Source organism: Siphateles boraxobius, unplaced genomic scaffold, assembly GCF_051911475.1.
Source record: "Siphateles boraxobius isolate OS27281-9 unplaced genomic scaffold, OSU_SipBor_1 8, whole genome shotgun sequence".
Classification (NCBI taxonomy): Eukaryota; Metazoa; Chordata; class Actinopteri; order Cypriniformes; family Leuciscidae; genus Siphateles; species Siphateles boraxobius.
This window is the reverse complement of record NW_027509208.1, coordinates 3,946,074-4,049,433: the sequence shown is the minus strand read 5'-3', so window position 1 is coordinate 4,049,433 and position 103,360 is coordinate 3,946,074. Positions and strand designations below refer to the sequence as shown.

The 103,360-nt window shown below is 37.4% G+C and overlaps 9 protein-coding genes across 27 annotated transcripts; 4 read left to right on the top strand and 5 right to left on the bottom strand.

The window, feature by feature from the left end:
- Window positions 1-346: 346 nt before the first annotated feature.
- selp (selectin P) lies at window positions 347-12,670 on the bottom strand. 2 transcript variants are annotated; one of them, XM_077219615.1, is made up of 15 exons: window positions 12,568-12,670; window positions 12,241-12,307; window positions 11,731-12,099; window positions 11,402-11,509; window positions 11,132-11,317; window positions 9,110-9,295; window positions 8,774-8,959; window positions 8,477-8,665; window positions 8,136-8,321; window positions 6,785-6,970; window positions 6,363-6,548; window positions 5,995-6,180; window positions 5,594-5,797; window positions 2,376-2,498; window positions 347-832 (listed from the first exon to the last, which is right to left on the bottom strand). In XM_077219615.1, the coding sequence occupies exons 2-15, from the start codon at window positions 12,305-12,307 to the stop codon at window positions 789-791; spliced, it is 2,406 nt and encodes an 801-aa protein (XP_077075730.1). In that variant the 5' UTR covers window positions 12,568-12,670; the 3' UTR covers window positions 347-788. The 2 variants fall into 2 exon arrangements, with proteins under 2 accessions (XP_077075730.1, XP_077075731.1); XM_077219616.1 differs by lacking the exons at window positions 12,241-12,307; window positions 12,568-12,670 and having other exon boundaries at window positions 348-832; window positions 11,766-11,888.
- Window positions 12,671-12,898: 228 nt separating this feature from the next.
- LOC143729459 (P-selectin) lies at window positions 12,899-16,772 on the bottom strand. Its single transcript, XM_077220738.1, has 9 exons — window positions 16,676-16,772; window positions 16,142-16,205; window positions 15,683-16,051; window positions 15,469-15,576; window positions 14,991-15,176; window positions 14,723-14,902; window positions 13,302-13,379; window positions 13,172-13,193; window positions 12,899-13,069 (listed from the first exon to the last, which is right to left on the bottom strand). The coding sequence occupies exons 1-9, from the start codon at window positions 16,676-16,678 to the stop codon at window positions 12,994-12,996; spliced, it is 1,086 nt and encodes a 361-aa protein (XP_077076853.1). The 5' UTR covers window positions 16,679-16,772; the 3' UTR covers window positions 12,899-12,993.
- Window positions 16,773-18,362: 1,590 nt separating this feature from the next.
- On the bottom strand, window positions 18,363-24,980 carry sele (selectin E). 5 transcript variants are annotated; one of them, XM_077220733.1, is made up of 19 exons: window positions 24,791-24,980; window positions 23,405-23,821; window positions 23,256-23,313; window positions 22,774-23,160; window positions 22,516-22,626; window positions 22,233-22,424; window positions 21,941-22,141; window positions 21,660-21,848; window positions 21,368-21,568; window positions 21,082-21,270; window positions 20,799-20,990; window positions 20,505-20,693; window positions 20,218-20,409; window positions 19,780-19,956; window positions 19,336-19,515; window positions 19,125-19,238; window positions 18,989-19,010; window positions 18,776-18,849; window positions 18,363-18,669 (listed from the first exon to the last, which is right to left on the bottom strand). In XM_077220733.1, the coding sequence occupies exons 2-18, from the start codon at window positions 23,405-23,407 to the stop codon at window positions 18,792-18,794; spliced, it is 2,655 nt and encodes an 884-aa protein (XP_077076848.1). In that variant the 5' UTR covers window positions 23,408-23,821; window positions 24,791-24,980; the 3' UTR covers window positions 18,363-18,669; window positions 18,776-18,791. The 5 variants fall into 5 exon arrangements, with proteins under 5 accessions (XP_077076848.1, XP_077076849.1, XP_077076850.1 ...); XM_077220734.1 differs by having other exon boundaries at window positions 21,950-22,141; window positions 24,791-24,977; XM_077220735.1 differs by having other exon boundaries at window positions 21,377-21,568; window positions 21,950-22,141; window positions 24,791-24,977.
- Window positions 24,981-25,107: 127 nt separating this feature from the next.
- Window positions 25,108-28,933, top strand: LOC143729460 (14 kDa phosphohistidine phosphatase). Its single transcript, XM_077220739.1, has 4 exons — window positions 25,108-25,221; window positions 25,560-25,716; window positions 26,103-26,227; window positions 26,509-28,933. Exons 1-4 carry the CDS (start codon window positions 25,138-25,140, stop codon window positions 26,587-26,589), a joined length of 447 nt encoding a protein of 148 aa, XP_077076854.1. The 5' UTR covers window positions 25,108-25,137; the 3' UTR covers window positions 26,590-28,933.
- Window positions 28,934-38,084: 9,151 nt separating this feature from the next.
- Window positions 38,085-40,011, top strand: LOC143728774 (zona pellucida sperm-binding protein 3-like). Of its 2 annotated transcripts, none has more exons than XM_077219610.1 (8): window positions 38,085-38,657; window positions 38,741-38,859; window positions 38,944-39,047; window positions 39,115-39,292; window positions 39,366-39,483; window positions 39,565-39,653; window positions 39,718-39,809; window positions 39,899-40,011. In XM_077219610.1, the coding sequence occupies exons 1-8, from the start codon at window positions 38,121-38,123 to the stop codon at window positions 39,976-39,978; spliced, it is 1,317 nt and encodes a 438-aa protein (XP_077075725.1). In that variant the 5' UTR covers window positions 38,085-38,120; the 3' UTR covers window positions 39,979-40,011. The 2 variants fall into 2 exon arrangements, with proteins under 2 accessions (XP_077075725.1, XP_077075726.1); XM_077219611.1 differs by having other exon boundaries at window positions 38,086-38,657; window positions 39,568-39,653.
- A 680-nt stretch (window positions 40,012-40,691) lies between these two features.
- Window positions 40,692-58,148, top strand: firrm (fignl1 interacting regulator of recombination and mitosis). 3 transcript variants are annotated; one of them, XM_077220037.1, is made up of 25 exons: window positions 40,692-41,089; window positions 41,292-41,406; window positions 41,558-41,597; window positions 41,794-41,882; window positions 44,152-44,256; window positions 44,349-44,489; window positions 44,883-45,045; window positions 45,167-45,251; window positions 46,138-46,276; window positions 47,466-47,555; window positions 47,634-47,698; window positions 49,330-49,478; window positions 50,166-50,295; window positions 51,535-51,721; window positions 52,103-52,185; window positions 52,504-52,555; window positions 53,374-53,463; window positions 53,654-53,839; window positions 54,361-54,477; window positions 56,555-56,650; window positions 56,796-56,909; window positions 57,015-57,119; window positions 57,393-57,473; window positions 57,557-57,688; window positions 57,775-58,148. In XM_077220037.1, the coding sequence occupies exons 2-25, from the start codon at window positions 41,317-41,319 to the stop codon at window positions 57,979-57,981; spliced, it is 2,736 nt and encodes a 911-aa protein (XP_077076152.1). In that variant the 5' UTR covers window positions 40,692-41,089; window positions 41,292-41,316; the 3' UTR covers window positions 57,982-58,148. The 3 variants fall into 3 exon arrangements, 2 of the variants coding, with proteins under 2 accessions (XP_077076152.1, XP_077076153.1); XR_013199933.1 differs by having other exon boundaries at window positions 40,963-41,089; window positions 57,393-57,468; window positions 57,775-57,906; XM_077220038.1 differs by lacking the exon at window positions 56,796-56,909 and having other exon boundaries at window positions 40,964-41,089.
- A 972-nt stretch (window positions 58,149-59,120) lies between these two features.
- Window positions 59,121-67,135, bottom strand: scyl3 (SCY1-like, kinase-like 3). Of its 4 annotated transcripts, none has more exons than XM_077220041.1 (14): window positions 66,885-67,135; window positions 66,208-66,399; window positions 65,876-66,061; window positions 65,649-65,762; window positions 64,221-64,277; window positions 62,926-63,028; window positions 62,361-62,472; window positions 62,007-62,084; window positions 61,791-61,930; window positions 61,520-61,707; window positions 61,202-61,373; window positions 60,716-60,886; window positions 59,812-60,557; window positions 59,121-59,724 (listed from the first exon to the last, which is right to left on the bottom strand). In XM_077220041.1, exons 2-14 carry the CDS (start codon window positions 66,370-66,372, stop codon window positions 59,668-59,670), a joined length of 2,289 nt encoding a protein of 762 aa, XP_077076156.1. In that variant the 5' UTR covers window positions 66,373-66,399; window positions 66,885-67,135; the 3' UTR covers window positions 59,121-59,667. The 4 variants fall into 4 exon arrangements, with proteins under 4 accessions (XP_077076156.1, XP_077076155.1, XP_077076157.1 ...); XM_077220040.1 differs by having other exon boundaries at window positions 59,812-60,569; window positions 66,613-67,106; XM_077220042.1 differs by having other exon boundaries at window positions 66,613-67,106.
- Window positions 67,136-71,073: 3,938 nt separating this feature from the next.
- Window positions 71,074-77,100, top strand: prg4b (proteoglycan 4b). 7 transcript variants are annotated; one of them, XM_077219716.1, is made up of 16 exons: window positions 71,122-71,395; window positions 71,670-71,786; window positions 71,882-72,004; window positions 72,813-72,899; window positions 73,025-73,066; window positions 73,426-73,479; window positions 73,654-73,788; window positions 73,954-74,271; window positions 74,377-74,439; window positions 74,533-74,808; window positions 75,001-75,084; window positions 75,275-75,411; window positions 75,549-75,702; window positions 75,798-75,893; window positions 76,223-76,348; window positions 76,751-77,100. In XM_077219716.1, exons 1-16 carry the CDS (start codon window positions 71,332-71,334, stop codon window positions 76,867-76,869), a joined length of 1,995 nt encoding a protein of 664 aa, XP_077075831.1. In that variant the 5' UTR covers window positions 71,122-71,331; the 3' UTR covers window positions 76,870-77,100. The 7 variants fall into 7 exon arrangements, with proteins under 7 accessions (XP_077075828.1, XP_077075826.1, XP_077075831.1 ...); XM_077219715.1 differs by having other exon boundaries at window positions 73,954-74,298; XM_077219714.1 differs by having other exon boundaries at window positions 74,377-74,808.
- Window positions 77,006-100,070, bottom strand: tprb (translocated promoter region b, nuclear basket protein). Of its 2 annotated transcripts, XM_077219709.1 has the most exons (50): window positions 99,830-100,069; window positions 99,462-99,566; window positions 99,308-99,381; window positions 99,121-99,217; window positions 98,493-98,596; window positions 98,103-98,267; window positions 97,888-97,980; window positions 97,720-97,800; window positions 97,455-97,542; window positions 96,666-96,806; window positions 94,997-95,091; window positions 94,699-94,896; window positions 94,483-94,590; window positions 93,431-93,660; window positions 93,182-93,342; window positions 92,880-93,022; window positions 92,524-92,672; window positions 92,261-92,423; window positions 92,039-92,173; window positions 91,804-91,944; window positions 91,549-91,705; window positions 90,267-90,433; window positions 89,935-90,087; window positions 88,813-89,133; window positions 88,550-88,737; window positions 87,986-88,133; window positions 87,703-87,840; window positions 87,474-87,605; window positions 87,259-87,389; window positions 86,957-87,167; window positions 86,736-86,882; window positions 86,084-86,282; window positions 85,775-85,971; window positions 85,613-85,686; window positions 85,296-85,492; window positions 84,549-84,851; window positions 84,327-84,463; window positions 84,166-84,246; window positions 83,830-84,060; window positions 83,619-83,756; window positions 79,749-79,836; window positions 79,442-79,596; window positions 79,273-79,341; window positions 79,093-79,178; window positions 78,907-79,010; window positions 78,702-78,800; window positions 77,785-77,938; window positions 77,554-77,666; window positions 77,390-77,479; window positions 77,006-77,254 (listed from the first exon to the last, which is right to left on the bottom strand). In XM_077219709.1, exons 1-50 carry the CDS (start codon window positions 100,035-100,037, stop codon window positions 77,211-77,213), a joined length of 7,131 nt encoding a protein of 2,376 aa, XP_077075824.1. In that variant the 5' UTR covers window positions 100,038-100,069; the 3' UTR covers window positions 77,006-77,210. The 2 variants fall into 2 exon arrangements, with proteins under 2 accessions (XP_077075824.1, XP_077075825.1); XM_077219710.1 differs by lacking the exons at window positions 77,006-77,254; window positions 77,390-77,479; window positions 77,554-77,666; ... (5 more) ...; window positions 79,442-79,596; window positions 79,749-79,836 and adding an exon at window positions 82,914-83,275 and having other exon boundaries at window positions 99,830-100,070.
- Between the last annotated feature and the right edge of the window lie 3,290 nt (window positions 100,071-103,360).

The following is a 103,360-nucleotide window of genomic DNA, read 5'->3' as shown; positions in this document are numbered from 1 at the left end:
AATAAACATTTCAACTAGTGACAATTGAATTATTGATATCAGGAATTTGCATTTTTACTAGTAACAATGTAATTATTGATATCAAAAATTATATTTCTACTAGTAAGAAATCAATTATTGATATCAACAATTAATTTTGAATGGCAGCCTATGGTGACATTTCAATAGTGAAAATACAATTACAGATATCAAGAATTATATTGTTGATATCAAGAATTAAATTGTTGATATCAAGAATTATATTGTTGATATCAAGAATTATATTGTTGATATCAAGAATTCATATCCTGGAAATGAATAAAAGTTAAAACGGCTTGCCATAGCCGGTGAACTGTGAGAAGAATAGAATAAACATTATAATTACTTCCACTATGTTTGTCTAATATGAATAACACACGTCGGCAAATTATATTTGAATTGAATTGCTGCTTCCACAGACATCAGTGTGTATTTTACAAACTCCAATGTATTGTGTTACTAGTGCTTATGTGTATTTAAATGTTTGAAACCTAAAATAAACATTATGAGGTTGAAAACATTGCATAGTTGTGATGTATGACAGCGCTGAGCTCGTCCGTCTCTGGCTCAGCGCCAACCAACGTGCGAATCTGGCAGTGAAATGTCTCGTCACTGAACATTCTAAATTCCATATGTGGGACCGTTCCGCTCAAAAGGTTAAACATTTAATTTGTAACCATGATTCATGAATACAAAAATGAAACTGAGGGGGCACAAATCAGATCTGAGATTCAGGTTCTTTTCAGATTCAGGTGAGATTCTGAAAATAATCAGATCTTTTGCCCACTGGTGGCGCCGGGCCTGATGTAATGAGCTGCAGTGGAGAAGAAAAAGTGTGTTAAGTTAGGCTACTGTTACAACTGACACAAGTTAAAGAGTTAGTTCACCCAAAAATGAAAATTCTGTCATCATTTACTAACCCTCAAGTTGTTCCAAACCCATATGACTCTTTTCTGCAGAACACAAAAGAATATATTTTGAGAAAGGTTGGTAATCAAACCGTTTTTTTACCAATAGCTCTGCAGTTGCTATTGCATGAAAGTTTTACGGTTAATGGTAAAATTGACAGAGTTTATGGTTATTTTGGTACTGATGTGTGAATGGTATCTTACCGGTAAAAAGACAGAACGTCATTGCTTGTGCGAACAGCACATTTGTGTATTTACCAAAAATGTCTATCTGGTAATTTTATGGTAATTTAACAGGTCTAATGTGTGAAAGGGGATATTGACTATATTGTAGGCTATGGACCAAAAAACAACGAAAACCTTTACAAAACATACTTTTTAGAAAGAAAGTCAAGTCATACAGATTTGGAACATGGTTTGGAATGGCATGAGTTCGTAATCCCTGAAAATTATTGTATTGGTCCTTGTTGCATTAGACCAACACACATCCTTACAATACTTATAACACTTATTACAATCATCTAAGATTAATTGACTTACTAAAGCAAAACATACAACCTTGCAAGCACGAAAGAATCAAATTTAACAATGAACGACTTGAGGCATTTGTCAAATACCAACCAAATAATGTTGTTATCAAATGCTATTAAATTACACTTTTTAATAGTTTAATGCTTAAAGGGATAGTTCACCCAAAAATGAAAATTCTGTCAGTAATTACTCAACCTCATGTTGTTCCAACCCCGTAAGACCTTCGTTCATCTTCGGAACACGAATTAAGATATTTTTCATTAAATCTGGATCACTCCTCCATAGGCTTCTAAGGGATTGACACTTGCCAGCCCCGAAAAGTTATTAAATATATCGTTAAAATAGTCCAAATGACTACAGTGGCTCAATCTTAAGTTTATCAAGCGACGAGAATAGTTTTTGTGCGCAAAAACAAACAAAAATAATGACTTTATTTCAACTATTCATTTCCTTCTCTGTGGGCCTCGGGTCAGTTAACGTAGTCTGATAGAGTAGAGCTACGTCACACGTAGGCTCACTATTGGCCGACGCTGGTCATGTGTGTGATGCATGTGACGTATAACAACAGAATCTTACGCTATTATACTAGTGAACTGACTAGAGGGCCACAGAGAAGGAAATGAATAGTTGAAATAAGGTCGTTATTTTTGTATTTTTTGCGCACAAAAAGTATTCTCGCCGTTTGATAAACTTAAGATTGAGCCACTGTAGTCACTTGCATTATTTTAACGTCTTTAATAACTTTTCGGGGAACAAGTGTCAATCCCTTAAGAAGCTCTCAGATTTAATCATTTGTGTTCCGAAGATGAACAAAGGTCTTACGGGGTTGGAACAACATGAGGGTGAGTAATCCCTTTAAAAAAGGTTATGCCAACAGTGGAATGGCATTTAAAAAAATAATAATAATAATCTTTTCACCCTTTTTGGAGAATTGGCGCATCAACAAAAACATTAGTCCTCCGAGCAAAAGTAGTCCAGCTGAAGAAGCAACTCCCACAGCTGCATACATCAGCATGCCGGCACTCACTGACATCTCCTGTACTGAAAGCACATAATACATTTTGTATAATGCAGAGATTCACAAACTTTTTTGACACTCGAAAAATATTTTCTTAAAGTGTCCCCTGAGATTTTAACTTAACAACACATGTACATGTTCGTGTTCTCAGATGTTGAAGGTTCTGAGGTTCAACTCATGAACCACCCTGCAGTTCCCTCATTAACCGCCAGGGGTTCACAAATCAAAGTTTCAGAAACCCTGACTGCGTTTAACTCCACTTTTAGACATACACTCACAAGCTTCCCTACGCACTTCCCCACGGGGCAATCCCCACATTTTAAAGTGTTTAACTTGGTCAAGTGGACAAGGAAATTTATTTGGACAGATCCTCAACCCTTCGATTTTGACAGAGGGAGCGAGTCTACTCAATATGTAGCTACACTTCAGGCAGATCCATAGACCACAATGCAACATAATTGTGACGTCACAGCGGGTCGCGCTTAAAGGGATAGTTCACCCAAAAATGAAAATTCTGCCAGTATTTACTCACCCTCGTGTTGTTCCAACCCCGTAAGGCCTTCGTTCATCTTCGAATTAAGATATTTTTGATTACATTTTTGAATCACTCCTCCATAGGCTTTTTAAGGGATTGACACTTGTTCCCCTTGTGACACTTGAGAATACTTTTTGTGCGCATAAAAACAAAAATAACGACTTTATTTCAACTATTCATTTCCTTCTCTGTGGGCCTCGAGTCAGTTCACTAGTGTAATAGCGTAAGCTTCTGTTGTTGTACGTCACACGCATCACACACATGACCAGCGTCGGCCAATAGTGAGCCTACGTGTGACGTAGCTCTACGCAATCACACTACATTAACTGACTAGAAGCCCACAGAGAAGGAAATGACTAGTTGAAATAAAGTCTTTATTTTTGTTTGTTTTTGCGCGCAAAAAGTATTCTCTTCGCTTGATCAACTTAAGATTGAGCCACTGTAGTCACTTGGACTATTTTAACGATGTCTTTAATAACTTTTCGGGGCTGGCAAGTTTCAATCCCAGAAGAAGCCTATGGACTAGTGGAGGAGTGATCCAGCTCTCAGATTTAATCAAAAATATCTTAATTCGGGTTCCGAAGATGAACGAAGGTCTTACAGGGTTGGAACAACATGAGGGTGAGTAAATACTGACAGAATTTTCATTTTTGGGTGAACTATCCCTTTAATAGAGTGGTACTATAAAGTGTATGACATCCCTTTATAGGCCAAAATACATTTTAGTACTTTAGGCCTTTTGAATGGGGTTTTGCCTTTTGGTTAAAATAAGCTTTGTGGTGAACACATGCTAAGGACACTTTCACTTTTTATTCTACAACATAAAATACATCAATATTAGCCCACTCTTGAAAAAGGCAGTTTCTAACAATTTACTAAATGGGACTACTAAGGCTGCCGAGGAGATTAAACATCACGCCGATAAGATAAACTCAATCCGCTTTTACAGGCTCATTATGCTAATGATTGTGCTCTTATAAACTATTCTAACGCAAACGTTCTGGAAAAATGATTTTAGAAAAAAACTGACAGAGTTGTCGGAAGCTTAGTGATGGTGACGTTGAATTTGTGTGACCGTGTTGTAACAGTTAGTGCGTTTAAAGCCTACCTTTAGCTTTTTACTTCTGGCGACTGCATTTAGGTTTCAAAATTCATAAAAGTAGTGTTCATCTGTGATAATTATCTTGATGGACGAAACATGCAAGTATCATAAACTTTTGTTGATCACAGAACTTGTTTTAGCAATAATCCAAAAGTCTATGGGGAAATCCTTGTTTTTTCTCTCTCGAGGGAACCAGTGTGATGTTAACTGCCGGTTTGCTTAGAAAGTGACGTCATACCTGCACCACTCTATTTACCCCACCCCACACATTCTAGGTTAAGATATTGGAGTTATTTAATATTCGTATCTATACCTTAAGCTGACTGGTTTTTTTTTTTACACAGTTATAGTTTGTCTTGTCTCTTCATTTGTGATTTTTAATATACATTTATAAATATAGTAATATTTAATATTTTTTAACAGCCCAAGGCATATATACAGGCCTATAGAATGGAGTTTAAACAAATTTATAACGGAAAAAACCTATAAATTTAAACACACTTCCACGGTTCCGCCAGTAGAAGGCGCTCATGCAACGTAAGCAATGATAAACATCCGAGTGATAAGACGGAGGAAAGTTAGCGAGGGAAGGGCATAAAAAATTGGACTTAAAGGTGCAGTGTGTGATTTTTAGCGGTATCTAGTGGTGAGGTTACGAATTGCAACCAACAAAAGTTATGGTGGCCTACATTAAAATATGTCATAGTCTGGAGACAGCAGAGAGTAGCCATTTCAGCAATGAGGTTTCTTTACAAGGATGAATTAGGAAATTATGTTTACTTAATTATTCAGTAAAAATATATGTTATTGTGAATATTATTGTTACTTGTTCATCATTGTGTCAGTGTTTTATTTGCTGAACTAAGCTTGCTTCCTTGCACGAAGAGCAACATAGTAACGAAACGCGAAACTTACTATGTAGGGCTACTGTAGAAACATGTCAGCACATTTCAATGTAAGGGCATCCGCGGTGTATGTAGACAGAAACGACTCATTCTAAGGTTACAAATATAACGGTTCATTAAGTGAGGTCTTTATACACCACTGAAAACTTATTTTTCAAGGTAGTGATGAAACACGCTCTGTAGCGCTGTTTGTTCGCTGTCGGCTACGGTAGAAACATGATGACACAATATGTAGACCTCCATAGAAGGTCTGCGGTGCCTGCGGTTATGGAGATATAAATGTCTCATTCTTAGGTAATAAAAACATAACGGTTCATTATGCAAGATCTTTATACACCACTGAAAACATAGTTATGGGTCTTATATTGCATGTCAATAGAACCTCAGAAATATTACACAATGCACCTTTAAATGCGGCCCCTGTCATTATGTTTTAGTGGCCTTCCAGTGTAATTATTCATTCTGCATTTTGTAATGTAATATGTAATGCTAGTGATAGTAATGTGCACGCAGTACTATTTTTCTACAGAATTAATGCAAAAAAAAAAAAGATGGGTTAGGAGAAATTTGCCGTACCAACACAACTGGGTGGAGAGTTGGTCCAGTACCCTTTGGAGGTGCAGATGAGCTGATTGGTTCCATTGAGCTTATGGCTCTTGGCACACTGGAAAAAACACTGAGATCCAAAGCTGAAGTTTCCATGTGGGTGAGAGCAGTTCATTGAGGGTAGAGGTCCCAGCTCAGGAAGTTCAGAGAATGAGAGGGGCTCACAACGAACAGCTGCCATTTAAAAGATAAACGATAACAAAGCATTTAGTTATTAATGTTATTCATGTCCTAGTATTATAACTAATATCAGTTTTAAATGATATGGCCTGATCATTTATATTCATCAGTGTTTAACCGGGGAACAATTTTTGGTTCCAAATGGGAATCAACCAAATGGGAACATTCTATTTTTGTCGAGAGGTAGATACCAGTGCAAGAGGGCATCTCCTGACTCCAGTTCCCAGAAGCAGAGCACTTCATGCCTGGCTCTCCTGTAATTTCAAATCCAGCCTTACATCCCAAGAAGCATTGTGAGCCGTAACTAAACAGGGAGTGAGGATGAGAACAATTCATCCAACCATTTTCTTGAGCGGCCAAATGGGGGCACTGTTGAGCTATGGACAATAATAAATGAATGTCGGCATACATTATAATCAGCTGCATTGGGCCATAAACTTCATGACATATTGGTTAGTTTAATCTCATTTTGTGACAGATATGAATACAGGATATCAATAGAGGACACATCATGATTCATGATGCCTGATGTGAAATAGGAAGACCCAAAAGTGATTACCCAAGCAGAAGGGTGGGGTGTCTGTCCACTTCCCCATCTCCAAGCACTGCATTCGGGGTGTGCCATGAAGTTTGAAGCCTGCCTGACAGCTCACTTCACACACTGTACCGAAGCTGAACTGCCCGTGAGGATGCGTGCAGGTTACAGTACCATGAGAAGGGTTGATTAAGAGGCTGCAATGCCGTGCTATTGGACAGAATCAAAAGATATATGATAACGCCTTACTGTCCATGACTTTATAGTAAATTGAAGATGTAAATGCTACATTTTTGTTCTTTATTTATGATAGGACAGGACTGGAGAAGGTGACAATACAAATATCTTATCTACTGTCTGTTTTGTCAGATCTAATACACTTGGAGACCCAATTACCTCCCTCAATAACATTCCTATCACACAGAGTATCAAGAGTTTTTGGTAACCTTGACAAACAGGAAGGTATTGGCTCCATTTCCCTTTTGATGTGCAGTAAGTGGAATTACTTCCATTCAGAGTAAATCCAGCTCCACACTCCAGCCAGCACAAGGAGCCATAGCTGAAGTTCCCCAAGCGGTCCTGACACTGCACAGTGCCATGCTGAGAAGACTCCAGAGCATCACATCTTATAACTGAAAAGAGTATAAAACGGCATGAGAGCATGTTTATGCATATGTAATTATTTAATCATTGTGAATGTGTGGTGTTGCTCTGTTGATGACTTTTGTGAGCTGCAACAGGACAATATATATTTTGGTTTAGTCCATGTGGATTTATTGGCAAATCAAAACAGATTTTGATGGTTGTCCTGTAATAAATATTTACAGAAGCCATCTAGTAATGTAGGGTTAATGAACTATATATTATATTTTATCTTTACAAACAATAATTGGTGTTTTATTTAGGCCTATATTACAGAGCCCCAACAGTAACATTTCCATTAAAAAAAAACACATACACAAACTTTATACCATGTGAAAAAAAAATTCTACGTAACTGACAATTGGAACATATGAACTATAAAATTGTATTGGAAGTGTCCTCACAGCTATTTTGGATTGAATTTTATAAGTTTATAAATTTCCATGTGCTTTTGGGTGTCTCTCTTTAAGGATGGACTGTTTAGTTTCTTATAAAAAATAATGACGACATTATTATTAATCTCTTATCTTACATCCAAACTATTTTATCTTCTAAGAACTCTAAGATCTGGTTTCTCAGACAGGGTTTACATTAAACCAGGATTAGGCCTCAGTTCAGTTAGGATATTTAAGTAGCTTTTATAAACATCCCCTAAATAAAAAACATTACTGGTGTGCATCTTGAGACAAAACAATGGCACTGACATATTTTAAGATATGTCAGTGCAAGTTGCTTTCAGTTAAAATAGTTCAAACATGCATTTTAGTCTGGGACTAGCTTAAACCTTTCTGTGAAACTGGGTGTAAAGCTCTTAAGACACTTGTTCTACATTTTTAATTTATTTCACTAAAGTTTATGTTTTCGAGCTCTGTATTTATTTATAATTAATGATTAGCCTGCCATTTTATTTATATATGTACTTTTTATATTTTGTTCTGTACTCATATTTTTTTGATACCTTGTCATCATTATAGTTTCCGGTTCATGCAGTTTCACTAGTGTCTCCGTACTATTAGAACTAGTTACTGTAAATCACTTTTTACACTCAATTTCATTACGTAACATAAATTTCATGGTGCTTTCATTTAAAGCAAAAATGTAAGGTTTTAAAATGAAGAATTAATGTATTTTTTATTGAAATAGATTTAAACCTACCTTCACATTCAGGCGTTGGTGCTGACCAGTTGCCGTCACTCAGACAGGTGAGTGTGGATTCTCCTCTTATTGCGTATCCCTCCTCACAAGTAGCATTGCATGAAGAACGAAAAGAGAACTTTCCCAGTGGATCAGCACAGGTCAGGTGACCTTGTGCAGGGGCCACAAGAGGGTCACAAGCCACAGCTTAAATTTTAAATGAGATAATAAAATATATTTAATATATGTTGGGAAGGAACCCCTAAAATATGAAGCGCCTGATAGAACCCTTTCTTCTAAGAGTGAATATCATTTCATTAATGGTATTAGGTCAACAAGAATTATATGAACTGATGCCAAACCTGTACAAATAGGTGTACTGTGTGTCCAGAGCCCAGTATGGTCACAGACAGTGGAATCTGCACCTTTAAGCACAAAACCCTCTTCACACTTGAACTCACAGCTGGAGTTATAGCTATTGTTGGAGAGGGGGTGTGCGCAGCTCATACTTCCATAATTTGGTGCACTAGAGAGAGGTGGACACTGTATAGCTGTGGGAAAATCAGAAGCAACTCATAATGGTGAATCTGTTGGACCTACGGCATAAACTGAAAATATGTGTATAAATGTGTGTGTGTGTTGTTTAAGATGCAGGTTACCATGGCAAACAGGCAGGATGTGACTCCAGTTCCCATGTGCGGTACAGTGAGTTGAATTTGTACCATTGAGTACAAAACCTAAGTCACATTTTACCCAACAAGTGGAGCCATAAGCAAACTCCTCCATAGGATCATAAGATTGCAGGGAGCCATGTGGGCTGGGCTTTAGTGGGTCACACTTTATAACTGCCAAAAACAAAACAGGCAAGACAGATTGTAGTCAGTGGTAAAAGAGCATAGTTTATGGCTCTTTTTTGCAGTACACTTACAGTTAAGAGCATAATGGATTCAATAACTCTCTGACACTGAGAAATCATGTATGCCTCAAAAACCCACCTTCACATGCAGGTGTGGCCGCTGACCAGTTGCCGTCACTCAGACAGGTGAGTGTGGCTTTTCCTCTAAGTTTGTATCCCTCATCACAGGAAACATTGCAAGAAGAACTAAAGGAGAACTTTCCGAATGGATCATCACATGTCAGATGACTCTTTGGAGGGTCTAGAATGGGATTACAGGTCACCACTGAAACAAATGCATAACACATCGATTAAATTATTAACCATGTCTGTTCAAACGCACAAACACCTTAATCACCTCTTTTCTTTACAACACTGTTATTGTGTTATTTTTTTTACAGAAAGTGCACTTCCAGGGTGTGTCTTAGCATTGTTGCTTAACATTAAAATGTTTCACAAAAACGGAAAGGAAGAGCACTATTGTGAAAAGGAAGTGCCCAACCTTTGCTTTCAGCACTTTTTGAACTATTAAAAACTTCTGGGTTTTTAGATAATATTTTTCCCCTACATGTAGCTTTTGTTAAATCATGTCAACATGCATATTCAGTGCACTTGTATGAACCAGCAGCTGCCTGGTGATTCATTGAGGAATGTTCTGCAGATATGCTGTACCTGTGCAGGTGGGGGTTTTGTGTGTCCAGTGCCCATTGTGGTCACACCAAGTTGTATTTGAGCCTTCCAGCACAAATCCCTCCTCACACTTGAACTCACAGCTGGAGTTGAAGCTATTTATGGAATGGGGATGAGTGCAGTTCATACTCCAACCACCAGGGGCATCAATGATCGGCAGACACTGGACAACTGTAAGAGTAATGTCATTTTAAACAAATAAACGCATCAGAAATTGAATATAATAATACTAATCTAGGCTACTTATTTTAATTACCCACATTTAGAAAAAAATGGCTGACAATTTTCACTCAGAAATTGCTTGTAAATTCCACAAATAATTACAAAGAGACAGCAAAATTACGGACTGAGTGAAACTTGACATTTGGAAGTAAAGAACGTTTATTAGACATTTGGAGCGGTTGGAAATGAAAGTCAAGTTGACGTCAGAACCTGACTGACCTTGGTTTCTGACGTCAACCCGATTTTCATTTTCAACCACAATATAACGTCTGTCCAACGTTTGAGATTAACGTCAATCTGACGTTGGATTCTGACATCAACCTGATTCTCATTTTCAACGTTGGGTTTGGTCTTCAAAATGCGAATTTTGTCATTGTTTTGGAGCGCACTAGCTTATAGATAACACTAAGGCTAACATATTCATACTAAAAGCCCAAAAACTTTAAATAGGGCACTATTTGAGGGAACAGCCGGGTGTCCGAAACCATTGTGGACATATTGAGTGCACTTATTCAATCTCACATTCAATCCCACTACTGGAACTGTGTTCTAGAAATAAATTTGATATTGATATGAGGGTAGGTAGGCATGCATAGATTCAGAAACATAAGGTAGGCTTCTTTAAGTATTACATACAACAATCCAACAATAATAAAACAATGCATTGACATTTACTTTTTACTTTTGATACTTAAGTACTTTTAAAAACGAGTACTTCTGTACTTTTAATTAAGTAAAAATCGGTCTTTACAACTTTTACTTGTAACGTAACTTGAGTAATATTTGGATAATCTGTACTTTCTCTCAAGTAATGAAGTAGTGTAGCTTTGTCCACCTCTGGCTATAATTATTAAGCCCCATTTACCTCAAGAACGATAAATAAAGAAAACGAAAACTTGGATCCACCAGTGGATGAAATCGTTCTCTAAGCGTGTTGCAGTTTTGTTGTCTGTTTCTTTAAATTGTCAAGCTCTTTAAAGAAGAATGGATTTTGATTGGGTGTCAATGTTTTTTATCGTTAATCGACGGGACAAAAATCCTTTAGACTGCGATTCCAATGATATCGTTTCTCTGTGCCGTTATTGCTATAGTTGTGATATGGACTCTGCTATTCTTTTATATTTAGAACGATTTTCAGAACCGTATGTTTATCGTTATCGTCCTTTGTGTGAACTCATAATTGGAATTAGCAATGTATTCTGTTCCATACCCTGACAAACAGGAAGTGCGTTATCCCAGTGCCCAGATGCCAGGCAGCGTAGCCTTTGTTCCCCCTCCAGGTTGAACCCTGTGGCACATTGGAACTGGCATGACGAGTTAAAATAAAATACTCCAAAGTCACCGTCACACTTCACAAAACCTTGCTGTGGACTTTTAACTGGCCAGCACTGGACAACTGCAAAAGTGAAAATGATAACTTAGTGACAAAATGCACAAACACACAATGAAGATATTTGAGCTTGGATGGGTTCTACAGAACCTTCGTCACAGCGCGGGCCCATGAAACCGGGGTCGCATTGACATTTGTAGTTCCCAATAGTCTCCACGCACTCCGCGTGCTCACTGCAGGATTTATCTGAACAAGAAGCTACACAGAAAAATCAGGTGTAATGACAACAAATGAGTGCTGAGGTTTCCATCAGAAATGGATACATACAGCATCTATAATGTGCATTAAAGAGCAAATAATTATCTCTCCAGACAAACTGGATATTCATACAAAGGATTTGATCTGATTGAGCAGCTTTATTTAATTTTAATTAATTTTTAAAATAATCTCAAATATTTCATGTTATCAAGTGTGTTCACCTAAATAACAGAGAGCTGCTTTCTTTTTGCTGCACCTCTCATCATTCCACTTGGCTGTGTCTTTTTGCCTCTTAATGTAGATCTCTACACAGTCTTCTCCAATTCCCTGGTTATTCGGTTCATTTTTTGCCCAGTTTGCTGCTTCAGGGACCAAGTGCTTTTTGGTCCCAACCCACGTCCATTGGCCTTCAATCTTCCTAATGCCAAGCCAGTAGTATGTCGGATGTAAGGGTAGAATTTGGTTAAGGTGTTTAACTTCTGCCTGGTTTTGGATGGCCACCATATCAGTGAAATGCTTTTGACACCACTGACGAGCTTTTGTCCAGTCCACATCATTGTCTATGTCGTAATGGTATGTCCAGCCCTTAACTGATAAACACAGTTGTGTTCCATTAAAATGTAGTTTATATACGTTTTAATTTGCTATTTTATTAAATTTACTTTGAAACTTTGTAGTTCATTATCTATTTAAGAAACATGTTGATTGAAATAGATTAAATGAGAACATACCATTATAAATTCCAGTTATGAGGACAAGACATCCAGAAAATAGTCTAATATTCACCCACAAAACCATCTGAGGGATGTGAGAAATGCATATGTTTTTATTAAGACACTATTTGTGTTCTCATTCATGCATGTCATCAAACCAAAAGGTCTAGAGATCCAAATGCTATTGATTATTTGATCTGAATTTTTTTTTTTTTTTTTTTTACTATTTGGGGTATAATTATAAAAAATATTACTCTAAAAAGCATTTGGACCCTTTGGCTTGATGAAATGCAAGAATACACTATAAATATATATAAATAAAGTAAAGCAGAATGATCACCTTACCTTTTCTGCAACAATGCTTCATTTATTCTGAGAGGAATTCTGAGAGGACGTTCACAGTTTAATGCATATGAAATTGCTGTCAAATATGATTTGCCAATATTCAGACAGTTGCAATACAATTGCATGAGAACTAAGTGATGGAAATTGTGTAATAGTGCTGCCATTGAAGAAAAAGTTACAGCACAACAGTGTATAAGCTACTATTGTTGTATACCAGATATTAAATAGTTTTAATGTCATAGCTCACACTGAATAATGTTTTTTTTACAGCTAAACAACATCAAGCATTTTTGAGCAAAAGATAACAATGGGATAATTGACTTTATTTTGTTTTTTTCGAATACAAAGTATCAAAAATAAGAATGAACTGAAGATTTGACAATTAAAATCCAGTTATTCAGTCAATCCAGTTATTGTCAGACATCTTTATGCTGAACATAGAGGTCCATCAAGTGGTGTGTGTTCAGCTTCAAATGCTGGATTCAGCATTTCCTGTTGAGTTCTGTAAGAAATCATGGTTGAGTAAGATTTAAGTATGGTTGATTGTATCAAATCATCTAAATCAGTGAAACTGGCAAGAAAATTTAAAGTAAACACAATTTACCTCAATCTCACTGCCTTTTTATCTACAACCAAATTTAAAAAGGAAAAAGAAAATATTTAAATATATATATATCTTTGGAACACATTTTTTTATATTTGATAAACCCTCCAAAACTTCACACTATACTCACTCTTTCTGCAACAAAAACAGCCACAAAACACTGAGATGACAACAGATGTCAAAAGAGCAATTTGAAAATGGACAAGATCTGAGAAAAAATATAACAAGAGTATAAGTATACTGTTGATAATTTTTTTAGTTCCTTGACATTTCTTCTCTTTAAAAATAATAGAGTTAAGATTATGCATTTGGAAAGAATTCATTTTATTAAGGAAATGAAAGAACATGTTTTCTTGAGCACGTGGGAGTCATTTACTAATTTGATGGGCAAATTTCTGGATTGTGTAAGTCCATCTCAGTTGCTGTAATACTTGTAGGCCTACTCAGATCTCTTCTTTTGTTGTTGTCATTGTTTGTTTTATTGTCCTTATAATGTTAGTGTGTAAATAAATAAATAATGGGTTAATTTAATCATATTTTTGACCATTGGGTTCATACATCATATAGATTAATGTTCATTAGAACCTCAAAATATTTTAAATGTAACGGTTGGTTTTTGAAAGAGAAATTGTTTGTGTGAATGATTCAGAATTAAACCAGTTCTGAATTTAGATTATGAATATATTATTATACGTATTAAATAAATATGAAAACATACTCTAATGGGGTTGAAATAAAGGCTTAGGGTAAAAATAAACAACCCGGTCACACTATGCGTCTCTATAGGCTAGCACGCATTGTGTTTATCGTGCAATTTATACGCGAAAATAGGATACACATGGGTAGGTTTAGGTTAGGTTTAGTAGCCTAGTGGTGTGGCCGTGTGGTGCGTGTGTAGCCTACGTTTGGTTAGGATTAGTGGTGTGGGGCGCGTGTGTATTACACGCAATAAAGTGCGTATCATGCAAAAAACTAATTTTCGCGTATAAATTGCACAATAAACACAATGCGTGCTATAGACCCATTTTCATGAGATCAGGCTGAAATGAAGGTTAAACAATAAAGGTTGCTTATTGCCATTGATGGATCCATAAAGAACCTTTAACATCCATTGGACCTTTCCATTACACAAAAGGTTCTTCAGATTGTTAAAATGTTCTTCACACACTTTTCACAAGAAAAAATGGTTCATGTAAGAACTCTGACAGAAATGTTCTTGGGGTGGGGGTGGGGGGGTGGGGGGGGCTCTTCTATATGGCATTGCAGCAAAAAAAAAAAAAGCCTTTTGGAACTTTATTTTTTATAGAGTTTAGTAACAATAATAAAAAAGTGGTTATTTCCAAGGCTGCATAGGCTATTCATGATTAGGATTTAGAAAATTGACCCTGGTTGGTAAGGTGAATATTTCTTGGATATGATATTTGTAAATGAGTAAATAACCAAAATCTTTTCAAATTAAATTGTTAAAAAATTTCACACACTGTTAAGACCGACATGCTCTCATTATACCCCATATCTGTGGGACACAACTGAAAAGTGCGAACTCCTCACTTGCACACATCAATGGAAAGGAAGACTCCCACATGCCATCAGCTCTGCAGGTGAACTCAGTAAAGCCCAGAAGCAAACGTCCACGTGGACACTGTACTCGACAGTCAGATCTGAAGCTGGCATCTCCTTCGGTGCAGTTCATCATTCCACCACCAAACAAAAGAAGGGGAAAACACTCCACTGCAAGCGGAAGACAACTCATTCTTGCATGCATTGATAGATATATCAGTTCAAACACAGAATCATATTATTGAAATATATATTGTACCTGCACATGAAGGTGGAGGTCCGTTCCATGCACCTGAGGAATTGCATTTGAGCTCGGCTGTGCCACTCAGCTTATAACCACCAGCACAGGAAAAAGTACAGTTTGAGTTGAGGGAATGATTCCCATACAGGCCGGAGCATTTCATCCAGCCATGCGGTGGTTCGGATAGTTCCTCACAGGACACGACTGGAGAGAGAGAGAGAGAGAGAGAGAGAGAGTAAGAGAGAGAGAGAGAGAGAGAGTGAGAGAGAGAGAGAGAGAGAGAGAGAGAGAGAGAGAGAGAGAGAGAGAGAGAGAGAGAGAGAGAGAGAGAGAGAGAGAGAGAGAGAGAGAGAGAGATGGTATGTTTAAGGAATGTCGTAGGTATTCAGGATTTTATACAGTTTAATCCATTTAACATAGTTTTCCCCCACTATTTTAAATTATAATATATTTCACTTCATAGATAGATATTTCACAACTTTACATTTGTTCTGACCTGTTTCACACTGTGGCCCAGAGAAACCTGGCTTACATTCACAGGTGAAGTTGTTGACTTGTTCTTTGCAGAGCCCATTATTACTGCACAAATTGTTTAGACATTGTGCTGAAAGAAAATATATAGATTTATAAGAAACAACGGAGATGTCTTATAGACTAAAGTGCTCTAACTGGAAATAAATGAAATTGAAAAACTAACTCAGAATCCTTACCTTTCTGACACACAGGATACTTTTTTTTAGTGCAGCCGTCATCATTCCACTTGCCATGGTTGACTGTGTTGCTGGACATTTCCACACAGTGTTCATCAGACAGAGCATTGTTGGGCTCATGGGCTGCCCAGTTTTCATAGTTCATGATCTGTCCATCGGCAACCCACGTCCAATTGCCATTGATCTTTTTGAGTCCAATCCAGTAGTAAGGACTCGTGGATCTAATTTTCAAATATTCTTTAAGGAAATGTGTTACATTTTCATTGTGAATCACTACAATGTCTGTGTAATGTTTTTGACACCACTCCCGTGTCTGATTCCAGGTCATTGTCGTGTTATCTGAGTGATATGTCCATCCTTCAACACTGACTATAATGTTTGGAAATGAAAAGTTCAAGTTAAATCTGTTTCTCAAGTTTATTTCATTCTTCAAGTTGGATGAATGTAGAATACACTTACCCAGTATCAGCCAGAAAATTCCAATGTGCACAGATATAGCTCTAAGCTTCACAACACCTCCAGTCTAAACAATAAAAACAGTCACTTAATTCAATTCACCTTTATTTATATAGCGCTTTTTACAATACAGATTGTTTAAAAACAGTGATAACAGGAAAATAATGCAGCAAAGCTTGTTTCTTCACATCTGAGAAAATAGCATCATAGTCCAGCTACTGATGTTCAGTGATGTTTCATTTTTGTTGAAAAAAAGTTATTAATTTAGTTAATTTATATATATACATATAGCTGCTCTGGAGAAAACAATATATATATATACATTGTTTTCTCCAGAGCGACTATATATATATATATATAGTCGCTCTGGAGATAACAATGTCATCGTCCAGCTCAGTTCAGTTCTCATATAATGGTGTCAATGCAGGCAGATCAAGCAAGCCAAAACAAATTGTGCATATAAATGCAGTTAAAAAAATGGTTTTATTAAACCAAAAAGCTAACAATAAAATGCAAATACTCATATTAGATACATACCATGGTCTTCTTTAGACTCCTTTCGACTGAATCACTTGTCGTTAGAGGAATTTTGTTCAGAGTTGCTTTTCAACAGTCTGTTCTCACATAAAGTCTCTTTTGCTCTGTAAGCAAAGTGGGTTTTCCCACCATATATATCAGTCGTTCGCATTAAATTGCAGGATGTTTTCTTCTCAGGTTTGAGAGAATAAACATTATGTAACATGAGAATAAAAGAATGGCACTTTCTGGAAACAACTGGTCATCTTTTATATGTTCATTTATCTTTTTATAAAATCATCTCTTGCACAAATAGAATGGTGCTGAGATGAACATGAAGATTAGATGATTTTGATAATCGAACAAGATACTTCATTTAAAAAAAGAATGAAAATAATAAAATGAGGTACATTTCGAGACACTTTAACCACTGTAAGGTATAAACTAACTAAAAAATATATTATATAACAAACATATACTCTCTGATAATACGCAGCTTCAGGGAAGGACACAGTCACAGGAAACGACCAGATGAACATGACCTGGGTTATTTAAACAAAACCTTTCACTGCACTCACAATGCTATTGGGTTTATGCACTTAGGTGAGGAAAGATAAAGAGGTGCAGTGACTTAAATTCCAATCTTTATTTAGGTGTTAAAGGGATAGTTCACCCTAAATGGAAAATTATATCACAATTTACTCACCCTGGTGTTGTTCTAATGCCATAGCCATATGCCTTTCTTTCTTTTATGGACCACAAAAGGTGAATTATTAAAAAAATGTGCCGCTTGCGTTCATCCATAATAGTGAATAGCAGCCAGCAAATCACAGGATGATCCCATGTGACAAGTGCCGTATTCTAAGTGTTCTAGGGGTATACAATAGGGTTTAGTGAAAAACAAACCAAAATGTAATTTAGGCCTATAATTAAGTGCAATTCTTGACCATAGCCGTTGGTCTTCTCTGCACGTCTGCACGATGTTCGTGAGACTATTAGCGTTGCAGTTCACTCCGAAAAAGAAAATGCATGACCTACAAATTGTGAGACATCAATATTCATTTCAGAGAAGGAGATGCATTGTATTTCATGTTATGTTTTTGTCAATCTTGATTTCTCACAAGTTGTGTGCTTTTTCTGGGCGAGATGAAATGAACAGTGGTGCTAATTGACTCATGAATGAGCACGTCGTGCTACAGCCGTGCAGAAAAGACCAATGGGCAAGGTCAAGCATTTTGTTAAATAATACATTACATTTCGGTTTGTTTTTCAACAAACTCTATCGTATACCCCAGAACACTTGGAATATACGGAATGGGATCATTCTGTGATACATCTGCGTCTTTTTAAAAAAGCTTGATGCTGGTCGTTATGGTCGTTATACTGCCATTATATGGACAAGCGAGAGCGGGACATTTTAAGAACAGAAAGAAAATCATACTACATTAGAACAAAACCAGGGTGAGTAAATGATGACTTAATTTTAATTTTTTGGTGAACAATCTCTTTAAGATTCAAATATTCTGCTGATCATTCTTCAAATAGAATGATCAATCACATTGAAAGTTTATATACTTTGATATTGTAAAATGATAATGCGTTATATGCTAATGATGTATGCTTTAGCGAAGATTTAGGCACTCATTTGAAAGAGGAAAAAAAAATTGAAACACCCTAGTCATGATGTCATGTAAATAAACCAGCAAAGTTTGATTTTCAAATAGTTTAATTTGACCAATACTGTTTTGGAACAATAAATAGTACAAAAAAATAGTGTACATTAATAACATTAAAAATAATATTTAAACCGTATAGAACAATATGTTCAGTCAAGTATTTAATAAAATCTTCCATTGGGAAGTAGAAATCACATTCAATTAGGACCGTTGCCTGATAAAATAGTAATGCCCATCAGATTGAGTATACAGAATATCTTATCACATTAAAAGTGACAAATCATTTGGAAATGAAATGACATGAATTTTCCTGTCCAGCGATGCAGCAGTGATAGATTCCTGTGAAAAGGAAGGTCGAATTAGTTTTTCAATTAATTGTTTACAAACTACATCACTATTATTAGCAATACTTGCCTGTATATGTGCATGAGGAATATATGCTCACCTTGTGTAGTTTGAGACTATATGAGACTTTCAACACTCTTATAAACCTGTGGTGGATCCTCCATATACGAGGTACTAAAAATTAAAATCGACAAAAGCAGAGTTAAACAGGATATAGTCCTATATGGATAAACCAAATGCAATAAATTGATAAATAACAACAGTAATGATGTAAGAAAAGAAGGATATAATTGCTAAATAAGCCATATCTCACCTGTTCAGGTCAAACTTGTTAGCTGAAAACAAAAAGACATAAATTAGCATTTTAGTTAATATTCTAGTAAACTATATGAAATATGGGATCATCAAATGTAGCAATTAAAAAAAACTCAGTAGGCTGTTTGACTCACCTTTACTCCTCAGTCTCTTCAGTATCCAGTAGACTAAGAACAGACTGGAGCTGCTGATAATACCAGCAACCCCAAGAGTCGCTTTGATAAGTGATGCAGAAGGATCAGGATGAGCTGAAAATACAGATAAAAGGAAAGTTGTAGAATGTCTTTATCTTTCTCACTGAAATTACATATCTGCATCCCACAACAATCATTGTTAGCAATTTACCTTGACACAATGCCAATTCCCCTGACCAGCTCCCATTGAGGTTGCATGTCATTTTCTCATCACTGATAAGTCGGTGGCCGTCAAGACAACTGAGGGTGCAGACGGTGCCGAAGGTGGGATCTTCAGATGAGCAGTTCATATGCCCGTTGATTGGCTCAGGAAGTTGTGGACAGACCACTTCTACAGAGTTGAAAAAGATAAAGTGTTTTGTATGATAAAAATGCCTTACAGTTTTTAAGTACAATATAAGTAATTTCAACTTAAATTACATTACACTGACTTAAAAAATAGTTGAATATCGTATAACTTAAAAAAGAAAAGATTAAAATGGCTTAAATTATTTTGAATAGTTGAAGTAATGTCAAAACATATGCTGTCATGACTTATTGATCATGGCTTTTACAGTGTGTAAATCCACAAATGAGACAGGAGTTTGTTTATTACCTTCACAGTGAGGTGGTTCCTGACTCCACGTTGCCATTTTTGTACAGGTGATCTCTGAAGCCCCCTGGAGGAGGAATCCATCAACACAACTGAAGCTGCATTTGCTCCCATAACTAAAGCTTGAAGTACAGTTCAGCTCTCCATTGACAGGACTGTCAAGGCCAGTGCAGTGATGAACTGAGTGGTAAGAAGAAAAGTTTTTCTAATGAGTTTTTCTAAAAAGCATTTGTAAATATATATCTGATGTGTTTTGCCTTGAACAGCAAAAATTCCATTCATGTTTTCAGCTTAATAAATTATGAGGAAACATTAAATTAAAACTAAGCAATAATATTTACAACAACAAATAAAAATGACAAAATTACTAAAAAATACAAAACATATAAAAAATAAAAGTTTTAAGAATACTATAACAACACTGATCCCGACCCTTCTTACTTTCACAAGTGGGCTGTGAATCATTCCAGTGTCCCGTTGCTCCACAGAACAGTGTAGAGGAGCTGTTGTCTCGCAGCTCATATCCTTCTTCACACACAAACTCACAGGTGGATTGGTAGCTGAATCGGCCAATCGAATGATTACACCGCATTTCACCTTCCTGTGGTTTGATTAGCTCTGGACATTGAACAACTGCAAAAAGATTCACACACAGACATTTAAAAAATAATGAATTTTAGCAGTTTTGAACAGAATCTGTAAATGTTCCTAGTGTAAATTAAACTCACGTTCACAGGTTGGTGGTTTGCTTGACCACTCTGTTGTAGAAGTGCATCTTGTTGTACTGAAGCCCTTTAGTTCATAACCCTCCTCACAGGAGTATTCACACTGAGAGTCATATGAGAAATTGGTAGGATCAGAGCACTGGACGGTAGCATGATCTGGTGGCGTGAGGTCTTCTGGTTTGCATTTTACAACTGAAAAACAAAAAACGGGACCATACTTAAACTCATGTGCCAAGTTTAAAAAAACTAAGAACAGACCTGCAACTAAACATAATGTAAAAACATGACCCTTCTTACTTTCACAAGTGGGTTGTGAATCATTCCAGCGTCCCGTTGCTCCACAGAACAGTGTAGAGGAGCTGTTGTCTCCCAGCTTATATCCTTCTTCACATACAAACTCACAGGTGGATCGGTAGCTGAATCGGCCAATCAGATGATTACACCGCATTTCACCTTCCTGTGGTTTGATCAACTCTGGACATTGAATAACTGCAAAAATATTCACAGACATTTCAAAGAAAATTAGTTTAGGCAGTTTTGAACAGAATCTGTAAATGATCCTAGTGTAAATTAAACTCACGTTCACAGGTTGGTGGTTTGCTTGACCACTCTGTTGTAGAAGTGCATCTTGTTGTACTGAAGCCCTTTAGTTCATAACTCTCCTCACAGGAGTATTCACACTGAGAGTCATAAGAGAAATTGGTAGGATCAATGCACTGGACGGTAGCATGATCTGGTGGCATGAGGTCTTCTGGTTTGCATTTTACAACTGAAAAACCAAAAACGGGACCATACTTAAACTCATGTGCCAAGTTTAAAGAGAACTAAGAGCAGACCTGCAACTAAACATTATGTAAAAACATGACACTTCTTACTTTCACAAGTGGGTTGTGAATCATTCCAGTGTCCCGTTGCTCCACAGAACAGTGTAGAGGAGCTGTTGTCTAGCAGCTCATATCCTTCTTCACATACAAACTCACAGGTGGATCGGTAGCTGAATCGGCCAATCAGATGATTACACTGCATTTCACCTTCCTGTGGTTTGATTAGCTCTGGACATTGAACAACTGCAAAAGGATTCACAGACATTTAAAAAATAATACATTTTAGCAGTTTTGAACAGAATCTGTAAATGTTCCTAGTGTAAATTAAACTCACGTTCACAGGTTGGTGGTTTGCTTGACCACTCTGTTGTAGAAGTGCATCTTGTTGTACTGGAGCCCTTTAGTTCATAACCCTCCTCACAGGAGTATTCACACTGAGAGTCATATGAGAAATTGGTAGGATCAGAGCACTGGACGGTAGCATGATCTGGTGGCGTGAGGTCCTCTGGTTTGCATTTTACAACTGAGAAACAAACAACGAATACTTAAACTCATGTGCCAAGTTTCAAAGAACTAAGAACAGACCTGCAACTAAACATTATGTAAAAGCATGACCCTTCTTACTTTCACAAGTGGGTTGTGAATCATTCCAGTGTCCCGTTGCTCCACAGAACAGTGTAGAGGAGCTGTTGTCTCGCAGCTCATATCCTTCTTCACATACAAACTCACAGGTGGATCGGTAGCTGAATCGGCCAATCGGATGATTACACTGCATTTCACCTTCCTGTGGTTTGATCAACTCTGGACATTGAATAACTGCAAAAATATTCACAGACATTTCAAAGAAAATTAGTTTTGGCAGTTTTGAACAGAATCTGTAAATGATCCTAGTGTAAATTAAACTCACGTTCACAGGTTGGTGGTTTGCTTGACCACTCTGTTGTAGAAGTGCATCTTGTTGTACTGGAGCCCTTTAGTTCATAACCCTCCTCACAGGAGTATTCACACTGAGAGTCATATGAGAAATTTCCTTTGGGATGAAAGCACTGGACACTAGCATGTCTTGCTGGTGTGACTTCATTTGGTTTGCATTTTACAACTGAGAAGCAGAAAAAAGGTAATATAATTACATTTCACTTTTCATTGTCAACACAGATACAGTCAGTAGTATGTAGATAATTATTACCCACCATGTTCACATTGTTCTCCATAGAATCCTTTAAAGCATGAGCATGTATGACTGTTTATGGTTTCTACACATTCTCCTTGACCACTAACACAAGAGTCATCCTTGCAGGATGCTGAGGGAGAAAAAGTGCATAACTATTCATTGATGGTTGCATTTTTACAACAAAAACAGCAGAATGACTCTACTTATTTCATTCCAATTGAAAATGCATTGGTTATAAGATCTTACAACACCTTATAAACACATAAATGCTACCTACCCGTGTAGCACAGTGCAGTCTTCTGCTTTAAGCAGGATTCATCATTCCATTTGCCTTCATCTTTCTTTCTTTTAATATATATTTCCACACAGTCTTCATTATTCCTTCCGTTATTGGGCTCATTATCTGCCCAGTTCTCAGCTTCCTTGGTAAGTGTCTTGTTAGTTCCCACCCAGGTCCACCTGCCATCAATTTTACGAATGCCAATCCAGTAATATCCATTGACTTTTGGAAGGAAGTTGTTGAGGTGAGAGATCTCCTCTTTATTCTGGATGGCCACCATGTCAGTGTAGGTCTGCCTGCACCACTGTCTGGCATCTTCCCAGTTCATTTTGTTGTGGGATGAATGGTATGACCAGCCTTCAGAGCCTCTCCATATGTTTAGCACTGCAGAATTAAGCCATTGCATTTTTGAATGAAGTATGTTTACAGGTTGTATTTACTCAGTTGAGTTTACACGCTAGAATGGTTAACTTTCTTACCTGAAGAAATAAGCACAAGGGAAGCAAAAAACTGCAAAGGTACTTTGTCGCAAACGCCCTGCAAAAATAAAGAACTACATCAATTGAATGAACATAATATTAATTGATACTAAAATAATAGAAATGCATATTTTAAATGCTTTGATTACCATTTTCAGTGATGTACAGATATGAAATGGTCCTGTTGACTGTCGTCTCCGTAGGTCTTCTGATTTGAGATTCTAGTCTGGGAATCACTGTGTTGGGGCATTTATATTTGGTTCAGGACTTCCCTTCCCGGATCCACTTGTGAAATCAGCCAATAAAAGCAGTGGAATTCCTGTCTCTGGAAATACCCCCTCTCTAACACTAACATTCTAACATTTTCAAGGGGATAGTGTGAAGAAATGACCTCTCAGGAAATGTTGTAGCTTTTGGACTAATACAGCCACAGCCGGACTGCATATTTTTATATTTAGAAATGGAATTAACACTTTCTTTTTATTTGACAAATTATTGTGTAGTAATCTGACATGTTTCCTTTGCATATTGCCCATTGCAGGGAGATACTGCGAATATCTTCAGCTCTGTTTAGAAAGGAAAGAGAGAAACAATATGGGTCGAGAGGGGTAGGATAGGAATTGTCATGTTGCCAGTAATCATTTGGCATCTTTACCGTTTTTTCCAGAAATACAATTAATAGTAATTTTTATACACTACTCATGAAGTAAATGTCACGTAAATATGACATAAGCATATATGAAGATTTTAGGACAATGAAATAAGTCTATATATTGACATTAAACAAAAGTAATAAGAACAGATTAAGAACTTCTGAAGAACAGTTCTGCCATAAAATATTTACAATTATTTTTAATTAAATTCAAAAGTTAGAAAGGAATCAGTGTGTGTGAAACAAATTTGTTGAAATAGGCTAAAGCTCTTTGTTGTTTAACAATTTGCTTCGTTTAAAAGCTGTTATTGTACTGCTTAAGCTCCCCAGAGGTTTCTCGTTTTGAAGTGTGAGTTTTGTAACTTCTGTGAGACCTTGACCCTTCTCGGATGCCACACAGTTCAGTGTGTTTGCACAAGTCTTGTACCAGCTTCCGTATTACAGAAATAGCTGCAATGAAGCAGCCGCAAAATGACTTATGCGAGCAAAGAACAAAAAAGCAAATGCGTGTCAAAATAATATGATAACTTTATCTAATATCTTATCATATTAAGTTCATACAAACTTATCCATTTGAAAACAAATATAATATAAACACACTGAAATTGAGGATGATTTTTTATATTATTTTTATTCATTTAAATTATCAATGTGCGGATTAATTTGTTACAATAAGCTAGTAGGCCTATAGCTGGGCACACACGAGACTGAATTAGAATGTATAATGAATGAATTAAAATGTATTTATTCAACTAACGGCACTCTTGGACCTGTGGAAATTATTTTTCCTTTACTGATATTAAACGCTTAATTTAACAATTATAGCCTGACAGGAAACATAGCACACTAAAAAAAAATATTCTGTGAAACACGTGATATTTACCTTCTCCTTGCCTTTTCTGCACGTGTTTTCTTTTCGAACGTGATCTTCGGTGATACTTCTGTAAGCCTATCGTTTGATATATTGTATTGTATTTTTTAAAAAAATTAGCCCTATCGTTTTGACATATTTTGGCCAAATGTTTTTGATAGCTAAATGACGTCAAAATCGAGGGACATGCAGCAATGAAAAAACGCAAACTTAAATGGTCAATGATTGTGAATAAATGAATGAATGAATTAATAAATAAAGATTTAGGCTACTTAAATTCATATTTTATTGGAATAACCTTTTTTATTATTTAAAATTCAGCTTTAGCCTAATTGCCTCTAGATGAACAATATGGAAAAATGTGCTTACACGAAGCACAGCATTTACGATTAGACAAACTGGCATGCTGGTGGCGGCTGAGAGGGAAAAGGGAAAGTCCGCAGGTCAGAAAGGAAGGGGTGGTCAAAGCGAGATAACGTGCACAATGATACACGACGAAGTCTATTTTTTCTTCTTCAAATTTGATATGAACTGCATGTAGGCTAAAACCAGATCTGCCAAATAATATAACTGTCTGAATTTATATTTTGTATTAATTAAACCTTTCAGTAATTTCTGCTCCTTACAAACTTTTTAACCATATTTCTAAAAAGACAGATACTTTAAATTTTCTACATTAACATATTTATTTATTTATTTTTCTTCGTGTTATTTTTGCTGTGTACTTCCGGTTTGTAGTTTGTTGCGTGATGACTTTATAAGGTTCGCCTTCTGTCTGCAGCTGCCACCAGCGAAGATGGCAGACGCTCTGAGCAAAGTGCCCGATGTCGACATTGATCCAGAGGGACAGTTTAAATACATATTAGTGAACATAAAGGTTAAAGGTGGAACTGAACATAAAGTGATAGTGAGGGGAACTAAAACGGCGGAGTACCACAGTAAGTGTGCACGCTTGCAAGTGCAACAGCCTGAATGTCTGTATGCAAGCCAGCAAGTTAACTTTATCCTTTTCAGACAGCTATTTATAAATCAGCTAGTAACATCCACTCTGATCTTCTCTGTTCATGGGTATTGAGAAAAAATATCTGTCAACATAAAAATGTCGGTATAAATGATTGACAGGTAACATTGAATTGATTTTGTGGATTGATTGAGATGATAATTTGTTAAGAAGTTATAGTAATAGCTAAATTAATGTTTAGTTGAATACAAAAACTGTTGATGGGCTCACGAGACTTGTATCTGTTTCAGCAGATCTCAAAATAAACATTATCATAGTATTGCTGGAATGATTTTGATTCTTCTCATTATTTATTTTATTCAGTTCACATATTTGAGAAAGTGAATCCTGCTATGGAGGCCTTGGGACTGGAGTGTAATTGTCTTGGAGGTGGCAAGATTGAGCACAACAACACAGACAAGAAACTTCGGGTGTTTGGAGAGTCTACGGTAACACACGAAACCATTATAACAACTACTTAAAATTATGAGATAAATTAAGGTTACGGCAAGGGTTGCTCAGGCACACGTGACAACTATAGTGTTTCATACACAAGGTAGAAGTAGGCCTATACTGTTCAGATATAAGTGAACAAATCGCAGTGCATCATTAAGTGTATTCTTCTATTTGGGCATGAATATTTGGGGGCCTTTCCTATATTTTCAAATAACCAGATGTTGCTTTTAAGTTTTCTTTTAGAGATGGTCTCACATATCTTTTCTTTTTCTAGGGATATGGGAAGGCTGACCATTCTGTCACGGTGGAAAAGCTAAAATCTGTCTTTAAAGAATATGAAATCACTATGGAATAGAAGACTCAAATCCATGGCCATGAACCTGAAGTGAAATTGTACAATCTTTATAACTCTTTAGCTATACCTAATTTTTATTTGGATGCAAATTAAATAATTTGTTCACTGCAGTGTCAAAGTTGAACTTTATCATTAACCTTGATATTGAACCTACACAGGAACTGGGCATGCTTTGCACAGCGATAAACATATCCTGTCTCCTGTCTCAGTCACGGAATGTGTCGGTTTAGATGAACAGGAACAGATAAGAGCATCTGTATTATTCATGGATGGTATGTCTAGTTAATTTCTTACTAGACTTTATTGAGAAATTTGTCATTGAGATACAAGCATACATATTTGGTGAAAAACATTTCACAGAACAAACACTAGGTTTTCACCATTAGGCCTACAATTAAATTGTAAAAAGACCCATTATTTTGCAAAGGATACATTTATATGGTTACATATGAGGAGTTCTTTTCCAAAACGCTATAAATCCATTTCAATAGTTTTCAGGAAAATTATTTTTTTTACCTAGACCCACACATTTTGTGAATATTCAATTTACCCTATTAAAATGTTTTATTGGCTCAGTCTGAACATGTTGAACAATGATTATTAAATCAAACGACAATATTGCTTATGATAAATTAAAAGTTAATTTTTTTCCCCAAAACGCTATAAATCCATGCTTTTTTCCCCAAAACGTTATAAATCCATCAATTTTTTTCCAAAACTGTATGGTTTGTCTTAAAAAAAAAAACGAGAGCATGCAACATAAATTAAATTTAGTAACACATTTAGGCTAATAGTCATTTGGTGCAGAACCTGAAAATAGTAATGATATCAATAGCTATTCAATAAGTTATTTAGTAATACATTCAGAGTCATTTTTAGTAAAGTGCCAAACCTGTAACAAGTACTAATTTGTCCACTACACATGCATTAAAAATGAATTATTAAAAATATTCAATAATGATAACGATATTCAAAAGTAGTGATGGACACCCCTCCACCACACACACACACACACGCACACACACATGCAGAGGCTACACAGCATGTAAGTAAAGCGGAGCGGCTTGACGCTTAAATAAGTTTTAAAAAAATTAAACATATACGTTTCATATTTATGTTTAATAATATAGGCTAATGTTATTTTTTTTATTTCATCTATGTTGATTATATGAAAAGGGAACCGCATGAGATGAGTACGACAGGATCATAAGATGCCCAATATATCGGAAAACATTTGGAATGGGTCAGACATGATTTTGACCACTTATTAAGTTTTGTTTAGAAAGCCTATCTTTAAAGTGAATTTCGTTTTGTATAAATTGTATCTTCATTTTAATCAATGTTTCATCAACAAATTAACTGGATTAATAATAAATAAATAAGAAGCACATATAGCAGACATATGATCAGGACACGGAGGCGCCCGCGCGTGATCTGGTGCGCGTCTCATAAATGAACTGAAAACACAGCGATACTTGCCTCACAGTCCTGAGAAGTATATCTATAAAAAGCTTGAAATGTCTACACTTAAACAAAACAATAAAAAATGAAAAGAAATAGGCTATTCTCTGCGAATGTAGGCAAATTCGAAGTGTGCATTTCTCTCTATGCGCGTTCACATAGGCTACTGCGAAGATGGCGAGTCAGCATAGTCAACTTTATCTTTGTAGCTGACACTGACAGAAAACACTAATTAAATACAAAAATAAACAATTCAAATGTTTCATGCATAATCATTACTTTTGTCGGTTCTTTGTGGCAAGATTTATGCGTAGTTGAGATGCGGAATAAAAACGCTCATTATGGTTTCTCTCCCATATTTAAGTAATTAAATCAATAAATATTTGACTAAACTAATGGCTTAAATGAACTACTAATAGTCGACTGGAAAATTCACTCATTTTGAGGAATGAATGAACATAAACAAACATCTGTTCAGAGCGCCGCCTGTTGGATTGCGTAGAACGTTCACCGAATTCTGATTAGTGGAGAGGATTTATCGCGTTTAGGCTAAAAATAGGTTTGGCGCTTATTGCGTTTTGGAAAGAAACTGCATCTTGCAGTACATTTTAAACAAGGAAATATAGCGATTTGGCATGAAACGTTGATGGAGCAGTGAATAGGTTCAGTACACAGCAAAATGACATGACAAACTCTTTTTTTTTTTTAAATGGCGTTTATCGCGTTTTGGAAAAGAGCATATGATTTTCAGTGGAACCCTTTCAATGGATCTCACAATGTCATGTGTATTGTGCATTAGGGATTTTTCCATCCTGTTTCTGAAATCGAAACTTTGACCAATTTCTTGTATCCTGAGACCCTGAATAAACGAATATGACCCTCATTGTCTATAAGCATTAAAAGGTTAAATGAGACAGCTTTAGTCATTTACAGACAGGCACCAGACAGGCACCATGATTGTGTATTTAAGTACACTTATGAGGGTATGAAAAAGCTACTCAAATGACCAGACTGGATTTTTTTTTACAGTCAATAGTGTATTATTGGTTCTAGTAATGTTATCTTAAAAGGGTGCTCATGCGAAGGGATATGTTTGAGCAATGGCCTTCTCAAAGATTTGATATAATTTTGAAATCATTTTTAGTACAGTGTCAGTCCCTTTGCTGTGTTGTAGTTATTCATTTTAATTCAAGGTAAGTAATGTTTTGTATTTGTAAAAAAAAAATATGTAGTAAGGGGGCTGAACAAAGTAAAGTGCTGTGATTTATTGTGTTTTATTTTCCTTGAGAAAGTCCCCGGCTTCCTGTGACACGTTTGGAGTCTAGAATGAACATAATGGTAGGCTACTGTATTTGGAAGTTCCTGTAGATGTTATCTCCATCATAGCTTTCCCTTAATATGGTTGTTTCCCTTAGCATGTGGCCTGGCGCGTGTGTTCACGCTTACCGTCAAGGATGTTAAAGGAAAAATTGAAAGTGTCACTTTCAAGCAGAGAGGTGTGGCATAGTTCAACACAATATGCTCCAGACAGTAAAAGTGTATTCTGGTAATTTCTTTGATGTGTGTAGGATTGTGTATCCGCTCACTGTTCCTGCCTTCACTTAAGAGGAACCACTGGAGAATTTAAATCCATCTGAATGTGCACTGTAATAAATCAGTCAATCTATCTTAATTACAAATTATAAAGATATAATTATAAAGAAGTTGAAAAGTAACTTGTGGTGGAGATAAGAGCTCAGAAATTAACAATATAAGAAATATTAATAATATCACCAAGAAAACTCAATAACTTCAAATACTGTAAATTTCAAAATAGTTACAAGCAAGAGTGGTTTCTCATATTTCTTCTCATTTTATTAAAGACACCCTGTGGTAAAAAAAATGCTTTAAGACAAACCATGTGCAAATTCAAAAGTAACACCACTGCGGAGTATTTTCTATAAAACTGCGGTGAACCAAAGAAAGGTTTTGCCAGTGTTTCTTACGTCACAGAGTACCTTGTAACCAATCACATTAACGTGCGCGCGGGCTTTTGCATATCATTAACTAGGCTGCGAAGTAGGGGATTATCGATTATCTAGGGTCACCATACGTCCTCTTTTTCCCTGACATGTCCTCTTTTTGGACCTAAAAAATGCGTCCGACCGGGATTTCTGTACAATTCAGTCGCCGTTTTTGCATTGCTTTAGGTCCCGCCTTCTCTCACGCCACTATTGACTGGTCGGTTATGCACGTAATGCAAACATTGGTCAAACTGCATCTCAATCGTTAGTGATTACCCTCAGCACCACAGCAACAGCCAAGAGACAGAGCAGGCTTGCTTGTCAACAGTGGCACACTGCTCCTGAACAGCGTAAAAAAAGCCCAAATGTGAATTCACGGATGATTTACAGAGAAAATTCTGTAAATCTTGGTCGGGATCCGTGTAAAGCAGAATGCATGACCTGCAAATTAACTGTCAAATAAAGGTGCTATAGCGACCTAGAGGCCCACATAAGGACAATATACAAGAGAACATCAGGAGGACTGAAATGATTTTTTACTGAAATAGTGTAGTAGATATTTTATTTTATTTTAACCTATGGCCATGAAAAGAAACAGTGTCATGTAAAAAGTGTTAAAAGCTAAACTGTTTGGTAACACTTTATATTACGACCCGCAAACAACTGCGTAAGTACACCGAAATTACGGTGTACGTTTCTGTAATTATACTGTACTTCCGTGTAGGTATAAGGGAACAATATGTTAAGTTTTGGGTAATAAAGGGGTAACAAGCAGATATACAACCTGCAAAGAACTTCGTAGGTAAACTGAAATTACGTGTACGTTTCTGTAATTATAGTGTACCTCCGTGTAGGTATAAGGGAACAATATGTTAAGTTTTGTCTAATAAAGGGGTACAACCAGATATACAAGCAAATTATTTATAATTTTTTTTGTATGTATGTCTTTTTTGTATATATATAATCCCATCAATGTATATAATATACATATAATTGTATGTCTGTTGTATATAAAAGTTGTTATCAAATTTCTGGCAATATATTCTTGTGCAATATAGTTAGAGGGTAATTTTGACATCTGTGGGTTGTAAATTAAACGCATATATATATATATATATATATATATATATATATATATATATATATATATATGGCTGTATGTATGCACAGTATGATAAAAATTGAATTTATTGGCTTTTCTTACTAAACTACTTAACGTTAAGCCAAAAAAAAAAAGTTTATATATATATATATGGCTGTATGTATGCACAGTATGATAAAAATTGAATTTATTGGCTTTTCTTACTAAACTACTTAACGTTAAGCCAAAAAAAAAAAGTTTCTTCTATGATTTTAGTTTAGAACGTACCATGTAGTACTTAGTACTTACCTTATCACATTGTATTGCAATGACACTTAAATGTCAGGGCAAATACACTGTGTAATTAAAACGTTGTTTTGTTTTGTTTTAGTAGAGTACCTTTCTCTGTAATTACTGTGCAAATAGTGTTGTTTCGTATTGTTACATAGTTAGTAGCCTTTCTTACCCGTTTCAACTGTGTATTTAGAGGGTAAGTGCAACTCCTGTGGGCTGTAAATTAAAGTGGCGCTTGTTAACCTCTTGTTCTGTGTAGTTACAGGGTAAGTGCAGTAAATATACAATAAAGGATCCCATTTAATTTCTGACTTTTATTTTACAAAAAAAAAATTCAAAGTAAACCGCCACTTTAATTTACAGCCCGCAGGAGTTACACTTACCCTGTAAATACACAGTTGAAAAGGGTAACAAACACTACTTACTATGTAACAAACAACACTATTTGCACAGTAATTACAGAGAAAGGTACTCTTATATATATTTGCCCTGACATTTAAGTGTCATTGCAATACAATGTGAAAGTTATATATATATATATATATATATATATATATATATATATATATATATATATATATATATATATATATATATATATGTTTAATTTACAACCCACAGATGTAAAAATTACCCTGTGACTACATTGCACAAGAACATATTTTGCCAGAAATGTGATACAAATTGTACAACAGTACAATGTTTGCCTGGAATATAACAGAATAGGTACTTTACTTACGAAGTTCTTTGCAGGTTGTATATCTGCTACCCCTTTATTACCCAAAACTTAACATATTGTTCCCTTATACCTACACGGAAGTACACTATAATTACAGAAACGTACACCGTAATTTCGGTGTAATTTCACAGTTGTTTGCGGGTCGTAATATAAAGTGTTACCAACTGTTTTTATTGATTTGTTTAATTGTTATTATTCTATTGTTGCGGGCCAAAAGTTGAATGGAAAGGATTACTTTATGTTTCAAAGTACAATGGTTGCACGGTTGTGAATGCATTTGTCAAGTAGGCCTATTTATTGATGCACTCAAACCACGCCCCCAACCCATTAACCACGCCCTCTTCTTCGACTTCTTTTCTGAAAACTAAAATATGGTCACCCTACTAGATTATCAAGAGAAGCCAGGTTATCCCAGTATATTTTTCTGTTGATGTGAAAAATTGTGTACATTTAGCAATATAGCAGGTGAATTATGTCTATAATCATAGGCGGTTCTAGAGGCGGGGCCACAGGGGCCCTGGCCTCTACTGAAATCTGATTGGCCCCTGATTGGCCCCCATTTCTAGGAGTGGGTGGAAAGTCGATTCTTAGATGCATCGCGATGCGGACGTGGACGATTCTGAATCGATTCACAAATGTCAAAGATCTATTTTCTAAAAAAAATATATATATTTTTCCTAATAACGTAATATTGACGGAATGCAAAAGGCGGAACTCTACAGCGGACGTGCAGTGCGTGGACAGTCTGTGGCGTGCACATAACAGAGTCGCGCTCATAGACTGAGCGCCAAATTCGAACGGCACCCTCTTCGTTAAAAGCTATAACGTATGGAAAATTGACAATTTCATTGTTACCTGTTTAGTATTTTTTTTTAATGAGAGCTGCTTTCTGTATTGTTTAGTTTTCACATCAATATGCTGTAAACCGATATGTTAATACTGCCCTGCAATATGTGCAATGCCAGTCACAAAAAGGTGCATGCGCTCTCTGCAGATGTTCATTCACTTTTTTTGTATAAGCTGTTTTTGATTGTGGTATACAACAAACATTTCAAGTCATAACTCTTTATTATTTAGTTGTGTATAAGAGCGGCTTTGTATGTTACTAATAGCAGCTAAGTCCACAAGCATTATGTTTGTATAGATCTGCTGGTACATAGTTCTATATTTTTGAATGAAAACTGTTTGTGAATTTGCTACAGCATAATGTTTATTTTTGTCTGAAGGATTATATTGCTCATTGGAAATAACAAGAGGATGTTTATGGAAGTAAAATAATGGCAAATGTTTTTGAAACAAAAAGCATGTTGAATTGTGCTACTTGAAAAAATATATAAATTGCATTAACCCTGCTTGTATTTGAATGCATTGTATTTTTAGGGCTTGCATTTTTATGGGCTGAAATTTAGCATGGTTGAATATTTAAGCTGTGAATATTTAAATTCAAAACATTTCAAACACATTTTCATTAGTAAAATTTCAATAATCCATATTCACTTTCACTTCCAAAATATTCAAACTGATTAAAAATACAACCTATAATATTCAACAGGCGGTTTTCGGTCCATTTTCTTTCGCTTTGCAAATTCGCTTCCACAAATTCAGTGGTTCAAATTCGACAGTAAATTCAATGTTGACATCCAGGAACTGCAGGAAAAGCAGTAGATTACCGAGCATAATCTCCATCTGGTGTTAGTCGACCTCACCAGCAGGGGGTGCAAGCGCGTGTTGTTGACGAAGACCGAGCAACAGTTAGAGCAAGCCATTCATTCATAAAAACCCATTTACAACGATGTAAGTGTATCTGTGATTATTATGATGTCTGTTTTATGTGAAATTCAGCGTCTTCACAATTACTTTTCCTGTGTAGCCTACATGCATCTTTCTCTACCGTGAACGAGATTATAATGTTAACCTTATATTGCGGCGATTGTGCTGCATGCAGTAGGCCTACTAGGGTGTCCCTCAATAGAGATCGCTAAGACATGTGACCAACTGGGCGGCAACGTCATCAGAACGCAAAGAATTATGGGTATGTTTGGCCCGTTTACATCGGTTTACATGGGCTGGCATAGCAGACTAGTGTTCTGGCATGAAAAAATAAATAAAAATAGCGTGAAAAACAGAATATAATCCTACAAAATGCCGCGGGCTAAAGAAAACATTGTCGGACCATACCAGAAAACTGTCGTCCGTTCAAAAGTATGCTAAAGTTTTAAGCACCACACTCCTCACTCTCTCTCATCTATCTGCATGCAATCGCAATTCATGTCAAGATTGCAATGCTGGAGTGTGTGCGTGTGTGTGTGTGTTTGTGCGCCCGCGAGAGAGAGAGGCGCGGGCGCGATCGAACTGTGTGTGTGTGTGTGTGTGAGAGAGAGAGAGAGAGAGAGAGAGAGAGAGAGGCGCGATCGAACAGTGGAAACATAAAAAACACTCCCTCATTTTGTTCATAGAGGTTATCATTCAAACTGCAAAGTGTTTACTTATATTTGTGTAACTTACACTCGCAATTAAACACAACATTGTGCTTTTGTCACACTCTAAACTCTTGTCAAGCTGTAACATACAACTGTCACCCAACCAAACACACACAGTTTTAAAAGCAACATCCAACTCCATTTCAAAACAGTCTGTGGGTTACATCTTGGACATTAATCATATCGCATTGGTTTTCATTTCTTTTCTTCAGAGCAGTTACATATTCTACATTGATTAAAAAAAATCAAATGTGTTTTTAATGGTAGTATAATTTTATACGAAAATCAATTATTTACCATTCAGATGAGAATAAAGTTAGGGTTCATTAAAATTAAGGAAAACAAATATATTGATCCGTTCTTAAAGGATAATTCAGGTATTTAGCACTTTGAGTCTATGTTCTAGTTTGTTTTGGATGAACTAAGTTAGAGTGGTGGGTAGAATTTTGACGATGGGTCCTGTCTCGACTTTTTGGATCTTTTAGAATCGCCTCTGACCGCTTCAGAGTGAGTGTCTACGAGCATACACAAACATGTCCTTAAAATAACCCGTAATGTTCGTTTTCAAAACTGTGCAAGAAGGACTATTGCAGTTTATAACACAGCAGGTAGACGGCATCTAGAACACTGCGTTCTTCCCTCCATGCAATCAAGTCTGGCGCCTTTTGTTTGTGCCGCGGATTCCCAAAATGCTTTGCGTTCACCACTGGTAATACGTCACGATGACGTCACATTAGCAATCTCTATAGCCTACTCCAGGATTCCCCTGCTGGACATATAAAACTCTTAACGTAGCTAAAAATGGACTAATACAGTGATATAAAAGACCAAACTCGCAGGCAAGCAGAAGGACTCAGAATATGAACTTAACGCACAAAGTTTAAAGCTGAGCGTTTCTCAGTGATACTGGCATAATATGGCTTGACATTGGACATTCGCACATTTAGGGACCGTCTCTAAAGTTACATACGACATTGGTATACACGTTTCTAACTTCAATAGCATTTGAAGAGAACGACTTACAGTCATAAAACCAACTGTAAAGTGTTCATTTAGGTGTCAGGCATAACGCGCAATTAATTCAAATAAATTGAAGTTTGCTATTGAAGTTAGAAACGTTTAGGCCTATAGGACTACCAATGTTACTTTAGAGACGGTCCCAAAATGTGCGAATTTCAAGCCAATTTTACATTTAGTCATTTAGCAGACGATTTTATCCAAACTTAAACTAACAATATAGGACAACAATATGAAAGTGCTATGACCCTTCCCAGTTTAATCTAATGCAGTACATGTATGTAGGCATACTTCCCCAATAAGGTGCGAGTTAAGGGTTTTGTCCTGATGGAAGGGGAATCCTTGAGTATGATGAGGTTTTGAGGGAAACCGATTATAATCCCGTTCATGGTAGAAAAAGCTGATAACATGTAACACAGGGAAAGTAACAATGAAGTTAATGAATGAAACATAAACAGCTTTTTGTGCCTTTATCATCTTTTACGCACATTAAGGCTACTGACCCAGATAATCGTCACAAAAAACGTAATGCATGCTCAATTGTTGTAAATGAGTTTTTATGAATGAATGGCTTGCTCTAACTGTTGCTCTTTCTTCGTCAACAACACGCGCTTGCACCCCCTGCTGGTGAGGTCGACTAACAGCAGATGGAGATTGTGCTCGGTAATCTACTGCTTTTCCTACAGTTCCTGGATGTCAACATTGAATTTACTGTCGAATTAGAACCACTGAATTTGTGGAAGCGAATTTGCAAAGCGAAATAAAATGGACCGAAAACCGCCTGTTGAATATTATAGGTTGTATTTTTAATCAGTTTGAATATTTTAGAAGTGAAATATGAAAGGTGAATATGAGTTATTGAAATGTTACAAATGAAAATGTGTTTGAAATGTTTTGTATTGAAATATTCGCAGCTTAAATATTCAACCATGCTAAATTTCAGACCATAAAAATGCAAGCCCTAAAAATGCAATGCATTTTTTTTTTCAAGTAGGCATAGTACAATTGAACATGCTTTTTGTTTAAAAAACATTTGGCATTATTTTACTTCCATAATGTTGGTTAGAAGTCTATTATGCTAGAGATTCAGAATATGCTGAAGTTTGTATTAATGTACTACAAGTACGCTGCTAGAATAGGCACACATTTATTTTTCCTTTTGGTTCTTTGCAATGTTGGGGCATATGCTGGCAAACCTTACAGTTGACTTGCCAAATCACTTCCATTTGTTTTATTAATAAAAATTATTATAGTTAGTATTGGAAGTAAGTTAATTATGGGTCATCATAAATCCTTGCTTTCAAAGTACCAAGTAGGTAAAAAAAAAAAAAAATGTTAATAATCGATAATCGTTACCCTCTGAACCGTAATCGAATCGAATCGTGAGGTGCCTAGAGATTCCCACCCATCAATCGTTGACGAGAAGAGCAACCGGAGAATTCTTCACAACGATCATGCAATTCCACCCCCAAACAATTAACAATAATTTACTGTTTATAAGCGACGACATGATTATGAAACTTAAAAGGTGGAATTCAGAAAGAAGTGCATTGTGTCATTAATTTACAGTATAAATAAATGAAAAAAACCATTAAGAACTTTACTGGCTCATAATTTTTTGTTAGAGCGTTTGAAAAAGGAATGACTGCCGAAATGTATTTGCACCATACTGAATAAATTATTTTGTGTGCTTGAATGTACCCTGTATTTGGCCCCTGAATGTAACATGTGGCCCCTTAATGGCTCCTGTTACAGAAAAATCCTAGAACCGCCACTGTCTATAATGTATATTACGATGTTATGATGAACTATATGCTTTTCTCCACTGATGTTCTAATTTGTTCAAAGCATTTGTAAAGATGCTGATTTTTAGAAAGCAGCTGTCTGAGATGGCGAACGAGAACATGGTGTGTAACATTAGCAACACATTATTAGTTGTTTGATAATGTAGTCAAGCCAAATGCTAATCATATAATCATAACTGCTATGTGTCTGACGTTGTAAAGAGCGATACCATTGTGCAGCGTTTACTACAGTAACTTGAGTAAAGTTTATCGAGAGGATTTCTGGGCTGGTGTGAGTGGAGGCCGCGCTAATATGCATATTCATAGATCAGGGTGTACTAAATGAAGCAAGGGAGTAGAGTTACATTCAAGCTATCTTAAGGCATGAAGACATTTTTTCACAGGAAAAAAAACATTTTAATATGTAATTTTGGTGATTAAAGATGTGTTTTAAGGGATAAAATGATTGACAACAGGGGGACTTTAATTGAGTTTTGCTTGTGTTGTGGGCTTGATGAATGAAATTAAATGCAAGTGAGGCATTGATTCTGTGATTAGGGTAGTCCACTGAACAATTAATCTTGTTTGAGGCTGGGCGGGGCCAGTATTCATGGCACTATAAACAAGGGCTAAAATGTGTTACTGCAGTGTGGCTGTGTGGTGGTTGCAATAATGGGATTAAGGCAATGTATACTTGGGCTTTTATTGTTGGTTGCATTTGATCATGTGTATAGTACCAGCCTAAAGGCTAGGGTGTTTCGGCCCCGGGTGCTGATGCAAAAGCCTCAAAAAGATGATTATCATCTTGGGGAGCAGCGGAAACCAATCCAAGCCCCTGATGGAGTTCAATCTCAGAGGCCCCAGCTGGCCCAGCTGATTCCAAATCTAACACCTTCAAGTATTCAGTCTAAACAAGAGTTGCAGGGCCCAGTCAGGGAGCTGACCTGGAAGTTCCCAGTGGCCCCAGAAGAGCCAGCACAGCCAGATTTTAATTTAGAGTTTCAGCAGCCTAAACCTTCTAACAGCTTCGCAGTCCAGTGTTGGGAAGATGGGGTACACGTGGAAGTGAAGCAGGACTTCTTTGGTACTGGTCAACTCATTGAGCCCTCACTTATGTCCCTTGGGGGCTGTGGTGTTGTGGACATCGATGCAGCTGCCAGAGTCCTCATCTTTCATTCGGCGCTTCAGGAGTGTGGTGGCGAGACCGTTGTATGTCTATTGGCTTCTTAACTGAATTGCTTGTGAGGCCAAAGCCCTGCTGTATTTGTCTGATTCTAAACTCCCTTTCACAGGTGACTGAGGATGAGCTTGTGTATATCTTTACTCTTGACTATAGACCAACAGCACTACAGAGCACTCCAATTGTAAGGTCTAGTGGTGTTACAATTGGCATTGAATGCCACTACCCCAGGTCTACCCCCAGTTTTTTTTCTTGCACTAATAATGCCATTTTGCCATTCAAGTCTTTTGGACATAAATAAATATTTCACTATAGGAGACAGAATGTGAGCAGTAGTGACCTGGAGCCAACGTGGATCCCGTTTATATCCACCAAGGTTGCAGAGGACATTCTGGTTTTCTCTCTGAACCTCATGACTGGTTTGTATTGCCGTCCTCTATATTTTCATTAGTAGTTTCTTTACAATGATTGGGTCCTTCTTTTAAGATGACTGGATGTTTGAAAGGCCTTCGAATGTCTTCTTCCTGGGTGACATTTTGAATATTCAGACATCTGTGAAGCAGTACAACCATGTTCCCCTTCGAATATTTGTGGACCACTGTGTGGCCACAGCAGACCCTGATGTGAACTCCGCTCCTACGTATTCTTTTATTGAAAATCATGGGTAAGAAGTCCTATGCTGAACTTTCATAAAAGTGGGAAAATTGAGATTCTCATGAGACCTCTTGGTATTTCAGTTGCCTCACTGATGCAAAGTATACAGGCTCCAGCTCCAACTTTCTACCCCGGGTGCAAGATGACAAACTACAGTTTCAATTGGAGGCTTTCAGATTCCAGCAGGAAAGCAGTGGTGCTGTATGTATTGCAGGATTATTTGTTGCGGTCCAAGTTAAGTGTTTTTGATTCCTTGCATTTTAAAAAAAATGGCTCTTTCAGCAGATTTACATCACCTGTCTTCTAAGAGCAAGTGCAGCTTCGTCCCAGACTGATGAGGATCATAAGGCTTGTTCTTTTAGAACAAACGGGTGAGTCCTGCTGGATTATTCTGTGTATATAACATGCACCCTCTTGACAACTCTTGTGTCTTAGATGGGTCTCTTCCGATGGAGGTGATCAGGTGTGTGGCTGCTGTGACACAAGCTGTGGATTGAGGACGGATAGTGTGTTATCCAAAGTTTTAGGTATATCTTGCACGTGACCAAGCCCAAAAGGACACTGCAGATTTCACATCCTACTTATGTTTACTGGTTTCCTCTATTTGTCACTGCAGGTTTCCAGTGGGAGGGAAAAGCCCAAGTTGGCCCCCTTCAGGTCTGGGAGAGCCAAAGTCAAGCAAAAAATGTAGTTTAATTTTTATTTTAAAATAAATATTTAAGTACTAAAGTCTCTTTACTGTTTGGTTCAGAATCCAAGGACTCTTTCTGGGACTTAAGATCTGTTATCTATGTAATAAACTTTATTTCATATAGCGCATTTAAAGCAGCTTCACAAGGTACTTTACACAAAGATACAGATAGAAAAACAAAGTGTACAAAAACCCCACTGGAATACAAAATAATTAAAACATCAAGAACAAGCTAGTTTAGGTTGGATATAAAAATGCTTACATTTTGTGCACCTATAACATGAAATGGAAGTGCGTTCGCGATGCTGGAAGTGGGATCTACTGACAATATTCACATAGCCTTTTGAAAACCGGGACATTCAGTGCCCCGGCAGAGTGGATAAATTTCCCGGGACAGGTTATTAAAAAGGACAATCCTGGAAAAACCGGGACGGGTGGCAACCCTTGTCCCCAGCTTAATAAAATCTATAGATCTTAACTGACACTTCTAAATGTGGGCTTAACAGGATGCATGCATGGACAATACACTGGAAAAAAATATATTTCCCTGAGCCACGCGAAATGTGAGGTAAAGGCACTTTCACGGTCCTTTCAAATCCTATAAATTGTCTATTCACCGTTGTTCCGCTGTGTCACCGCCTCGTACACCGATGAAATAACATTACGTTTGTGATTGGGCCATAAAATGAAGGATACCACATTCTGACCAATCACCGTAGAGTGTGGTGTAAGTGAGGTGAATTAAAACCACTTAAAACGGCGCGAAATAAGGAGCGGTACCATAAAGGTTTATAGGGGAATTCGTAAGCACCGGGACTTTTATAAAGTACATTAGTTAAACGACCAAAAACTTAATGGTTGAATTTGACTTGTGTATCGTTATATATGGCGCACACAGCGCTTAAAACAGTCTCCAAACAGGTTTCGTTTCGATAAGGAAACCCCATCCAGTGCTGGCAAATGTAATCATCCAGCACTGCAGCATAATAGGAAACGAGGAGAATTCAAAACAGAATAGCTAACAGTTACCTAAATATGTTTTCAGGATCTCATCATTGACCATAATTATCACATGCATTCGTTATTAAGCGCATTTGTATCCATCTGAGTGAGTTGGTAAGTTCTAAGTAGCTATTAGTTTGAAAACGGCTAATGAAGCTAGTTGTAATTAGTTGTTAGTTTAGTCTAACCTGCAAATTGAACGAATAAAGTAACAGTTAAGTTACCTTTTACCACCTAATCATATTTGGCCATCGATACATTTGTTACGTAAAAATATAAAAATCGATATAAGTCGAAACTTTGTTTTCAACTCAAGGTGTGTTCTGAAAAAAGTTATCACAATGTCTCAAGTAACTCTTTTGGATGAGGTCTCTCAGTGGAACCAGGAGACCTGTCAACAAGAACTCAAAACTGTCCTTCCTAAACTAGTTATATCCTTTCCTGAGATTCATCAAATAAATTTCTTTAGTAGTTTAAGGCAATTTATGAACGTAGCCAGGGGTTACAAACATGTATTTGATTGTTTAGGACTGCCTTAGTTGTCATATGTAAAATGCTTTAGATTGGCCTTGACAAATGCACGCCATGCATCATGACACTGACAGCTGGGAAGAGCACACAAGTAAGTCTAAACTGTTTTTTCAGTACCTAATTTTCTGAACTGACATATCTCAGGTGCCTCCAAACATACGTTTTATTTTACCTGATGTATGTAAACCTTTATTCATGTTAGGTTTTGAGACATTTAATTGGGTTATTTTTATCAAGTTACTGTGTATTGTATTCTACTTTGTTTGATTTCTTTTTCTTCTCCACAGATATTTTGCAAACAATCACAAGCAAGTTCCTCCCTCATCTTTCTTTATCTGAATTAAAGACGGGATGTTTCTCCACTGTCTTACCCAAGGTTTGAACTTTAAATTCCCATAAAATGTCTAATTAAAAAATGAATAAATAATTCCTTTCAAGTATTTGATAGCTCATTTAAAAAAAAGCATTTTAAAAAAGCAAGTACTTGGGGTATCACGATAATGAAAGGATTTTAATTAAACCATACTGGTAATGAAAACAGTATGAGAAAAATAATAGGGCTACTGCTAATTATTATTAATAATTCATCACTGTTTTTTATGCAATGATATAAATAAGATTATTTAAAAAAAACCAATTGTAGTCAAAAATGTCGTGACATTGTTTCAGCTGCTGAAAACACCAGTAAACTGGAGCACTTTGGTAGCAGATGAATTAACTCAACCAAATGCATCCTATATGAGATTAATCGCAGTGATTCACTGTCTGCTTTCCATAGTCTCACTTTAGTTATCTGATATGGATGGCATGCTGTCTTTATGCTACTAACCAGTGGTTAAAGTGGGATTTGGTAGGTGGGGGAACCCTCAAATTTTGTGTAGGTGCAACAGGGAAAAATGACTCACCGTGGAACAACATATTGAGTATCGTGGTATAGCAATACTTTTGGGACAAGAGTGTCACTGTAAAAGTGAAAGTGACACGTGATGGCCAAGTATCGTAACCAATACTTGGAATTTGACCTCTGCATTTAACCCATCCAAGTAAGTGCACACACATTAGGAGCAGAGTAGTGAACACACACACACACTGCAAACGTGGATACACACACCCGGAGCAGCGGGCAGCCTTGATTGGCGCCCGGGGAGCGATTGGGGGTTAGGTGCCTTGCTCAAGGACACCTCAGTCATATTCCTGCCGGTACTGGAATCGAACCAGCAACCTTTGGGTCACCAGTCCAACTCTGTTACCATTAGGCCATGACTGCCCCCAAGCAGCGGGCAGCCTTGAGTGGCGCCCAGGTAGCAATTGGGGGTTAGGTGCCTTGCTCAAGGACACCTCAGTTATATTCCTGCTGGTACTGGAATCGAACCAGTCCAACTCTGTTACCATTAGGCCATGACTGCCCCTGTGGCACCACATATTACTTGATATTTTAATGGTTTTATTTTGGTCCATCAACACTGATATGATAACAATACTATGTTAAAATTGCTGAACACTGGGCCAAAAATTTAGCCCTGACATTGTAGCCACATCAGCCCACATTACCCCTCAACACAACACCAATGGGAATTTAAATGTGAGGTAGTTAGGGGGGTTCGGGGGCATGCTCCCCCGAGAAAATTTCATTTTCTCTGACCTACATTTGTGCAATTTAAGACTTTTTGAAGGGCAAAAAAAAAATGGATAATAAATATACTGTAATTTTGAAACCATGTCAGTGTGCATTAGATTATTTGTCAATACCTGCTCTCTCATCTTAATCTTTCTTTTTCTCTCAGTCTCCTTATCCTGCCGTATTTCTTCCCCTCCTAAAGCTGAACTTTGACTGATAGTCTTTTCATTTTCCATTTTCGTCTGTGTCAGTGAAGAAAGTAAACATAGGCTCAATTGATGAGTTTTATGAAGCATTTTCTTAGATAAGTTAATTTACTCAAGGCTACCAGATCAGCATTGCCAAATAATACAAATTATAGGCTACGTTTAACGCAGTTAATGGAATTGTCAGACGTTCCCTTAGGCATGCGTTGTGGAAACGCGTCAAAGCATTCTCAGGTATAAATATGCAGCATTAATGCACAGTGATTTTCAACGAATATTTAACAAATTTTTCTGTGAAATGACAAACTCATAACAAATACTTCATTTTGACTTTACACGGACTTTAATGTCGATAATGGTTACATAATGTTAAATCTAATCCTGCTATTGATATCTTTGTAAGACTGCCGACCCTATAGAACAGTGGCAAGGGAAAATAATGTCCGGCGAAATATCGAACATTAAATTAACTTTACCACGCTCGACCACCGTGAGTGCATTTCACACATTTATAATCACTCGCGTTCACCAGCGAGATTCGTTGAGATTAATGCATCTATTTATTTAATAATTTATCTGAGGTGCCGGAACGCAGTTCCGGACCGTTCCGGCCCAGTTTAACCCCTGCTGCTAACCAATTAGACCTCAAGGTATTGCCCAAAATGGTGCCATAACCAAACAACCCAAAAAAACATTTTTTTTTAATAATCAATCACAGCTGTCACTTTCACATACTGGAGTACTTATGTCCATTCCTTTTCTATAGCTTGAAATATTCAACACTATGCACGTTTTTATGTGTTGTCATGATCAATCCACAGGTGGTAAAAGTGTTTGCAGGTCTTTTGGAAGAAATCAGCAAGCAAATTGGAGGCCTTTCTAGTCAGAACACAGAGCTGCATGTATTTGTGAGAAATATACTGAAGGTTTGAATATGACTTGTTTGATAATATTTCAAGCTTATGTACAGCGATACAGATTTCTTCATAGAACTTTCTGCTGATGTGTTTTTGGCTAGATGATGGTCCAGACCCTGGAGTCCCTCTCTGGCTGTGTGCGCCATGTCAATTCCTTTGAAGAGTCTTTCTCCATTGACAACATTCGCTCTCTGCCCTCTTGCATCCTCAGAGTCCTAAAAGACACCTTCCAGCACTGCAAGGTACATTATTTTTAAATTGTACACTGGACATATTTTGGCACCATCAGGCATTACCTGTAAATACACCAAAAAGGCTGTTGGCAGTTTTAGTGTGTTTGTGCTATAGTAGTGCAGTATTCTTACGTTTTGCTATGAACCAGAGACAACGTATGCTATAGCACTTGTTAGTACAGTTTATGCAAAATAGCCTTAGAAGGTTTGGTTGTGTACTTGCTGCTGATGAGTTGGTACTCATGTTGCGTATCTGAAAAAGCGTTTAATAAATCGTCATGTTAAAGTAAACTCTGCTTGCACCCAGAGCCTCCTTGTACACCATATCATCTTAACGCAAACATAACAGTGTGGAGAATTGTATTTGCTGTTAATTTCAGTATGATGTTGATGTGTCTATAGGACAGTGAGGTCATATACAGTGGAAGGCTGTCATTGGTGGGCGATTTACTTCAGGGCCTTTTTAAAGAGGCCTATTCTTTGCAGAAGGGTCTGATGGAACTATTGGACAAAATTAACTTGGAGGACACTGCATCTGAGGAGGAAGTATCGGATATTGTCACAGGTTTGTGTTTTTTCTATGTGAGGGAAAGGTTCAGTTTGTTTCATGCATTTTCATATCTAGTGAAGAGATGGATGTGATTTGCAATAGTTATTTTGAATTTTTTGTTTGGCTTGCCTTGCAGTGATTCACAGTCTGCTGGACATATGCTCGATCATATCCAGATTGGACATTGCCCTACATGCCAACACATGGAAATGTATCATTAAGTGAGTATAATGTGCATCATGAAATAGAGATGCACTGGTCATCCGGTCATAAATTGGAACCGGGCGTTTTTTTTTCTCCAAACACACAATCAGCACTAACGTCACCCGAATCTGCTTTTTAAAATAAATCATCTACCCCCACCCACCTGAACTTATGATTTTCTCTGATGATTTAGATATCCGCCCCCTTATCGTCACATTACCATAACTCCAATTCTCAGTTTGAAGCGTGATGATATGGTAACATATTACACTGTAATTGGCTGCTTTAAAATAAAAAAATTTATTTAAAGTAAAAGTGCTTCTTTGGCAAAATCATATTTCCTTAATAGCCTAAATACAGGCTTTACCCCCTTCAAACTTAAATTGTCATTGTTTCTGTCACTGCAACTTCCCGAACACACACAAGAAATTAAATGCGTTCAGCCAAAGCAAAGGCTGAATATAGGCTTTATTAGTTAATTGTCATATACATATAGCGCTTCACCAGCGGTTACATATCACGTACCCAGCATTTGATTGGTTGTTTAAATATTTCAGTAAAACGCTTCCACTCAGAATCAGTTTTTCCTTCCATTGCTGCTTCAACAAGTGGACCCCGCAACTGCATAGTTTAAAGGGACACTTCACCCAAAAATGAAAATTCTGTCATCATTTACTCACCCTCAAGTTATTCCAAACTTGTACAAGTTTCTTTCTTCTCTTGAACTCAAAAGAAGAAATTTTAAAAAATGTTGGTAATCAAACATTTGACGGTAGCCATTGACTTTCATAGTAGGAAAAAAATGCTATATTATTAAATATAATAATACTTTATTAAATCTAAAATTTGTATGAAGAAATAAATGCTAAAAATTTTTATACTTAGTTTTTATTTTGGTTTCAGACAGAGCGTGAAGTACCAGTCTCTTGTAGAAGATCAGCTTCATCACACTGACATAGCCTTCTCATTGTGTGAAGACCTGTGTACGTCTGTCCAGAACTGTCTTGAGTTGGCTCAACAGATCCACCAGGCAGACCTACAGGTGAAGTAGACTCAGTTCAAATACGTTCAAATAACCAGGATTCTTAATTATTACGAATATTTAGATACTTGAATTGAAATGATAATAATAAATAAAACTTGAATAAATAATATAAAAATCTTTGTAAACATAAGTGCAAAGTAGAAAAAACAAACTAACATGTTTGACATTGTCATTTTAGACTTTAAAGTATCTCATTCAGATGTCCATATGAACATAGGCACAGATGCCTCAACAGATCTGCTGACAAATACATTTTTCTAGAGACGCATTTGAACTTTTAACAAGTTTATAACACCGTGCCATGCTTGAGACGCTGAAAAGGTGCAAGCACAATGGTCGAAAGATGCAAGCACATCTGTCATATCCGTTACAGAAAAACTATTAGTGAATGCTATCGGTGAGCATGCTCCATTACACGCTGCCACATTTATATTTGCAGTGGAACAGTAGATTGCGGCTTTAAAACTGTCCATTTGGACTTTCTGTAGTTGTCAGGAAAAAACTATTACGCCATGAGTAATGTCTTTTCACCTGTTGGTGTCCGCGGAGGAGCTGCCTGAGCCCGGCTTCCATCTCTTACACAAAAAGCAGATGAGATGACAGAATCGGCTAAAATGTTAATGACAATCATTTTATATAAACATAATGGGCAATAAATTGTGTCAGCAAAAATTATTGAGGTCATGTCAATATATCGTGCGATAAGAAGATATAGTAATTATCGCAACAGGCCTAATTCCCTCTGCGCAGACTGCACACAAATTTACCAGATTACTGTGTACTGTTCATTAGAGTCTTTACTTCTTTACTTTACTTAAAATAAATTAATTTATTTCAGCAATTGTAAGGCATGTGTTTTTGCTATTTCTAAATTAGTGTGAGATTAATTATATATATTTCGGCTTTATATCAGCCATCGACCAAATAAAATATCGACCATGAATAAAATCTATATCGGTCTATACTATACTATACTAGTTAAAATTCAACAGAACAGTGTCCATGTCATTTTATTTTTTACAGAGATTGTGATAATTTATTGGTTGCTGTGGTGTATTCCATGGTAATAATGGTGACCTAGAAATGTGCTTCAGGGACTTTTTTGTTTGTTGGAATAGTAATAATAAGCTAGTGTTTTATTTAAAAGGTCAACTCATATCTGCCTTCCTCCTTTTGTTTCTCATAGGAAGTTGTGCACTGTCCAGAATACAAGCTTTTCCAAAAAGCAACAAAGATGTGTAGATTTTTTGCCAACACATTAGTCCACTACACAAAGGTAACTAAGAGAAAAACTAAATTTATTAATCATAACCATGATTATTACGTTATAAACGTTTTTTTAATCATTTGATAGGAATTTAAAGCATTCCTTGCCAAGTCATGCTGTCGATTTCACCAGTTGTATCTCCAAATCCACAGGTAATCAAATACAGGTGCTGGTCATATAATTAGAATATCATCAAAAAGTTGATTAATTTCAGTAATTCCATTCAAAAAGTGAAATTTGGATATTATATTCATTCATTACACACATACTGATATATCTCAAATGTTTATTTCATTTAATTGTGATACAAAAAAAAGTATTTTTAGAAATGTTGGCCAACTGAAAAGTATGAACATGAAAAGTATGAGCATGTGCACTCAATACTTAGTTGGGGTTCCTTTTGCCTGAATTACTGCAGCAATGTGGTGTGGCATGGAGTCGATCAGTCTGTGGCACTGACCAAAGGTCATTGCTAAAGAGGCTGGCTGTTCAGAGAGCTCTGTGTCCAAGCACATTAATAGAGAGGCGAAGGGAAGGAAAAGATGTGGTAGAAAAAAAGTGTACAAGCAATAGGGATAACCGCACCCTGGAGAGGATTGTGAAACAAAACCCATTCAAAAATGTGGGGGAGATTCACAAAGAGTGGACTGCAGCTGGAGTCAGTGCTTCAAGAACCACCACGCACAGACATATGCAAGACATGGGTTTCAGCTGTCACATTCGTTGTGTCAAGCCACTCTTGAACAAGACACAGCGTCAGAAGCGTCTAAAGACAAAAAGGACTGGACTGCTGCTGAGTGATCCAAAGTTATGTTCTCTGATGAAAGTAAATTTTGCATTTCCTTTGTAAATCAAGGTCCCAAAGTCTGGAGGAAGAAAGGAGCGGCACAGAATCCACTTTGCTTGAAGTCCAGTGTAAAGTTGCCACAGTCAGTGATGGTTTGGGGTGCCATGTCTTCTGCTGGTGTTGGTCCACTGTGTTTTCTGAGGTCCAAGGTCAACGCAGCTATCTACCAGGAAGTTTTAGAGCACTTCATGCTTTCTGCTGCTGACCAACTTTATGGAGATGCAGATTTCATTTTCCAACTGGACGTGACACCTGCACACAGTGCCAAAGCTACAAGTACCTGGTTTAAGGACCATGGTAACCCTGTTCTTAATTGGCCAGCAAACTCGCCTGACCTTAACCCTATAGAAAATCGATGGGGTATTGTGAAGAGGAAGATGCGAAACGCCAGACTCAACAACGCAGAAGAGCTGAAGGCCAGTATCAGAACAACCTGGGCTCTCATAACACCTGAGCAGTGCCACAGACTGATCGACTCCATGCCACGCCGCATTGCTGCAGTAATTCAGGCAAAAGGATCCCCAACTAAGTATTGAGTGCTGTACATGCTCATACTTTTCAGTTGGCCAACATTTCTAAAAATCCTTTTTTTGTATTGGTCTTAAGTAATATTCAAATTTTTGGAGGTACCGAATTTGGGATTTGCATTAGTTGTCAGTTTTAATCATCACAACTAAATGAAATAAACATTTGAAATATATCAGTCTGTGTGTAATGAATAAATATAATATCCAAATTTCACTTTTTGAATTGAATTGCTGAAATAAATCAACTTTTTGATGATATTCTAATTATATGACCTGCACCTGTATATATTGCATAAGGTCAGCACTTAACATGGGGATTTTAATTTAAAAATAATGTTAAAGTTCATATTTTTCCCCTCCTTGTTTTGTCCATTTTGTCTAATTGAACTTGTGGCTTTCCCCTCCTTAGCAAGTTCCCCCCATCTGTATGTGTCCCATCTGTGCCTCCTGCCCTCAGTGAGGAGCTGAGGGTGGCTGTCCTGGTTCCCTTGGATGTCATGCTGACACAGCTGATGTCCTTCCAACCCTTTGTTCAGTCTGTCCTGGAACCGGACCACCGTGAGCTTCTTATTGCAAACTTACATAACTTCCAGTGTCCTCCTGAACCCTGGAAATAAATGTTGTCCAATGCAAGATCATATATTACTTGGCCTGGTCATTAAGGTTGTTGTGTTGTTTGTTATATGAGTGATTGGTCACTGTCTGCATAGTCTCTGGAGGGCGAAAAGATTAGGTGATGAATTTCTTTCATGACAAAGACATGGTTATATAAGAAATGCAGAGAGACCGACTGTCTATGGCACATTGCTGAGTGTACATCCTATGCCTTCCAGGTCATTTAAATTGAACAATCGCTTTTGGCCTTTCACTATTACAGGGCAATGCATCCTTCACTGCAACATGTGGAGTTGCACTTTATGTCTGTGATGTTAGTCATTAGGAAAATTCAGTTTATTTGTAATGTGACAATTTCAGACTTATTACAGGCTCATAGTTAAGCGAAAAACATTCCGTACGTATTTCATGCTGTAAACTACAGAGCCTTGGACAAATAATAAACTTCCCACAACTTAATTAATTCCCTTGATTTAGTTAAATCATGGCCAATATTTAACTAAATTACAATGAGGGAAAAAATTATATGTCATGTGCAGGGCTTCATACATTCAGGAATGTTTTCGTAAACCTTTAAAAACGTAAACATTTTGAGCCAGACCTTTGTTTATTGTTGTTTGTGTATTACAGAGAGCAGTTCAGAGCTTTGTCTACCACAGTGTCTCCTCCTGGTGAATATACTAGGTAAACTCTCCTCTCAGCCAGAGGAGGTGCTGCGGCTGTGGAGTGATGCCAGCCAATTTTCAGAGGAAACTCCCAGGTACTTTATTTCACTCATCTTTGGAACACAAATTCTGCAAGTGCTTTCTTTGCGCAAAAAATGTATATAATTGTACTAATTATTTACCAATTATTTTTTGGTGAACTAACACTGTAACTGTCACTTTTCATCATCAATATAATAAATGCTTGCTTAATAGGGCTGGGATAAACGATTATTTTTAAAACGATTGACCTAGCGTTATTTTTTCGATGCATCGATTAATCTAACGATTAATTTTTTCAGCCCGATTCGATTTCGATTATCTCACCATTAATTGAGTAATAGCAATTTATACATGTTGATTTACATGTAACAAAAAACATGTTGATTTACATGTTAAAAAAGACATGAATTCCTTAACATTGCACTTGTATAGTCTTTTATTTTTGAATTTTAAGAGCAATAAACATATATTGCAAAGTAATGCATTCTTAGTCAGAGGAAGGATTGAATAAAACCTTGAAGCCTTGAAAACACATAGGCCTAGCTTACTAAAAAAAAGTGCAATCTGTCACGACACATTAAAGAGACACAAAATAGTAGGCCTATTTATGGTTTAATTTTCTTTGACTGACCAAATTTGAAAATCGAGACTTTATTAAATGTTACTTTCTTGGTCCTGTCTGTCAGTGCGTTGTCAGTGTCCTCTATGTTTTTTTCACGACATTAATAGCTATAAGCGCATACTTGCAGCAGTCTCGGACGCGCTTAGAGCTCGTGTGAATTTGCACGTATAAAATGAACAACCTCGATCCATCAGGAAATGGCACATGGGTCGCTGCATTTCACTGCACTTCGTGACATTTTTTTCCTTTTGCACGAAGAAGCCGTTTGCCGGAGATGTGTTAAAAGATAGCGGATTGCATTCATGATTATTAGGTTGCCGGTAAAATAATCATCCTGGCGCCGGGTCTGAGTGAGTCATTTACTCTTAAATGAGTAAAATAAAGTATTTTATTTTAAAGACTGCTCGCACATATTTTGCGTCAACGTATTTTTTGCGTCAACGTAATCGATGACGTCAACGTGTTGTCCCAGCCCTATTGCTGAATAAAAGAAAAAAAATCTTATTGACTCCAAAGTTTAAAATATTAATGTACTTCTATATATATTTGTAATTTATCCGGGTATTGTTTACTTCTGCATTTCAAAATCGGTCCATACTTAAAACAAGATTTGTTTTCTAGTGTTTTTGCTAAAGTACATAATACCAGCAAAAACTCTCTCTTTCCTCAGATGGTCTGTGTTTGAGGCTGTGTTGCAGAGTTTCAGGCATTGTATGTTGGAGCGTGCAGTTCCAGTGTGGTTACCGGGGGTAATGCTGAGAGGGCAGGCTCAGGGTAGAGTCAGTCTGCATCAGCATGTGTGTGTCCATATGTGTGCTTGTGTGGCTGTGCTGCCCACCCAACACTTCCCTCCGCTGGTCAGTGATCTCTTTTAAACATTTATTGAATTCTATGTACTAACAAAGCTTGACGTTTCTCTCTGGATGTGATGTGTAAAATTTATTTCAGAACCTTTTGTCTTGAAAAGACACCATCGCAGCTTTTATTTTGTCACGCTATATATGATCACTTTATGATAACATGGTTCTCTCAGAGAAAACAAAGAAATAAAATATTAATCATTACTATTAATATTAGCTTTTAAATTCGCCCATTTATGCCCAAAGTAGTGTTCGATATTGAATGCTGAAATAATTTCTTATTGGCCAAGTGACAAATAGCTGGTACTTATTAATACATTTCTTCAGAAAAAGGAAACATCACATAATCTTGCAGTCCTCCCTGTTTCCTTCTTCAAGGAGCGGTCACTATTAGCTGCCGTATTACAAGCAGACACAAACACGGCTGTCTTGGCCACAGATGTCTGGTGTTTCCTGGCACGGTAAGTACAGATACACACACCCAGGAGCATAGACCACCGGTCTTCTATGACTACCACTTTCCAGAGCTGTCACAGTAACATTGAGCATGAACAATCAGGGGACATTCCTGTGTTTAATATATTAGAAAATTCCAAAGTTTAGTCATTGTTGTTAAGGAGTCATTAAGAACTTTCTATTAACCCCCTTAAGTAATATTGATAACCATCTATTACTAAGACTTGTGTCAATGTTAGGCAAGGATGAAAGAAAACATCTACTGCACTGAAGAATATAAGTACACATTAATGTACAATATCAGAGTTGTTTTCTCTCTTCAGGTATGGCACGGCTGAGTTGTGTTTTCACCATGTTCTCCTTATTGCTCACCTGGTGAGTGGAGTCTGTTGGGAATGTGACCTTTCTGTGCTTTCTGGAAACCTGTCTGGGATGAGGGACCACAGGGGACCCTTTTTCTCTCTTACACCCAGTCTGAGCTGACAATTAGTGTCAGAAGAACACACCTGTCAATCAAAACACTCTTGAGGCATTTGTCTTGTGTGCTTGGTATTATTGTAAATTACGTTAATTAAGTTTTGGATGAACAACTTATGGTACACAAAAGTTTGAAGCCAGTAACATTTTTAAATAAGCCTCTTATGCTCACCATGGCTGCATTTATTTGATAAAAAAAAAATACAGTAAAACAGTAATATTGTGGAATATTATTATAGCAGTCCGTTTTAATATATTTTAAAATGTATTTATTCCTTTGGCAAAGCTGAATTTTCAGTGACGCATGATTCTGCAGAAATCATATAAATTATGCTAAACGGTGATCGAGAAACATTTTTTATTATCAATATTGTAAACAGTTGTGCTGCTTAATATTTTTGTGGCAACTAATACATTTTTCATGATTCTGTGATTAATAGAAAGTTAAAGTGCAGCATTTATTTGAAATGGAAATATTTTGTAACATAAATGCCTTTACTTTCACTTTTGATCAATTTAATGCATCCCTGTGGAAGAAAAGTATTAATTTCTTTCCTAAAAAATCTTACAGATCTCACTTTTTGAAAGTTCAAAAACCATTGTCTTCATTTTAAACGATTTCAGGTTAAATATTTTTCTGAACACATTTCCATAAAATATAAGGCCTTTAGTAGAGATCTAGTTGCTTCTGTGACCTGTATTGTTCTACTGTCTAGATAAGGTCATGTCCTGGTGAGGGATATCAGCTGTTTCACTTGGCCCTGCTACTTAGACGCCTGCTCTTTCTCATGACTCCAAAACACCAGGTTAGTTTCTTTTTCTCTTGTCCAGATATAGCATATGAACACGACTCTGCAGAACACTTCCTCAGAACATTGAGTTTGTTAGTTTTTTTGGCCTACTAATAGTTTATTTGTGTTCCCACAGTTGTTCCTGCTTTGTTTTGAAGGTAGCAAAATGGTAATTTCTAAGTATGATGAAGTGTTTTTGTGACAGGTGGAGTTTGTTGAGCGCTTCCCTCCCTCTCAGGAGGAGAATGTGTGTGTGTGGCGTCACACTCTGCTGAGGTGTCTGTGCATGGAGGCACGCATAAAGGTGGAGGAAGAGGTGCTCGCCAGGGCTTCTGTTGTGCTGCAGGAATGGCAGAATAGTGGCTACAGGCTGGGAGATATACCGAGACTGGTGAGGGAACTGAAGTGACAGTGCTGCCAACAACCACAGAAACTTTTAATACGTAACAGGATGTTTGCCATCATTTTGAATCGCATAAGGCCTTGATTTTACAACCATTAAAAATGCTGGCATATAAACTCTACCTAACCACTGACAGTTCATTACTCAAGACACCCTTATCTATCCATCTGTGCTAATCATCTGATGGCAGAGGAAGTGGAGAGGCTTGGATCCACATTTAAGTTCCAAGGCTGTGAATGTGTTTACCCTGAACAAATTCTTATAAGTGCTGTTGTAGATTAAAGTTTTATTATGGACACAAAACAAAAGCCTGCACTTATAAACTTTGGCCATGGAAAACTCAGGGACTTTTATTTTTATTTCAATGCTTAAGGTTTTATTGTGTTGTAGATTAACACATCTACAGTGTGTTAATTATATTTCACACGCTGCTCTTAAAAACCAGACTCGCCTTAAAGATAAATATGCCCTGTTCCCACTTTTAACTCTTGTTTCTCTTTGTGATTCAGAACCAAATACTGGGCTGTGTGCTGCTGGTGATGGGAGGTAGTGGCCTGCAGGCTGAATGTGTGCTGTCTTCTGTAAAGATCATCTCTCAGCTGTGGAGTCGCATGAGTAGCAACCAGGTGACCAGATTTCACATATACACAACTGTTTAAAAGTTTGAGTTTTCTATTCCCCAATAGAAATTAACACTTCTATTCAGCAAGGATGCATTAAATGGATCAAAAGTGAATTTTTTATTTAAAATGAATGATGTTCTGATGAACTTTCTATTCATCAAAGTTTCCTGAACAAATGTATCCCAGTTAGGGTTGTGCAGCAGAGCCAATATCTGTAAATAGACCTGTATATATCTGTGTGTGTGTGTGTGTGTGTATATTTATTTATATATATATATATACATCAATCAAATAGTAAAAAATGAGTATGATGTAGTATTTTAGTTGATATCACTCATCACAGCCCTGATTTCTGAGAGAGACACAGAGACTGCAACGCGGCTATTTGATTTGCGATCGCACTCTGCTCATTTCATTAATTTACACGCATTATATATTGGTAATATTTTAAATATTGTTCTATGCCGTCTCCTGGCTCACCTGTTATTCAGCAAGCACAAGAAGTGAATGGGTCTGACGAATATTTTCATCAGCCCAACAGTTTGTAAAAAAAAAAAATGCCAATAGTAAGAAATGTTTCTTGAACTCCAAATCAGCATATTAGAATGTTTACTGAAGGATCATGTGACACTAATATGGAAGCTTGTTTCCGTCACTGAATAAAAAAGGTAATTGTGACTTTTTATCTCACAATTCAGACTTTTTTTCTTTCAATTGCCAGTTCACATCTTGCAATTCTGACTTTTTTTCCTCAGAATTGCGTGATATAAAGGGCGAATTGCGAGAAATAAAGTCGCAGTTGTGGGTTGTAAAGTCAGGATTTCGAGATATAAACTCACAATTCTGGAAAAAAAATAATAAAAAAAATAATTGAGATGAACTCACAATTGCGAGAAATAATGTCAGAATTGCGAGATTATCTTTTAAATTGTTCTATTCCATGGAGGAAAGAAGCTTCCATACACTGAAGACTGAAGTAATGGCTGCTGAAAACTAAACTTTGTAATCACAGGAGTAAATTACATTCTAAAATATTTTGAATCATTAAAATAGAAAAGTTAATTTAAAATGTAATAATTTTTTACAATATTACAGCTTTTACTGTATTTTTAATAAAAGAAATGCAGCCATGGTGAGCACGAGACTTTTCAAAAACATTTTAAAAATCTTACCAACCCCATGTTTGTGAACGGTTGTGCATAGTTTTACACAGACTAAGTTAAAGTTTATAGGCCCTATCATACACCCAGCGCAATACGGCGCAACACCAGTGTTTTTCGCTAGTTTCAGCCCAACGCAGTTATCATTTTCACGTCCTGCGCCACGTTGTTTAAATAACAAATGCATTTGCACCCATTTGTGCACCCATGGGCGTGCTGGTCTGAAAACGAATTGTGTTCAGGCGCATTGTTGGCGTGTTGCTATTTTGAGGCAACTGAAATAGACTGCGCCATTGACAATGGCACAATTTTTTTTTTGTTACTTAAAGAGCACATTAGTAAGGTGCGCCTATAGGCGGGTCCACAACGCGCGTACACTCTGCTTATTACACACACAGGAATGCCCAGCAGCACACAAACTAGCCAAATAATAAAAAGAAAAGGATTACAATGTAAAAGATTAATATTGTGTACATAAAGATATGGTGGAATCCGGCTTGTCCCGTAGATGGTCTGCTCACATGCTATAACCTCACGCACGATTATATCCGTTTCCTCTCTGGAGATGCGTTCAGTCTTTTCGCTTGCAAATTAAACCATGTAAATAGCAATCCGCCTTATTGGTTTATTCCACGTTATGCACAAAATACACCCATTACTCATTAAGAGAATAGGGACAACCCTTTTAGACCATGCACCGACCATTTTTCCCGTCGTTAAACTAGCAAAAGTGGATTCGGACATGCCTTAAGTGCACTTGCGCTTTAACCTTTAGACAATGCACTTAGATTGTTAAAATAGGGCCCTTCATGTTAAGCTGTTATACTTACAGGGATGGCATGAGGAAATGAAGAATTCTTCTTATTCAATTGTTACTGGGTTTGTAGTTTTTCTTCATAGTTTTTCTTCACTAATATCAGGTGCAGGTTCACCCTCCTCTCCAGTGCACTGTGAAGCTTCTTCTGTCATTATCAGCTGTTCTGATCAAAAGTGTAGAGCCACATGTCATCGTTCAGGTGATCTTTTAACATTACATTCAGTGGGTCAATTTCCACTTTCACCTCAATTTTTACTGTGTATCTTTAGAACCTTCATAGTTCGCTTTCTTTTAAAGATTTATCTTTGTTAATTTTATTTAAGTGTTTTTTTGGGGTGTTTCAGGCTGTTTCATGTTTGAGTGGTTTGACTATCCAGAAATGCTCCGATGACCTGCTTTTAGCTGGTATGGACTTCCTTGCTTCCATGGGAAAAGTATTTTTTCCTCCAAATATTCAGGTATAAGTGGAATATGAGTAAGATGTTTTTAAGATCACAAATGAGTCTCTTTCATTTAGTAATTTCTCTTTGTGTGTGTATTAATATGTATGTGTGTGACTGCAGTGCCAAGTTTTGCCCAGAATCAGTGCTCTGTTTAATGGTCTCCTGACTCACCCATCCTGGCTGATACTCCATCATGTCCTGGAGGCCTTTGGCCTCTTTGCAGAGGTCAGAAATTTCCCATTATATAACTATTTTTACCAAGTAGTTTTTTTATTAAACATGCAGTATTTGAGTAAATCAGAAGTGAATGTTTAATGATACATTTTTGAAACATGACACAAATACAGTCTCTGAAGAACTCTTTTGTTTTTATTATTAATATTTATTTACTTATTTGTTGAAAAACCCTAACATCTCATCCATTTGTTTAGTGTATATATATATATATATATTAAGGTGACTTGTAATCCAGCTCACGTCTCTTTTTCAACTTTTAAGATAACCAACCACGAGGAAGTGATTTCTCAAACACTGACATCAGAGGAGGTCAAAACCAAAGTTTTAAACTTCCTCAGTAAGGTAACAAGTGAGATATGCATAAACTTTAAATTTATAATTTTGTCTTGTGTTCCTTAAATAGATAATTATATTACTTTCCATAGACCGTCTCACTGCAGGAGTCTGAGGAATTGAGACTAGAACGTCTCAAGGAGTGGAGGAGTATAATAGAGAAACACTGTGAGCAAATGGAGCGTGAGAACAGCTCACCTGAACACACACCAGTTACTGAGGAGGTGAGTGAGTGAAAGTATGTCTTACTTTTCTGCCTGACATACCGATGGAAAAAACTTTAACTAATTCTATAATTCTTCTGTGGCAGCCATGTCCGAAAAAGGCAAGACAGGAGACCAACACAGAAGAGGAGTATGAGCGATATCTCCAGACAGCAGAAAGTGCCTTGAAAGCCCTGCAGGCTGTAGAGGGGCCTGGCCACAGCCCGTCCCCTCCAGTGTGGGTCAGGGCCAGACTTCAGGTCTTACAGACACTGATAACTCAAATCAACACCTCTACAGAACAGCAGCCCTGATTTAACCACAACCCCACCTCTACCTCTGGCTGCTTTTAACAGAACTGTTCCATACCCCACTACATTTGTTGTCACCTAAGATATTTGTGTAGAAGTTTATATGGAGAAGGGTCACTCCAAAAGACCATTTAATTATTAAACTTTATTAAAATTGATTGTTTTGTAGATTTTATTGCTTCTAGTATTTGTTATTCTAGTGGGTATTGACATCACATCTTTAGGTCTGAAGTGCCCCCAGTGTATTTAGCACTGTGTCGGAATTATTATAATTATGAGATTCTGACTCAACATGACATGAATGTGCCATATTGATGCCACCACCCCATTATCCTAATTAAGAAATACTAGTGCTTGCTGTTGTGGTGATGATGCTCAGCAGCCATTTTTCTTTTGGTTGTGCATGAAAATCAACATACCATTTAGTGTAAAGGCCGTCAAAAGGGTTAGCTACAATGAAACAGAAGTTGCGTCAGATCTTTCCTTCCATGTTTTAACGTGCAACAGAGTGTAATGTCGGTTGTTGAGATGTGGCCGTTGCACTCAAAAATTAATGCAAGCTTGTAGATGGGTGGGGTTGGGGTTCAAACTAACTAAATGAGTTCTGAATCATTATGAGATTATTTAAAAAAATAAATACACATTGATAAATCATTCACAATAAGATCTATAATATGCATTTACAAATTAGATGACTTTAAATAGATATGGGAAATAAATGCAAGAAAGACTAATTGCAATTCAGAATTTAAAAATTGCAATGACATCATGGCTGTCAGTTAAATTTTGAATTGTAAATCATTCTAAATGCTAGTTAACTCTGCGCAGACACCAACAATCACCAGATCAAATCAGTTTGTTGATAATCATACATACTGTTGTTGTTGAAAAATCATACCATACTGCCCAGACATTACATAACCTGACAAACACAGATTGAACATGTTCAGTCACTGAAAACAAATGGCAACCAACGAGCTAACACTCTGATCTGAAATCCAACAAACATGTCTGCTGGCTTTGGTTGGTGTCTGTCGGTGTAGTGTCAACTTTAACCTGAAGTCAGTGGCAGATTTTTTTTGTTTTAAATTTCATAGTCCACATAAAACAAATCTGTACATGTAGAAAGGAATCAAAGGTGGTCAAATACCATAAAACCATTTTATTTAATCAGCAGCTGATAATACAAATAAATTATGTCAGGCTCTCACCCAAATCTAGTTAGAGTCTATGTATTTTTTCTCAAGTTGAGGCTGTCTGTCCTCTTAAGGCTCATCGAAAATAAAAATAAATTTAAAAAAAAAAACTGTATGGCACAAATAAAACCAACATTACAAGTAATTTGTATTTTCAAGTTATGTACCCCTTTTCTGTGCAACATAACTGAAGGATTCATAATAGAATTTGGCATATTTAGGTCCGTCATGCTATCTTGAAAAAACTAAACGGCACAGAACCTTTTTCAGTAGCCAAACAATTTCTATGGTGACAGTAGAGTGATTATCATATTGGACTGGTAAGGGGAATCTGAAAATACACACTACTCTCATAAATGATAGTTCTTAATTACTACATTTTTATGTCAAGTTGTGGTCTAAGTTGGTCTTTAATGACAATGTCATGGTGGAATATGTAATGTTTTTGTATGGTAATCTCTGTCATATGGCTTTGTGTAAAGGACCAAGCTGATCACCATGTGTTCTCATCTTCCCAGTTGAGATCATCACCCCAACCTTCTGCCTCCGTCTGTGAAAACAAAACAAAAGTTCAGCGCACGCTTCAATGTTATTCATCGTCATACTGTAGTTTGCTTGGTCGCACAGCTGAACTTACTCCAGTCAAGTCAGCTGCAGCAAACTTGGCAGTGAGGCTTAGTCTATCCATCGATGAGTCTGATGTTGTGTGTCCCGTGATGGGTTCACTAGCCGAGCTCTCCACAGGGAGCAGAAAAGATGAGGAAGACAGCTTTATATCTGGGACCATGTCTGCAAAGAAGTCTAGTTCTGGATCTTTCTCTGGCTTCTTCTTCACCGCAATTGTGAACTCCTCCCCGAGACCTCCAGCTTCAAGTCTTTTGATTGTGCTTTTTGGCTTGGGCTCCGATGCCAAGCTTGTTTTGCTGGGTTTAAGGGTGTCAGTTCCCTGGTCCCAGCTGGTGTCCCATGATGAGGTACGGTTATGATCGGCAACACTTTTAACACTAGGGTTCAGTTTGAGTGCTTTTGATTGCTTCGGAAGAGATGAAGCATTGCTTTTTGTTGATGTCTTTGGTACAAAGACTGGTAAAGCAGTGGAAGGTGATGGTCCTGAGCTCACTTCTGGGTCCTCGAAATCATCCCAGGGTTCCTTGCTCTCATCCTCACTGTCAGCTGACATAGCAGAGTTGCTCTGATCTGGGATGTCTGCCGACCGAATGCTGATCTGGACTGATTGGCTCTTGTCTTTCTCTGCCTCCTCTGTGTCACTCCAGTTGGGCCAGTCTTCGTCAGATCTCACCACTCCGTTACTTTTCATGCTGTCCACAGCCTGTGTGCCAATTTTGTACCCATTCAAAGGGAATGACATCTCGCTGCTCAATGCTGTAGAGACCACTAGTTTTATAAGGGTTGCACATTCAAACACCAAGTAGGGACAAATATATTTAATTCAAGATAAATTTAGCTTTTCTTTTCAAATATCCAAATTATTGCTTGAGAATAAGCAGTTTAGAACTGTACATGTCAGTTGTGTGGCATACCTGCTCTCTCTGCAATGGTGCGCTGGGTAGTGTTTTTTCCAGTTGCTTGGAAGGAGTACATATTTTCTATAACAACCTTTTTGTCCTCTGAGCCCTTAGGGAACACATTCAGAACTTTTGGAGGTTGTGAGATATAGGGATGCAATGGCCCAACAATATGCACAGGCGATGCTGCAGAGGAAAAAGTTGGATGAGTGTATATGGGTTTTTTTTGTAACATTAAAAATGTCTTTATCCGTAATAAATCAATGTGATTAAACTCATTTTTTTTTGTTTTAAAGTGTGGTGCATTCAGCTCCTCTTTTAGGGAAAGAAAAACAGATAATTTTGTAGAAATTGAGGCAGCAGCGTCCTCCAGTGGCCTGAAAATGATGTTAGTACCATCAGAAGGATTTCATACCTGAGCATCTGAATTTGATTTATAAATACATTAGCCATTAAGATGACTTTTACTGATAAATGAGAATCCAGCTACAGGATACTTACTCTCCGGGGTAACCTCTGTGGACTTGGGGAAGTTTGGCGTAGTCCGTTTAAAAACTTTTGTCCTCTCCCCACCAACAACCACTTGGGCTCCCAGCAACGGGACAAGCACAGCCAAGCTCTGTAGCGTCAGAGCGACGAGTGAGTCATTCGTATCCCTCATTCCCAGCAAAACCTGCATGATACAGTGTGAGAAATAACTGAAACAATCAAAGTATAAATATCAACTTAAAAACATTATGAATTTACTCATTTTATATGTCTCTAAACAAGTATACAGTAGTACTAATCTTGAAAAAAGCACAAATATTCTCAAAGTACCTGAGGAAGAATCTGTTTTTTGAGTTCTTCATGAGGAAAGAACTCTGCATAGATGTGAATGTGGGAGAGAAGCACAATCCTGACGTGTTCCTCATTCATCCTATAGAGCTTGAGGAGCTGAGGAACCACGTATCTCCGATACAAAGACAAAGACAGAAGACACTCCCCTCCAGCACTCACACTCGAGTCTGTACATCAGAAAACAGATAACCACTGAGACTAATGAAGACTGCAAGTAAGCATCACCTAAAAGTTTACCGACTGGTTTTACCTTGCTTAGGCCGTAGGAGGTGAGGAAGAAAGCTTTTCACAGCCATGGGCTCAGCAAACACTAAAGAATTGAGCAGTTTAGGAGCCAGACGTGTAGCAATTAACATCTCTGGGAGGTTCTGAACTCGGTCCAAGAGAAACCTTCAGAAACACACAGTTATTTAAGCACATCATGTCATCCTTCTACTAAAATCATGTATTTGAGAGGAAAGCTTACTTGAAGAATTCATTCTTTTCCTCCTCATTTTTCAGGGTCAAACTCTTCAGAAAATTCATGATATCTAAGAAGTCATTTCTATAAGAGATAGGTTATGTATTTAAATCATTTTCAGCACCTTAATAATCACATTTACATTTAGGGAAATTAACTTTTTATAGGCAAACTAAGTTATATTATCTGAATTTGTCTGGTCAAAAATACTGCAAAAATAGTGAAATTACTACCATTTAAAGTGTAATTTTTTCATGTAATGGCAAAGCTGAATTTTCAGCTAAAACTGAAGTTAATTTCAAAAGACACTTTACCACAGATAGACTATTAATTTAAATAGAGTAGTTTTCAAAAACGAACCTGAAGAAAGTGTGAGTCAGCAAAATGCTGAGTGATGGGCGAGACATGGGGTCAGGGGTCAATAGGCTGGCCTGCAGCATGTTCTTTAGACTCTCCAACAAATCATCTGAGACTGAGACAGAAAGTTTGGGTGGAGGACCACATGGAGGTTAGACATGGAAAAATAAATAAAAACACGCAAGCAAGAGGGAATGGAAAAACTATTTAGTGAGTGAGACTCACTAAAAGAAGAAGAAAAAAGATAGTACAGACAGGCATGCATGTGTTTTCAGTGAGCCTCTGCTCCAAAAATCAGCATAGAAGCCAAAATGTTGCATCACTATTACATTGCTCAAGTGGATCATTTTGTTCTTTGAACATGAAAACATTATAACCCGCTCTGAATGGAAAACCTGTCTTTAAAGAGCCTCTGACGTGTAGAATCGTTTTGATCGCAGTTGTCAGTCCATTAACAAATATGTCACAATGTCTGAGCAGTAAGGGCTTAGCAACTGCCACAACAGGATGAATCCTAGACACACGAGCCTGCTTTACATGCGTCTGTTGAATTAAGAGCGTTACTAACCGTGTCCCGTCAGGAGTGGAAGAAAAGCCTCCACCATCACCCCAAATGAAAATGCGTCTCGGGAGTGGGCATGCTTGTCGGGAAGAATTTTGAATCCTTCAAGCTAAAAAAAAACAAAAACAACACATTATTATATTACTTAGTCAGAATGATCAGGGCTGTGCTGTCATCGTCAGCCTGTAATTTGTCCCAGGCCTTGTGAATTTGGGGTTGTTTTTGAAAGAAGTCTTCTCTGCTTAACAAGGACAGATATATTTGATTAAAAATATAGTAAAACATTAATATTATTACAATTTAAAATAACTTTTTTCTATTTTAATACATTTTAAAAATGTAACTAATTCCTGTGATGGCAAAGCTAAATCATCAGCCATTACTCCGGTCTTCACTAGCTACGTTTACATGGACACATTTTGGTTCAATCGGAATGAAATCAATCCGATTGATGAATCCGAACACTGTGTTTACATGAACGATAAATAAAGTGATCAGGTTGATGTGCGCGTTTATATGTCACAAGCTTCAAATCGGAATTGATTTTTTGACATGCGCACACTGCACTAATATACTGCCGCTGTTCGCGCATAACTATTGGTTCTTTATTTGTTTTAAACACCAGACTTAATATTTATCCGTCCCTGGACATGATTTGGAGACAATGAGCATATGAACCGTTTTGCCGTGCAGCTTATATTTATCCCGTCGTCTGTGGATGAGAGTCTGAAACAAGGACCGGTGGGACGTTGTCCTGCTCCACTTCACAGACACTGAGTGAAATGAGAATTTTAGAATAACGGGACACTCATTTAGATGACACTTTAATCAACAGGAAGAACAGCTCGTTCTGTGCATCATAACTCTGTTTCAACATCATTGGACATGCGCACTCCTTTCAGTTGCGGTTTTAAATCCGATCAATTGTTCTCTCGATCGGATTACAAAAGGAATAAATCACCCCTTTCAATTCGATCGAAATTCCAATCGGATCGAGCTCAATCAGATCGATTAAGGTGTTTACATGAAGGTTTTTTAGTCCGATTGTGCCGTCAATCCGATTATAAGGGTCCATGTAAAAATATAGCGTCACATGATCCTTCAGAATTCATTCTAATTGACTGATTTGGATTTTCTTATTATTATCAATGTTGAATACAGTTGTGCTACATTGTACTTGTACTAGTACATTTTTGCAAGTTCAAAAGAACAGCATTTATTTGAAATAAAAAATATTTTGTAATATTATATAACATATTACTGACCCCAAACTTTTGAACCGTGGTATATATGGTACCTACCGTTTCCTCGGGAGGAATGGCACCATTTTCCCTTACATTCTGGATACTTCTGAGAAACTGGAGAGGAAGTCACACATACAAAGGGTTAGAGTAATCAACTTTATAATATAATATCTATCATATAAATCTATATATTATAATAACTTAATATATATATTTTGGTATTAAAAATATTTAACTATTTTTAAAAAAGCCCTGACATTAAAAATCTTTTGAAACAAGAGAGACATTGAGACCCTGGGGGTGCACTTTGTAACTGTTTAAAATTAACAAAATTTAAGTCAATACACCATCAATCCTTATTCTAAAACATGTTTTTGTCTTACCCTGATTCACTATGGTAAGCCTGTTATACAAGTTTTTTTGCCGGAATTTCAAAATTGCTATTTGTGTCACTCTCCCGTGAGTAATAGAGAAAAGTTGCTCTAGCTTCTGTGATGGATTTCGTGAAAAAAACGTTCTGTTCTTTTTTGATTGTGTCCATGGAAAAGTGCTGATGACAAATATCAAAAATATACTGTCTGCATTGTGTCGTGCCATATTGCGTAATCAACTGAACTCTTAACACTTTCCTATATTTTTTGATGATTCGAGATCATTTTGCTTATGCCAGTAACCGAAGGAAAAAAAGGTAGGGGCTTGCTTTACCAATTGAACCAATCATATTTATAGAAGGTGACATGTTAGTCATGATGATCTTATTTTGTTGCGTCTGTCTTTCTCCTATAAAACTTGATGTATTCTCCTTTTGCAGGTGGGATTCTCTGAGAAATGCTCGAGATCCTCCGGCCGTGATAAAAGCATATTCGAAAGCATTGTCTGCAGTCTGTCGGTTATTATTGCTGCGTAGCAAGTTAGTTAGGGGAACAAGTTAGGGATTGCGAAGTCGGTCGACGTTGACACGCTAGAGTATAAATAATATTGAATGGGGACGTCGACTGTAGACGAGTCCACGAGAAACTAACATCGACTGCAGACGTTCGGGGACGTCGATTGTAGACGAGACCCAGGTAGACTGCGTAGGGTCAGAAAAATCTACCACACTACTTTGACCCATGTGGAAGTGGCATAGCTTAGATGTCACAACGAGCAAGAAGGGTTGACATGGAGCACACTAAATCTCGAACCTCTGGGGAATTTTTTTCACAATGTTCAAACAGAGATCACTAACACAACTAAGCAAAATAACATGTATTTTACTAGAGGTTCTGACAAAATGTTAATTGCAGTCTATTTAAAATGTTTAATTTTTAATGATTTATTTTTTAAAAATCAGTTTGAATGAATGATTCAATGACTCGCTCATAAATACTTCACTCGTTTCATTACTGGATTATTATGGTTGTTATTTTTTACCGCGAGAGGGCCAAAAGTTACATAGTGTATCTTTAAATTATGTGTAAAGCATAAATTAGTAACGGATGTCACCTCTGGTGTTGCCTCTGAAAACTTGCAGACGGTTTCCATCCCCCCAAGCTTCCAATGTCCATCTTCACTGACAAACACTGAGGATATGCACACATTGTTGTGACTTGATTTGCCCTAAGAGACAAAAAGGAAAGATTTAGCTAGAACAATGAGTGTATATGATGTCATTGCTCAACTAAACGTGTGAATAAAAAAAAACATTAATTAAAATGTAATTGGACTATTACCCTGTCATGTAGAAAAACTAGCGCTTGCAGCAGGTCGTAGAGGCCTGCGCAGATCTCCTCCGGAGTAAGATTGTCAAGCAGCCGTTTTAATGGTTCAACTGGCTCTGTCACTAAATGTATACCGTGACCCTGCACTGAGCATGACAGGAAGCGAAGAAGACATGGATGCCTTAATGTCTTCAAGTGCTGCAAAGGAAGATGCATGATCTCAGGTTAATTCATTTCAATGTACATGACATGTCCGCAACTGAAATAGCTGAGTGATTTAGAGGTAGACTGTATTTTATTTATATATAGTAAGTGAGGTTTCTTATAAGGCTGTTCACTTATACCTTGGCAGCTTTATTGACTTTATCTTCATTGTCTTGCTTATGCACAAAGACGGAGGCAGGCTTGCCATCCTGGAGGAGGGCGGAGTACATGGTAAGACCAGACGGCAACGTCATCAGCGGCTCTTCCAGCACACAGCTTGGCAGGGCACTGGTCTCAGCACCCATCCTTATACTGAGAGGGTACCTATCTCACTGTTAGGGAAAAACCCTAATGAATACCTGTACTACAAAAGACAAAACGTCTCCTTCGTATGTATGCTGATGACAATGACAATGTCCTAATTGAAACACCATTGAAACATCTATCTAAGCTACAGTAGTCAAGAGTACAGAGTACATACAGAGTATGCAACATGTCAAAAAAGTGGCAGAATGTTCGTTACAATCCTTATTCAAAGCTCTTACCTGTCTTTCAATGACAGTCTGGAAATAACATTCAGACTAAGAGATCACTGTAATAATTGGCATTTGGCAAGTTTTACAAACAACATGTCATGTCAGGAATTCATTCCAGAGCATTTTTACTGTATTAACACTGACAGATTCACACTAGACAATCAATCGTCACATATTTGATTCGGTTCGCATTTTAATTGTCACTCGGTATTCAGGAGAAGTGTTTATTTGGTGTGACGATCTATACCATATACATGACAGCTGTACCGGGAGTAGACTACCTGTATGGCGGTGTCACCTCACAGGAAGCGAATTGCCTAGGAAAACCAGTTTTCCTTTCCAGTATGCACCATTATTGCAAAATCTCTCAGCGTTTGCTTTCCATTAACCTCGACCAAATCTTTGGGCAGCGGACAAACACTTTAAATTCATTTTCTCCGCAACAAAACGGCTGATTTGACAGACCGCATCGATTTTAGCACGATGCACAACTTCCTGTTCGCAAACGGTAAACACCGGCTCTTCCTGTTATAGATTTGGACGAAACCATCTTGCTGTATAGGGGTGACTGTCTCTCAGCAACGAAAGGGGAATACATCTTTTTAAGATTGCTTTTTTAGCTTAGCATTTTCCGGAATATGATTAATATATAATGTTGTTTTTGCTTTACACGCTTGCACATGAAGGTGTTTTAAAGTGCACTGTATATATTTAGTCGCTTCGTAACCACCGAAATATAGTCAATGGTTTACCCGTCGGTGGTGTGAGATAACGCAGGTTGACCAAACTGGATATTAATTACTTAAAGCTACAGTCCGTAACTTTTTTGGGTTAAAAATTATCCAAAATAAAATTGAGCAAGTACATTACCTGTCAGTGTTCAAAAATATTTGCTTGCCTTAGCTCGATTCAAAACGGTAAGCGTGTATAATGTTTTTAATTTACTTACTGTTGGATTTCCGCGGGAAATTCGAGCATGTCTTTGCGTCATTACGTCACATCTATACACACCATGATACACACATAACGAAGGTGTCTCGGCCAGTGTTGCCAACTTAGCAATTTTGTTGCTAGATTTAGCAACTTTTTTGACTACCCTAGCAACTGTTTTTCCAAAAAGCACCTAGCAACAAATTTAGCAAATTTTTACATTTATTTGGCAACTTTAGCAACTTTTGGAAAGTGACTCTAATCCAAATCACATTTGTACAAGCTAGCTAAATAGACTGAGCGGTTCATTCATAATTCCTTAAGATCACTGTGGAAATCGCTGTGAAAACCGAAAGACAAAATACAACAATCACAGGGACGGGGCCATAGACATAATAAGACGCCCTATTGGCCACTTGAGCGTATGTCAACGGCGCCGCCATATTGCAGAGGGCCAAAACCTCTCATTACGGGAATTGAGAAAAATGCCTGCTTCGTGTGCTGCTTGGGGCTGTACAAATCACCACACAATTGAAAACAGGTCTTGGGGATTTTACAAGCAAATCTAAATTAGCATTTCAAATAATATGTATAACATAATGGCATAGTTTTGCGTTGCGATTACGTAATTACGTCATAGCGCAATGACGTCACAACGTCATTTAGCAACTTTTAGCAACAAATCGATCTGCCTTTAGCAACTTCCCCTGAAAATTAGTTGGCAACAGTGGTCTCGGCTAGTAAGCTATATTGCGTGTGAGGATGTTGGAGGTGGAGATTTAAGCCTTTTCTGACAGCACTTGATATAATTAAACGTATTAATTTGATGGCGGATCCAGAAAGGTTCAAACGACAATCACCAGTGACAACTGGAGATTTAGGCTAACGTACCCGTTGTATGCAAAAGACTTGGACTTCGGAGTGGCAAACGTACAGAAAAAAAGAGACTGCGAAAACAAGGATACATATCGACAGGGCATTAAAAGTAGTCACGCAATGCTGATGTTGTTAACGTTAACAATTTGAGAACAAAGTATATTTTTTACGGTTTGACCTGATATGATAATGATGTATTTTATTTGAATTCAACCTCTAATAAACGCATAAAATGAGCACATATGTGCGGTATAGCTCGCAGCCAATTCACAAATCGAGAATCCATAATATTTGTCTTTATATTTAAAACAGTTTCAGACCTTAAAATTTAATTGGTGTTATCTTTTGAACTCTTGGCATGAAAACAAACTTAGGTTTCTACCAATCTTTCATGATTTTTCATGTGTATTGCTATTTCAGAAACATGCCTAATGAATATGAAATATTCTTGTTGCAAATTGATAAATTACTGCTCTTCTGTAAATTATTTTAGAAAACAGCCACCAAATATATTTTCTTTGACAGTCTATGGTTTTAGCTCACAGCCACATCACAAATCGACAATCCATAATATTTTCCTTTATATTTAAAACATTTTCAGACCATAAAATTTAATTGGTGTTTTCTTTTGAACTCTTGGCATGAAAACAAACTGAAGTTTCTACCAATCTTTCATGATTTTTCATGTTTATTGCTATTTCAGAATAAAGGCCTAAACATGCCTAATGAATATTAAATATTCTTGTTGCAAATTGGTAAATTACTGCACCTCTAATTTATTTCAGAAAACAGCCACCAAATATGAAAACTAGAGATTGTAAGCTTTCAAATGATATATAGTTTGTCAATATTACTTTAGGTTTTTACTAAGATATTATTGTTTTAAAAATATAATGGCGGTGACAGTTATTAAAGTCTACATAATATTTGTATCCCTTAAAACTCATCTTTGATCACCAAAATGACATATTTAAACTTTTTTTCCCTTGAAAAATAGCTTTAAAATAGCTTGAATGTAACTCCACACCCATGCCTCATTTAATATAGAAGTCCTCTGAATATGCAAATTGGCTAATATGCTATGTAATTTCCACTGAAACAGGAAACTAGGTAGGACATATTGATTGGCTCCTCCCCTTTTTAAATAGCCAATAGCGTTTAGTTTAACTCACAGACTGCAATTCATACTTGACAGCACCACTGAAGCGAATCCGAGCACTGATGATATACTTTTGGATTCAATAGTAGAGGTGTGAATAAATTCTAGCCATTTCATTCTTAACCAACGTACAGTTGGGAAATGGAATAAAACCACTGATCTATATAGAATGACAATATAGATCAGTGAATAAAACTCGAGCGTTTGAGTAACTGAACACACATCTCCATCCCATATTGCTCTGTAACCGTGTCAAAGCAAGTCGCTATGGCCAGGTGGTATTTATAGCATATGGGGCAGGACGCTTTAGATTCTAGAGAGCATTTGATTGGACAGAAGATGTGATGAGAAGCTGAAGTCCACGATGATGTCATAAAAATATGTGATCCATTTTAGCGGAAGTGAGAGACTGTATAAGTTTTTAATGCTTATATCTCCTAAATGCGAATTTTTTCATTGTTTTGGAACACACCAGCTTATTCATAACCTTAAGGCTAACATATTCATACTAAAAGCTAAAAAACATACATTTTTATTTCAGGGAGCCTTTAAGGAGAAAATACTCAGCAATGGTATGAATTGGCACATGGTTTGTCTTAAATTATATTAAAAACACAAACAACATTAAAAACAAACAACATTAAAAGCTTGATTTTCACCAGGGAGACTTTTATATATATATTTATTTACACAATGTAAACAAACGACCAGACATTTTTTATACAAAAGAAAAATATACAAAGGAAACATATAAAAGTAAAGATATTATACATTTATTAATAACTGCAAAAAACAAAAACATTTGGTTCCAAACAGTGTTGGGTGTATGCCTAATGCAATACTAAGTAATTCATTACTGTAATTACTTTTCCCTTGAAAAAGCAAAGTAATGGATTACTTTTAATTATTAAGTAATTAAATTACATTTACTTATGATGTAATTGCATTAAATACTGTATAGACTATAGAACAATTATATAGGCTATAATAGTGGATTTAACATCAAAATTTAACAGCTAATTTTATGTATGTTCTTAATGTAACCTTTTCCCTTTAAATGCTTTGGTCAGTTTAAGAGCAGTTTATGCCATTTTATATGATTTATTTAAAATAATTAAAAGAGCAGTTTCATGTTTATCCTTATATTGTTCAACTGGTCAAGGTTAATATGGGATTTGGAAAAGCAATAGTAATAATAATGCAATAGTAGAGAGGGTAATTAACTACACTGTTGAAGCTATTAATTACTTTTTTATAGTAACTTACTCAACACTGGTCCCAAACTAACAAAAAGAAACATTTCTTTGATTTTAAAATGTTGTTGTTATTTATTATTAATGTTATTAGGTGCTTCTAGGGGAGCCAAAGAAAGAAATTGTGCGCGCGAGACGACAAGATTGAGCCTAGAAAATCATACTGACAGAAATGTCCTTAAAATATTGATAACGAATGTTTTGGCTAAAGTTTTTTCTCATCAACTGGAACTTTTGAAATTTGAATAGCCTGTGATGTCACCCAGGCAGAGAGAACTTTGTAAATGTTTTCGGACAGGCGCACACCGTTGAGGGGGGATGTTAAAATCTGTTTGTCTTTGTGAATCACCGCACCCTTGAAAACTAGACGATTACTAATTCAGCACTGACTGTATAATTGGACAGACAGGGGAACACCAACGCATTCTGCCTCTGTATAAAAGTGAAGATCACTGCAGGTGAAAAACCAGAGGGTCTAGATGACTGTGATGACTCCAGCGAACAACTGAGATGGCCACATATCTGTCCTTACTGCTGCTCTTTGCATGTGCCTCCACGACTTCTTCAAATCCAAGTAAGTCAACAGAATGTTTATATCTTTCTATCTATCTATCTATCTATCTATCTATCTATCTATCTATCTATCTATAGATGCCATATTTTATTCTGTAAATATAACAGTGAGCTGTTTTTCTCTCAGGGTAGTGATGCAGTCATTTCTGTTGACACTGTAAATAATTAACTCATCTCTCGTTGTGTTTGTCTCTGTCTAAATGTACAGATATGTTGCTCAACATATTGAGTTCTAAGTCAAAATCTGCATTTTCTTTAAACCAAACTCTGTCCAGGTAGCTGTAGGGGTCGTTGTGGAGAAGGGTACTACAAAGGAAGCTACTGCCAGTGTGACTATGAGTGTCTGGGCCTGAATGAGTGCTGTACAGACTTTCAAAACTTGTGTACTACAAGTAAGGTTCATATTAACTTCATTAGTTTTGGTACAGCATTGGGTGTGAATGTCATAAACACAGTGAGATTGCTTTGTTATTATTTCTGATCGCAGAGGACTCATGCAAAGGACGCTGCGGGGAGCCTTTTAATAGAGGCAATCCATGTCACTGTGATATCGACTGTGTTCCATACAGTCAGTGCTGCCCTGATTATGAGGGCATGTGCTTGATGGAAGGTAAAAAAATAAACCAAATTAATTGATAATGCTCCCAACATGTAAATACATTTTCAACAATCAATAGGCCACTAATTGTATATTTTGATGGGACTAACATACACTGATTGGAAAAAATATACCTAATATTACAATAGATTATGGTTGGAAAGTTTTTTTAAATTTTTTTTTTAAAGAAGTCTCTTATGCTCACAAAGACTGCATTTATTTGATCAAAAATATAGTAAAACAGTAAATATTGTGAAATATTTACATAATTTAAAATAACTTTTTTTGTATTTGAATAATATATAAAATGTAACTTATTATTAATCTTTTGACTATTACATCATTACTCAGTCTTCAATGACACATGATCCTTCAGAAATCATTCTAATATGCTGATTTGGTGCTCAAGAAAATTTCTTCTCATTTTTAATGTTGAAAACAGTTTTTCTTATGATTTTTGTGGAAACTGTGATACATTTTTTTCATGAATAGAAAGTTCCCAAGAATTTATTTGCAACAGTAATCTTTTGTAACGATGTAAGTCTTTACTGTCACTTTTGATCATTTTAATGCATCCTTTGCAATATCCTTAAAAAAAAGAAAAAAAAAAAGAATATATATATATATATATATATATATATATATATATATATATATATATATATATATATATATATATATATACTGACCCCAAACATTTGAACAGTATTTATTCATTTAAAATAATTAACAACAGAAATTTGGAATTGCAGATGTATCCATCAGTTTGCATGTCTAATTTTGCCCTAATTTTAAGCTTATATCTCTGTGACTCTCACAGATACTGCCTTAAAGTCAAGAAACACTGACACCGCAGCTCAAAGGACTGCTAAATTATGCCTAAACATAAAGAATAAAAAATCTACAGGTATAATTACTGCAGCTTTGTCACAAATAAACAAATCAAGTGTACTGATACTTTACTTCACGTAGCTGTTGATTTTCTGTAGTAACAGTTCTCTTAAAGTATAGTTGTGACATCTTTTTTGTTAGAATCCTCCAATGAGGAGATGACCAATGAGGCAGGGATTGGAGGTGAGTTTTTCTCTTTGTCTCGCTTTCTCTCTCTTCTTTATCCCTGTGTCGAGCACGTATTGAACTACATTACTTAGATTTTTCCTGATAAAAAAGATAATGCTTAAAATATTCACTTGTGAATAATTAGAGGTCAATTCATCTGAATAATAATAAGTTATAAAAATATATATAACTGCATTATTGGATGCTTGATCAGTTATGACAATTGAAAAAGCAGATGACTTGATACCTTGTTTATACTTAAGATAATTGCTTGTTTGGCAAGACACCTCAGTTTCAGTCGATACTGTGCTTGCAACCTGAGGCAAAACCATTGTACTCTGATAAAATGACATTGTCTTCTTGTGCTGAGGCAGAAGAGTTAATGATCCCTGAGGATGAAAGTGAGTCCACACCTTCTGAGGGCCCTGGTGAGCATTAATAATCTGGCATGAACAAGTTTTATGTCAAATACCCAAGAAACCTTAAACAGCAGCACATGCTGACAAAGATATGTTCATAATTACAAAATGTATTATTATTATTTATTTTTTTAGTATTTTCTCAAACTAATGTCCCAACAGAGATAATTTCACCTTATGCAGATTCAGATATAGAGGTGAAAGTGGGGGAAAACAGCACTTCCCACTCAGACTATGAGAGGACCACTCCAGAACCAAACAGCAGCACCTTGGCTTCATCCCTCCCCCCATCCACCCCGTCTATCACCTCGACAGCAGGTGCTTGCCATATCAGCAAAATCCAAATAACATTTTATTTCTTTTGTGGTTGACTATGTTACATAGGGTTTGACAAAACAGCACTGGTGTTGCAGTTTTCCTGTGCATGCTGAATGCCACAGTAATTTGATTCTACCATAACAGTAACAGTTTTGTCCTCTCCAGATGCAGATGCAAGCAGCATGCTCCTTGCTGATGAGAACCCCCTAGAGTCTACCACTCAACAGCCATCTGAGATGACAACTTCCAGCACACCACAGCCACAAGAGAATGCAAGCACAGCACCAACAGAAGGTCCAACAAGCGCAGCACCAACAGAAGGTCCAACAAGCGCAGCACCAACAGAAGGTCCAACAAGCGCAGCACCAACAGAAGGTCCAACAAGCATGCTACCAACAGAAGGCCCAACAAGTGCGGCACCAACAGAAGGTCCAACAAGTGCGGCACCAACAGAAGGTCCTACAAGCACAGCACCAACAGAAGGTCCTACAAGCACAGCACCAACAGAAGGTCCAACAAGCGCAGCACCTACAGAAGGTCCAACAAGTGCGGCACCAACAGAAGATCCAAGCATGCTACCAACAGAAGGTCCAACAAGCGCGGCACCAACAGAAGGTCCAACAAGTGCGGCACCAACAGAAGGTCCAACAAGTGCGGCACCAACAGAAGGTCCAAAAAGCGCAGCACCAACAGAAGGTCCAACAAGCGCAGCACCAACAGAAGATCCAAGCATGCCACCAACAGAAGGTCAAAAAAGTGCGGCACCAACAGAAGGTCCTACAAGCGCAATACCATCAAATGGTCCAGCAAGCGCAGTGCCAAAGGAATATTCTGTCACTGAAATGACTATGATGGCACTGGGTGAAGATCCAAAGAAATCGTCATCTCTCAAGGATTCTAGAGCTACCTCAGTCCCAAAGTCAACATCTACTCCTGCTCCAGTGAAACCAACAAAAAGAACAATTCAGCCGAGTACAGACAAGAATGACAAATCAGATAGTATTAAAGATTATCAAGCTGGTAAGATCTTTCATGCCTCATATTCATTGTGGCAAATTTGGTTCCCATTAAGAGCCTTCATGGTTTCCATCTGAACACTGCTGACACTCAGATGCTATCATGAATATTTAAAATTCCTGATATTATGAAGTTTAAAAAATGTTTTGATTATTATTTTGTTCTGTTTCTTAAATAATTATATTTCCCCCCCAGATGATTATGACACTAACCTCTGCAGTGGGCGTCCAGTCAATGGTCTGACTACACTGAGAAATGGTACCATTGTGGTGTTCAGAGGTCAGTTCCATAGTACGGCACATTTGCTTTATAGCAGCACTTATTTTGGTTCAAAGCATTTACCTCTTCCAGTTTTAAAGGGTAACACAGAGTAGAATTGGGGGGGAAGGTTTTTTAATTCCTTTATAATTAGACAGTGAACCAAATGTTCATGAACATCAATGTGTCACTTTCCCTTTCTTCTCTATAGGACATTATTTTTGGACACTGGACAAATACAGAAATCCTGATCCTCCTCAGTTAATTACAAGGGTGTGGGGAATCCCGTCTCCCATCGACACCGTTTACACCCGCTGCAACTGCCTGGGCAAAACCTACTTCTTCAAGGTTTATACACAGACATTAGGATAAAAACACTTCATTTCACCACAGATTTAGAATCACATACAATTTTAACAGAAGTGGTGTCAAATGAAATTGTGAATGACAACAACTGATGTATCCTGTTTGCACATATTTCACAGGGAAAGGACTACTGGAGGTTTGACAACGGTATGATGGATCATGGCTTTCCCAAACCTGTCAGCCAGGGCTTCGGACAGATTGGTCATATCACAGCTGCTTTATCTATACCCGAGTACAGAAGCAGAAAAGAGTCTGTAATCTTCTTCAAAAGAGGTAACAATTAGAATGTGCATGCTGTAACCACACTATGGCTGCTTGTTTTTATTAGGCGTGGGTGTCGTTGTTGATTTTCAAATCGATTTCTGCAGGTGGAATGGCTCAAAAGTACACATACCAGGTTACTCCAAATTGTGGGAAAAAAAATCCTGTGTACCCAGCGAGGACAAGAGCCAGACGACAAGCCGGTAAAGAATCAACAGTTTGATTACAAAATAGCATTTTAGTCCATACAGCATTACAACAACGTTTAAAAGATTAATCACATTTAAATGACATAATAAATTAGACATAAAGGGAGGGGGAAGGCTTATGTGTATAAGCATTTGTGCAGTTAATGAAAAGTGAAAATACCATGTATACTACTTCTGGCAACAGAAGTTTCCCCAATAAAGCCTCTAAAAGGACATTTTGTTCCAAGCGAGGCCTAACGGACCAGATAAGTAACCTTAAAAAACTTGAGTGAAACAGACCTTTGATCGTTTTTTTAAATTCATTTTAGGAGTTTTTTCCCCAGGTGCAGCTCTGGGGCAAATTATCAGTATCTCGAAGAGCTGGAGAGGATTCCCAACCATGGTGACCTCAGCCGTGTCCGTACCCTCTCGGGTGAAAGAGGGGTACAAGTATTATGTATTCTCTCAAAGTGAGTGTTACAACATTCATTAATACTAGTGAAAAGCTGTTACTGGACACTGTCCCAGAACTGTTTCTAGGCACATCTAATGAGCTCCTTAATCAGGGTGGAGTTTTGTGTATGTCTATAATTGATTTTAGTCGGTAAGCAATACAAGTGCAAGACTCACTAGAAAAGTTGCTTGTCTAACTAAATTTTTCAATGAAAGCCGGGATAATGTAGCTCTTAACCAGTGTAATATTAGTATTTATATGCTATTATGGAATTTTTTATTAATTTTAGTTAATTGGCATGGAAATATTTCTTAATTTTTTTTCATATTTTAGCTTAATTTCAGTTACCAAAAATTAGTTTTAATAGTTTAACAAAAACACAGCATTTATTACATATTTGTGTTCTTGTCTTTCACAGGAAAGCATTACAGCATAAAAATGGAAAGAGAAAAACCAGTGATCTTAAAACCTGCTACAGGTCCAATGGAAAACTCAGCAAGCAGCTTCTTCAAATGCCAAGAAACTCAGAAAAACTGAGTCATTCATCTCTAACTCATACCATATACAGTGAATTTAGATTTCTAGTGATGCCCTTGACTTATGTGCAGTGGGAAAACAGCCTTTTACGGTAATACTGCATCGTCAGTGACAGAATTAAAGGACAAACTAAGAATTTCCTTCAAAACAATTTTATTGTACGGTTGTAAAATCATTAAAATAACAATGATGGATTGCCCAAAGCATTAAACTAACAAACAACAATTATAATACTTTGACTGAATCCTTGAAGTGGAACAAATTTAAGACTGTGTTCTTTTGGAACTATTAGTTCAGAATGTGTCGCTCCACAACTAGAACACGACTTTTGGGAGTTTGCTTCACCTGGCAAAACGGCCCCTCACACCAATGACACCTTGTCCACCTAAAGCAAGAAAGATGTCAAATACACATGATCATGTTAAACCTTACTGTGTTAATACATCTGGGTTAAAATGAGAAGAAATAAAAAATATAATTTGCCACAGTTGGAGAAACTAAAAATGGTACATATTCTTACCCCTCTTTACAAAGCTCCTAGAACCACGACCAGTAGTCCATTGTCTACTAGACCCTGTTCTGGCTTTAGGGGGCTGAGAGCTGCTTGTGTCTGAAAGAGAAAAAGACACAGTTTGTAAATCCGCAATGAGATATTTGCATAATTGTAAGTGAGCTTGTGTGTACCTGCAGAACTAGATGAAGGTTCCTGGCTTGTGGAAGGCAGACTAAACTCATCTGATGTCTGGGCTGGTTCCTCTGCCTCAGTCTGTGACACAGCCTCAAGTGAAGCTTCAGTACTGTAGAAACATTATTCAGACAATTATGGAGTCCATGATCTCTCGAACTCCTTATGGCACAAGAATGAAAGGAAGTTGTCAATGTGTTGTATGGGCAGATTTAAGGGCTCACACTCACCTGTCTCCTGCGTCCATGAACATGTCGTCTCTCTCCTCCATCCCACTAGTGCCTGCAGGAGCGCTGAGGCCTGGTGTGGAGGTGCTCACCGTGGGCACAGACTGAGAAGCAAGCTCATTTGCTTCAGATGGCACACTCTCTGATAAAATTGTCACTGAATAGATAAAAAAAGCGGATTTAACAGATTATAAAGTGGTACAGCCATGAGAACTAGGTCTAAAAAGATAAAGAAGAATATTGAAATTATCTTGAAATGGTTTGTGTCATCAATTTTGGAAAGTGCAACAAAAGTGGCCGTTGCATAATCCTGCACTTTTCCAAATAGGAAATTTCCAAGAGATCTTACATTTAGATCTGTGTATATATTCAAATGTTTACATACACGTTTCTGAAAGAAGTCTCTTATGCTTATCAGGGCTGCATTATTTGATCAAAAATACAGTACAAATTAAATACAACAAATAATACTGTGAAATATTACAATTTAAAATAACATTTTGATTCCTGTGATGGCAAAGCATCATTACTCCAGTCCTCAGTGTCACATGATCCTAAAGAAATCATTGTAATATGCTGATTTGGTGCACTTGCTGCTTAATATTGTTTTGAAAACTGATACTTTCAGAATTCTTTGATAAATGGAAAGTTAAAAAAAAAAGCATTTATAAGAATACAATTTAATGCATCCTTGCTAAATAAAAGTATCAATTTCTTTTTTAAAAAAAAGAGAAAAAAAACTGAACAGTAGTGTAAACATCATTATTGCAAAGGGAATACTTTGTTTCCTAGATAATCACCATCAGTTAAAAAAAACATATCAGGCAACCCCTATTTTGAACATTGATTTCAATTAAAGAGTTGTCACAATGCTGCAGATATCATAAGAACCCAAAAAGGATGCGTGATTTTGTACATACCAGGAGCAGCGATCTGTAGTGGGGTTGTGGGCACACTGCGGCCCCCTGACTCCTCCTCATGAGCTCCAAGGAAAACAGAATTATCATAAATGCCTAAACCTGCAAAACACAGAAGACACCATAAAAAAACTAACCAATATTTGACAGAAAAAGCAGTCAATGAATAGTTCTTTCAGATTCAAAAACATAAGGTAATACATGCAACCTTGTGAGGGCAGCTGGACCAGGTCTGAGTGAGAGGAGCTGGTCTGTGGGAGGTCATCTGAAGGACCGAATCGGAATCGTGATACGCCTGCGACCTGTGGAGAACTTAGTACAACAGCAGAAAAGAAATCAGTCATGTTGCAAGAATCAAACGAGCATAGCAAAGTGTAAAAACAAGGAAACGCACTGGATTGCTTCAGCAAATCCATCCGAACGCGGAGGAATGAGTGTAGGGGTGCTGGGAACCATTCTGTCGTCATCCTCAAAGAAATGCTGTTGATGTGAAACAGAGGAAAACAATGACACTGGGATTTAACGGCAAGCATTCAAAGCTCAGGTGCAAACCAAGACCTAAAAGGCGACTCACTGCACTACTGGCCATTCCAGAGGTAAGCTGAAGGCCTCGTCCCACTGACTGCCGACGAACTGGGAGACGCTGCAGACACATGCAAGTTATTTTTTTCAACGCACACTCCAGGCAATGCCTAACAACAGTTCCTCAGGCTACTCCATGCAGTACACACTCTTATACACACCTGGACTTGAGCAGGAGGCCCCAACTCCTGAGCAGGTTGGGCCAAGATGTTAAGTCGAGGTGGCAGAGGATGTTGAGGTCTCCTGGGTGATTGTGGAGGTCGAGGGGCAGAGCTGGTGACAGGTGTATCAAACACATCCAATGTGCTCGTTTCAACTGAGACGTCACATATAGATGAAAGGAAAAGAGAAGGCGCTTTCAAAACACCAACAACTGACTTCCTGAAGCTTGAAAGCCTCAATCCCATTCAATGTAATTGCATGGAAAAGATCCTTTCAGATGGTTAGGTCACAGTCATGCTGACTTACAGCTCTGGGAATCTGCCATGCGTTGGGTGGAGTCTGTCGCTCCAAGACTTTCCTCTGTCTCAGTGCCTGGATCTGTGGGATCAGGGCCCTTTGAAAGGATCGTGTGAAGGGTAGTGGGGGAGGAAGAAATAGCAGGAAGAACATTTCTAGTTAATTTCCTGAGCATTACATTTTGATTCAACATACACAAAGAACGTTTGTCCCAAGCTATATTTTGCAGAATGGGTTGAAATATTTTTATTAGCATTAAAGGGTGCGCAGTCAAACTGAGCCTGTTGTGCCAGCTACACACACGCACACACACAGTGCATAATGACATGTTACGGTTGGAGCACTAAAATGGCATGAGCTAACTTATACACACCTCTCTGATGTTAAGCCCAAGTTTATGCTGCACAAAAACCAATTGTGTGTACTAGGGTTGGTTAATGGGAAGAGGAATTAACTGAACATCAATTCATAGATATCCGCCACAAAAACAAAAAAACATGAAAGATAATTTTAGACTAATTATTCCAATTTTCCAACTGATAAGTAGATTTTTCCCCCTCAACTAATTCATTTAGAGATATACACTACCCTTAAAAAGTTTGGGGTGACTTGTTTTTTTGGAAAGAAATTAGCACTTTAATTCAGCAAGAATGTATTCAATTGATCAAAAGTGACAGTAAAGACATTTATAATGCAACAAAAGATTTCCCTTTCAAATAAATGCTGTTTTCACAAATTAAGCAGCAAATGAAAAGAAGAAATGATATTGAACACCAAATCATCATATTAGAATGCTTTCTGAAGGATCATGCGAGACTGGAGTAATGATCCTGAAATTTTTTGCATTACATGAGTAAACTACATTTTACAATATATTAAACAGAATTTGTTTTAAAAATTGTAATTTCACAATACTGACAATTTTGCTGTATTTCTGATCAAATAAATGCAGCCTTGTTGAGCATAAGAGACTTAAAAAATTTAAATTAAAACTAAAACTAATAACCAATTTGATTAATAATATCTAATGTTTATCAGGATTTAGTACATTTTAGGGATGCTCATAATTAACTGGTTAATCAACAGTAAGAAATTTGACCGATTCACAATCGGTTAAGCTGTTTAAAAAGTAATTTTTCAAGATTTGCTACATGGTTAAAAAATATGATACACAAAACATAGTTTTCAAGAGAGAAAAAAACCCCAACATAAGTTACGTATAAATCGCATTCTGTTATTACATTCAGAAATGTATAGGGGTCTACCAGTAAAAAAAGCCAACAAACAGGAATCCTACACATTTTCCAGTTCAAAACTCCATACTCTTCCAATTTCCAAACCTATCTGTATATTTTTTGAGACCACAATTAACAAATGCTTTACAGAATTATGTTTGGTATATAGTAGTCACATGTAAATATTTAGATTCTCTTTTTTTCTCTCATTGGTTTTCGCAAAGGTGATAACATTAGTGAAATTTTATATCTTGCATATTCATATCTGACACAAATTAGTGTGACATTGATCACCAACAGCAACGTATAGTCTGATTTAGATGATCCTTTGCTCCTTTGTTGCTGGTATGAGGGCCACATACACATTCGTTTAGTGAAGTTCAAAACAGACTTCCTTGAGACAAACAATGTCTCAATGAAAACATGTGCCTTAAATTAATTTTGTTGTTCGACAATCGCAAAACGATCACTCAACTTTTGCCATGACTCTGCTTGCATAATACATTTATTTTTCAGAAATACTTAATTTTACATTTTAGAAAACTGAATAGGGGCAATAGTCTTGCAATTGTTCCATACTTATCCAGACCTTGAAATTACTCAATTCCATACTTTTCCAAACTTAGTAGGAACCCTGTATAAACATAGCTATAGGCTATTTTAGTTCCCCTTACTCCACATAAATCTTTTAAAACAGAACAAGAATGAACAATAAAAGAATCTATATAAACGTTGAGCCAAAACAAATTAATTTAAAGGGTAAGTTCGGCGTTTTACAAGTAAAGCCCTGTTTTAAGATCGTTTCTGATGAAATCGAATGGTTAAGATTAAAATTTGGACACATGCTGCTGTCCCGAGAATTTTAGGTTTTTGTGTTAGCACCCCCCCATCTATACAATGGTTTCATAGGGGCACTGGAACAATCATTCATATAAACGCATTAAACTTTAGTTTACAAAGACGTGAAACTCACCGAGTGGTCTGGGGTGTTCACTGATATGCTCACGCAAAAATCGCTGCAAAAGATGCTTTCCAACAGGTGTTTTACTATTCGTTGTAAAACTGTGGACCTATTTTTCCAAACGCCTCAAAACCTCAGTTGGTGGCGATAATGCACCTTTGCCAATGTTTGGATAGTGTACCTTACGATACCGCGACTGCATAAAGACTACAGAAAGAATAAAAACAACCCCATTTCCGTCTCCGGCGGCGGAGTAATACCGTACCGCACTGAACATCCAATACAAGTCAATGGAGTTGGACAAAAACTACAATAAAACCTGTTGGAAAGCATCTTTTGCAGCGATTTTTGCGTGAGCATATCAGTGAACACCCCAGACCACTCGGTGAGTTTCAGGTCTTTGTAAACTAAAGTTTAATGCGTTTATATGAATGATTGTTCCAGTGCCCCTATGAAACCATTGTATAGGTGGGGGGGTGCTAACACAAAAACCTAAAATTCTCGGGACAGCAGCATTTGTCCAAATTTTAATCTTAACCGCTCGATTTCATCAGAAACGATCTTAAAACAGGGCTTTACTTGTAAAACGCCGAACTTACCCTTTAAGTGAAACTGAAAACCGTCCTACCTCTCCCATTCGCAATGTATTGGGATGCTAAACTAATATTTATTATGGCTTTGTACTTCCAATATCCAATATTAACATTAAATATCATCCTACACATGCGCAAAAATGTGCTTGGCTTAACACCACAGTGGGGCGGTGTTCACGCTGAACGCCACATATTTTACTACAGACTATTTAAATTGAGCTGTGCAAAATGTTATTTTATGTTGAAAATGAACAGGCTGCGATATCAAGTTAGCAATGCTAGAACTGCTATGTGGTGTGTGTGCACGAGGAGTCAGCGTGATCTCTTGAAATGTTTCCTTATATCAGCGGAATCATTGTGGTCATACAGATAAGAGTAAGACAAATTGTAAAGAGTCTACTTTTATTTGTGTACACTCACAATATAAACAAAACATTGTGCTTTTGTAAAATAAAGAAAACAAACAGGATGCTGCTTTCTCGGTTTCCTTTCCGTGGAACTTGTTTTTGGTGCGAGTCACAAAAATCAACAGAAACTTGGCATATACTACTTGTCGCAGTTTTTCTTTTGTTTTGTTAATCTGTAAATTTTTTAAGCGACATATGTTGCGCATTTATTCATTTTATATATATATATGATTTTATTCTGTTTTTCTCCGTTCACAGAAGCGCTGCAGGTGCGTGATGTGACGATGAATCCTCACGTTCTGTTGTTTATGCTGCTATTTGTGCATGTAAAACTAAACCCCTGGAAAACAAATTTTTAAATTTTTAATGGGTCACAGACACTTATCCATCCTGAATTTATTTAATTCTAATTTAACAATCGTGTCAGTTAACAAGCTTTGGTTGTCGGTTTCTATGCATGATACATACAACATATGCTATATAGGTAATTCAGACTGAAAAATACAATGTATTAATAAAACTACACTTACAGATGTTTCTTTGAAATTCTTTTGATTTTAATACTACTTTTTAAAATTTATATTACAATTCTGCATAATGTTTGCTACCTCAAGTTAAAATCAGGAATTGATATTCTCAACTGAATTCTGATTGGTGCTGGAATTCTCATCTCTGCTTTGTACCTCTGTGTCGTCTCCCTCGTAGACCTCATTGTCATCTCTGCTGCCGCTCTCTTCGTTGCTCTCTTCTCCCTCTTCCCCAATCCCTCCATCCTCCTCATCATCATCCTCTTCCTCCTCCTCATCCTCCTCCTCATAATCCTAAGGTGGGTAAAAACTGTTAATATAACAGGATCAAACATCACTGAATTTCAGCACCGGTGCAACTACAAACCTGCTCTTCTTCCTCCTCTTCCTCTTCCTCCTCCTCCGATTCATCTTCGTGGTCTCCCTCAGTATCTGTGTCACTAACAATGACTATGACGTGGTGATCGTGCTCATCCGTGATTCGATGGGTGTCAGAGGAATGAGGCAGTAGTTGATCTCCAGGCACAGACTGAGATGGTCCTGGTTCCTCATCTTGTTCCTCATCCATCATCTCCAAAGTAGAGTAGCTCTCCAACTCCTTCACACAGACATGCATATGAAACACCAATTTCTATTGGTTTCACAATTCTACTCTGTCTGAATAAAAAAACACAAAGTTCTACACACATCCTTCTGTTATTACCTGTCCAGCGTCAGGAGCCTCCTGGTTGTCACCCGGTACAACGCTTTCAGCCTCAGTGCTGTCCTCAGCCAACACCTCTTCCTGCAGTGCATATTTTATGTTGTTTTATGTTACATGGCACCTGGTTGGCATAATATAATACACTTAGTTATAAACCTCACCTCCACCCTATGAATGCGGACCCTCTTGCAAATGGGAGAGTCACTGGGCTCATCCTGGGACTGGGTGTCAGCAGACATGCCCTCTTGTTCCTCTTCACGGGCGCGTTTGCTCAAGGCACTATTAGGAGACGCGGACACTACAGGACAAAGAGCTCATCTGTAGATTGAAGTTCCATGACAAAAGAGTTCAGCTAATCTGGTTGAGTTTATAATTGACATTACCTGCACTGGCACTGCTTGTGCTAGCGGGGGCACTCCACAGCCCCGAGGATGTAGAAAGAGGCCTGTCTAACTGTGAGGTTGGGAGCATTACAGCAGCTTGAGGTTCCTGATTAGATGGTTCAGCAGGGGGTTGGGTTTGTTGTTGAGTGGGCTGAATGAACGCAGTGGCTTGGCTCTGCTGTTGGACATTCAGCAGAGGTTGAGCCAGGTTGGTCTGAACATTAGGGCTGGTGGACCGCACTGAACCGCTGGCACTGCCATAGACAGTCATATGCTCTAGCGGGCTCTCAGATGACTGCATGGCTGGAAGGTCAAGGAAAAAAATTCATTTGTACAGTGTTAACTAAAGCTTATAAAAATAAAGCAGAAATATTAAATAAATGTAAAACTAATATTACTAAAACTAAAATAACACAAATAAAAGCACAAAATGACATTGAAAACTGAAAAAAATTATCTAAATTTAACATCAATAAATACTATAATTAGTATTTAAACAGTCAGTATTCACACAATTCAGTGTTATTTCAGTATCATTGACATACTATTATAATTTTTAGTCAAACTAAAAATAAAAAATCTGAAATATTAAACATTTAAAAAAATTTTAAACTAAATAAAAATCTGAAATGTTGCCTTGGCAACTAGCTGAAATAAGTTGGTTTTAATATTTATTTCAGTTTGTGTTTAACTTAATCAAATTTCATAAACTATCACAACCCTAGTCCAAAACAGCCTAACACTTACGCTCTTGGCTCTCCACCTGCGTGGTGGGCATGACTGTGGCAGTGGGTGTAGGAGTGGGCACTGGGGCAGGAGTGATCATAGGTTTGATGCTGGCCCTTGGGGTGGATTTGTTTCCTGGGATGGCTGGAGGCTTGCTGGGGGTCGCTGCCAGTGGTGTGGGCTTTATGTTAGCAGTTGGAGGCTCTGAAGTGCTTGCACTATCAAAGGGACATAAAGAGGGTGAAGAGTGGCTTGACTGAAACCATTTTTGAAAACATGACAGCAACTATGAATAAAATGTCCAGGTTAATGTGTAATGCCCCCTAAAAATACTGTACCTTCCTCTTTCTGCCACTGGTGTGGACTTGAGAGAGATCTGTCGCTGTTCTGTTGTCCTTTGAGGTTCCTGGGTCTGCAGACAGAAGAAAATCTACATAAACACTTTAACAAGTAAACTTGTTCAGCTATAGGTTTACATTTGCACAAACGTGTGGTGTTACCTTGCTGGAGCCCTGTTCTGGTTGTTCATCTCTCTGTTCTCCATGTCTCTCCTGCTGCTCACGGAGGTCTCGCAGCTCCCTTTCCTGTCTGTTCAGACGCCCCTCGTACTGAGACTTTAGTGCACTCACTCGTACTTCCAATTCCTCTTTTTGTTGCTTCAGCTCCTCATTTTCTTTCTGAAGCTGACCCTTTACACCTGGAAGTAGAACACAAAGTTAATAAAAAATAAATAAATTCAATTCAATGTCAAACGACCAGGAACAATTTAAAACAGAAAATCACTCTTTTAAAACAAGGTCAATTCTTACTACTAAGCTGGCTGATCTTCTGCTTGGCCATTACAATGGCCTTCTTGGTCCTCTCCTCCTTGTCAGTCAGCTGCTGTTTGAGTCGGTCCTCCTGAGAAGATTTCTCTTGAAGCTCCTGTCTAAGACGCATTAGCTCCCCCTGAAGGCGAGCGACCTGATCCTGTGCACTGCGTGCCTCTGCTTCCCGCTCACCTACAGTCTGCAAAGGGCAACAGAAATCTCACTCTATGAGCATTATATTTTCAAAAAGGTACCTAATCATTTCAGTCTGATCTTAAAAGGTTGTGCAGTACGTTTCATTGCAGATTGTTTTGAGATCTAATCACAATGTAATGCAGGTATTTCAAAGAGACCGATGACGGACATGGGAGCGACACTATTTCACATGAGAGATAAACTACAAAACAGAGAAAGGGTTCAGAGAAAGGGTGGGAAATGGTAATAAATATGAATCACAAAAAAAAAAAAAAGTAAATAAATAATATAAAACCAGTGTAAACAGAGAGGGGGTCAGAGAAAGGGTGGGAAAAGGTAATAAATATGAATCACTGAAAAAAAAAAAGTTTAGTTTTGTAAAATTTAATTTATTTTATATTAAACATTTTATATTATTTAAGGATAATAGAATTGGGGGGGATAAAGTAATACTTACTCTATTGAGATTCTCCAGATGGCCTTCCAGTTCTCTTGTCCTATTCTCTGATTGGTTGAGGGACTCTTTGAGGCCCTGAAGTTCTTGAGCTGATGCCTGTTGTGCCTCCTGATCCTGGGCTGGTGCAGATGCAGCTGCGGATACCAACTGCACAAAACCAATTGAATCATATTTCTACTCCAAACACATATTTTCACTTTAAGTCATAAACCCTGTCTCACCTTGTCATATTCAACCTTGAGCTCCTCATACTGGGTTTTATACCGTCGACCAATCTTTTTAACTTGTGTGATGGTTTTTAGTTTCTCCTGGATGTCCAAATTTTTGGCCTCCTGGTCTTTCTTCAGGTTGTCCCTCTCCACCATCACCTTCCCCAGGTTTTCCCTTAGATTCTGAACCTGAGACTGCAGCATAGTCACAGAGCTACCACTCCTGCAAAGAGCAAGAAAATGTGACGTGCAAAAAAATACAGCAAGACAAGATTAAAAAGTCGTTTTTTAAACCTGTGAATTTTTGCTCTAACCTGGCAGCCTCAGCTTTGAACCGGCTAGTCTCCTCAACAAGCTGCTGGATGCGTTTGAGATGTGCTTCCCTCTCAGAGTGCATGCGCTTATACTCCTCTGGGTCAGTGTCTTTCTGCTGGCTTACCAGGTGCTAAACACCACAAGAAAGTATAATCAGCACCCAATAATTTTCAATGACAAATGCATAGTTTCTATTACAACGAAAAATTCGTACCTGAGTGCGAGCTTTCCAGCGTTTGATGTCTTCTTCCAGAAGCTTCTTCTCTGCCTGTAGCATACCACTCTTCTCACTGAGCTCTGCATTGGACTCCTGCATAGGCAAGATGTCCGACTCCAGTTTACGCACCTGTAAACCATTATGAAATCAACATAATTTATATCAATTGCATTGTTACATTTACACATATAATTGTTGGTTATGCGTTTTAATAAGGGTGCTTTGCCTTGGCTTGAGTATCCTGCAGCTCCTTCTCCAGTTTCTCTTTCTCCTCCCTTAGCATCTTATTAGTCTCCATTAGCACATTCATGGTCTCCGTCTTCTTCATCAGCTCATCATGCTGGGACAGAGTCTTTGCGGTCACCTTTAGGCAATTAAACACAGGCTGAGTAACAGGCATAGGCAAAAGGAAAAAAATCCCCATTATGGGATCTGGTAACTAAGACTAAAGTTAACTAGTATAATTGATCAGCAATAAAATAGAATGCATCTTGGTTCTCCAAGCCAACCTGCATCCTCTCTCTCTCTGCATTTAGACTCTCCTGAACATCCTTCAGCTCTCTCTCCAGATGCTCCACTCTCAGCCGGTGCCTCAGACTCTCCCCCTGGACCACCTCAAACCGAGACTCTGCGATCTCCTTCTCCCGTCGCACAAACCTGCAAACCAATGGAGAAAAAGAGACTGCCATGAATGAGAAAGCAAGAGAAATAATATTCATTTTCTTCTCATTTCTACTTTACTCCATCTAATCTATTTTTAACATTTTCTCTGCACAATCAACCCTTTAAGGACACACTGGCAAAATAATTGTCATTGGCTAGTAATTTGTTTATTCGCTAGACTTTTGGAATAGATATTTCTCATTTTAAATACAGTAAAAATTTATCTTTTCTAAACTTATACTTATCCCTAATCACTGTAAAATGTAAATTTACCAGCCAATGGCTAACGACAGACATTTAGCCACCTGGGGCAAAATTTGGTCACATATGTGAATGATTTACTCGCATTGAAGAGGGTTGACAATAAAATTACTGATATTCCTTGGATAGCTCAAAAGACTGACATTCACCTGAGTATTTCCAGGAGCTGATCCTGAGACTTGCCCTCCTCAGTCAGAGAGACATTGAGTGGACTCTCATTGGCGGCTCGCTGCAGCTGACTGGCCATCTGTCCACTCAGAGTCTGTATCTGCTCATGGAGGAGTGTGTTCTGCCTCTGCAGATCTTCACAGCGAGACTCTAACTTACACTGCTCCTCCTGATGTGGAGAGAGAAATAAAATAAGTAAATGCTATTAATACTTCTATGACAGGCTTTTTTGCCATTCCTTTACCTTGAGAATCTTTTCTTGCTCCTCCCAGGAGACACGAGCCTCCAGCAGCTGTGCGCTGGTGCTCTGAACTTTCTCCTCCAGCTGCTGTCTGAGAAGAGTCACCTGCAGAGCCTGAGCTTTGGCAGCCTGCAGTGCTTCCACGTCGGCCGCATGCAACAACATCTCCCTCTCATATTTATCCTGCGCCTCAGCTGCCATCTTAGCCTGCTGCTGACTGTCCAGGATGGCCTGCTGCTCCTGTGCAGCAGCAACAGAAGCTCTCTCCAGGACACTCTTGTGTTCTGCCTGCAGGCTGCTCATAGACTTCCTCAGCTCGCTCAGCTGGGATAAAGGATTAAGACAAGTCAAATTCAGCCTCTAAACACAATATCATTCACTTAGAACATTGAAGATGAACACAGAATGCAAAACATGAACACCCATTCATCGACTTGGCCCACCAGGAAAATGACCGTGAACTAGAGTAGTAGTTAACATTTGAAGTGGATTGAAACCTCTCATCAAATTTCTACATGAATTTTGAACAATACCCATTCTTGTCTTAGGACAACTTTGATTAACTTTTTTGATCCACTTCAAATGTTGACTACTGTACATCATCAGGGTATTTTAATCTTTTGGATGCCACGAAAATCCAAATACATTCATCCTCATGTGAGGGACTGCCATCCTAAAATTTAAAAGGCAGCTATATATTTAATGTATACAGAACCAATTTCCCAAATTATATTGAAAATTGAATATTATATATATATATATATATATATATATATATATATATATATAAAAAATTACATTTACCTACTCATATTACTGTTAGATTTATTATGCTAATATTTGATATAATTTAAATAAAATTTGTATTTATTCGTTTATTTATACACTGTTTTTTACTAAATTTTTCTATGGACCCCCTAGCACTTCCTTGCAGACCCCCAGACCGCAGTTTGAAAACATCTGAACTGCATCACAATTAAAAATCATGACTGATTTGGTGCAAGATACCTTGAATAACATTCTGTAAGTGGACTGGGTTAGAAATAAAACAGTGTAGCTTATGACCTTAATCAGAAAGGTTAAGGACCAAGTGAACAGATAGTAGTAGAGGTGGAAATTCATTACCTCTTGTTCCACAGCAACAACAGCTTTACTTTTCTCTTCCTGCAAGCTCTGCTTCACCTTGTCCATTTCCAGAAGTTTCTGCTCCAGTTGTTTATACTGCTCCTGAGCTGCCTCCATCTGGGTTTCCACAGATGAACGCACCTGCTCAGTTACCTAAAAGAGGAAAGACAAAGAGGACAAATTAACAAAGTAATCAAACAAAAATATCAAAGTTAACCCTAATCATTTCTTAAAATGTCCCATGGGCAGTTTTTTATTGTCTTTATTTTTATGGGAGGTAAACTGTTACATTAGACAGTAGAGCATAGTGATTTTTATCATTTCACACCCACCTGTTTCTCTTTATCCAGGGACTCCTCCAGGTTAAGGCTAATGGCTTTGTACTGCTCCATACTGGCAGTAGTGTTCAGCAGTCGTTCTGCAAGCTCTTCTACCTTGTTCTCAGCCTGCTTCAGCTGGGCACGCAGAGCCTCCATGTCCCCCTCACCACCCTGCAAGCCTGTGGAGGGATGGGTGTACTTTAGAATAGTGCTGGGTGGTTTGACCAAAAATTTATATCACGTTTTTTTTCAAAATGATGCCGGTTTTCCGGTTTATGACGTTTTTTTTTTCATGCATAATCAGGTGTTCAAAGCATTTTCTACTGGTTGAGAGAGGAATTACTGCAGTAAATTGACTTAGGATGGTCTATTTTACTGTCATTAGTGAATATTGTAGAATAGAATAGAGCCCAGTATAACCTAAAATTGTTATTTATTAACGTTCTAATAACGTTCTTATAACCAGGAAATAACGTTAATAACGTTTATATTCCAGGAGAATTGTACGTTCTAATGACGTTGGAATGATGTTCTTATAACCAAGCAAGAACGTTAATACAACGTTCTAATAACCTTTTGAATAAAGTTCTTATAACCAAGAAATAACGTTAATACAACGTCTAAAAAACTGGACATTTTGAATGTCCCTAGAACATTCTGCAATAACGTTAACGTTTTTATAACTTAATGGGAACGTTATGAAAACGTTCTTATAACCTAAAATTGTTAGCTGGGGAAGAGGAGATATTCGCGATTGCACTGAACACGTTTTAAGTGCAGGATTCTCTGAGCGAGCCCAGAGAAAATAGACCTATTTTAACAAGAGCAGCGTGTATCTGAGAGCGCGGCACATTATATTCCACGCGCGAGCAGAGAGATTCGCGCTCGCGCATTATATTAATGTACTTTCGCGCTACAATAATGCGCTCAGCATCCATCGTCCATGTAACGTAACAGACCACTGCTGTTTGTTTACCCTCACTCGTTGCTGCTTAGAAGTGCAACATTGTAAAGGGTCCGTCTGAAACAGTGTCGCGCAGCGTAACCTTCGTTCCGAACGTTGTATAATTAAATACACCGGTATGGCGGTTTATTCAAAATCAATATCGTGACGAAAATATAAACCGGTTTTCGGTTTGCACCGGTTTACCGCCCAGCACTACTTTAGAAGGTGTCTTTTTTTCAACAACAATGCTCTGTTCTTCATAGCATTATGGAATGTTAGGTAAACTAAGCAAAAATAAAATGTACGAAGTGCTCTGATACCATGTTAATCATGAGCACAGTCTCTTACCTGTATGTACTGTGGGGGAAACCAGCCGGGTCTCCCCTGAACTGATCTGGAGCCTCAGGTTGTTAAGCTCAAGTTGGGCAGAACTAAACTGTTCTCTCATCCTGTGGTGCTGGGCTGTTTGTGTTTCCAGCTTCTTCTTAGCATCCATCAGTTGCATCTGTAATGCATAAGAATGTCAAAGACAAGCAAATGAGTCAAGATATCAATCATGGGGAAATAAGAGAGAAGAGAGAGTGAAAAAGATGTTTCCCTCACGTCTTGATTGCGTGCCAGCAAGTGCTTCTGTTCCACCTCATTCTCGAGTCTTTTCTGGAGCTGAGCAATCTCTCGCTCCTGCTTCTCAATCTGAGCAGTCAGCCGCTGTCTGGTCTCAGTCTCAGAGCGCTCTAGAGTTGCCTGCAAAAATAATTCCTATATGCTCAAAACATCCTTTGTGAGACCCAGATTGTCTATATCACAGTTTGAGATGATTCATAAAAGCACTTGTCACCTGTATTGATTTAAGGTTGGTCAGCAGCATGTTCTGGCCCAGCTGTTGGGTCTGGAAGATCTCTTTCTCCTGGGTCAGTCTGATCTCCACCATCTTCAGCATGTCTCTCTCTTTACGCAGGTTCGCTGCTTCAGACTGAAACAGAGACATAGATGATTGATTCACTTTAGACTGAACTAACAGTCGTCAGAGAAACTTGTGATTGAGTGTGCAACAATATACCTCAGCAATGGTGAGTTTCTCGGTTGCTGCTCGCCGGTCCTGGGTGAGGGTGTGTATGGTCTGTTCGCTCAGCTGAATTGCTGCAGCCTGTTTCTGAGTCTTCTCATTCAGAGAGGCAATCTCCTTACGGTATCCCTCCACATTATCCTGGAGCATCTCATACCTGACACACACACCACAAAGACAAATCAACTACATTTCTACATTTTTGTGTGGGGGAGGGTGAGGGGACATAAGGACCAAAGGATTGTATGACTTGATACCGTTTGGAGGTGAACTCCAGCTGTGTGGAAATCTTGGTGTTTTCAGAGCGAAGTTCAGTTACTTGATCCTGCAGTTTCTCACTTTGCTCAATCAGAGACTTTTCAGACTCATTTTTTTCCTTCTTATAGGCCACAAAGATTTCCTGAAGCTGATCAAACACAAAAAATATGATTAAACTATTCGTGTCAAAATGAACATTAAAGAAAGACTAAATGAAAAAACAATTGCTGAAAAAAGTATTAATTTATTATCTGTAGATACATTAAATTAATAAAGTGACAAAGACATTTATAATGTTACAAAAATATTTTTAAATAAATGCCATTCTTTTTAACTTTATACTCAAATAACCTACCTGCTTCAGTGCAGCCTTGGCCTCTACTGACTCAGTGGATTCTATCGCTGTGGCAACCAGTCCTGCGGGGGTGCCTGAAGTAGGTGTGACAGCTGGAGAACGGCGGGGAGTGGAGGTTAGAATAAGCTCCTCAGCAACAGCACCTGTCACAGTAAAAGTATATTTAATCATTGTGAAAATTTCACATTAAGGCATCTTGCACTATCTCAAATATTCAAAAAATAATGTAATGATTACGCTGCCGATATATGCAACATTGTGTTGCTTTTCATTTGCCCATATCAATAAACTAAAAAAGTTACCCTGTGGAAAGGTGACTCCAGTGGCCTGGGTCAGAAGCATGCGGAACATGTCCCTTTGTCGTGCAACAGCGTCAACCTTCTGCAGGTCCTGAGCTCTCTTTTCCTTCAGCTGCTCCAATTCACGTTGAAGATCCTCGAGATATTTCTCCACCTCACTCCGTCTGAACACACACTCAGCATTATGCCTTCTCCATCGATATTTAATCAGATTTTACGGTTGACAGATCCACTTCCATCACACACACTTACTTCATGGTGTCTACCTCCAACTCATCCTTCTCTTTTGCCTCACTGAGGTCTCTGAGTGCCACTAGGAGTCGCTGGTTCTGCTGTTGCAGTTCTTCAATGCCACGGAAGGTGACCAGGTGCTGAGAAATCACCTCCGAAGTGCTGCTTACATCCGCTGAACACATCTCATCCTCCTCACGCATCACATGGTTACCACGTGCTTCCTCCAGCTCAATGAGGAGAACCCGCACCTGAGATAGTGATGTGAAAACAACAGGATTTTACACTTTACAATATTGTCTCATTTCTTAATATTAGTTAATGCATTTACTAACACTAACAAAAGTTAAGAATTTCTTAAATATATTAAATATATTGTTCATTTTTAATGTTAGTTAATAAAAAAAAGTTATATTCATGTTAGTTCACAGTGCATTAACTAATGTTAACACAACTTAACAGATAAATGTTTTAGTAAATGTTGAAATTAACATTAAAGGGATAGTTCACACAAAAATGAAAATTCTGTCATTATTTACTCACCCTCATGTCATTCCAAACCGGCAAGCGTTTTGTTCACCTTCGGAACAGAAATTAAGATATTTTTGATGAAGTCTGAGAGCTTTCTGTCCTTCCATTCACAGATACACAACTGACACTGATACTTCAAAAAATTTAATAGAGAGATAGTAAAATTAATCCAAATGAATTGAGTGGTTTAGTCAAGATTTTCTGATGAGACTCGATCATCAGAATCGAGTAAACCGCACAATTCATATGGGTCAGTTTTATTTTCTCTCAATGAACTTTTTGAAGAGTTAGAGTGTTAGTTGCATAGCTGTCAACGGAGGGACAGAAAGCTCTTAGACTTCATCAAAAAGATCTTTGTGTTTCGAAGATGAACAAAAGTCTTACAGGTTTGAAACGACATGAGTAGTGAACGCTTAATAAATGCAGTAGAAGTATTGTTCATTGTTAGTTCACGTTAAATAATGTAGTTAACAAATGTAACCTTGTGTTATCCTTTCTCTCGCATAAGGTATTGATGTCTGAGCTGTGCCATTAGACTTTACCTGTTGAGCCATGTCAGCCAGCTGCACCTCAAACCTCTGGTTATCTCTCTCCAACACAGATGCACGTTTGTTGCCTTCATCTGCTTCTTTCTGCAGGCGGTGGACCTCCTGAAAGATTCAAGAATAGTTATAGATTTGGTTTCCTAAGTGCAAAGCGATCATTAGGCAGCATGTATTGGCAGTGTGACATGCAGTAACTGACTCCTCTGTTCTCACCGTGACAGCTTGCTCTAGTTTAGAAGAGAGACTGGAAACAGACTTTTGCATCCGCTCGTACTCCTCTCTCTGTCTTTTCAAGATGGGTGCCTTTGCTTCCATCTCCTGCACAATATCATCCAGGTACTTGTGCAATCGTTTGTTCTCTAGTTTCTCCCGTTGTAATTGTTCTTGAGTCTCTACATATGCTGTATATATCTAAAAAAAGGAGAATGTATATTAACATTTAAAAAGGGCTAATAACTTCTGAATATGAACTTTGCTTTGGCATCACAAAAATCAGAATGTAGGTCAGCACCTCTGTGAGTTTCATGCCTGGTTTGATTTTAGCAACTGCAGCTGCGGTGGGGGACATCGTTGTCACATGCTCCTCATTAAGAATTGAAGCAGTTCCTGGAATGGCAAAATTAATTATTTTTTTTTTTTAATCTTCAAAGTGCGTCAGAATTAACAACAGAATTAACAAAAATAAAGAATTTTAGAAAGCTTGCAAAGCAACAAATTTAAAAATACAATTTTACATGCTAAAGTAGCAGGCATGTGATTAGCTAAAGACAAAAATAAAGAAAAACCTGATTTCTGAAAACTTAATTTCTTTGCTTTTTTAAACATTTAACCATTGAGCTTTTATTTTGGCTGTAAACCGCAGGGAGACAACAGATTTATAAACGATTCTCATTACAAATTTGCAAAGAGGGTTGGCACATGTTGTGTTCCCAAATGCACATTATTAGCGACTCAAACACACAACACTTGCAGAGTAGCAATTACTGTGGATCGAAACAAATGAACAGTACTGAATATGAACAGAAACATACAGCGTGTCAGACTATACATTTATAAAATTACATAAAAGTCACGATTTGAGGATCGAACTAACGCCCGTTTCACACATACTCCGTTTGCAGTGCGTATGCGGTGTGTGTTGCAGTGCGTATACAGTACAGGAGCAGCACGCGCTATAGTGCTTTCACATATGCTGCGTTTGCAGTGCGCTACTGATCCGCAGTTTCTGTGTGCCACAAAATCAAAAATGGCTAAGTAATTTTGATTTTAAATGCAAAAATTAACTTTGACATTATTTAAGACATTGAAACAGTATGAAAATTAATTTTAATCATTGTGATTCTTTGTTTTACATGTAAAATTTACATTGTTCCCCCCACCCCAAAATATATAATGTATTTTTTGAGGGGGAAAAATCATATGTGATGGCATTTTGCAACTTTTGGGACTATAATCATACTTTTTTGTTTTTCTTGACTCTCTAATTTAGTAACTGTAGAAAAACGTTAACTGTAATTATGCGTATATGATGAAATTAATACAGTTTCTTATCAATCTATGTCTGTTTTAATGTGAACAATGTGCTGCCACTTTAATTCAGTGCGGTGCAGCACAGCAAAAATAGACTCGGTGAGGAAACGATCTCTGCACTGCTGTATACGCACCGCACCTGGAACGGATCGCTGGACCGCACCCGCGTGCAGTGTGAAAGCTCTAACCTGTTAACATGGGTGTGTAAAAAAAAACGCACCGCATACGCACTGCAAACGGAGAATGTGTGAAACGGGCGTAAGCCATATCACATTCTCGAACCATGCATTGTCAATTTATAGTTACTAGCAACTGCCAAGTAACACTGATTCAACGGCAATTTTTACTCGCATTTGGGGCTTTGAAACCTGGCTATGCTAAGGGTGTCCCGCAAATTGCACCACAAATTTGTGCAGCTCTGTCAGAAGCAATCCGTGCATGAAATAAATATATTAGAAATTGTAACATTCTGTAGTTTATTAAGCATGAACATTTTCAATCATCATATGATAACCAGCCTACTCTCTCCGCCCAAACCATTTTTTTCTCAGATTTGTGCAATTCACATAGTTCATTATTTTCAAGTCGAATATATGAAAATCCTTATGAATATGAAAAAAAGGGCAAGGAAATACAGTGGTGATGCTAACCTCTGTGTTTGGTGTCTGAGAGCAGCTCATTTGCATTTTCCAGCTCTTTCTCCTGGCTGTTTATTTTCTCTTTCAGTTCAGCGATTTCCTTATCCTTACGACCCTCCAGCTCTGCCATCTTTACTTCCAGAGCTTTGTGCGCTATTCAGGGCATTATAAAGACACAAAAGAATAAAGACTACCATTTGCCATAAAAAAAAAGATCACTTCCATTCAAAAGTTTGGGGTCAATAGGATTTTTTTAAATGTTTTTGAAAGAAATCTCTTATGCTCACCAAGGCTGCGTTTATTTGATCAAAATGCAATAAAAATAGTAATATTGTGAAATATTATTGCAATATAAAATAACTGTTTATATATAACTTATTCCTGAAAAGGCTGAATTTTCAGCAGCCATTATTCAGTCTTTATTGTCACATGATCCTTCAGAAAACATTCTAATTGTTTGCTCTGATTTGGTGCTCAAGAAACATTTCTTTCTATTATCCATATTGACACCTGCTTATCCACGTTGCGCTGCTTAATATTTATGTGGAAACAGTGATGCATAAATTCAAAGAACAACATATATTTGAGACAGAAATCAATTTAATGCATCCTTGGTGAATAGAAGTACTAATTTCTCTCAGAAAAACTAAATATCGTACAGACTCCAAACAGTATGCTATTTCACAATTCCTGGATCTACAAAAAAAGAGTTGTAGGCCTGTTGATTATGAGTTTACTGGTCAGAAAACTGAAAATGCCACATGCATGCCGACAACCATGAGGACCATTAAATTAGCTTACCCTCTCCAGCCTCTTTAAGCAGCTTGTGAAGTTCCTCAACAGCTCTGCTGAGCTCCTCACCCTTGGCCTCAGCATCAGCTGCAGCTCCCTGTGAATCATCAACAGAAAAACAACAGTAATTCTTAGCAATATAGCAATAAGCAATAAAGATTAATTCCTTAGCCATAAAGAATTATATTTTATTTTAAAATGATAAAACATGCTATTCCGATTCAGGCATTCTTTTTTATCATGCACTTAAATTCCTCAAGCAATTAAAACTTACCTTATGCAAATTTGAGAGCTTGATATTGGCATTGAGTTCATTACTGAACTTCTCCTCCAAACTCGCTTGCTGTTCTTTTGCCTAAAGGTACAACATGCCCAATTGATTATGAAGAACTCTAAAACCCCATTTAGCTGATAACTACAGCGATGGATAACATTGTCTAACCTCTCTCATCTTGGTGATCATCTCCTCTGCTTGCCTCTGAAGGTTATCGTTGGATGACTTCAGGCTGGTCACCTGATCTTTTAGGTGGGTGATCTACACAGGCATGGAGAGATTAGCACACAGACTAAAAACTTTAACATTTCAAAGCAGATCCGACAAGATTACTGATAACATAAAATACATAAAAACAATATATAAAAGGGCTTATACAGTACCTCATCCTCCTTGTTATTAAGGTTGCATTGGAGCTCCAGTATCTCATTGCCTCTCTGCCGGGAAAGAGACAGCAGCTCTTCACTTTTAGCCTTAAGCTCGGTGTTCAGCCAGGTTACTTGACCCTGGAGTAAATCTTTCTCCTGCTCCATTCGCTTCTCTTTATACTGTAAAACAAACAGCATATCAAAATCATGGTATAAACATATAAGCTTCTTCTAAAGAAGACAACACCGTTTGAATTCAGACAAATATAGTTGTAAAAACAGTGAATTACAAGTGCACTAGCTAGTGTGATAAATCTTCAAAAAATTCATTATTGGTGCAAAAACTGATCCAGGTATTAGATCCATCCATTCCTATAAAAACAGTTAGATTTTTTTCAATCTTACCTTGATTGAGACCTCAGAGGCTTCGGACCCATCAAGTTTTAGTTGAAGCTGCATCCTCTCTGCATTGACTTCCACCAATCTATCATTAAGACGTTTCAGGTCCTCTAAAAAAAAAAAAAAAAAGAAGAAGAAAATTAGTGTATTGTACAATACTGTTCAGAGAGAACAAATTCATTTGTTCAAAAGTAACAGTACAGAACTTTTTTTTCACATATACATTTGTGTTTAAAATAAATGCAGTTCTTCTGAACTTCTATTCAAAGAATTCTGAAAACATGTATTCCCTGAAAACACAACTGTTTTCAACATAGATAAAAATAAGATTTTTTCTTGAGCTCCAAATCAGCATATTAGAATTTCTGAAGGATCATGTGACATTAAAGATGGGATTAATGACTGATGAAAACTCATAAATAATACTTAAATTATTGTAATAATATTTCACAAATAATGTTGTTTCACTGTATTTTTTCTTCAAATAAATACAGCCTTGGTGAACACAACAGAGAAATCTGACCGCAACATTTTGTTATGTAAACAACCTGTCAATCCCAAACATGAACCTTCTACCGGTACTTAACCTGTGAATTTTTTTTTAAATGTTCATTAAAGAATGCTTATTAAATACCACTTTGTTGTTCCATCTCCTGGGATCTTCTTTCCAATGTCCGCACAAGCTCTCGTTTTTCCGCCTCAAGCTCATCTTTGGCTTTAGAAAGTTCATTCTGCACAAAGAATGCACAATTTCATTATTCTTCAACATCCCAAAATGCAAGAATACACAGACTTCTCTCTGTTACACAATCTTTCGTTACCTGTTGTGATTCTAGTTTCGTGTATGAAGAAGCTTGCTCCTTATTATACTCTCGTAAGGATTTCAGCTCTTCTTCTGTAAAAGACGAGTACAAATACAAAGTTAAGTCTGGTATTCTTTACCAAAAAAGATGCATTTGATTACCACCTGCTTACCAAGTTTGCAACAGCCTTGTTTCAGTATCTGATGCTCTTGGGTCTGGGACACAAACTGAGACTGACTCTCAGCGAACTTCTTCTCGATGTCAAAATATTGTTGTTCTATGTGAAACAATAACACAGCAGAAGGAATCAACAGCCATACAAACAAGTCGACGGTAATAAAAGTAACGGAAGACATTTTCTAAAAGACTTAAATCTATTTAACAAGTTTAACATATATTCACAACATATAGTTTGCAGAACAATATGTCCAAGTGGGAAAAACAAAGTTTAAATAGAGATAATAAGACCCAGGCCACGTTTATTAGTTTTTCGTTCGTGGTTATGAACTGTTCACATCTATTAAAATAACATAACCTTACCACTATCCACACGATATTGCTCCTGTTGTGCCTTCAGACAATCAACTTCACATTGCTGGTCAGAAATGTACTTCTCTAATTTAGTCAATACAGTTTTTTGGAGTTTCGATATCTCCGACCGCTCCAATATTTGCTGCAACACAGCCGCCATTTTTAGTTCAAATGACTCCTCCTCCTCTGCGTCACACGTAAACGTGCTTATTACCATTTCCTACTAGGAAAAAAAGTCCACCAGCAGGTCCATTCTAGATTCTAGTCAACACAAAAGACTGTGATTGGTCCAGCCTTACTAGGTAAGAGTAAAGTAACTTAGGTCTGTCTTACTGGTACGAAATGTATTGTATATGGCTATGGTCTGGAATCAAGCAAAATCATCAAAAAAATTCTCTGAAATAACTTTGGTAAGTTACAAGAAAGCAATAAAGTGTGATGTTGTTCATTCATTATTGCAGCTAGGGGCCTGTGTGAAAAATGTGAACACTAGAGGGAGATGTAGGCTGGTCTCAAACATGCACTGCCGTTCAAGGTCAATAACAAAAACAATAGAACATAAGGTTTTAGCCAACCTTGATGATTGGATAACAGTTTCACGTGGACAACCTTTGCCTTAGTTTCCCTTTTCTTTAAATGTTTGTAATGCGGTTAAATCTGAATAAACGTGGTTGTCACTTCTCTCTCTGTTTTAATTCAATTTTTGTTCCCTATACTCTACTTACTGCCCATAAGTTTTGATGATTAATAGGCTATCACACTACAGTGAAATGAGCAAAATAATTAAAACATTCTAATAAGTAAAATGTCTATATTGTTGATTTATGGATTGATTTAAAACAATAAGAATAAACTGTACAGAGCCTGTTTCAGTATGTTAACCCCAAAATTAGGGAAACTGGGTTTTCCATTTCAGAATGGCAGGTAGGCCTATGCCAAACCCCAGAAAGCGGGTATAGCCTAGAAGTGAAGAACCTTTTCTGAAAGAGAGGTAACTTATACTCAGAGTCATTTACCATGGTAACTTACTCTTGTGAACTTAACCTGGTCGGAAGCAGGTTTCCTTCTGTAACCCCACAGTCTTCTCCCCCTTTTTAAAGCATTCGAGGTGTTTAAATAGCCTACTTCATTCATTCATTCATTCATTCATTCATTCATTGGACACATTTGTCATACTGAGGCTGTCTAAAATGGCATGTCGTTTTTTTATATAAGATTAAGTTTATATAATTCCTTATCTGGTAACTGAAAACACACAAGATTGAGGTTACATCATGAAGTTCTTGAATTAAACTCTGGCATTTACTGAACATCACTGAACTGTGTTCATCTGTTCAGAATTTGATGGACCCTCCTCCATGCTGTTCTGTCACCCTCTGTAAAAAAAATATATGAATGCAGTTTATACTAAGATATAAACTGACACTATAGGCTACTCTGAACAAAAATGTAAAGAAATGTGAATGCGTAGATTGTGTGATGTGTAGACACATAGTATTAACATTACCTCTGTAGGTCTCTCTTTGGTAGCAAACACTGTTTAATCATCCCAAAACTTTAAAAAATGCTGGGTTGTTTTACCCAAATTTATGGACAAACCAACTGTTGGGTTGAAAATGCATCATCCTGTAAAGATGAGTATTTGGTTTAGTACACCTTATAACCTTATACTACTGGTATAAAGTATGGGGACCTCTTTTTTGGGGTGCTGTTGCCATGGTGATTCGTAATATCAGAGCTCCACTGATCATGGCTTTTTATGCTGCAGTCACTTAAGCGTGATTTGAGACAATTCAGAGTTGACTAACTCAAATCGGCTGTTCTTAAACTGAAAACTCAGTTTCCCGTCTCAGGATAAATCAATTCAAGAGTTCACATTGTAGCTCAGAGTGAACCTCCTTATTGAAACAAGACCCTGGTATAAGTACTCCCTGTTTTTTTCAGTTTGTTGTCCTGTCTCGTCAGTGTTAGAGTGATTTCTCTGAATGTTCCTGTTATGCTTTTTGGATTAAAGACTTTTGGTATTGAATTCTCCTTTGTCTAGCGCTTCCTGTTAGCAGCCAACCGTGACAGTTACAAATCCTATCTAAAAAATGTATAGTTGATAAAGGATAACTAAAACATAGATGTGTTTGTTTATCTCTCATTTCTACTTGGCTTATCTTACCCCATTCATCTCTACACTCTTGCCTTCCCTCTCTCTCTTCATGCTTTTCTCTTTCAATTCCTTTCAGTTTTCCATTCCTCAAACCAGTCATAACACATCAATGTGACCACAGATGATTAATCAATATGGAATTTTTAAATGGAAGTAAAAACATATAATAGTTGTTAATGCTCTTAGTGCCCCTCAAGCACTGGATATTATTTACTGTAAGACTGTCTGAAGAGATAGTGTAACCTCGCCTCTCTTTGCTATGCAGCCGTAACCTTGAATCAGCCAAGTTACGCTCTCTCTTTCATCTCTTTCAAATGCTACACACTCTAGAAAACAAAGACCCATGGGAATGTCTTAAGACCTCACACCTCATTTCACGTGTTTTTGTTGTTGTTGGCTTTGCCTATAGGGCCAATGCATTAAAAATCACTGCACCAAAAAACAAATAATGTAAAATCTTGTTTGCTCATTTTTAGCTTATTTCTGTTCAGTGATTTGTTGCATTTTTTAAAGCCCAAATCCTGGTTTCCATAGCAACATATGGGGAAAATAAACTACTACACCTTTGCGTGACAAAGCTATAAGATGTTGAGTAAGAGGAAGTTTTCAAGTATGTGTTTGTATGTGTGGGTGGTGAATGCTTGTGTAATTTTCAAAGCAGAGGTAAAAAGCCTTGTGACCTCATATCCCCCCGACTCCACCTCCATCCGCCCCTTCACCCCTGGCACTATTTACACCTGTCATTAATATCCATCATTTCTGTCCACTCACTACCCCTATTTTTGTCCAATGTCACTCCCAAAAGGCATTAAATTCAGAGCTCATAAAAACCCTTCAATGGTCGAAAAATATATATATTTTAATGTTTGGCCTTGTTTAGGAAATTAGGACAATAATAGTATATATTTCTACTAAAATTCATGACTCATTTGTTTTCTTTGTGGTCTAGTTCTAGAATGTTTTACACCGAGTCATTTTTGCTTCATTCTTGTGTCTAGCATGATTCATTATGTCATAATTATTTTCAGAAATCCTGTCGATTTATCTGGGTTAAATGATGGCCTACCTCACAGGCACAAAGCTTACACAAAGCTTTAAGTTTTCAGTTGGACCACAATGATGATAGGAATACTGCTCTTTGTCATATGATGAGGACTGATTACTATAGCTTATAAATATCCACAGATTTAACATGTTCTGAAATAATCTTTAATTTATATAAATGCTAGTATAGTGTGCATTAAAGTGATATTACTTAAATGTTTATGGAGGGTATGTCAATACCTAAACTGGTTCTTTAAAAATGAATTGCCATGAAAAATAATTCTGGATCAGATAAAAAACAACAAATGCCAAATATTTGAGTCTGTAGACAATATTTC

Coding starts and splice junctions, on each gene's coding strand:
- selp (XM_077219615.1), bottom strand. CDS start 12,307: ATGGTTTTGTGGGTGAATATTAGACTATTTTCTGGATGTCTTGTCCTC. Junction 11,510..11,730: donor AGCAGCTCTCTGTTATTTAG/GTGAACACACTT, acceptor TTTTCTGTGTAG/CTTCTTGTTCAGATAAATCC. Junction 9,296..11,131: donor CGCACTTCCTGTTTGTCAGG/GTATGGAACAGA, acceptor CATTTGTTTCAG/TGGTGACCTGTAATCCCATT.
- LOC143729459 (XM_077220738.1), bottom strand. Junction 14,903..14,990: donor ACCTCCACCTTCATGTGCAG/GTACAATATATA, acceptor TTCCGCTTGCAG/TGGAGTGTTTTCCCCTTCTT. Junction 13,070..13,171: donor AAAAAGGCAGTGAGATTGAG/GTAAATTGTGTT, acceptor GATTTCTTACAG/AACTCAACAGGAAATGCTGA.
- sele (XM_077220733.1), bottom strand. Junction 22,425..22,515: donor TGGAGAACAATGTGAACATG/GTGGGTAATAAT, acceptor TCTGCTTCTCAG/TTGTAAAATGCAAACCAAAT. Junction 22,142..22,232: donor CAAACCACCAACCTGTGAAC/GTGAGTTTAATT, acceptor ATATTTTTGCAG/TTATTCAATGTCCAGAGTTG.
- LOC143729460 (XM_077220739.1), top strand. CDS start 25,138: ATGTGCTTACACGAAGCACAGCATTTACGATTAGACAAACTGGCATGC. Junction 25,222..25,559: donor GGAAAAGGGAAAGTCCGCAG/GTCAGAAAGGAA, acceptor TTCTGTCTGCAG/CTGCCACCAGCGAAGATGGC. Junction 25,717..26,102: donor TAAAACGGCGGAGTACCACA/GTAAGTGTGCAC, acceptor TATTTTATTCAG/TTCACATATTTGAGAAAGTG.
- LOC143728774 (XM_077219610.1), top strand. CDS start 38,121: ATGGGATTAAGGCAATGTATACTTGGGCTTTTATTGTTGGTTGCATTT. Junction 38,860..38,943: donor ATTGAATGCCACTACCCCAG/GTCTACCCCCAG, acceptor ATTTCACTATAG/GAGACAGAATGTGAGCAGTA. Junction 39,654..39,717: donor TGTTCTTTTAGAACAAACGG/GTGAGTCCTGCT, acceptor CTTGTGTCTTAG/ATGGGTCTCTTCCGATGGAG.
- firrm (XM_077220037.1), top strand. CDS start 41,317: ATGTCTCAAGTAACTCTTTTGGATGAGGTCTCTCAGTGGAACCAGGAG. Junction 50,296..51,534: donor TTTTCAGAGGAAACTCCCAG/GTACTTTATTTC, acceptor CTCTTTCCTCAG/ATGGTCTGTGTTTGAGGCTG. Junction 51,722..52,102: donor CCCAACACTTCCCTCCGCTG/GTCAGTGATCTC, acceptor TCCTTCTTCAAG/GAGCGGTCACTATTAGCTGC.
- scyl3 (XM_077220040.1), bottom strand. CDS start 66,372: ATGGGTGCTGAGACCAGTGCCCTGCCAAGCTGTGTGCTGGAAGAGCCG. Junction 66,062..66,207: donor AAGTCAATAAAGCTGCCAAG/GTATAAGTGAAC, acceptor CTTCCTTTGCAG/CACTTGAAGACATTAAGGCA. Junction 59,725..59,811: donor CTGCAGCTGACTTGACTGGA/GTAAGTTCAGCT, acceptor TTGTTTTCACAG/ACGGAGGCAGAAGGTTGGGG.
- prg4b (XM_077219711.1), top strand. CDS start 71,332: ATGGCCACATATCTGTCCTTACTGCTGCTCTTTGCATGTGCCTCCACG. Junction 73,789..73,953: donor GTCTATCACCTCGACAGCAG/GTGCTTGCCATA, acceptor TGTCCTCTCCAG/ATGCAGATGCAAGCAGCATG. Junction 75,412..75,548: donor GCAAAACCTACTTCTTCAAG/GTTTATACACAG, acceptor CATATTTCACAG/GGAAAGGACTACTGGAGGTT.
- tprb (XM_077219709.1), bottom strand. CDS start 100,037: ATGGTAATAAGCACGTTTACGTGTGACGCAGAGGAGGAGGAGTCATTT. Junction 97,981..98,102: donor TTAATAACAAGGAGGATGAG/GTACTGTATAAG, acceptor ATGCCTGTGTAG/ATCACCCACCTAAAAGATCA. Junction 92,673..92,879: donor CCAAGGCTGCACTGAAGCAG/GTAGGTTATTTG, acceptor GTGTTTGATCAG/CTTCAGGAAATCTTTGTGGC.